The 139,272-nt window shown below is 40.5% G+C and overlaps 10 protein-coding genes and 3 long non-coding RNA genes across 25 annotated transcripts in view; 4 read left to right on the top strand and 9 right to left on the bottom strand.

Annotated features, from left to right (window-relative positions):
• The window catches only part of cfap251 (cilia and flagella associated protein 251), an 11,679-nt gene extending 2,819 nt beyond the window's left edge, over positions 1-8,860 (top strand). The window contains exons 5-20 of one of the 2 annotated variants that reach the window (XM_004544681.4): positions 112-192; positions 286-363; positions 454-495; positions 596-816; positions 911-1,084; positions 1,916-2,166; positions 2,265-2,416; positions 2,548-2,724; positions 2,834-3,018; positions 3,106-3,220; positions 3,403-3,566; positions 3,668-3,758; positions 7,674-7,817; positions 7,892-8,120; positions 8,240-8,356; positions 8,450-8,860. In XM_004544681.4, the coding sequence (XP_004544738.2) occupies positions 112-192; positions 286-363; positions 454-495; positions 596-816; positions 911-1,084; positions 1,916-2,166; positions 2,265-2,416; positions 2,548-2,724; positions 2,834-3,018; positions 3,106-3,220; positions 3,403-3,566; positions 3,668-3,758; positions 7,674-7,817; positions 7,892-8,120; positions 8,240-8,356; positions 8,450-8,577 (2,349 nt within the window). In that variant the 3' untranslated portion in view covers positions 8,578-8,860. Of the gene's footprint in view, positions 1-111; positions 193-285; positions 364-453; positions 496-595; positions 817-910; positions 1,085-1,915; positions 2,167-2,264; positions 2,417-2,547; positions 2,725-2,833; positions 3,019-3,105; positions 3,221-3,402; positions 3,567-3,667; positions 3,759-5,990; positions 6,169-7,673; positions 7,818-7,891; positions 8,121-8,239; positions 8,357-8,449 lie in introns of those variants that run through there. The other variant, XR_013101156.1, reaches the window with a different exon arrangement.
• A 399-nt stretch (positions 8,861-9,259) lies between these two features.
• mlxip (MLX interacting protein) lies at positions 9,260-37,964 on the top strand. Of its 2 annotated transcripts, none has more exons than XM_004544680.3 (17): positions 9,260-9,850; positions 13,915-14,021; positions 16,986-17,068; positions 17,270-17,359; positions 17,485-17,526; positions 21,648-21,822; positions 21,933-22,022; positions 22,200-22,294; positions 23,968-24,538; positions 26,237-26,343; positions 26,927-27,035; positions 27,122-27,255; positions 27,476-27,583; positions 27,689-27,816; positions 30,026-30,149; positions 33,871-34,000; positions 35,949-37,964. In XM_004544680.3, exons 1-17 carry the CDS (start codon positions 9,528-9,530, stop codon positions 36,053-36,055), a joined length of 2,523 nt encoding a protein of 840 aa, XP_004544737.1. In that variant the 5' UTR covers positions 9,260-9,527; the 3' UTR covers positions 36,056-37,964. The 2 variants fall into 2 exon arrangements, with proteins under 2 accessions (XP_004544737.1, XP_004544736.1); XM_004544679.3 differs by having other exon boundaries at positions 21,579-21,822.
• A 10-nt stretch (positions 37,965-37,974) lies between these two features.
• LOC143421409 (uncharacterized) lies at positions 37,975-39,284 on the bottom strand. Its single transcript, XM_076890520.1, has 3 exons — positions 39,269-39,284; positions 39,004-39,134; positions 37,975-38,413 (listed from the first exon to the last, which is right to left on the bottom strand). The coding sequence occupies exons 1-3, from the start codon at positions 39,282-39,284 to the stop codon at positions 38,081-38,083; spliced, it is 480 nt and encodes a 159-aa protein (XP_076746635.1). The 3' UTR covers positions 37,975-38,080.
• Positions 39,285-45,806: 6,522 nt separating this feature from the next.
• Positions 45,807-50,270, bottom strand: LOC143421355 (uncharacterized). The gene is made up of 3 exons (XR_013100993.1): positions 50,169-50,270; positions 46,452-46,603; positions 45,807-46,241 (listed from the first exon to the last, which is right to left on the bottom strand). It is a non-coding gene; the product is annotated as an uncharacterized LOC143421355 (long non-coding RNA).
• A 2,607-nt stretch (positions 50,271-52,877) lies between these two features.
• Positions 52,878-68,527, top strand: LOC101464096 (leucine-rich repeat-containing protein 43). Of its 3 annotated transcripts, none has more exons than XM_004544678.2 (12): positions 52,878-53,110; positions 53,187-53,399; positions 53,759-53,869; positions 56,219-56,361; positions 59,776-60,014; positions 60,137-60,240; positions 61,966-62,104; positions 62,512-62,654; positions 66,434-66,523; positions 67,595-67,807; positions 67,980-68,061; positions 68,272-68,527. In XM_004544678.2, the coding sequence occupies exons 1-12, from the start codon at positions 53,024-53,026 to the stop codon at positions 68,409-68,411; spliced, it is 1,704 nt and encodes a 567-aa protein (XP_004544735.2). In that variant the 5' UTR covers positions 52,878-53,023; the 3' UTR covers positions 68,412-68,527. The 3 variants fall into 3 exon arrangements, with proteins under 3 accessions (XP_004544735.2, XP_012772693.2, XP_004544734.2); XM_012917239.2 differs by having other exon boundaries at positions 60,137-60,300; positions 62,512-62,585; XM_004544677.2 differs by having other exon boundaries at positions 60,137-60,300.
• Positions 68,528-72,407: 3,880 nt separating this feature from the next.
• On the bottom strand, positions 72,408-98,462 carry clip1a (CAP-GLY domain containing linker protein 1a). Of its 6 annotated transcripts, none has more exons than XM_012917325.4 (27): positions 97,554-98,462; positions 93,868-94,168; positions 92,721-93,256; positions 91,918-92,042; positions 91,607-91,823; positions 91,299-91,496; positions 91,120-91,211; positions 90,846-90,906; positions 88,546-88,650; positions 86,466-87,374; positions 86,191-86,307; positions 85,836-85,893; positions 85,603-85,686; positions 85,343-85,499; positions 85,021-85,186; positions 84,391-84,606; positions 79,795-82,239; positions 79,005-79,142; positions 78,753-78,859; positions 78,466-78,586; positions 78,300-78,352; positions 77,578-77,598; positions 75,683-75,800; positions 75,034-75,166; positions 74,442-74,494; positions 73,169-73,296; positions 72,408-72,893 (listed from the first exon to the last, which is right to left on the bottom strand). In XM_012917325.4, the coding sequence occupies exons 2-27, from the start codon at positions 93,956-93,958 to the stop codon at positions 72,665-72,667; spliced, it is 6,678 nt and encodes a 2,225-aa protein (XP_012772779.2). In that variant the 5' UTR covers positions 93,959-94,168; positions 97,554-98,462; the 3' UTR covers positions 72,408-72,664. The 6 variants fall into 6 exon arrangements, with proteins under 6 accessions (XP_012772779.2, XP_076746998.1, XP_076746999.1 ...); XM_076890883.1 differs by lacking the exon at positions 97,554-98,462 and adding an exon at positions 97,005-97,282; XM_076890884.1 differs by lacking the exon at positions 97,554-98,462 and adding an exon at positions 96,735-96,759.
• A 3,402-nt stretch (positions 98,463-101,864) lies between these two features.
• Positions 101,865-110,762, bottom strand: zcchc8 (zinc finger, CCHC domain containing 8). Its single transcript, XM_014413976.4, has 14 exons — positions 110,543-110,762; positions 110,366-110,408; positions 110,196-110,270; positions 109,959-110,058; positions 109,120-109,197; positions 108,922-109,025; positions 108,732-108,797; positions 108,561-108,621; positions 108,342-108,478; positions 106,027-106,169; positions 105,785-105,900; positions 104,511-104,597; positions 103,633-103,753; positions 101,865-103,261 (listed from the first exon to the last, which is right to left on the bottom strand). Exons 1-14 carry the CDS (start codon positions 110,715-110,717, stop codon positions 102,195-102,197), a joined length of 2,373 nt encoding a protein of 790 aa, XP_014269462.2. The 5' UTR covers positions 110,718-110,762; the 3' UTR covers positions 101,865-102,194.
• Positions 110,763-113,387: 2,625 nt separating this feature from the next.
• LOC101480350 (SUN domain-containing protein 3-like) lies at positions 113,388-114,456 on the bottom strand. The gene is made up of 5 exons (XM_024804435.2): positions 114,384-114,456; positions 114,189-114,289; positions 113,915-114,082; positions 113,739-113,828; positions 113,388-113,523 (listed from the first exon to the last, which is right to left on the bottom strand). Exons 2-5 carry the CDS (start codon positions 114,282-114,284, stop codon positions 113,410-113,412), a joined length of 468 nt encoding a protein of 155 aa, XP_024660203.1. The 5' UTR covers positions 114,285-114,289; positions 114,384-114,456; the 3' UTR covers positions 113,388-113,409.
• Positions 114,457-114,615: 159 nt separating this feature from the next.
• On the bottom strand, positions 114,616-115,599 carry LOC106676754 (uncharacterized). The gene is made up of 4 exons (XR_001342437.3): positions 115,480-115,599; positions 114,910-115,000; positions 114,727-114,788; positions 114,616-114,632 (listed from the first exon to the last, which is right to left on the bottom strand). It is a non-coding gene; the product is annotated as an uncharacterized LOC106676754 (long non-coding RNA).
• A 3,648-nt stretch (positions 115,600-119,247) lies between these two features.
• On the top strand, positions 119,248-122,159 carry si:ch211-110p13.9 (uncharacterized). Its single transcript, XM_004544673.2, has 4 exons — positions 119,248-119,524; positions 120,706-120,835; positions 121,054-121,187; positions 121,260-122,159. Exons 1-4 carry the CDS (start codon positions 119,405-119,407, stop codon positions 122,034-122,036), a joined length of 1,161 nt encoding a protein of 386 aa, XP_004544730.2. The 5' UTR covers positions 119,248-119,404; the 3' UTR covers positions 122,037-122,159.
• A 749-nt stretch (positions 122,160-122,908) lies between these two features.
• On the bottom strand, positions 122,909-127,370 carry LOC105940772 (uncharacterized). 4 transcript variants are annotated; one of them, XM_076890881.1, is made up of 14 exons: positions 127,230-127,370; positions 126,055-126,127; positions 125,785-125,846; positions 125,631-125,690; positions 125,389-125,512; positions 125,179-125,303; positions 124,872-125,082; positions 124,485-124,768; positions 123,915-124,005; positions 123,732-123,793; positions 123,578-123,637; positions 123,389-123,469; positions 123,194-123,294; positions 122,909-123,086 (listed from the first exon to the last, which is right to left on the bottom strand). In XM_076890881.1, the coding sequence occupies exons 9-14, from the start codon at positions 124,001-124,003 to the stop codon at positions 122,997-122,999; spliced, it is 483 nt and encodes a 160-aa protein (XP_076746996.1). In that variant the 5' UTR covers positions 124,004-124,005; positions 124,485-124,768; positions 124,872-125,082; positions 125,179-125,303; positions 125,389-125,512; positions 125,631-125,690; positions 125,785-125,846; positions 126,055-126,127; positions 127,230-127,370; the 3' UTR covers positions 122,909-122,996. The 4 variants fall into 4 exon arrangements, 3 of the variants coding, with proteins under 3 accessions (XP_076746996.1, XP_076746997.1, XP_076746995.1); XM_076890882.1 differs by having other exon boundaries at positions 124,485-124,604; positions 124,976-125,082; XM_076890880.1 differs by having other exon boundaries at positions 124,485-125,082.
• Positions 127,371-129,979: 2,609 nt separating this feature from the next.
• On the bottom strand, positions 129,980-130,908 carry LOC143421354 (uncharacterized). The gene is made up of 4 exons (XR_013100992.1): positions 130,824-130,908; positions 130,597-130,716; positions 130,406-130,508; positions 129,980-130,298 (listed from the first exon to the last, which is right to left on the bottom strand). It is a non-coding gene; the product is annotated as an uncharacterized LOC143421354 (long non-coding RNA).
• A 6,033-nt stretch (positions 130,909-136,941) lies between these two features.
• On the bottom strand, positions 136,942-138,392 carry LOC143421408 (uncharacterized). The gene is made up of 6 exons (XM_076890518.1): positions 138,123-138,392; positions 137,940-138,001; positions 137,786-137,845; positions 137,558-137,677; positions 137,345-137,469; positions 136,942-136,971 (listed from the first exon to the last, which is right to left on the bottom strand). Exons 2-6 carry the CDS (start codon positions 137,959-137,961, stop codon positions 136,942-136,944), a joined length of 357 nt encoding a protein of 118 aa, XP_076746633.1. The 5' UTR covers positions 137,962-138,001; positions 138,123-138,392.
• Positions 138,393-139,272: the final 880 nt, after the last annotated feature.

Genomic DNA, 139,272 nt, shown 5'->3' with positions numbered 1-139,272 from the left:
GGTCTTAGAAACACTTACATACAAACACAATAGGACAAACAGTGCCTGTATGGTAAAAGCAAACTTTTCATGAACTGACAATCTGCTTAAATTATATGGCGATCTTTTCAGCGTGTGTGCATTTGGGACTGGACCAATGAATCAGAACAGCCTTTGTGGTTTACCGAGCTCAATCCTAAATATGGTTTTCAGGTAAATATGCTTTCTCAGTATGTGAATAGCACCTTTGCTTTATGGAAACGGCACTGTGGTGAACAGATGTTGAAGTGTTAAGCTGTTTTTCAGGATTACATCATGTTTAGGCTGAAGAATAGCTCTCAGCTGCTCAGCAGCAGTGAAAGTCATGTGTTATTCTACAGCAGCGTGAGTTCAGCTGTTCAGTATTTTTTTTTTTAAAGCGTAGTACAACTGTTATGTATTTATTGTGATAGTGATAGACTCATTCTTTTTCAGGCAAGTGGAAGTCTGCAGTACACTGACCTGAAGTTCAAGAAGGTGAAGATAATCTTCTAAATTTGAAGTTGTTATTAAACTGTCTGTCTCATTATGTAACTGAATATATTGATTTGTGTTCTGGTGTGTTTTGCCATTACAGTTCAATAAGGAAACCAGTGGTGCTGCTGAATTTACTTTGGACCGTTCTGAAAATTTTGGTGTGGCAAATATGTCTCTCAGTCGGTCTGTGTTTCACTGGGAAGAGCCTAAGATCTTAATAGCCTCTGGAGGTGGTGTTGTTGAGTGGCTTGTGAAAGAAGACACGGCCAATCGAATCAACCTCCAGCAACAGCAAATCACTGTTCTGGCCGTCACCGACAGGTGGGCACAGCAAGAAATATTGTCTGTTGTTGCATGTGAGTTGTGACCTGCATTTACCGGTTCCTAATCTATCTTTGTCTGTATGCTTGCACAGCTGCATCGTAACGTGCAATACTGAAAGCCACATCTGCTTTTACAATGGCAAATTCACCCTGCTCGCTCGGTACACTGAATTAAATCTGGATGCCATTGTTTCTATTTCATTTTCCAAAGAGTGGATAAGGAGGCAGCAGGAGTACAGACTGGATTTCAAACCCTTAATTACCAGGTATACAAATTTACTCTACTACAGTGTTCAGCCTAAAGAGCCACTGAACCAGTAGATCAGACTTTTACTGGCCATAAAAGAGACACCAGTCTGATTACTTTCTATACTCAAGTACATAGCAAATATTATTGGTAGATTTATATTTTATATTATAAATCTAAAGCTTGATGCACTGTAGTAACCACTGCTTCCCTTTTTAGATTCAGCCCTGTACGTTGCAGGTACCATTGCTAGAGAGAGATGGATTTATTTCTGTCAGCACTCAGCAAAAATACAAGATAGACAGACAGCTTCTATTTTACCTACTTCTCCTTATATGAGTTTGTGGTACTGCTATGTTTAACAAACTTGTGGTGGACAGGAGCAGACAAAACTGTGGCTTATTTTAAAAAACAGCTGAAAAATTCATCAGTTTAGACAGGCGTTTGGGTAATGTTTTTGTTTAATATGTTTGGTTTTTTTGTCTGATGTATTTTTACATTCCCCGCAAAGTACTTTGTAACAGATTCCTGGCTTTAAAAGTGCTATGTAAATAAATTTTACTTACTAACTTTACTTACAAAAAGTTCACTTTTCTTCTTTTAATTTATGTGCAGAGGTAGTTTAAAGAGATTAAAAGAAAATAATAGTGAGCATCCATTCATGTTCACAGAGGAATTGATCTGTGCTGGCCAATCAACATAGGCCACACACTTTTTTACTGGCTCAAAGCCATCAGGACACTTGTTATGTTGAACCCGATACTATATCTTCACGCTGAACTGTTTTACACAGCATAATGAAAATACAGATTATACATTTTTAGGCAAGCTGACCTGTCTTTTTCTGCAGGAACTTCACTGTGACCACTGTCAGTCACAGAGTTGTGCATGTGAACGCAGAGAGCCTCATCACTCGAATTGTGCTGGACGAGGATTATGAGCCTATACATGCACTGACATGCCACCCCAGTCAGTCAGCTGTGGTCACTGGCAACCACGGAGGCATTTTAGAAATGTGGGACTATAGCAGCAAAGTACGCAGTGGTAGAAAGGTCTTTAACACAGAGAAGCAGATTCAGTGTGTCACATTTGACCCTAAAGGTAAGGTCAGACTATGTTTAAAAAGAAAAGTGCTTCCATATCCTCAGTGTGTAAAAGCTGCTGTTAGATTTTGTTTGTCACATTTCATTTCTAAACAGGATTATATCTGGCTGTTGGTTTTGCAAGTGGAGCTGTTCACATACTGAATGCCAGAACCTTAGAGAGTGAACAAGAGGAAGCTTTACATTACACCAAAGACAGCATCCAACTCATCACCTTCTCCTCAGACTCAAAATATCTCGCCACTGCGGTGAGTGAGAGAACTGTGTGGATTGGAATTTGTTATAATGTATTGAGTTTTGTTAGAGCTGTCATTGCTACAGAAACATTTTTTGTTGTTGTTGTTGTTGTGAGATGATTTATGATTTGCGCGTCTGTCAGGATGCTGGAAAAGCAGTGTCAGTGTTTCACTTGATCACCAAAGAAGGCTCTTTACCTCAGTGGATGCATTTGGGTAGGATCCACTCTCACTACAAGCCCATCAAAGATCTTCTTTTTGGGGTTCACCTGGACAGCACCCAACCCAGACTACTCTCTCTGGGAATGGACTGCCAACTGGTTAGTCTACCTGGTCTAAGTTGCAGCACTCTTGTCTACTTCACTGTTTTGTTTTTGACACGATAATGGTACACGCAAATCTCTGTGCTTGTGTGGAACTGAATAAAAGGTGGAGTACGACCTGGAGAACAGCAGCATGGACCGGCTTGTCATCTTAAGCTCGGAGCGCATTGAGCAAAGCGGCGTGCCAATGTGCATGACTTGGTATCCTCCCCTAACGGCAGAGCAGTTTCTCCTCATCATCACAGATCAATATAAGATGAGGCTTTTCAACAGCACAACAAAGATGTGCAGGTCTGCAAAATACTGTAACAAGATCAGTCAGATGTTGTGTCACAGCAAAATACTCACGCATCTCTATTACATGTTTTACAAAAACAGAAAGACCCTTCAAGGCCCAACATATGGCTCTCCAATTAAAAAGATAGTTGTTCTTCCCAAGTCTGAAAAAGCTGATACAAACTCATATTACCTGGCGTTCATCACAATGGAAAAGGTCAGTGTTTGCAGTATTTTACTGACAAATGTTTGACTTTCACTTCCACCAAATGGTGTGTCTTGTTTAAATTCCTGCAGTCGACTGAATGCAGACGTTTTTTGTGTCTTTCTTTTCTCTGATCAAATTGTCATCACATTGACAGTGATACTGTCATGAAGAGTATTTTGTATTTTCTTTAGTTGGGTCTCCAGATTCTGCCACTGGATGGGAACCCCTACAAGTCAAATGCTTTGATCTGCCATTCAGCAGGAGTGTCTGCGTTTGCCTGCTCCTATGATGGCAGATTCATTTTCACTGCAGGAGGAGCAGACTGCACAGTCCTCTCATGGGAAATAAACTTGAAGTATGTTTTTTTTCTAAATAGCAACCTTGTAATCAGTCGAAATGAAAGAGCAGTATAATGATGTTTCCTGAAATCTGTCTCCTTTCCTGTGATGAATGTAGTGTGCTTGAGGCAGCAGCCGCTTTGGGCGGAAAGGACATGGTACCTTTTTACAATCTCTTAGAGGGAGGACGAGATGGCAAGTTCTACAGAGTGAGTAAAATTTTTCCTTTTTCTGCTGAACTTTAAGTAAACAAGCATAGCATTATTCAGATTTTTTTAGACTGAAACATGTTAGAGGCACACTTACTCAAGTGCTTGTTAATGCAAATATATCAGCTTGGATAGGGCAGCAGTGTATGTAGACATGGTCAAGATGATGGTCAAGGCACCCTGCTGAAGGCCAAACTGAGCATCAGAATGGGGAAAAAGGTGATTTAAGTAACTTTGAACATGGCATGGTTGTTAGTGCCAGATGGGCTCATCTGAGTTTTTCAAAAACTGCTGCTCTGCGAGTATTTTCTCACACAACCAATTCTATGGTTCACAGAGACTAAATACCCAGTGAGCGGCAGTTCTCTGGGGAAAAAATGTGTTGCTGATTTCCTGAGTCAGAGGAGACTATCAATACTGCTTTGACCTGACAGAAAGGCAACAGTAACTTAAATGACCACTTCTTGCAACGAACGTATGCAGAAGATTAACTCTTTGAAGCAGATGGGCTACAGCAGGACATCCCAATCATCCCCCCAATCATCTCCCAGTGTCACAGTGGATCAGGTCAGGAGACAACTGAGGAAGCTTTGCCCCAGGAAGGCAGCAGGCCCAGACAAGGTGTGTCCTAGGATGCTAAAGGCGTGTGCTGCTGAACTTGGGGAGCCGGTACAACGAGTCTTCAATCTCAGTCTGCGACTGGGGAGAGTGCCCGCCCTATGGAAGACATCCTGCATCGTCCCAGTCCTCAAAAGGAACCGGCCCAATGAGCTGAATGACTTCCGACCGGTGGCACTGACGTCACATCTTATGAAGACTCTAGAGCGGCTCTTCCTCAACCTCCTCCAACCACAGGTACAACATGCCCAGGACCCACTACAGTTCGCATACAAGGCGGATGTCGGAGTGGAGGATGCCATCCTGTACCTCCTGCATAGAGCCCACTCACACCTGGATGGGGGAAAAGGCACGGTCAGGATCCTGTTTCTTGACTTTTGCAGTGCCTTTAATACCATCCGGCCCTGTATGCTTCAAGAAAAACTGAACAGGATGGAGGTGGACCCCTGCCTGGTCACTTGGATCTCCGACTACCTCACCAACAGACCACAGTACGTCAGGCTGAAGGACATCATGTCTGACACTGTGGTCAGCAGCACAGGAGCACCACAGGGAACTGTGCTGTCCCCTCTTCTCTTCACCCTGTACACCTCTGACTTCTGCTACAACTCTGAATTATGCCACATTCAGAAGTTTGCAGACGACACGGCCATCGTGGGGTATATCTGGGATGATCAGGAAGAGGAGTACAGAAGTCTGGTGAGGAACTTCGTCACATGGAGTCACACAAACCACCTGCAACTCAACATCTCAAAGACCAAGGAACTGGTTGTGGACTTCAGGAGGTCCAGAACAGGTCCACTGCCGGTTCAGATAGAGGGAGAGGAGGTGGAGGTGGTCAACAAGTACAAGTACCTCGGGCTGTGGGTGGACAACAAACTGGACTGGTCATCCAACACAGAGCACCTGTATAAAAAAGCCCAAAGCCGACTGTACTTCCTCAGGAGGCTGAGGTCTTTTAACATCTGCAGGAAGCTCCTGAGGATGTTTTACCAGTCAGTGGTTGCTGGAGTACTTTTGGGGGAGCAGCACAGCAAAGGAGGACTCATCCAGGCTGGAAATACTGATCAGGAAGGCTGGCTCTGTGGTCGGCATGAAGCTGGACACTCTGGTGACAGTGGCAGAGAAAAGGACACTAAAAAAACTGCTGCACACGGCCATAAACAACCAGAGGAGTCTGTTCAGTGACAGGTTGCTTCTCCCAAAGACAAGAACCAACAGACTTTTAAAAAAAAACCCTCCTTTGTCCCACACGCCATCAAACTGTTTAACTCCTCTCTGGAGGGGAAACAGGAGGACAAAGGAGGGGGGAACAACTAAGCTGTAGTGCCTCTTCACTGTGCAATACTTTTTGTTAATAACCAACGGTGCAATAGACTTCAATACTTGAAATGTGCAATTCCCTTGTATTCTTATTCCTATTTATTCTATTTATCCCTTTTGTATATGCTTTATTTATATATGTCTCTGTATTTATATATGTGTATATATGGTATTCTGCTCACATTCTGTAACTTCTGTCAGTGCTGTGCTATTTGGAAACCGAATTTCCCAGAGGAACCCACCTGAGGGATTAATAAAGTTTTATCTTATCTTATCTCTCTTATCTTACAGCAGCTAAAAACCACACCGGGTGCCACTTCTGTCTGCTAAGAACAGGAAATTGAAGCCACAATTCACACAAGCTCACCAAAATTGGACAGGGAAGAAAAAACATCTGATGTCTAATGAGTCTCAGGCAGATGATGCTCAGCTGAGCACCAACCGACTCCACTCTGCCATCTATTCAGCAGTATGTGGACTATAAAACATGGGATAATAAAACTCTTGACCATCTATATGCAGACAGCAGGAATGCATACAAAGCCCCCGCCCTGCACCCAGTAGGTATTTCAGACAACAACCTGGTCCTGTTAAGATCTCAATATGTCCCTGCTCTTCAAAGACTCCATGTTGCCATGAAGTCTGTGATGAGGTGGATTCAGGAAGCTTGCGAAGTTCTGCTCCATACTCCCCTTCGACAATGCAGAGTCGGACAAGCCACGTGGGGATGACATCATCAGAATCGTGGATTGTATCACAAGTTATATAAATTTCTGCAAGGATACCATTGTCCTAAACAGCATGCCCGATGTTTACCTAAGAACAAACCCTGGATCACCATTGACCTGAAAGCCCTAATGAATGAAAAAAGAGGGTTTTCAGTTCAGGAAATAAAAACGAGCAAAAAAGGATACAGTACTGGACCCCCTGTTGCCCCTCCCCACACAGCACCAATCTTAACACCTCATCAGCCATCAAACGTTCTTCCACTTTGTGTTCCTCTGCCTGTCTCAGTGAGAGACAGGAAGTCACTAAACAAACTGCTCTCAATCATCCGCTCCACACTACAGAGGGACCAGAGCTCATTCTCCCTCAGATTTAGTGCTACCATAAAGAATGCTACAGGAAATAATTCCCACAGTCCTTTATATAACTCTACCATAACTCTTCTTTTTGTGACAGGTGAACACACCTGTCAGGATATAAAAAAAATTCCAAACATTTTACACACTTTTTGCACTACCTCAGATTACCCCTGAGGTAGTTTTACTTTTAGTTTTAACTTTCAGCAGTTCTGAAAGCAAAAAGTGGTCCAACATGGACGATCAACATGTAACTAATAAAGTGTCCACTGGCATTAATGGCATTATATAATATGGTATTTTGTGCACCAAAAACTACAATACATGTATGTATTTGTTTGATCTCTGGTTGTTAAGCACCTTAATATAAATGTCTTTTTTTAATTCACGGAGCTCTGTTGTTAAATGTTTATGTATTAATTCTCCTCCTTTTACTTACTATTTTTTCTTTTTAAATTGTGTTTATTTCATTGAGCTATTCTTTTTTTTTTTTTTATTTAAACCTACATGACCTAGACAATAATTTCCCAACTTTCCCCAAAAAAGTTTATTTAATCTAACGGATTCATTGTGCTTTTAATTCTGTTGGTTCTCAGAGAGAAAGGCATATGTGCATGAATTTCGCTTATTTAATTGAAATTTTCTTTAAAAAATATGAGCCTACACTTTTTTATGCATGGCTATACAAAATGAGTTTACAGAGAAATATATTTTAAAAAAATATGGCAACTATTTTGGACATTCGGAACTGAAGACCAATGCACATGGCCACGCATAAAATGTATTTCTAAATAGTACAAGAAAATAAGATAAGTCCTCGCCCTAGTACAAGTTTTAAAACTGTTGTTTACTGTGACATTTTAATCAGTAATGGGAGTTCTTCTGTCTTTAGGAGATGGAGGACTTTTTTTATTACTGCCAAGTCCATCATCAAGGCGTGGACTCGATGGAGAAACGACAAGTGTCTTGCAAAATCCCCTTGTCAGAGGTTTCCTCTCTCATGAGAGCTTTGGGGTACTATCCTACTGAACAAGAGGTAAATTCAGTGAAACTAAAACCGCCACTTAATCTCAACCCTTTAATAACAGTTAAACATATTTTCTTCACCAGATAGAAGACATGCAAAATGAAGTTAAGTTCAGTAAGTATGCCGAAACAGGAAAATATGTAAATGACGTTGACCTGGAGGAATTTATCAAGCTGTATGTCAACCACCGGCCGGCCTTCAGCATCTCTAGCAGTGATCTGGTTAGAGCTTTTTGGGCCCTTGGGAAGGTTGACAGCACAGGACAGCCTGTCCTACAGAGACAAGAGCTGATAGAACTTCTACAGGTTCGAGGTAACGAGAATGATTGGTCAGCATCTTACTGGTTATAAATCTTAATCCTATGGTCCATGTTTTATTGTCAGTTTTTATTAGCTCATCCAACACGTTTGTTATTTTGATATTAAACCCAGGAGAACACATGACAGAGGAAGAGGTGGTGGAGTGTTTCACTGCTCTTTTAGGCCTCGATGATGTGGAGGAGGAGGAGGAGGAGGAGGAAGAAGGAGGGGGACTATCTGAACCTAAAAGTGTGTAATGCAACAACATATACTTCCAAGTCATTACCAAAAAATTCACATAAATGCTGAGAATAAAATATTTTTTTCTGTGCATGTACTCAGGTGGACATTCAGAGTATACACTGGACTCTGTGATCCCAAGTGAGATATCTGTGGAGACATTCACAGGTCAGATCCTGGGCTTCACGTCCTCAGCCGAGCAGAGCAGCAAGTCTTCCCCTCCAGAGTGATGAACCAAAAACGTCTGCCTGAGAATCTGTGTTTATGACGAGGTTTTAGCTCTGCTGGTCTGTTTAAAGACCAGCAGTATTACTGTAACATGTTATTAACAGAAGGTAGAGTGTAATCTGTGTTTAGCTTAAAATATAAAACATTATATCTTATACTAATACAAAAAGTCAGTTAAGCAGTAGAGAGTTTTTTTTCCTGTTGATATTTGAGTGTTTCTGATGATAATCGCTTCCACATGTTAAATGTAGAAAATGCATTCTAATAAAGGAAGATTTAAAACAAGTCTTGTTCTCTTTTATCAGCCGCTCCCTTCATAGGTCGCCACAGCGGATCATCTGGCTTCCTAGGATCTTCTGTCAAATCATCCTGCTGCATGTCCTCCTTCACCACACCCACGGATCTTCTCTGAGGTCTTCCTCTTTTCTTTCTACCTTGCAGCTCAATATTCTAAAGCCCTTTTTCTGATATATCACCTATCCTCGCCAAACCATCTCAGACTTGTTTCTCTAACCTTGTCTCTAAACCACTAAACCCGATCCTTAAATTAAAGATATTTTCACAATTCACAAGCGTGATCATTCGTCTTTCCTCGCTGCAGAAACGTGCCTGTGGCTGCAGGGTCTGATTAGTGGGCGGGGCTCTGCGGCGGCCCAATCAGAGGCGCTTTTCGACAGGAACTTCCTGCTCTGGGCAGAGGGTCCAGTGAGCAGCTTCTCGTCAGCTGGTGGTTGAGACTCGTAGCTACGTCAACTCAAGACAACAAGTTAAGTTGGGAGTTTAATGACCGACAGCGAGCTTAGCGATGAGTGAACCGAGGGCCTCGACTCCGCGGCGTGAAGCTGGTGAAGTTTAACGGTCGGCGTGTTCTCCGGAGAGACTCATGAAAGGGAGAGTTTTATTGTTCTAGCTTGCTGGCTAACTTTAGCCATTTGTCTGGTGAGTTATCGACATGGCTATGAGCGAGGTGTCCCTGCGGCACAAATATCGTTGCCCTTCCGCGAGCATAAAGCAGGAGCAGGATGACGACTCGGACACGGAGGAGACTCACCTAGGGCTGAGGAAGGCAGAAGGACTGGAGTCTCAGATCATCCATAGCGGACACTTCATGGTGTCCTCGCCCCACACCGAGCATCCGCCGAAGAAAGGCTACGACTTCGACACTGTCAACAAACAAACGTGTCAGACCTATCATTTTGGAAAAGCGAGCTCGTCGCACTTCTCCATAGACGCCTCACTGACGAAGCTCTTTGAGTGCATGACTCTGGCGTATAGGTAAGTTATGGCGAACTATGTAAACACATGGGGACTATTCATTTTCACTTTAGCTCCTCCTCACCCACTCCTCCACGCTGAGCTTTCCTCTATGTGCAGAGTCAGGCATGGGGCGACTGCATGCGGTCACGAGTCTTCCTTTAACTTCCTGCTCGATGATCATGATTTTGTAGGGAGTGTGGTCCTGGAGATAGTTGTAGAAGCCTTACTTAGATCAAGGAACTAGACACGGAGAAAAAACAAGCCCTGCATCTAATTATGTAGGGATTTAGGTTGAATTGTGTAAATTGCTAAAAAATATCCTCTGCAACTCATATTATACTACATGACATCACCGGGTTGTGAATTTGCAGTATTTTTTATTTTGTAGAAATGTAGGCCACCTTTCCAGTAAGACTACTTTCTTTTGATTGGGTGCTTCTTAAAAAAGTTAGTTAGCACTAACTACTGCAACTCGCATTCACTCAACCACACACACATACAGTGGCTTAACTAAAACACACACATCCACTCTACCACTTGAGACAGTTCTACTCTGTTCTGCTCTAGTTCTACTCTGGCCAAGCCGCATTGTCCAAAAGACTCACACAGTGTGCAGTACAGTAAATAATACTCAGTACAGTAAATACATGCAAAAATGATGCAACGGAAAAGAATTGGTCAAGAGGGACAGGCTGTAAAATTTGACAGGAAGAATGGAAAGACGGGAAACTGAACCAACCCCTTTGAATCGTAATAAACATTTCCCCTTAAGGCACTTTGGAATTTTTTTTTTTGTTTGTTTTTTAATTTAATGGTCTGTCTTTTTACAATTCAGCACTCAGATATCAGAATGGTACACCTGCATCCCTTAAGTCCACAAAGCGTCAGTGATTTTTATTGATTGTTTGACTCTCCCATCTTGTTGTTATCTCACACTGAACAGACAGAACCGTTACTGTGTGTGTGTGTGTGTGTGTGTGTGTGTGTGTGTGTGTGTGTGTGTGTGTGTGTGTGAGAGAGAGAGAGAGAGAGAGAGAGCCATATTGACCATTGCTGAGTCAAGCCACATTGTCCTATCTGTGTGACCACACATTAATGTTTAGCATTATAGTCGTTAGAGAATATTTCAGGGCTCTGGTAATTAAATTGTTCCTACTTAAATTAAGTTGTACCTCATCCCTTCTTACTAACCCCATTGAGTTTTGCAGTTTTCTCATCCAGGAACCCTAGAACCAAAAAATCTGGATGCAGGAATCAACTAGATATGTTGTTATGCTGACCCTTGTGCACAGTGGATGTTTATAAAAGTTTAATTTGTTTTGTGGCAGGCTTATCTACAGTCATGTGAAAGAGGAAGTTTTCACAGGACTCTGTGCAATCCTGTTAAAACCTAAAAGCACCCTTACTGCTGCCACAATGAAGGAAAGTAGCAGCCAGGTTTTATAGATCATCAGTAAATGTGAGCACCTTTATGAAAGCAGAAGTTTTGCCAGTTTGCTGGTATGGACATCCCAGAAAATTCACCTCAGATTAACCAGTGCTCGTAAAACCAGCAAAAACCACAAAGAGCTATGTCTCAGACTCTAAAGGTCTCAGTTGAAATGTCAAATGTTAAAGTTAATGACAGAAATAGAAAAAGACTGAACAAGTATAGCTTGTTTGGACGGCCTGTTTGGAAAAAGTCTCTTCTCTCATTGATAACAGGATGGGAAAACACAGCAGCAAATCAACAACAGAATGTCTGAAAAAGGAAAGGATCAAGGTTTTGCAAATGGCCCAGTCAATGTTCAGACCTCAACCCGATTAAAATGCTGTGGCAGGACTTAGAAAAAACTTGTGCATAAACAAATACCTGCAAAGTTTATATAACTGATGCAACATTGTAATGAAGAGTGGGTGAAAACTTCTCCACAATGGTATGAGTGACTGATAAAATCCTGCAGCAAACAATTACTTGGAGTTAATGCTACAAAAAGGTTGATCTACAAGCCGTTGAATCATAGGGCGTAATTAGTCTGTGGGCAGAGTCCTGTAAAAGCGTTCCTTTTCACATGACTGTACTTGTTATTGTTTCTTCGCTGATTAGACATGAAGTTAGCATGGCAATTTTTCCTGTGCGCTAGTGGGATGAATCAAACATACTGATCATGTCAGCACTCTGAGTTGAACTGTAAACAAAGCTGCACATGCTTCTGTGGTTGTAGTAGAGGTATGGACTGTGTTTTAAAGACATTTCTACTTGGTATGAAGTCAATGCAGAAGGCTCTTAAAACTAGCATTCTCCTTCATAGCCAGCAGACTGGTGGTTTTATAAAATGAGTTTATATGACTTGGTGACATATCAGATTAAAAGAACAGGACACCCCCACCATGACCCTGGCTCAGGCCTGTACATCAAAATTTGCCTTAGTTTAAAATCTGATTTCTGTGCCATCATCATATGTGTAGCACATAAGTGCTTCAGAATTAAAAATATTTATTTCTCATCAATAGTTGATTCATTTTAAAGCCAAAAATATGTCAATTATTCGTGTAAACTGTGCATCTCAAGTTTCCAGTTCAATTACAGATCCAGACAATGTTGAGCAGTTATGCCTGAGCAGGGATTTATAAAGTTAATTGACAATCACTATAACTCAATTGCCAGTTGTTCCATGCAGCTCTTATTACAAGATAATGCCTCCATGCAATACTTAAATCAGATAAATAAAGCACCTTGTTATTCTGAAAAGGTAGAATTTGCAAACTTACAATCAATAAATAGGATTATTGATTGTATGTTTGCATAAAAGCAGTGCTTTTGTGCAGATTTAAAGAAGAAGGTTTAAAGATGGTCCCTATAATGGTACATTATAGTAATAGTGGCCGTACTCATAGTTTTCTGTTTACAGCTATGTTTGAGGTGCCAGTTGCTCAGAGGATTTCCTTTGCCCTGATTATTTAAAGATACAGTTACTGTTCTGTTGTTTTTGTTGTAAGTGATGAGGGTTTATTTCAGCAAAAGGGCATTTACCATTGAAACGGTTGTATATGCTCCAAAAGACTCACACAGTGTGCAGTACAGTAAATAATACTCAGTACAGTAAATAAACAAACAAATGATGGAAAGGAAAAGAATTGGTCAAGAGAGACAGACTGTAAAATTTGACAGGAAGAATGGAAAGACGGGAAACTGTGAGCCAACCCCTTTGGATTGTAGTAAACATTTCCTCGTTAAGGCGCTTTGGAAATTTTTTTGTTGTTGTTTTTTAATTTAATGGTCAGTCTTTTTACAATTTAGCACTCGGATATCAGAATGGTACACCTGCACCCCTTAAGTCCACGAAGCGTCAGTGATTTTTATCATTGATTGTTTGACTCTCCCATCTTGTTTTTATGTGACACTGAACAGACAGAATCGTTACTGTGATGTAATCATTAAGCGCACATGCTGTACACATACCTGCACATACAGATGAGTTCCTCCAGTGCTCACTTGTCTCAACATTACCGACGTGTGTGTGTGTCTGTGTATTAGTGATGTTACTGTTTGCGTAAGCAGCAGGAGCAGTGCCATCATCTTGTTGTATAACTTGTAACTCAAGCATGACTTTAAACAGGCTTCCTTTTTCTTGTCTGCCTTTGCTTTCCCGCTCTTGTGGTTAGACATAAGTCACGGGTTGAGCAGGCGAACAACACATGTGGTTTATTTTCACACCTTTTTTAATGTGATTATACATTTTTATTTATTTACATTTTGTCCTGCGGCCCACCTCTGTTCAAATATAATTAGCCAAATTTAGGCCGCACAGTTGGTGAAACTCTTTCGTCAGACACATAACTCCTGTCAGAGGATGGTGCTCCCTTACTTTTTTACTAATTGATGGGTGTTGGATCAGTATAGCCTCTAAGTATCACTATTAGGCTTTAAAAAAACCTGTGATCATTTCACCTGAAAAAGATACGTGATTAACGTGTGCATGATCAATTAATCAAAGAAAAAAACTGTTTGTGATTTGCTAATGCAGGTTATTCTTACAGTATTTTAAAGGTTTTGGTTTGGTCTTACAGTTATTTCACTGATGTTTTTCTTTCCTTTTCAGTGGTAAGTTGGTGTCTCCAAAGTGGAAGAACTTCAAAGGGCTAAAACTGCTTTGGAGAGACAAGATTCGCCTGAACAACGCCATATGGCGAGCCTGGTACATCCAATGTAAGAGTTCCACAGTGCTTTTCATTTCATACACAAAATGTGAAAGTGACTGTTTTTGGTTAATATTTAATTAAACATTGCCTTCAGTGTAACACAATTTGAATCAATCATAGAATCCAGTTATTTTTAGAAGTGATTACTGTTTTGCGGTTTCTTTTGATGTGCTGCTCTTAGTTTCTCTAACTGCATAGCTCTTTTCTTCCCAAATGAATTTTGCACCAGGTATGTTTAGTTTCACTCCTATTTAATTGGTTTTCAGCTAATTAAAGTGGAAATAAATGTATGTTTAAAAGAAAAAGAATTCAACACAAAATGATTGACTAAGAAGCCTAATACAGTACTGTGGAAGTCTAGAGGCACTCCTCATTTCTTTAAGTTTTGCTTCTGGACCTTTGTGTAATTTTTTTAAAGTGGTCTTAAGCAGTAGTTCTCCAGGCTTAAAAGTCTTTCAAAGTTTTTCTGTGGACAGCAGCTGCTTTTTTTTCAGTCCGTTAATTCTACCTCACCCTTTTCAAAGAGATAATTTTATTAAGCGACTTAATGCTGCTATATATGACACTAAAGCATAAAAAAGGCATATAACTCCAGGGATTAAGCAGTGTTGTGTCTACTCATAGCACTGAACTTATCAACTTATTTTTTTCTGTCAGGTTTTTCCCCCAACCCCCCCCCCCCCCTATTATAAAATTTTAGCAATTATTGTTCCAATGTGTAATTTCTAATGAGACACTAGTTTTAATCACTACAAAAACTGCATAAAGATCTAAAACAATATGCATAAGAAGGGGAGGAACATGAAAGGCTTTGAAAAACTAACTACACCCATAATTTAGTGCCTCGTAGAACCACCTTTAGCAGCTCTATGTTGAAGTACTTGTTTTACATGTGAATTTATCTGCCTCTCACATTATTGTGAAGAAATTTGGCCCGCTCTTTTTTTTTTTTTCTTCTTCTTTTTTTTTTTCACAATGTTGTTTCAGGTCAGTTTTGCGGGCGTTCATTTATGCACAGTTCTCTTAAGGTCCTGGCACATCATTTCAGTCAGGTTGATGTCTGGACTTTGACTGGGCCATTGGAAAACCTCAATTCCAAGTTTGAGCTGAGCTTTAGCTATTGAACAGATGGCTTCACATTTGTATCAAGAATGCACTCTGACAGTTAGTGTGAGGTGTCTGTGTTTGGTTTATTTTGCAAACTTTGCAAGCTGTGCTGACATGTTCCTTTAGAGAGAAGAGGAGTTCTCCTGGCAACCGTTCCAAACAAGCTGTGCTTGTTCAGTGCTTTTGAAGTGATCTAAATGTAACATTTAACATGCTAACTGAAGCCTGCAGAGTCTGAGATGTAGGCTTGAGGTTTTTTTTGTGTGTTTTAAAAAATATATATATATTTATTTATTTATTTTTATTGTTTGACTTTTTTCTGGGACATCTCCCCTTTGGATTGTGGGATTATGTTAATATACACCTGAATGCTCCAGGTGAGCTTTGCAGATGATCAGTTAATTAATCAAGTGCATTTGATTTCCAGTGCCTTCCTTTCTTAAAGCTATCTAAGCAGTAAGGGTATAGTTATTCACAGGACTGCATAGAGCCTGTGAAAACTTTGTTTTTCATGTGACTTTAGATCCTGGGGGGAAATCAGGTCAGAGCACAGGAAGTGTGGAATCAGCAGTATGTGTTTGATGGGCTTCATAAAAATCTCTTGCTATACCAGATAAATTAGAAGCCATTTACAAACAACAAAGAAATACAGGATAGGATGAGATATGCACTTAATAATGATACTAAAGGGAATGGAAAGGATGTCATGCCGGTCTTACTTCCACCATAATAGATCTTAGAGACAGTTTCTGATCTTCTGTCTCCAGTATCCTTTCATACACAGGCTGATCCAGCAATGTGAGAGCAGAGTGAAGGGGTTTGGAGAAACCTGTAATCAACCTCTCTTATTATCACTGTTGAAATCTTTTACACATTTTGTGGGACATGTACTGACCTGAATACTGCTTTTAAAAACGCTTTGTTGGAATGGACTATTAGTATCATGGTTAGGACATGTCAGCATGCTTTTCTCACTGAAATTATAGTTCAAGCTTCTATTTGTGTTTATAAATAGCTACTTGTGGTCCTTCTGATATAATACTTTATCACATGTGAAGATGTTTCTTGAAAGTCATTACTACAGCAGAGGCTTAGCCACTTTTCCAGACATGCAGTAAACCTAATTCTAGAAAAAAATGAAAAGTAAACAGAGAAGCACACGGACTACACTTATAATCCATGTTTTGCAAGCTGAGCCACTATGTTTTGGCTAATATATTTCAAAGTTATACCAGCCTGGCGATAGCTGACTTAAAACTGAAAACTGCATGTCTTAAATACACTTTGATGTGAATCTAAGGTCACCACAGGTGACGCCTGATTTGTGGAAGTGACTAATAGTAACTTTCATTTACATCACTAAGTAAACTAAATCTGGGTCAAGTGTTTCTGAGCTGGGTGAGTTATAACTAAACAAATAGAGCTATTTATTTTAACAATGAAGCTTTCATTTGCAGTTGTAGTCAAAATGTTACATCCACTCATCGTGGGTATAAATGTTGAAGCAATTTTGGGCCTTTGGTCAATTCGTTGAACTCTTCTTTTTCTACTGTGGAAAAAGAAAAGGGTAAATATATAGACGCAGTCGTTTAGAAATGAGCGTATTCTAGTTTGTTTTGTTTTCTGTTTTTAAATCACCAGAGATGTATGCAGTACAATCATTCCACCCTGGAAAAATAGCAGTTTGAAGAAGTCATTAGGGGACCAAAATAACCTTGACATTCGTGTGCATGATGAATGTATGGGAACCCTAACTGTACATACCTGTTATGTTGCTTGTTTTTTTTCATATTCTGCAAATATCTTTTTCTAAGATGGAAAAATCCAACTCTCTATTTTAAACTTGTTATTTTTCAAACCCCAGATGTGGAGAAAAGATCGAATCCTGTTTGTCACTTTGTGACACCACTTGATGGAAGTATGGACCTGGACATCCCTCGTCCTGAGGTAAAGATGAAGAAGTTGTGATCATTGTGAGATGCACAGAGACTTGTTTTTTCTTTTCACTGAAATCATCCAGTTGTCCAGACACTCAAACCACTTTCTTGAAATTGATGTTTGTTTTCCTTTCCTGCTTCCTTTCTTTGTACCATATGCTTCTCATAGGCTTCGTTTTAGTTCCTATCTCTTGCCTTCTCTCTTTTCCAGGCCATCGCTGCAGAGGGGAAATGCTGGAAAAGAAGAATTGAAATTGTCATAAGAGAATACCACAAATGGAGAACATACTTTAAGAAAAGGGTGCAGTATAGTTTTACTGAAACATTGTTTCTGTTACAAAGATGCTGAGAAATTTTAGTAGACATGTTGTTTGGCCATAAAGCATAAATATTTATTTAATGTTGAACTTGTGAACTCTTTTATAGCTACAGAAACACAAGGATGACGACCTCTCGAGCTTACTTAAGGTATGCAGCATTGCAACATGCTTAGGTCACTAACAAGACGTTAATATTAACATAATCATTAGTGTCAACATCTAACATCTGTTCAGCCAGATATTGATACTGATGAAATGAAACCACACTAACCCAGTCAACTTGAAATTATTTGTACTTAGAAGATCATCTGTGACTATGCATACAAAGCACTTATGATTGTGTGCATCTAATTTAGCTTGTAAAACTATGTACTCACTCACTCATTCAGGGTCCCATTATACCCGGCATGTGGAATATTGTCACCTCTCCCATCATTTCCGCCAGTCGTGCACTTCTCGATGTGCACGACAAAATGTGTGTCGCGACACCTGCACACATACCCCCAGTCATCACAGCCATCCCTCAGTTTGATATCCGCTCTTCAACGAGCCAAGCTGCGTGGCGGTACCTTGTTCCTCTCCTTCAGGGAACAGAAGTTATAGATATAACCGTTCATTCCCTTTCATTCGATTCAGTTGATTCACTAGGTACAGCACACAGGTATGGAACATTTCTACACGCCCCACAGAGCAGCCACCGAACTAGAATCAGACCGCCAGCGCTTTAGCGTGTGGTAGACCCAGCAGAAAGGACATCATGAGCCACCAAAGGGGCTGTGACATCCAAATGATAGAACTGAACAAAAGTAATGCCCAACTAGCTGCAGCACAAATATCATGGCCCTTTCAAAAAGAGCCCATGATGTTTCCATTCCCATGGTGGAATGAACTCTCACACCCTGGGGCAAAGCAAGACTCTTGGTGCTGTACACCAGTGAGATGGCTTCTATAATCCAGTGGGAAAGCCACTGTTTAGGCAGAGCAGGACCTCTGGCTGGATTAGCAAAGCAGACAAACAACTGGTCACATAAACTCACATTCTGAGTAAAACCAGAATCAAACGTTATGCCAAGGTTCCTAACAGAGAATTTTGCCAAATAACCAAGAGGTCCAGGTGTCTCATTTATCCCAGACATGCATTATTCTTGTGCAAAGATAATTATTTTAGTTTTGTCTTAATTTAACTGAAGAAAACCATCCACCTGCCAGCCACTGCTTAACAGTGTCAGGGCACTTTAACAAACTGTGGAGTTTAGACATGAGCGCTGATGTCGAGGTGTGAGTGTCAAACCTATGGTTCAGGAGAATACTGGAGCAGCTACCTGTGCTGTAATGCTGACTATAAATGGATGTGGTTGTGTGATGTCATCACACAACCATGTGAAAGGACCAACATGCCGGGTATGGTGGCATCCTCACCCATTCAGCACTGTGCAAAAGTTTGAGGTGTTAAATTTAAAGTGGAGCTTTAAAGAAAATGAACCTGTTTATTAGTTTTACTCAAACTTCAGCCCAAAATAAAATCTGTATTTGGTGTTAGTGATCATTCACTTTAAAACAGCAACTGTTTTTCTGGGGGTTTATGTCAGCTTCTGTTCCTTCATGCAATCCCAGACGCAGTTCATGATAAAATTTGAGCTCTTTGTGGAGCCTAAAACATTTTTTGTTTTGATGTGAGTGAATATGGATATAAAACCCCACTCATCTGTCCTCAGTACTTCCTCCGTGAAGACGTACAGTGTCCAGTCAAAAGTCATACAAACTGATATTTTATTTGACTACCTGTAGCTTTAATGACGGCACACATTTGCCATGGTGACATTTTAATAAGCCGTTTTCTCTTTTCAGTAAATAATCTCAGGGCATTTATTTCTATCAACAGTTGCATGAATTTTTCACCAACAAAGGTTTTGTGTTGATGCGATTCGAGTGGCAGCTTATAGTGCTTGAATGTCTGCTCATATGTGTAAGTGGACTCGTATTTGTATAGCACATTCCTAATGACGCAGAGTGCTCAACTCACACACACATTCATACAGCAATAAGCTTTATTACCCTGAGCTTAAAGGTGGTATGACTTACAGCCGTATCACTCTCTGGTTCAGTGAGCATGGCATTTCAGTATATTCAGGTAGTCAGCTGACCTAAAACATTGCTTAAATAGGCCTGAACAACCGGAGCAACCCCAGATCACAACACCACCTCCACTAGGGATCATGGATGCATTACTTCAGCCATTTCTCTTCTTACCCTGCTTCATCTAGTATTGGTATGAGTCCGATGTTTGTGCTCCATAGCGAAATGAAGTCTTTTTTTTTTCCCAGTTAGTCTCACTAATTAGTGGTTTTCTCGAAGCTGCACAGCTGTTTAATTTCAGTCCCTTTAGTTCTCTTCTCATCATGTGTGGAAATGCTGTTACTTTTACTGTTATCAACATATCAATGACTTCTAATGTTTATTTATTTACTTTTTTAAGATTTAATTTCTCCAAATGTTTTTCCAGACATGATTGTTCAGGATTTCTTTTGATTTAATAGTATATTAGACAGTATTTAACTCAGTTTTACCCTTTTCAGTTTTTTTCTTTGCTTGATCTAGGACAATAATTTGGCTGAAATGGAGTAACACAATTTCCATGAGTATGGGATAGATTTTTCAACGTGGCTGTTTAAGAAATGAGAAGCTAATCGCTGCATCATTTACAGTCAAATAACATGTTGCAAGCTGAAACATAGTAATCACTGCAGTAATTATCCAATTATTGGAAGACTCTTGGCTTTTTGTGTAGTTACATCCAGGTGGTGACTTATTTTGGGGGCTGGCCATTGCATGCCTGTTGCTGAGAAAAGAAGGAATGGGATGGGAATGTGTTTTCCGTTTCAAAGATGAAGCCAAAATAATGCAGGCTATATCAGCGAGGGAACAATGTTCACAGAGGACAGAGGAGTGCCCACTCTGAGTCGAGGACGAGTTCCTGCCCCAAGTGGAGGAGTTTAAGTACCTTGGGGTCTTGTTCACGAGTGACAGGAGAAGGGAGTGAGAGCTCGACAGACGGTCTGTTGTGGTGAAGAGAGAGCTGAGAGTAAAAGCGAAGCTCTCAATTTACTGGTCGATCTATGTCCCTACCCTCACCTGTGGTCACGAGCTGTGGGTAGTGACCGAAAGAACGAGATCACGGATACAAGCGGCGGAAATGGGCTTCCTCCAAAGGGTGGCTGGCCTCTCCCTTAGAGATAGGGTGAGAAGTTCGACCATTTGGGAGGGGCTCAGAGTAGAGCAGCTGCTGCTCCACATCGAAAGGAGCCAGTTGAGGTGGTTCGGGCATCTGACAAGGATGCCTCCTGGGCGAGGTCTTCCAGGCATGTCCCACCGGGAGGAGGCCCTGGGGCAGGACACACTGGATAGATTATATATCTCGGCTGGCCTGGGAACGCCTTGGTGTTCCCCCGGACAAGCTGGAGGAGGTGGGTGGGGAGAGGGAGGTCTGGGCTTTTCTGTTTGGGCTGCTACCCCCGCAACCCGGCCCCGGATAAGCAGAAGAAAATGGACGGATGGATGTTTTGAGCTGCTTTTTATGTGTTGAAAAAGTATTCAGTATGGAGAGATCATTCGGACAAGTTCAAATGATTTACGAGATACAGAATTTGAATAAAAGCTATTTAGTGATTAGGCTGTGGAACAGCGGAGCAGTGACCCAGCAGTGACAGGAGTTTGGACAGGATCCTCTAAGATCTAGAGACTGATGGTGGTGAAGAGGGAAATGGAAGCTTTGATGGGGCTCTGAGACACCGGGGGGGAGGTGGAAGTGCATGAATGCGAGTCTGACATTACAATGACAGAAGAGCACTGAGATCTGAAGCATGCAGGAAGCAAGCTGATTGGGTCATAGAAGAAAATGATTGGACTAGAGTAATGATGTCAGTCTTGAGTTTGACAGCATGGAAAAGTAAATGTAAACAATAAATAAATAAATTAGCAGCCTGCTTGAATGTAGATCGAGGTTAATCTTTTAGGCTTCACTTAAAAGACTGAATTGTAGCTTGTATCGTTTAAAAAAACCAAACATCTAAAATGCATAAAATGAAATTTCCCATCAAACTTTTGCACAGTTCATGTAAATGAGGAGTTCACAATACTACGTGATGCTGCATGCTTGTGTGTTGCTAACTGGTGTGGTTACTGCATTTTGAACGCTCAAAGGGGCCGGAGGAGCAGTTATCCCTGTTTGGGGAAGTCTCTCCAGACATGCTCCGTGTCTCCTTTTATCAGGATGAAGAGGCCGCTGCACGCTGTGTGACTCGTCGTATGATTACTGAAGCGCCTGCCCCCATGGAGATGGACAACCTTTTCGATATGGACGTTTTGATGTCTGAGTTTACAGACACATTGTTCTCTACGCTGGCCTCACACCAGCCCATACCCTTCCCTAATCCGAGGGAGATTGGTAAGAAAATCAAGAAAAGATATGCTTGTGGAACTGGATCTCTTATATTTGCATAAACACAGCCATGCCGTGGCCCTTACTCCCCATAACTCTGCCTCTCCTGTCCAAAGCTCATGCAGGGAATGCTGACATGATCCAACCAGGACTCATCCCGTTACAGCCTAACTTGGACTTCATGGACTCATTTGATCCACTGCAAGGTAACAGTAAAGCACCACCCACAGCTGCATTAGGACTTGACACAGACTAATAGTGCACACTGTACAGAAATCAAGCACACATATTCTAGTAACTCTGCTACAGCAGTTGACCTAGCCTAACGCAAAAAGTAGTGTGGTTTTACTAACCTCTAGCTAACATAGAGACTCTTGTTCCAGACTTATTTCACAGCCTCCGTCAGCCCGCCTTCCCCTCTGTTTCCCCCACTGCATCATCTGTCACCCCTCTACCCAGCAGCAGCTCTCAGTCACAGGTAAACACAGATCCAAGGCTCAGTCCCTAACACACACCACCATAAAAACAGTCTGTTCAAGGAGAGTTTTTTTTTTTATTGTCTTAGATTTAAAATTTCTTTGTATTTCTCCCACGTCTGCCACCAACTTTCTGCCTTACTGTAGTTAGACAAAAACAATGAAGTAACATAATAATATTACTAAACTGTTTACACAGCACTTTCATACATGACTTGCTCAAACTGATTAACATTTAATTCATAAAATTTTCAATAAAATTGTGTACTCTAAATAGCTCTGAATATTTGGCTTTTTTTTTCATACCTTCCTCCTTGAAGTTTCTCAAAAGTTTTTTAATCAGCCATGACTTGGCTTTAGTGAAAAAAATGTGTATCTTTTGGGTCCACGGTTAATTGTTTCTGGGTCCCTGTATGAATTTTAGCAACTCAGACAGTATAAAGGCTCATCATAGCCATGAAAAAGATATGCAGCGTTCGTGAAACCTGAACCTGGTTGAACCAGCAGACACTTTCAAAAGTGACATGAAGGTGTCACAGAGTTGCTGCACATCCATAATGTGAAACTCCTGTTCAACCACCAGTGCTATGGAGATCTGGTGGCTGTGATATTTAAACGGTGCTCAGTCGGTACAAAGTGTACACCACCACCACCACCAGCCTGAACCACTGATAGACAATAGATCATTGCTTTTATGTTACTTACCTCAAATCTGGACCCAACCACTCGAATGTTGCAGCAGAAATCAAAGCTTAGGCAACATGTTTTTTTTCTGTTGTCTCATATTGGTGAGTCTATATGATGGTCTTCTGCTGCAGACCAGCTGCTCTAAGAAATGCTCTTTTGTATACCTTGGGGTATTGTGTCACTGTTGCTTTTCTATGAGCTTAAAGCAATCTGGCCATTTTTCTCTGACGTCAATCAAGACATTTTCACCCAGAGGAACTCCTGCTAACTGGATATTTTACCTTTTTAATCATTCTCTGTAAACCCTACAGATGTTTTTGTGGGAAAATCCAAGCAGGTCAGCAGTTTTTAAAAAAACTCAGAGCAATCAACATCGATGCCACGTTCAAAATTACTTAAATCACTTTTCCTCCTCATTCTGAAATAGTTGTACTTAATAAAGTGTCCAGTGAACTTGTTTAAAAAAACAAGAAGCTTGTTTGACAATTATATATGCACACTGTCATAGTCCTGTCACTGTACTTCACTGTAATTGACTTTAGAAAACCAGTATTTGAAGACAGGACACGTACTACACTTTAAATACTCCATAAATAATCCTTTGGTACAGCACTTAATAATTCTGTTAAAACTATGACCTGTGAAATGAATAAAATAGTGTGGCTCAAAAATAAACTTCAGTATGAAGCAAATTAAAAATCTAAATAAGGTGAAAATATTTTTAAAATAAAAATTTCAATAAAGTAGAAACTTCAAATGAAAATTAAGGTACAGGATCAGTTAGCAGTGAGGTCAGTTATTAATTATTCAGAATATTTAGTATTATAAATCATGGATCCACTCCTGAAACTTTTACTACCGTTAGTTAAAGAGCAGGTATAACAGATGTGTCATCAGACAGTCTGTTTACTGTCATAAACCACAGAAGTGTGTCTGCTCTGTGTCATATTTTACTAAGTGTGCTTGTTTCCTTTTCATCCCTTGCCAGGCCCAGTTAATGTCCTCCATGCAGCTGACAACCAACCCCATCTCCCCTTCTAGCCCCATGTCTGTCCCCTCTCCCATGGCCAGTCAGTCAGGCGGTAGTAGCGATGTTGTCTATGCGCACAACTACATGTCCTTGTTCCCTGGGCAGGTGGCGCCCAGTGGTCAGGTTCCCTCTGTCGCTCAGCCGTTATCACATGATCCTCTGGTACAGTGCCTTCCAGGTCAGGACATGGCCTCAGCAGCACCCATGGTTACCTCACCCTTGAACAACACCTCAGTCTTGGATGAGACTGTAGCGGCATCTGTGATTACGCACACAGCCTCCTCTGTCACGCCGAGTGACTCTGCCACCACCTTCAGCCACAGCTCGGATTATAGCACCTTATCTGCACAAGCGCCAGGTCACCCATCCCATCTCCAAACCGTGGCTCCTCTGGCTGCCACTTCTGTACAGCAAACTCAGACTTTTGCTCTGCCTCGACCTTTACAGCCACCCAGTGCCAACAAAAGTCGGCCCATGCCAAGGATCGCTCCTGCTAACACCCTTCCCTCGTCTCAGATCATCCTCACAGGTCTGTGGTTTCTAAAATCAAGATCAGTATTTTATATCTGTAAAATAGAAATGTAAAATTATCATTTTCACCACAAGGTAGCGCTACAGTATGTCTAATGTAATGACTTAATGTTGTAACACACATATTTGAGTTACTGTAGCTTCACTTGTGTTAGAGTTTTAAGGAAAAAAGTACACTGAGGTAGTTATTTCAAGTATAGATGTTTTCATTTTAAATATGACAATCTTTGTAAGATGTATCAGGAAAAGCTGCTGAAAAGGAGGTTATACTCATCGATGACATTAAAAGACAGATGTAGTGTGCTGGTCTGAAATGCCAGTGTGGAAGTAGCCTAAGCCAGGAGGAGGCGAATCACCCTTTTGTAGAAAACCAAGACTTATTTGATCTTTGAGCTTAGCAAAATGTTTCTGATGAGCTCATCATATCAGTCGCTTCATTTTGTAAACTACAGAGCTACAGTTTCATTGTACTGTGGTCGCAGATTTTGAAGCCATCCTGATAACCTTCTCCCACCAACGATGTGGAGATCCAACCTCTTTAGATCCAATTAAAATCAAGAGATGCTCTGGAAAAGAGTAGAATTCTTGGAACAGAGTTTAATACACTGAATCATATGAACAGCAGGAAAAATACATACAGAAATCTAGCAAGAGAATTACATAGCAGAAAGCAAGCAAAGCAAAACCCCGGGGTGTACAGCCTTGAGCACAGACAGTAGAGCAACTCTGAGACGGACAAGGAGAAACAGCAGAGGGGAAAAAAGTACTGGGGGTGTCCACTGGTCCCCTAATATATAGGGACCCGTATCCCCGCCCCCTGCTGCTGGGTAACTTTCCCACCCGCCTTCCAGCCAAACACAGCTGCAGGGGTCAGGTAGCGGCCAAGGTCTAGGCCAAAGGCCAGTCAGGACTCTGACTACCCTTTCGATTTGGCTTATCACAATAGGTCATGACACGGTCAAACATCACACATTAACCCTAATTATTAAATCTTCACAATCTTATTTTATAATTACATAGGTTCTTAAAACACTTCTCTGTGTGTGTGCGTGTGTGTGTGTGTATTTTATCGTGATGTGTTCAGGATCTCTGTTACATTGTTACTGTTTTGGTTGTGCTGCATGAAAGACGTTGAGTGTGTATTAGGGAAGGTTAGTTACCGGAGAGTAAATTATTCAGGACAACTCTCCCCTTACATTAACTGCCCTGTTACTGTACCACCTTAATATACCATGGTGAAGCAAAATGTCTTGTGCTTAAGACTCTACATGAAAGTTAAAATATATATGTTCAGTGCACATAGATATATAGTGTATATAGTTACATAGTTATCATACAAAAATCCACCACAGTACTATTGTGCAAAGTACAATGACGATAAAAAGTTAAACTACACTAAACTTGGGTCTCCGTTAGAGTCAAAAAGAGTAAAGATCTGGGTTTAGGCAGTAGAGTGAGGTTGTCTTTTGATTGAAAAGAAGATAATAGATAAGCAAAAACTGTACCCTAGTTTCTAGGTCACATCCACAGTTTGTCACATTTGGTTTCAAAAAGCCTCAAGAGCTCCTGTCCACAAACCAATGAGCGAGGTTAATGTGGCTACAACCATATTTTATATACATCCTATGATTAGATTTCCCACAGAGCTTTCAGATCACTCTGTAACATTTGTGTATGTGTGTGTAAATCCTCTCAGGCCCTTTCCCAGGTCATGCCAATGCTGTGATTGTTACACCCACACCACTGAAAGCAGATTTGGTCCCTAACACAGGTGTGGTCATCACTTCTCCTGCTCTTGGACCGGTATGTTTGCAGCTTATTGTTTGAATTTATTTCCTACAGTTTTGTTAAATGAATAAATAAATAAATAAATGTGCCCCTTATAAATTGTAAGGTTTTATATCATATTATAACAAAACAAATCTAATTTTTACCATGTCTTAAAAATTAGGTAAGTACAACCTCAGATGAACAACAAGACATGAGAAATCATGTTGTTTGATAATTTATTTTGGAAAAATGTAACCAAAATGCAGAAGCAGTGTGAGAAATGTGATTCTATAGCTTGCAGAATCACATTTAGCAGCAATAACCTAAAGTACATTTTCTGTGCCATCTTCAGTGTCTCATATCTTTGTGGATTAATTTACACTCTTCTTTATAGTGTTTGCAGGTATTTGTTTACGCACACATCTCTTGCCACACTAATTGCCACGTTTTTAAATCCTTAACTGGTCTGGCACCTGTATATTTGTGAAATTTGTTCGAAGGCCGTCTTTTTTATTTTTATTTTTTATTTTTTCTTTAAGTAAAGAGGATTGATATTTATTGCAAAGTTTCTTTCATGTTTTTATATTTATTTTTTGGATATTTTCATGTATCTCAGGCATCTGGATTTCACGTCGTGCCTCAGCCTCAGAAGTCTCAGACGATTGTTCCCAAAGAAAAATCATTTTCCTCTAGCCGCAAAAATCAGAAGGGTTCCTGCAGTGTTGGTGAGAATTAATTCAGAAAGTTACTTTAAACTTCACCTCCACAACGTGTTAAAACCTGTTTTGTTTTTTGTTCCTTTTCTTTTCAGTTCCTAATCAGCCACAATCTGGACAAAGGTCGCCCTGCGGGTTAGATCAGGTTCCTAGCCCACAGTCGTTACCCAGCCCACAGTCATTAATCAGCAGTACCAGTCCAGTTTTGGTGAAGAACGAGCAACCTCAGGTTTGTATTCGTGTGTTTTCAAACATAAAACTCAAACTTAAATAAGTTTGATCATGTTTGAATAGGACTGAAATCCAACTTTACATGTAAAACATCTTAATTAACTGAGATTGACCTTAATGCACGGATTACACCGTCATGGGGCATTTCCGATGTTTCTTTTTAACATTGCATACAATCTCCATAATACTGTCTAATCCTTTGTGCTGTTGTATGACAGATCCGGAGGACCACACACATATCTGCTGAGCAAAAGAGGCGATCAAACATAAATATTGGCTTTAAGACACTCTGCAACCTGGTTCCTGCTCTAAAGTCCCAATCAAATGTAAGCAGGCGTACCTGTATGTTATCATGAAATGTCCAGAACCATGTTTGCCTCTAATGCCTGATTTGTTAATTAAAAACATATTTATTAACTTTGTGCTTTTAGATCAGTAATGCAGTGACGTTACAGAAGACAGTGGAGCACATTATGAAGCTCCAGCAGGAAAGGCAACAAATGCAGGACGAAGTTAAGAGACTACGAGAGGAGATTGAGGAGCTCAACACCTCCATTAGGTATGTTTAAACATTTTGTATCATGTCTTAAACATTGAGCACTGTGCACAAGTCTTTTATATTTCAATTTTTCTTCTAAGGAGCCAGAGTTTTTACAGTGGTCTTGAGTAATAGTTCTCCTGGATTTTTGATGTTTTTTCAAAGTTTATCTTTGGACATTGGCTGCTTTTTCACATTTTTTCAGTCCAGTTCTTGCACATGACCATTTTCAGAGCCATGTTTTATTTGTTTAAGCTACTTAACGCTGAACTATGAATCATTCAAGGATACAAAGGTACCTGAATCAAGCGCCTACAACTTTAAAAATAATCAGTTTTAAATTGTGTCTTTAGGCACTTTGTCACTAAAAATAAATTATTTGATCCCCTTTTTTGTTTGTTATGACTTAGATAATACAGTCTAACCAAGTCATATCATTAAAAAATGAAAAAGTTGTTTAGCAATCACTTTTTCACACAGGGCCATGTGTAGGTCCCCCCCCCCCCCCCCCCCTTAATAATAAACATCTTCATTTAGAAAATGCATTTTGGGTTTACTTATGTAGTCTTTGTCTAAAATTTACATTTGAAACCTTTAATTGTGGCAAACACAAAAAAGAGAAAATCAGGAAGGGGGTAAACACTTTTTCACACCACTGTATCTAATTAGCAACAGCTTTTTCATCATAACAGTGATCCCAAACACACTGCTGAATGTGCCGATGCAGCTTGGTGGATTGCCGGAGCATTATGACTACCGTAGTCAGGAGTCTCGTGGAGTAATCTGGGTCCAAAACTCCGTCTGTTTCAGGTCCCAAAGTCAAACGAACACTGTGGCATCACCGTCTAAATGATGTGCTACGTAATCGCTGGCGACACAGCTACGTTAGCATAACATAAACACAGTGAAGCTGGAGGATAAACGCTAACTTTTTTCCACTCTATAAAAGCTAGCGTGAGGGTTCCTGATGTTTAGGGACAAATGCAATCACATGGTAGGATTCTGTAAACGGACCAAACTTCAGTCAGTAGAACAACTGAGATAATCCATCCACAATATGAGATTAGTAGTGATGTACTGTTTTCCTTTCAGATCCGATACCAAGAAAATTTCAGGGTGGTATCCACGATACTGATCTGATACTTTATACAAAAACGTAATGTTTTATTGTACAGTGGTCCCTCGCTATAACGCAGTGGATTTCACCTATGACAGGTTATTTTTGGAACGTAACTCCTGCGATAAACGAGGGACCACTATATTTTAAATTATGGCTTCATAATGGTCACAGGACATCAGACTACTTGTTCTTATTGCTTAATAATGCAGAATTATCATACAGACATAAAAAACCTGAGGTTGTGTATTTGAACACGTTGCCTGCCTGCAGCACTATAGGACTCCGCAAGAGATGTCTGTCTCGCCCTAGCGGGACCTGTCCCACTCCTCTCCAGTTCACCTCAACATAAGTTTCTCATATTCTGTGATATGATTTACTCTGAGGTGTTTGACGAGGTTAGTGGTGTTGCCACAACACCTCACTGTCTTGCCACATGTATCGCAAACCACGTCTTGGCTGTTTGTGAAGGTAAAATACGTCCACACATGACACTGTTTGCGCTCAGCCGTTGTTGTGAGTGTGCACGCCAAGGGGCTGCGACACATTTATACAACCGTATTTCGCATATGACCATGAAAGGCAGAAGAGGAAGTAGTTCCTTCCAAGTTAGACGATCCAAATGATATAGTTTCTTTCCACTGTGTTCCTGTTAATGATAAACTAAAAATTTACCCCAAATTAGTAAAATATTGATATTTTAATATGAGAATCGATTCTGGAACATAAATAAGTGGTATCGGAGGAATCAATATTTCAGTATCGATCCACACACCACTAGAAGTTAGTCATTAATATACTGCACCGACATGGGAATAGAGCAGCTGTGAGAGAATTCAATATTAATTAATCAATGGTACAGAAGTGGAGGAAGCAAGAAGAATGAGTTGAGTAAAATTTGATTTATCTGACTGTTTTGTTTCACTTAATGCACCTTATAATCCGGTGCGCCTTATGGTCCGAAAAATACGGTATGTTTGCACAGGTTTCAGTACATTGCTGCACCGACCAAAATGTAAGGAAGTAAAGAGTGGCTCGAGACTTATGCACAGTACAGTACTAAACATGCACAGCGATCTGATGTATTAACTCTGAAATCTTTCCTCACTGCAGCTTGTGTCAGGAGCAGCTTCCTGTGACGGGCGTACCGATGAGACGACATCGCCTCGACCACATGCAAGAGAAGTTTAATGAATATGTGAAGAACCGCACACTTCAGAACTGGAAGTTCTGGATTGTATCCTTCTACAAGCTAGCTGATGTAACAGTTTTTATTTTTTGAGGGAGGCTTTTGTGTCTCCCACTTGAAACTAGAAAGAGAGGCACCTCACTGAGATCTGAATGATAAGCTGCAGGAAATACACAGCAGAGGCAGAAGCAGGCTTCCGACAGGAGAAGTTACGCGTAAGTTATTTTCTTAAGAAGGGTTTACATAAAACTGGTGCCTCATACAGCTTTTAAATTTCAAAGTTTTCAGTCCATGAAATATTAAAAGTATTCATATATAAATAACCTAAAATAAATAGGTACTGTGTTGTATCAGATAGCAGAGGGATTGGTTTGTTTGTTATCTACCAGAGTCCAATTAGCCTCCCCTCACACAAGACCAGAAGAGTTTATAGATCTGTATTGACTTTGTATTATGTGAAGGGGAATCTTTCTTTATTTATTCAGTTTAATATTCTACAGTTGCACCTCCTCTCCCCTTAAAAATTTCTCAATTATTAAGAAAAGACCCAAAGAAAATAAATTCCTTGCGTTTGTCTGGTTTCTTCTAATTTATCACCAGTGACTCTGAAGCAGGGAGTTTGTTTTTAGGAGCAGTAATTATCCCAGATAAAGTTTCTTGTGTTTTAGCCCTGTTGCTGTAGTGCAGGTTACTAGCATGCGGGCTGCTTTTCAGGCCCATTCGGACCCGGACCTATATCCAAAACAGATTTAAAACCTGATGGGATGCTTCTGTTTTAACTGGTGCAGGTTTTCTGGTCTTTACAGCAGTGGTTCAGTGGCTGAAGAAACGCGCAGAACAATCGGATGTGAGTTAGCTATCTCACATGATATCGTTTAGCCAATCAACTCTGTGCATTCCGGGGGATACACACGGGGACTCTGCAGTGCCAACAGCTGAAAAGACAGTGAAAAGAAAGTGACAAATATAGAAAAAAGACAGGGAGTGATACAGACGACTGTGCTGGAGAAGGCCGAGACAAAGAAAACGGAGAGAAAAATAAGTAACTAATGGTGCTGGTGCAAAAAACAAAAACATTGGACAGTGAAAATAGAGGATTAAATGGCTGAATGCTGGACTTCTACACATCCAATCAGGCGATCTCCTAACAAATGTGATCCTGAAGGAGCAGTTTGTAAAAAGTGACTATTCCACTGTATTTGACTTGACACACAAATGCAAGGTTTTCTACAAAGTGAATATAATCAAACTAAATATTGCTCCAGGCTCACAAATGACCACCTCCACATGTGTATGAATGGCTCTGACTCCAGTCCAGGACAAACTACAGTTCTGAGCCAAAACATGGGAAAGAAAGCGAGCCACTAAAACTGTTCAGCTGTTAGGATGTTTATTATTTTTAAAACCAGTGGAGACTGTTCAGTCAGGATGTGAAACAGAAAAGGGGAGGTCTATTTACTTTTTCTATTTCGGATGTTAGGTCTCCCATAACTGCTGGGCCACTGTAACCTTCACCCTCCACATCTTCCCGCCCTTCTCTGAGCCCTTGGAATTTCTTAAGTTTCTTGTGTTCCTGATGTTGCTGTCATTCGGAACTGCTACATCTGTCATTATAAGCTGTCTCCTTCTGTTTGCCATGGATGTTAGTTGCCTCATCCTGGACTGTGGTGCTGACACTCACCAGTCCCCAGCCTCCTTCCTTCTGCTTGGCATACAGCCTCAGGATGCTGGACATGAGGTGAAACCCTGCATGCATGCATGCATGGTAAGGAGCTTCCTTTTCTTGATATCAGTGGCTTCTATCTCCTCCTCTGGCCAGCTTATTATCCCAGCAGGGTCTGATCACAGGCAGGGCATAGGTGTTATTACCCCCTCAGTTCTTACTACCTTCCCTCTCTATGTTATCATCAAACTACTTTTCTCCAGGCCGGACAACATTCCGATGTCACTGCTGTATATCCTGGTGGTGTGGATCAGTGAATTGATGTCTTGTTCACTCTCGGCATACAGCTTGATGTCATCCATACAGGAGGTGGCTGAAAACTGCTCCATTCCACAGTCAGTATTTGTAGCCTGTAGGTTTGGGCGATATATAAAAATTTTCCAGCCGACAATTGTCAGTCCAATAATCGATGATGGGCGATATATTCGCGCATGCACATATCCTCCGTGTAATCATGCACAGACTGATTTCATGTTTATAATACAGAAGAAGTCCAAACATGGATGAACTAATTTCCCCAGAAAAATTGGGGCTGTCAGCGTTGGCGCAGCATTAATGCGGTCATCACAATTAACATGATTAAAAATTTTAACGCGCTAAACCCATCTCCATCAACAAGCATTTGGGCGCACTCTGAGGAAGGTGCATTTACTCACGAATAAAAGAGGGTGCTGTTAAAACAGCGCTATTATTTATTTTTATTTTTTTTTGTTGACTGCTTCTATTAGCTCCATCATCATTAGCAAACTTGCTCATGGGCAAATAAATGAATAAATCGCCCTTGTGAAAACGATCACCGATAGTTGATATATTCGTCCAATCACCCAACCCTAGTAGCCAGTCTTGTCAATGATCTCACTGAGGGGGTTCAGGCCGATGCAGATGCATCCCCATTGAGTTCCTGATGAAGGCTCTTAGGGTCCTGTTGATCTTGTATAGTTCTAGGCATTCCAGGATCCAAGTGTGGGACATTGAGTCATCGGCCTTCTTGTAATCTATTCTTCTAGTCTTCTCTTAAATTCATTAGCCAATGAGCTTTGCTACCCATATGCTCTTCCAGTATTGTTCCGTCTCCAGCCTTGGTGGTGCTGCTCTCATATTGTTCCCTTGCCACTGAAAGTACACCTTGGCTGGTTCTGTGGAGAACAGCTACTTTATTCTCTGCCTTCTATCTCTCTGGTTTACCTCTTCAAGCAGCTGGCCAAAGTTGTGAGTCTTTTCTTGGCAGTTTCCAAAGTGTTAGGTATGGACAGCTCGCTGTACTTCTTAAGTACCTCCCTGCAGTTCTGATAGTTGGCTAACCACTCTCCTTCTCCAATGGAGGGTACTGCTCCTTGTGGATGTTCAACTTGTAGCCAAGCATCTCATTGATCACTGCTGCTGTAGTGTAGATCAGCTTGTTTGTCTCAGTATATATCTTAATAACCCTGTATTATGTATATATGTGTGTGAGAGAGAACCTAGCATCCTAGTAGGGAAACCTTCAGGTATTTATTTACCTTTGCTCTCCAGGTCAATAATGTAGTAGGGTTGATAAATTCAAATTCAAATTCAAATTTTTATTTGTCACGTACACAGTCATACACAGTACGATATGTAGTGAAATGCTTGGACAACTGCTCGTGACCTAAAGAAAACAAAAAAGGAAAAGGCTATGAATAAGATAGGAAATAAATATGAAAAATTAAAAAGGGTAAATTTAACTAGGAAGGAATAAAATATAAATTAAGGTTAAAAATGAAATAACTGTACAACACAAATTAGAATGAAGGGTAAATTTAACTGGGAAGAATAAGATAAAATATATAAATTAAAGTTGAAAATAAAATAACTGTACAACAAAATACACAATATAGAACTATATAAGAATGTATGAAGAAATCTAAATATAAATAAATATATACACAATAATAAGATAATAAGACTTCAACTGTATCAAAACCACACACTGCATTTTTAATACCTCTTGGCCTTTTACATTTAAAGCCTATTTTGATAAGTTGTGTAATCAGATTTAAAGTTCCTCCTTGACTGTCATACATTCAGTTCAGCATCATTATCAAGCCTCTTTTTGATTCTTTCAATGGGATGGTGTCAACAGCAAGCAGAGCAGAGCTTTGTCAGACCACGCTGCAATGGCTGGATCGTCACTGCTCGCTTCCAGCACTCAGACCCAGTAAGTAAAATAACCGACATGCTCTGACATACAAGTGGGGGGGGGAAAGTCCTTTACGTCTTCATTCCACCTACTGTTTGCAAGAGAAGTGGATCAGCACTTTTGGATGATTTTTGACCCCAAAGGGACTTTCTTCCATCTGCACAGCTTTGACTATCTTTCACCATCTCTGTATATTCCTGCCTTTTAATCAGAAATCACACAACCATGACACAACAGGAAATTCAACATTGTAGCACAGTTTTTGAACGATATGATAACTCACTTGAGGGGTAATCACAGTAACTTTGTTGTAATTACAATGAGTGCATCTGATTATTACATAGCATTTTCTTCCACTAAAAATGCTACGTCCTGATGAACAGAGGCAACTTTTTGAGATTTGTGACATGGCGTGTTATGCTGTTGGAAGCAGTCTTAAGAAGATGGGTACACAGAGGTCACAACAGTCTTATAAACAGCATGACAGCATCACAACACACAGAACAGCAAGACAACGCAAAGCAATCCCCGGGGTGTAGCGCCTTAAGTGCCAACAGCAGACAGACAGATGAAAGATGAAGACAAACATACCCACACTTGTCAGGGCTGAGGCTCCTTTATATTGAGAGGCATCTACGGCTTCTCCTCTTTTTGTTATGTAAGCTCCCAAAATTTGACTTTAATTTCCACTTTGATTAAATTTTTCCCAATTTGTGTGAAATCATTCTCTTTAAAAACAGTTACACATTAGATGTATTTATTCATGTCTTACTTTGATCAATGTGTCAGTTTACACAACTTTCCCAGACCTCATCGTCCATCATCTTTATAGCTCATTTTGACAGCTTTATGGCCAAGGTCAGGTTAAAGCGTCAGGATCATGGTTGTTATGCCAGCTTTGCAGCAAAATGCAATTAGTCCTCCTTGATATTTTTATGGCTTTAAAGGAGTTGTAATGCCAAAGTTATCAATTTCACTAATTTATGGTAACTTCAGACTTCAGTTTGGGCTGTCAAAGCTATAATCTACCAATATGTCACAAACCTGACCTAAGTATACTGGTCACAAATAATTTGTGTATGTTTCGACTGCTTAACATGGGCACTCCCTAAAATATAAAGCACTGTAGTACAAGTATATAGTGTATACCAGTATATATCATTTCAGAGTCTACATGCCATGAGAAACATCCCCTACAGGTAGACATAGTCAGCAACGATACTAATGGAGGCTGAGAAGTTTAAATGATGCTCAAATGGTAGTAAGGGGCCCAAAGTGTGCCAAGAATATGTCTACAACATCCCCATCATTAGATCACAACTGATCCATTGGAGCAAGGCAGGACATGAAGCTGGTTTTCTTGTTGTTTGTACCAAATTCTGACCCTACTGTAAAAATACTGCAGCAGAAATCAAGATGCATCACGCCAGGCAACATTTTTCTCCAGTTTTTGTGAGAGTCTTTGTGAACTGTAGCCTCAGTTTCCTGTTAGCTGACAGAAGTGGCACTACATATGATCTTCTGCTGCTGGAGTTCATCTGCTTCAAAAGTGCTGCATACATCGGCTATAACCAGTGGCTGTATAAATTACTTTTGCTTTTCAATCAGCTCACAGCAGATTGGTCATTCTCTTCTGACCTCTGGCATCAACAAGCCGCTCACTCTCTGTAGTATTTTATAGTTTGTTCTCTGTATGAGATGGTTGGTTAGAGGCAAATCCCAGCGGTTTTTGTGATATTAACACCAGTTAGTGTGGCACCAATGACCATGTCACATTCAAAGTGACTTAAAATCACCTTCTTTATGCTGATGCTTGATTTGAATTTGACCAGGTCATGCAGTCAACCAAAACTCAGATTAAATCAGAGCAAACTACATGCGGCTCTAAATGGAAAGCACACGGGCATCTGTTTGTGCAAATATCAACCATTTGTTTTAATGCAATTCATTTGGGCTTGTTTTTCAGTGGTCCTAAGTACTCTTCGCCAGCTGTGCACTACCACGTCCATTCTCAGCGATCCATCCGTGCTCCCTGAAGAAGCCATCCAGGCCGTAACACAAACAAACTCTTAGATTCCTCCTGGAAGTGACCCAGAAGCCACCTGAACTTTTTTTTTTAACCATCATAACATATCACTGGTTTGCCTTGTAGCCTTTCAGCAAGCTCAGTCTTCCACAAATCCCAGAAAAGAGACTATGTTTGACTTTTGGGAACGAGACACATGGTGCACCAAACAAAATGAGTGCAAAAATGACTTTTTAATCATATTTAAATAGAAGTAACTATGACTATCTTTAACTTTCAGATGATTTTCCTCTTTTAGTGTATTAGAAGCTGGCCCATGTTGTTTTTATGTCTTGAAAGCAACAACTTGTATTTAAATTTAAGTTACATTTAAAAAATGTTAAGTCGCAAGATTGTGTTTCAAAAAGGGAAATGCTGAATGTGAAGTTTGTTCTCTTATGCAGTATAAGAACATCATTTCTTTCCTTTCACAAGATTATCAGATGTTTTTTGTTTTGTTTTGGTTTTTTTAATCTAGCTAGAAGTACAATTTATTTTATTTGGAGGTTCAAACGCCTCCCATTGAGGAGATTGAAATATATTAAAGTTGAATACTTATATGTTGGAATTTGCCTGTCCTGTTCTGTTCACCGTCCCTTGTTTACTCAGGTGAATATTATCTTGTTCATAGCAGTTTTTTTCCGTCCCTGCTCTGCCCATTTCTACTGAGCTCACCTGCAAACAACACAAGGATGAACGTTGCAGGCCGCAGCACGATGCCGCAACATTACTGTCAGCGCCCACAAGACGCGTAACTGAACTAGCAGTACAGATTTTGCATACACTACTGTATATTCCTGCATCTACAGTGTTACAGGATCTTCAGTGTGCGGTAGGGGTCTTTCTGGTTCTTTACTGATCACTCAGGGCTACGCTAATCATCTAAGAACAAGTCGAGCCAGGATCCTTCTCAGCAGGAACACGTACTGTCTGTAAGGGTACAGGTTTCACTTATATGCTGTTTCTTTCCTTCTCACGGGTACACGTGTTCAAAGCAAACACAGATAAAAAGCAATGCATTGGAGGAAGCGCAAAGAAACACACCCAAAGCCATATCCAAGAGTATTCTCAGTCTGTTGTGTTACTGGCATAATGTTTTTATGGAGTACTCTGCTTTGTGGAGAGCTTGAGGGTTAGACACTGTGAGTGCAGCTGGCAGCCTTGAGGTCAAAGTGTGCCTGCATGTGATCTTTGCCAGCGGATTCGTCTCTATCTTCTTTTGTGGTTCAGCACTCCTCAGGCAGATGTTGTGAGTTTGTTTTTTTTTCTTTTATTGTGCAGAACAACTGAGTTTACAGTAGCACAACGCACCATGTTTAATAGATGAATGTGCAGCTTTTTGTGTGTGCAGTTCTTTTCTTTTTTTTATTTATGATTGGATTGCACGAGTCTTTTATAGGGGAAGTTGTGCTCTTGTGTTCCTCTGTAGGCTGCTCAGTTCACAAAAAATGGAGAATGCAGTGATGAACACTTAAATGAACAGTTTGGTGTTGCGAGTCAAATATATAGAGTTCAGATATGATTTACTACTATTTGATGATGAAGATGCACCTCTGAATGCAGCTAGGCTTTCTCTTTAAATAGTTTTGTAGTTGTTTCTCCTCTTTTGATGATGTCTCTGTGCCGTTTCTCTCCTGTATTACACCGTTTTCTTTCCTTCTCTCTCTCTCTAGTGATCTTTACTTTTGTGTTTCTTTGTGTGGATTTGTTTTGGATGATGTACAGGATGACGCAGATTGGATCTGCTTATGTTCGACTCCCAACATTTAGTATTGTATTGTTGGTTTTATGAAGAAAAGATATTTTCTTATGCTGGATACGACTGTTTCTTTGTGCTCTTCCCAAATGTCTACATGTAACATGATGGAAAATGCCTTAAATGATTCAGAATCACAATAAATACAACAAAACTGAAAACTTTGTCTTCTCATCACTTTAATTTCAATACAAAACATTTGCTCAATAGAATCCATGACCAGGTATCAGATTTAACTAAATATTTTCAATAAAAGAGAACATTAGTAGCCGACCAATCAGTGAATTCTAAACGTAGCTTTGCCGAGCCATTCGTCCACAAGCTCCAGCAAGCACTTGGTGTACACATAGCTGTCCAAGTCCTGCTTGAAGGAGGGTAGTCTGCATGTGTGGGAGACCGTATTGCCGGTCCAGAGATGCACCACATCACGTATGATCTGGCAGATGTAGTGCAGCTGTGACGACAGCTCCGGGGTGAACTTTGACACCTTTGCCATGTAGCACTCGAAGGAGCTTAGCTGGTGAGCGGTGAGGTGCCGCTGCTCCGGCTTGATCAGCTCTGAAATGTTCAGGGTGAAGCAGGTGATGTTGGGAAGCAGTCCAAAAGCATCCTGCAGGAGAATCCATGAACATACAACTCAGTAACTACTCATCGCTGTTTGTGTGAAACTGATGATGATGTGTTGTTATTTTTGTAACACAAACGCATGCAAATGATCCACAGAAGAATTTGAAACTGACAGACGGTTCAAATACAGCTCTTAATTCATCACTTTCAGTCCCAGGAAGAGTTTATTATGTCTTTCTTTGTTTTCTAATGTAAAGTTATGTTTACATTTTTTTTAAAACCAGCTGCTAAAAATAGAGCAAAAGTCTTGATAATGCCTTTAAAGCATCAACATACACTCATGGTCTGTGGTGTCACCAGCTCCTCATGTCCATATAATCAAGGGAGCACAGCCTACAACTGGTATTGCTTGTAACATCCTAATACCAGTGTATGCACCTCAAATAACCTGATATGACTATAAAAGCTTTAATTTACTAAACCAGTGGTGGACTACCTATAACACCGTTTACCAGCTCAGTTTAGTTTCAGCAGAGACAGAATCAAGTTAAAAACATCAGTTTCTTTTATAAAGTCTAAATTCTTCCCTCATTATGTAATACTAATGATCTTTGTAAGCATCAGAAGCCTTACCAAGTGCTCCAGCGCGCTACGTATCTTCACCCTAATCATCCGGATGCTGGCATTCAAGGCACGCTCGGCTGCCCTGTTTCCAACAGCCTCACAGTTTGCTTTCACAGCCAGCAGGCAGAAGAAGATAAGGACTGCAGCAGCAGCATGAAAGGGAACACAGTGGAGATTAATTAGATTGATTACACTGAGCAAGTTTGCCGACCAAAAACTCGAGTCGAGCTGCAGCCTGCTTTCAAATGACACAGCCTCACTTCAGGATGCTTACCAGCACGGAAATTCATGACAGCAGGAGGCTTTGGTTGACTGCAGGCTCTGATGAGATGCTGTGGTCCATCTTTCAAGGACCACTTTTATTGAGGCTTTTCAGAGAAAGATCATTCTTTTCCTTTGGGTGTGGCTTTCAGAGCAAGAATTTTAGGAGTCAGTGTTTTTCTGCTGGGGCTTTCCTTTGTAAAGAAATTTCTTCAAAAGAAAACACAAAACATCGACACTTCCCGTAACAGGTAGTCAACCAAAACAGATTAAATCTGTAATAACTGGACAAAACAAGAAAAGTGTACAAACAAGAATTAAAGGTGGGTACCTTTGTGCTTTACCCTCGTTTAATCTTATTTCCTGTGATCTCTCATGTAAAATCAAATAAGTAACTCTTTAAAAAAATGCCAAAACTGTTTCAGGGTTAGCTAGAATGCAATTTTTTTTCTATCTTTGACCTTTACCATTGTCCTTTAAGGCCAGCGTATGATTCTCAGCTGCTACTAAGAGGCCCAAATTGTGGCAAGAACCTATCCCCACATCATCACATCACCAAAAGCCAGATACAAAGCAGGATGAATCCACCAAATCCTGACCCTACCATCTGGATCCTGCAACTCAAGACTCATCAGACCAGCGTTTTTTCCAGTCTCCTATTGTCCAGTTTTGGTGAGCCTGTATGAATTGTTGCCTAAGTTTCCTGTTCGCAGCTGACAGGACTGGCACACAGTACAGTCTTCTGCTTATGTAGGCCATCTGCTTCAAAGGGAAGGGAAGGAGCCTGAGCTAATGTGTGAGGTTGAGAGGTACTGGCTAAATATAGTCGGGCTCACCTCAATACACGGTTTGGGCTCCGGAACCAGTCTCCTGGAGAGGGGCTGATCTCTGTCTCAGCCTGGAGTTGCCCTTGGTGACAGGTGGCAGGCTGGGGTGGGTGTCTTATCTTAGTGTCCCCTCAGCTTGCTCCCTTACATTGGAGTTTTTCCTGGTGGACGCAAGGATTTGTTCCCTGGACCCATGCGCTGAATGACAGTTCAGAGTAGTGGGTGCTCCACCTGACGACTCCACCTGTCGTCTTATTGGGAGACTTCACCACTCAAGTCCTATCGGGCTGGGTTAGCCTGTGGGACTTCGGAGGCAGCCGATTCAGGAGGAACAATGCGGTTTTTGTCCTGGTTGTGGAACACTGGATAAACTTTTTAACCTCTTGAGGATACTTAAGGGTGCATGTGAGTTTGCCCAACCAGTCTGCATGTGTTTTGTGGACTTGGAGAAGGCATGTATGGGGTCTCTGACCCATTGCTACGGGCCATTCGATCCCTATACAATTGTTGCAAGAGCTTGGTCTGCATAGCCAGCAATAAGTTGGGTCCCAAGGGTGGCTAGCCCTTCCCTTATAGATATATATAGGGTGAGGAGTTTGGCCATCTGGCAGGGGCTCAGAGTAAAGCCACTACTCCTCTACATCGAAAGGAACCAGTTGAGGTGGTTCAAGCATTTGACATCCCCACACTCGTGAACAAGACCCTGAGATACTTAAACTCCTCCACTTGGGGCAGTTACTCGTCCCTGACTTGGAGTGGGCAGTCCACCCTTTTCTGGCTGAGGACCGTGGCCTCAGACTTGGAGGTGCTAATTCTCATTCACACCGTTTCTCACTCGGCTGTGACTGCTCCAGAGCGAGCTGGAGGCCACGGTCTGATGAAGCCAACAGAACCATATCAGATATCAAAAGTAGAGATGAGATCCTGACACCATCTAAGTGTTAGCCATGTGTAGTTAGTCCCTGTATTGTTGAGGGGTGAATTAAAAATAGATTTAATTTTTAATCATTCGTGCTCCAGTCTGTGTCCTTTGGCTAAGTTGCACTGCTCTCTCTTGGCAGAAGAAAAAGCAAAATTACTTTTTAAAAAATATCATATTTAGATAAAAGTAACTATCATTACATCGAAAGCTGATCCTTATTGTTTATTTGTCTGGCAGAAGAATATTTAACTTCATTTAATATATTTAACTACCTGTGCTTTCTAAAAGTATTTATATAAAACTTTGACTTTGGTTGTTTTAGATCTTTTAGTCTTAATATAAAGATTTTTAGTGTGTTGTGTACATTTCTAATGTGTTGCCAGACTTGTTTGCTGGACTAAAAGAGTGGTTAACTGACCAAACTGAGTAATGATGACTGGATAAGTCAGCCTGCAGCTGGAAGCTGGTGGCTTAGGGCCACTTGGTGGCTGTAATGTGGAACTACAGGCTGACAGCTGATTACATCTGCACAATACACTGGGCAGATGCTGGAGTCTTGTGGAGCTCATAGGAAGCGATATCAGACGGGAACTGTGCAGAAGAAGGACAGCTCATTTCCTGTGGGTCTGGCTGCTGTTTGAGAATGAGAAGAGATCAGGAAACAGCCTGCTGGACAGTTACAAGGACTGGACTGTGCTGTAACTCTGTGGACTGGGCTTTTGTTTTTATTTTGCTGTATTCAGGTACCTGTGTAGTGTACTTTGTCAATGGAATTTCCCCTCAGTTCTTAAAGAGTGTAATAACTATTTTTATTATTTTTAATCATCCATCAATTCACTTTCTTATCCGGGACCGGGTTACAGAGGCAGCAGCCTAAGCAGAGAAGCCCAGACTTCCCTCTTCCCATCTTCCTCCTCTAGATTTTCCAGGGAAACGCCAAGATGTTTTCAGGCCAGCAGAGAGATATAATCTCTCCAGGGTGACCTGGGTCTCCCTGGGGCCTCCTGCCGGTGGGACATGCCCGGAATACCTCACCCAGGCAGCATCCTTTTCATATGCCCGAACCTCCTCACCTGGCTCCTTTCATTGTGGAGGAGTAGTGGCTCTGAGCCCTTCTTAATGATTATATTCCTCGTTCTATCTATAGGGGAGAGGCCATCCACCCTTCAGAGAAAGGTCATTTCTGCTACTTGTATCAGCGATCTCATTCTTTTGATCAGTACCCACAGCTTGTGAGGGTGGTGACATAGATCGACTGGTAAATTGAGAGCTTTTTCACGGTCAGCTCTCTCTAGGTACTACGGCAGACTGGTACAGTGTCCACATCACTGCAGCCGCAGCACCAATACGTCTACTGTGCTCTTGCTCCCCTCACTCATGAACAAGACCCTGAGATACAGGGGACAGTATTTGGATCAATGTGCGTTATAACTTGTATTTAAATTTCAATTGGTTTTAAAGATTTAAAGTCACAAGAATGTGCGTGGGTTTTTAAAAAAAATATGAAGCAAAGTTTTTATCCAACATTTGTTTGCTGTTTCTGGTTGATGTAGAGTATTCAGAATCACAATAAATACAACAAAAATGAAAACTTGGAGTTCTTTTCCCTTTATCTTTAATAAAAAATAATTTGGTTATTAATAAATAAATACAACCAGGATATCAGATTTCAATAAATATTTTAAATAAATTAGAACATTAGCAGCCGACAAATCAGTGAAATCAAAACTTCGCTTTGCCGAGCCATTTGTCCACAAGCTCCAACAAGCACTTGGTGTACACATAGGCATCCAAGTCCTTGAAGGAGAGTGGACTGTAGGTCTGGGAGACCGTCATGCCGGTCCAGAGCTTTTCGGCATCCTGCATGGACTGGCGGATGGCCTTTAGCTGCGATGACAGCTCTGGGGTGAGTGTTAACACATCTGCTATGCGGCTGTGGAAGGACGAGAGCTGGTGAGCGGTGAGGTGCTGCTGCTCTGGCCTGACCAGCTCCGAAAAGTTCAGGGTGTGGCAGGAGATGTTGGGAAGCACCCCGGGAACATCCTGCAGGAAAATCAGTGAGTTACAAGCTGCAGGCGGTTCAAATACAGCCGTCAATTTATCACCTTCAGTGCCAGAAAGGTTGAAAGGCTGTCATTGTTCCCTAAAGTGCAAATTTACATTTTCACCTTATTTTTTCCAAACCAGCTGCCAAAGCCCCCCAAAACTTTCAGTTTACTTTAGAAAAGGAAGCTGAGAAATGTACTTTTAGATTTCTGCTTAATTTTAAAAGCAGTTGTAGATGCTGATTACGCATCACTGTCGGTAAGTCGGCAAATAATTTCAGCTCACTGATTTACTGATATGTCACCTAGTCCCTGTTAATCTCTATTAGGGCCTTTCAGTGCACAAACTAAGAACAAACCTAAAATAAAAATGAGAATTATTGTTATTTATTGTGTTTGTTAAATTATCTAAAATTTTCATTTTAATATTTTTAGCATAATCTCAGTCGATTCTGACATCTGACTGGGCTGTGTGACCGAAGCTGCTTCCATTAAGATGAGTCAATTTTTACAAACTATCATTCAAGCTGCTTTAAAACACATGTAAACTGTGGAAACTTTTACCTGAGACAGTACTGAGTTAAAAAACACCAAATTCTTCACACAGTCTCCCTTCTTTATGATCTAATGATCTTTGTAAGCATCAGAAGTCTTACCAAGTGCTCCAGCACGCTCCGTATCTCCACTCTAATCTCCTGGATGGTGGTGTTCAAGGCTTTGTTCCTAACAGTCCCGCAGTTTGCTTGCACAGAGAACAGGCAGAAGAAGATAAAAACTGCAGCGGCAGCAGCAGCAGCATGAAAGGGAACACAGAGGAGATTAATTAGATTTGAATACACTCACATGTACACACAGAGAGAGAGAGAGAGAGAGGGGGTGAGCTGCAGTAACCACTGGAGAGTTTCAACATTGCACAAGTTTGCCGACCAAAAAACTCGAGTCGAGCTGCAGCCTGCTTTCACACAGCCTCACTTCAAGATGCTTACCAGCACGGAAATCCATGACAGCAGGAGGCGTTGGTTGACTGCAGGCTCTGATGAGATGCTGTGGTCCATCTTTCAAGGATCACTTTTATTAGAACTCCTGAGATAAAGATCAGGCTTTTAATATTTTCCTCTGCGTGCAGCTTTGAGAATAAGAAAACTTTAGGATTCAGGTTTTTTTCTCTTCTGGGGGTTTCCTCAAAGGAATCCCTGGTTTAAAAAAACTACACATCCCGTAACAGATCTCATGTGATTACTCATTTAAATTACATGAATGACTTGCACAGCTTTCTATATATATATATATGTGTGTGTGTGTGTGTTTCTATTAGCCTAATATTAAACAAGAAAATGAGTCAGTGAACGTAATCAATCAAGCTTTGTCCTGAAAATGTAAATGTGTCATCACTGTTTTAGGTTTTTTCTTGAGCTTAATCATTATTGACTTTTGCAGGTCTCCATTAAGACCAGCATATAATGGTAATATATTACTAAGGGGCTCAAGGTGAGAAAATATCCCCCATAACATCACACCACCAAGAGCTTGAACCATTGCCGGATGGATTCTCCATCCAAATTCCGACCCTGTGATCCAAACGTCACAGCAGAAATCAGAGTCATCAGATCAGGGAATATGTTTTTATGTTTCTGTGGCACACAGTGTTGTCTTCTGCTGCTCTGGTCATCTGCTTCAAGAGATGCTCCTTTACATCCCTTGCTGGTAACACATTGTTATTTGAGTTGCCTACCTATGAGCTCAATGCAGTCTATTTTCCTCTGATCTCTGACATCAACAAGCGATTTTCACCCAGAGAACTGATCCTGACAGGATGTTTTCTCTATGTTGGGCCATCCTGTATAAACCCCAGAGATGGATATGTCTGATCAGCAGTTTGTGAAATCTGGCACCAACAACCAGAGTCACTCAAATTATGTTTCTTTTCCCTTCTGATATTCAATACTTCATTATTATCATCGTCACCTAAATACACTACATGTGATTGGCTGAATAGGCATAGAGATACTAAATTGCTCTTTTTAAAGACTCATAGTGCTTTCTTACTACAAGAGTCTCACTCACACCAACACAAGTCATTTTTTCTACATTCACATATGTGATGGTTGGGAGCATCTGATGGATTACGTTGGGGTTCAATGTCTTTCAGAGTTGTGGATGTCAGCGATCGAACCACTGACATTCCGATTAGTAGACGCTGCTAAAGATGTTTACAGTCCTGTTATTAACTCTTTTCTTCTTTATGTGGGACAAAAAGTTAGTTCTCATAACATGAAGATGCAGTCGTGTTTATGGTTAAGTGATGGTTAGGCGGGTTAGTATCTGTGCTTACACTAAGTGTTAGTCAGCAGAATGTTCTGCGAAGTCATCGAGACAACTCTGTTTGTGTGGTCCGCCTTTGGCAAGAGCGTCCTCTGAACTTCACCGTGTGAAGGTTTGGCCGTAGGTTTGCTTTTAGGTTAGTGCTGCGATGGCTACAACATTTTGATGGCTAAGGTAAAATGTAAAAAAACAAAACATTATGTCGTTTGTGTGGCAAGCAGAGAAACAAGGAAAGGTCAAAGGGCTTCATGGTCTGAGCTGAACATTTTATTATGCCAGGTAACGTTTTTAAACTGCACATGTGGTAGGTTACGTTATCCAGTCAGAATGGACCAGCCATAAAACATTACACATCATTCGATATAAATAAAATAAATACAAGCAAAAAATAATAATTAATTAATAAATACAAAAATAAATAAATAAATAGGTAGGAAAATAAATATTTTTAAAAACTCTTACATTTTGTCTAACAGGTTAGTGAAAACATTAACAGGACGGCTCCATCTGTGTGAAATTTTTCACCCATATCATGCTGTTTTTTAAAATACCGAAGATAGTGGTTTTCTTATTGTAAGTGTCTAAAGCCTTTAAATCTATGCTGCAATGTTGCCGGGGGGCACCAGCGAAATCTGTCTGCGCAACAGTCAAGTTGAACCGTTTAAGGAACACATTTGTGTTCTTGGTGACTTTTTCAGCCCCCAAATTTCGGTCCCCAATTACATCCTTGACGAATGCTGGCAGGCTTTCGAGGCAGCCCACAATGGCACAGATGGAATTCCTGATCTCGGTTTCGTTTCCCATTCCCCAAGTTTGTCCCTTAAGTTTCCCTGTGTCGGTTGAGTTGAGTGGCAGACCTGCGTATTTGCACTGCAAAAGAAGTGAGAGCAGTTAGCGCAAAGGCAATGATGCAGCACAGCGCTCTGAGGATGTTAGCTATACTTTCATGATAAAAATCAGAGTTTCAAAGGGTTCCTTTACAACAGATCGTGTTTATCGTGACACATAAAGTGGCTTTGACAGTTGAATGCAAATCTTTAGATTTATATTTACCGGCACATTTTATTTTATTGTACTTACATAATTATTTGTTGCCCTTTGTAGTTCGCAGAGAGATGCTTCCAAGTTCTTCTTCATTTCCTCTTTAAGCTCTTGTATAGGGTTCTTTGGCACTGGGTTGGAAGCCATAATGGGAATACATATCATCACGATGAGCGACAGATGAGGGAGCTCTGCAAGCAGTTATGCAAAAAAAAAGCTGAAATCAACACTGCTGGCAGATCACCTGATCATACTAAAAAAGAAAGCTAGACTTGAGAGACTGACACTTAAACAGTTATTTCAGATGGTAAGCACACCCTCATACCTCAAAGCAGACTTACACCATAAAAGGCGGTAAAGTAGCAGAAGGATCATTTACTTCAGTGTATATTTTTATGTATATAGTGCCATTTCAAAACACTGGTTACTTCACTACAAAGTAAAAACCCTACAATCTTAGAGAAAGAAGATTAAGCATGTCGCAACAGCAGGGAGAAAGAACTCCCTTTTAACAGGAAGAAACCTGCATCGAAACCAAGATTGGAGAGGGGAGAGGAGGAGAGCGTGGAGACACACAGACAAAATGCAAACTATGAGAGGGGAAGACAAAAGTTGATGATATGCACTAGTGAAAAGAGCTGAGTGGAAAAGAAGTGCTCAGTGCATCATGGGAAATTCCCTAGCACTCTGAGGCTATAGCAGCATAACTGAGAGATGGTTTCAGTCACTTGATTCAGCTCTAAGTAAAAGCTTTATTAAACAAAACCAAAAAAAAAAACAACAACCAAAAAACAATAACAAAAGCTGAAGCCTAATCTTAAAACTACAGAGGATGTCTGTCTCCTGAATCCAAACTGGGAGGTGGTTCCACAGCCGAGGCTCAAGCCCCTGCCTCCCATTCTACTTTAAGAAACTCTAGGAACCATGTTTAGCCTGCATTCTCCATCAGGACTACAGGTCTGTAAGGGCCCTGATCAATCAGTACTTTGTATGTGAGTAGAAATAGGATCTCTTCTTCTAGTCCCTGTTAGCACTCTCACTGCAGTGGATTGGACTGAAGGCTTTTTTCTTTAAGCTTTTAGAGCAAAATCATAATAAAGAAGTACAGAATAGTCCAGCATAGAGGTAACAAATACCTCAACAAGTTTTTTAGGGTAACTCTGAGGCAGTTATTGACATTATAGTATGCAGATGAAAGATGGCAGCCATACAAATTTGTTTAATGTGACCGTTAAATGACAATGACTCCACGCTTCGAGCAGTTCTAAAAAGCCTCACTTCAAAACACACCACAACGTGAAGATAAACAGCAGCTCTACACAAAGATCTGTGTCTGATCTACGCTTTGCAGGAACAAATGATCCTCCTATACTGTTCAACTAGAAATCAAAAGGAGCTTACCTTTAATAAGACCCATGGTGTTGCCTGTTTCTGTTTGCTGCTAATGATCCTAAACTGGCACACAATGTGCTTATATACCAAAATGTGGGATTTTTTTTGTTTCAGGAGATGACGTTTGTGGCACTATCGTCCAGAGAATCTTTCTAAATGTTTCTATTTTGCAATTGTAGGTCGTTCACCACATGAACTTACTGTGGGTAGATGAAGCAAACTACCACAGAAGCATCTCAAAGATCTGATGTCTGTTGATTAAAGACAAAAAGTGGTGAACTGCAGGTAATGATTTGACTGTGTCTCCCACTGACCCCATAGTTAACTGCTTGTGGCAGTACAGGAAACCCAGAAAGACTGATCGCTTTTTGTTCTTTCTGTTTCTGAATCACATTGCTTTCCACTTTTGTTGACCAGATATTTCCAAATAAGGTCCAAAAAGCCAGATTAACTTTAACTGCGGGGCTCCAGAGGGCCAAGGCCCGCCGCCTTTGGATTCAATCACAAGGGGTCGCCGCTGCAGGTAGTGTCACAAACACCGAGATGATCCATCTCCTTCATGTTATCAGCACATGTTCAGTTTCTGTGTACTTGTGGCAAAATGTAATCAGCCACATGACGTTACCGACTTATAGACTGCGTAAGAGGCCCTGAACCACGCAGGGCAGGACGGATTCAAATTTTCATGTTGTTTACACAACAACTTAAGATTCATCTGACCAGTCAATATTTTTCCAATTAAATTTTTGACGTTCATGGGCACCGGTTTGGCTCAGTGCGCTGAGCGGGCAACCACATGCCATTCGGCTGAGAGCGTCCCACCCGGGTTTGAGTCCGTCCCGGGTTTGAGTCCGACCCATGCCCCTTTGCTGCGTGTCTCTCCCCCGCTTTCCTGTCCGACCTTCACTGTGTCTATTAAATAAAGCTGAAAAAGGCCAAAAGGTTTTTGATGTGTGAACTGAGGCCTGCTCTTAGTTGACAGGGATGGCACTCGGTGTGGTTTCTGCTGCTTTAACCCATCTTCTTCACAGTCACACATGTTGTGTGTTTAGAGATGCTCTTTATATTTGCTATACAAATAAATTTATTATTATTTGAGTTACTGTTGCCTTCCTAAGTAGAAGCAGTCCGGTCATTCCCTTCAAACCTCTGGCATTAAAAAGGTATTTTTACCCAGAGAACTTCCGCTCGAGGATATTTGCTCTTTTTCGCACCAATCTGTGTAAACAATAGAGATGGTTGTGTGGGAAAATCCCAGATTAGCAGTTTCCAAAATATTCAAACCAGCTGGTCTGGCACCAACAACCAACCCACATTCAAAGTGACTTAGATCAACTTTCTTCCTCATTCTGATGCTCAGGTTCGTCTTCAGCAGGCCGGCTTGACCACGTTTACTTAAAGCAGCCTTGCAGCATCTCAGTCTGACCTTTTGAAAGGCTGTGTTGAACTACAACACATTTACTCCTAAATACAGTGTGCCGCTGCCATGTGATTGGCTTAGATTTGCATTAATCAGTTGGGCAGGTGTACCTAATGAATAAACTTAGTTTGAGCAAAATGCAAAGAGCTTCACTCACATACACTTTTTCACTTATTTATTATTCAACAACTATTCAAGTGTGGTTCAGTAGTTAGTAGTAGTAGCACCTAATAACGTAGCTGGTGTATATTTGAAGTGGAGAACAAAACTGTTCGTGGAAATAAGGGGAGCCATAACTCCTCATACCTGAGAGTAATTTCCACTCAGGGTTTCACAGACATGTCTACAATGGTTCCAGTTCCAGTAGACTCACACAAGCATTGAAGATACTGAGTCATATTCAAAATCTACTTTATTGGTACACAAATTTCATAGAAATTAATCTAAGAAAAAGAAGTCAGAGTTTTTCCATTCTCAGACACAACACAGGATCTTATCACCTTGTAGTCTGTGTAAAAGGTTTTTATCTGAAAACGTTATCACTGAATGTCACCTGCAGTCTGTGTCAGTTATCTGAGATCTCAGTTTACTAATTCCATTCTCCTTGTGGTTTACGGGGAACTCTGTCACTCGATTACTGGAGAATTCCACAAAACATTTGTGCACACCTAACTCAACAATAATTAATAAGCTGCCATAAATTTTTGCCAGATGTTCACACTTCCCAGAATGTGAATCCAACTCAGTTTCCAACTCAATCCCAGGCCTCACTGCAGCCGCATAAAGGCCACTAATGTCTGTTCAAGCATGGGGTAAAAGAGACAAACCCGTATAACAAACACACTCATTCATATATTTCCTCATTGAACAGTCATTTCCAGTGGACAAGCACACAAACAACATCCTTATATTTTCAAACTTTTACAAAAACTCAAACAACTCACCCATCAGAACTTCATCTTTTGGACCTTGTGTTCAGCAAAGTAACTGACAGCACTGCTCAATTCCAAAATCCTTGTGGTTTACTCATCCTGCTCTCTTCCCTCTTTCCCCCTGTGAGCACTTCCTTGCTTTGGTTGCTAAATATATATTTTAAAAAGCCACTGCGCTTAGTAAGTGCTCTGAGCGAAACACAGGTGGCATCAACAGGTTTGGGCACATTTTGCAGAAATGACAGGAAGCAAGACGAGGAAGTAAAGCAATATATTTCGCCAGAATCCCCCACTGGCAACAAAACATAAAATGCACCTATTAAATCAGTGGAGTGTAAAAAGTCTGAGTAAATATTTGCAACTAAAATCCAGTTCATCTTTTTGTTCACAGTAATTGTGAAAAACACTGACTTTATTTTACACTTCCTCATTATTTTCTTTAAAATCCATCACTAAATAAAATGTATTATGAATACGAGTCAGTATCTTTAATGCTTCCACAAGTCTTATCATGTAAATCGATCAATAATCAGTGCAACACATGCCATTTAACATTAACTTTCTGTAGGCTCACCTGCACGTCCCCCACGGTGAAAATGTGTGGTCACCCAAATTCATTGTCATCCTATAAGAAAAGCCTCCACAAGAGCAAATTTAAAATCGATATTTAGTGTTAAACTAAATACCTGAAAATGTAAAGACATTCCTATCGGGCTCTTTACCCCAAAGCACCTTTGTGCTTAAATACACAGCTGCATGGAGCTGCTACATCAAGCCTTTGTCTTTGTCAGATGACTGGTGTTAATCAGTAAATCTGAGATGAAAACGATTGAAATGCACACATTTACTCTTCCATTCAAGGAAAAACACAGATTTAATTAATAATAAAGTTATGTTTGTACCTGTCAGGAATTATTGTGTCATTATTATTCACCTCTGTATCTCCTTCCTGCAAATGTCTGGGAGCTGCCAAGGGTTAATTGCTAATTGTTTACATTAACAAGGTGTGGCTTGAGGTGTGCATTTGGCTAGCTTTGGGGCCTGGTTAAGTAAAACTTGAACAAAGAAAAAGAAGAAATACTGAAAGGAAAGCAAGATGGCAGTGAAAGAATAAAACTTAGAACTGATTATCAGTCAACCATCTTTTTAGCTAATGTTTAAAACATTGTATGTATGCTGCTGTCTGATGCTGATGGGGACACTTTTGCACAGCCTTTGCAGAGTCACATCTACGTCTGTTTATCCTGATGGTAAAAACGTTTGACATAAATGTAAGACAAATTTTCACGTGTCCATGTGACCAGATTTTTTTCAAAGCTAAGTAAGCTGCACTGTTAAAGCATTAGACTGCGACTGTGTTATAATACAGTAAATTATATTGGGGAAAAAAATCTGAGAAAACATTTTAGCTGCACGAACAGACGCTTTATTAACTATTTATTTGAAGATGACATTTTTCAATGTGACTACTTTTTTAAATTTAGGATTTAAAAGAGAGTTTAGAGTCATTCAATTTCCCAAATATTCATCACAGCAGTTTTTCTGCAATATGTAAATATTACTTTCTAGACTGTCCTGATTTGGTGAAAAACACACATGCTGTTTTAGAAACTTTTAACCAAAGACGAGAATGATTCAGCCTTCCTTTTGTGGTTTCCTGCTAACCTTGTTTCTTCTCGTAACTTAGTATGGTGTCAGTTGTATTTAGCAGCATTTTAGAGAAAATCTGACTATCTTCCTTTAAATCGACTCCTAGTAGCGAATGACCCCAAATAATTCACTTATTGTTTTTTTATGAAGTGTTCTTTTCCTTTTTTTTCAGGAGTCCAAATAACTTTTGTTTTCTATAAAAGTAACATCTTTAATTTGCCAGTGAGGTAATGATCACTCAGTCCAGTAGTCATGTTATAGTCATACCCATTATAATAACCTCTTTATTAAAGCATTACATTCATTTAACAAAGCTAGAAAGTTATCATACAATCATTATTTGATGAGGGTGGCCTGTAAATAACTATCAAAGTAAAAGTCCTTTGTGGAAATAACACTATATTAAGGCCAATACGTTCTAATTCAATACAGTTTGTCGACTGGATTACATTACTGCGAATACCCTAGTCCATAAAAACCATAATCCCTTCACCTTTTGCAACTCCACTCTCTTCTGTAGATGTTGTAGCCAACCACATTTAGTGCAGCAGAGCCATAATTTGTAGGAGAAAGTCAGTTCAGTTATTGAGAGCAAAAAAGAAAGACAGAATAGTAGTTGGGTGTAAATAAGATAAAAACCCACAACATGCATGCAGGGGATGATGAAAAACTATAGTCAGGAAGAATAAAGAAGAATCAAGACAGGCAAAGAATAAAAGTTACAATTTATTGATTAAAAACAGATGAATAGTGATGATTTAGGAAGTATGGCAAAGTCGTCAGGTGAATGACCTTCAGTCGGCTTTTCTGTCCACTTCCAAACACAAATCCTTTCTACTAAGGCAAAGGTCATCTCACCACAGAGACAACAGGTAAGGCCAAAGAATCACTCACAACAAAGAATCACCAAGCTTCATCAGAGAAGAACAGCCTTCATTTTATTCAGTTAATGTGTTTGATTTTTAATGGTTAGTAAAACAGAGGACTTCAGAGCCATTCATGCCGAACTCCCTCCTAATGTTTCACAGGGTAGCTGCATGGAGCCCCAGGTGTTGCCAGGCAACCCTACAGGCATTTGTAAACAAAGAGCAGAAGTCCTTTTCTTCTGACAGACAGACCAAAGACTGACCATGAATGCACGAACTACACTAGCTACAGTGGGACCGTGGTGTAAATCCGCCTAAATGTGATGAAGTTACACAGTGACTAAGTCAGCCATGAGCTCAAGCACACTGTCTGCTGTGATAGAGAAGCTGATTCGCAGCCTATGTCTGAATGACTTTCCCGGTGGAAATGGCACATGGGTAAGTATCTAAAACACTGACTTGTCTATAAATACTTTAGAGTCTAAGACATTAAAAACATGGATTCAATCTGCAGAGAAACACCAAAGGGAGTGTGGAGCGAGCAGAGATGGAGTCCACGGATGCTCTCCTGGATCTGCTGAGCTGCCCTCATTCTCCATGGCGCCATGATGCAATGTGGAGCCCTCAAGCTTTGCCTCTCAGACAGCTGGCTGTGCTCACACCTGAACGCCTCCACGCCCCCTTCATTTACAACTACTTCACTTCACTTCGTATTGTTGACAGAGACGTGAGTAGGCCTCTCATTAGGAGTGCACCTGTGTTCACTGATAGCCTTTGGCAACAGTCATTGATCAGTCTATGATCCACAGTCATTCAGAATAAAACATTTTGTACCCCAGAGAAGGAACCATATGAGTATCTTCACTGACTGTGATATGAAGGGTTATTGGGGGTGAATTTTATATTTGTCCCAATGTTAAACTGCTGTCAGTTTGTCTAATGTTTCTTCGCCACAGATTAGCTCAAAGCTACCAGTTTGCCTCGGATGACTCCTCACCCCACTATTTATCATAGCACGGATTTATTTAATGTTTGATGCTTTTACACATTTGTAAAGGTTTATCTTCTGTCTGTCTGCGTGTTCAGGTAACAGCCATTGACGATGGCCTGTTGAAGTTCTCAAAGCTGGAGGAGCTGGTGCTGAGTGCTAACAAAATCTCAGAAGTACCCACAGTACACCTTCCCCGCACTTTAAAGGCAAGTCCCAGTCCTGCTTCAGCTTGAATTTGCAGCTCTTAACAGATTAAGTGTAGACAGCATTGTTATCATTTAAATGTGATTCATGATTCACCAAAAAACACTATAGCTGTCCCTTTCTGCATCATCAAAGACGACACCCTTGCTTTCAGATTTACCCATGAGATCAGACGTTTAAATACTCTCATCATTGCCATAAATGTCATGGTAATTTTGGACTTTAAATGATTTCTTTTAACTGTATTTTTTCCAGAGTACAATGATTGTACAGCATACCTCTAATGATTTAACAAAAACAACAACAAAAAAGAAATTAAATGCACAAGTTTGAATTTTTTTTGATTTTCTCTGATCCACACAGGGCCAGAATCATACAAATATACAATATGAACATGACGCACAACCAGTAGTTCCTCTTTGCAGCATAAAAGTATTTGTTTGCCAGCACTCACTGGATTGACCAATACTTTGGAACAATGAAAAACATTCATGGAACTCAGTGAAAGAATGAGAATGCAAAATTACACAAGTTGGGAAAGTCTCTCTCAGACATTTCTCAACAACTTCAGGTTTCAACAGCATTAGTTCAAACTGTGTCACCACTTTTCCAAGGTGTGGAGGAAGACCCATATGATCACCATCAGAAGAGATTGCTTGGGATGTTCATGAAGCTCCGAGGCTCAAGCCTGCCATGAGCTGTTGGACAGTGTTACTCTCCAACAGTGAAGCCAGTCTTATATCTCTATGAACTGAGAGGGTGCTGACCAAGAAAGAAGCCCCTGCCTTAGTTGAAACCTTTAAGCTCAGTTGAATGAAGTTTGCAAAGCCCTCTGGAGAAAAGTTTTATGGTTAGATGAGACAAAGACTGAGCTATTGAGTTTGGAAGAATCAAGGTGAGCTTTCAAATCTGAGAACACTGTACCAGCTATCAAGCATGGCGGCGGTTGCATCATGCTCTGTTTTGCTGCCATTTATATTGTCACATTGCAACACATGCAAGTGGATAGAATAATGGAGGAGGAGGACTACCTCTAAATCTTTCAACTTCACCTCAAATCAACAGCTACATGGTTGAAAGTTGGACACATTTGGCAGTCCCAGCAGGACAATAATCCCAAACAAACTGGTTTTGGAATGGACACAGTAGGCTAACATTAAACTTCCCTTAATGACCTTCCCAAAGTCTGGTTAAAAGTTGGGTCTGTGCCAGCAAAATCAACCAGTTTGAACTCGAACAATTCTGCCAAGAAGAGTGGTCAAATATCCAGCCAGGCTACCAATAGTGTCTCATCCAGGTGCAACTTGCTAAGGGGCGTTTAACCAAATATTAGTGGGGGTGTGTGTAAAAGTCTGAGCCTCTGTGTACATGTTTACCCTGTGTGAAGACGAAATCCAAAATAAATTCAAACTTCTGCACTCAATTCTTGTTTTTTAAAGTCATTAAAGACATGTGTGCTGTAAAAACTTTAAACCACGGAAAAATAACAGTTCAAATTAGCACTAAACCCATGATGACTGTGTGTAAATTCTGAACACAAGCGTCTGTGGGAAAGTGGTTTTAACGTGTTGATGCACTGAGAGCTTAGCCCAGCACAGTCTGGCAGTGGCGGCCTGAACGAGGGGTGCGTAGAGTCATCTGCAAATCCAGCCACACTGCTGGCTTTGCAGATGCAGTGAGAATCAGATTCAGATTCTGTGATGGAGGAAAGAGCTTCTCAGCTGTTCTCACTCTCTGCCACACAGTCTCTCAATCTGATTTTGTGCAGTTTCACTATCATATACCGATGCAGCTGCTCTGGATGGTCTTGATAGTCCCTCAGTAGGAATGTGGTGAGGATGGGAGGTGGGATGTAGGCTTTCCTCAGTTTTTGCAGAAAGTAGACATCCTGGCTATTGAGATGTTCAAGTTCTGCACCAGGCGAAGACCGAGGAATCTGATGCTCTTGACAACCACAGCCTAGATAACACGAGAAGGTGACGATGACAAGTGCTGCAACCAGTGTGCAGTGTCACACTTGCTCTTTTGCTTTCGCGTTCTCGCTCTTTGTTCCCTCTCTCTTTCACTCTTTTATCTCTCTTTGCCTCTTTCGTTCAGCGTGCACACAATAACGCATACATGCCAAGGACTGTGAAGCTTTAAAGTTTTGGGCTTTAATGCACAATCAGACTTATAGCTCAGCAGCTCAAGTCAATCAGTCCTTGGTGTTTATTTTGTTTGTTTCTTTTTCATTTTCAGATCTATGATGATGACGCCCAGCAGGCTTTTATCTGAAAGTTCAGAAAACATAGTGTAGCTGATGCTGCATGGAGATGAGTGAGTGACACATTTTGACCATGTTTCTTTCAAAGATTTTGGAGCTACGTGCAAACCGGCTGTCGTCTTTAGACAGCCTCACCAGCGGTGCTCCTCCTCCCCACCTGCAGTACCTCGGCCTCGGCTCAAACACTCTGGGTTCCCACAATGATGTCACTCATCTTACTGGAAGACAGTGGTTAGTTCATAATACACACCACACATGCACAGACACACACATACACACAAACCGGAAGCTTTCTGGCATTTTAAGAAAACCAAACCAGGTCAAATCAAGCTTTCAAGTGCAATTGTGTACTTTCTAATCAGTCAGCAGGTGATATTACTTCATTGCAGCCTGTGTGTCATACTTGCACTGATCAAACTGAAGCAATATCAGCTGGTTTGCTGCTAAAGTGGCCACCAGAGACTAAAACACACCCTGTTGGGAGTAAAATCTTTTCATCTCACCCACAAAACTGTGAGGAAAAAACAGAGCTTTCACAGTTTACAGAATTATAATACCAGAGGGGAATACAGGTCTGATGATGTCTGTGTCTGTTGCAATCAAAAGGAAGTATTACAGCTTCATGTTAGAGCTCTGAGGCTTCTGCTCTTAATCATCACTTAACCAGAACTGCAGACATCTACAAACCCGTCAGGATTTTTCAGAACGGGAAGTGTTAAACATCTTGTGAAAACAGGAGTATAATGGCTCGTACAGGGGAGAGAGGAGCCTTGTTGAGCAGCTTTTGGATGGACTTCTTTTGTCCTCCACTTGTCCAGTTCCCTCAAGATTTTTTAAGGACACACTGCACACAGTGCCCATAAATGTCATGTTTTTGGTTTGTAGCTCGTTGGAAATCGTCTCATTGGTGCAAAAATACTATTTTATGCCTACCAAACTATGTTATGTTATATGTTGGGTGTAGTCTATGTCATTTTCACCAATTCAGTTAATAAAATGGGAACAAGTGGTGTGTTTTTATTTTATTCATAGGTCAAACAAAAAAACAAGCAAAAAAAAATCCAAAAACAAAAAACACAACAAAAACTTTACTTTGAAAATGGACAATGACAAGAAGTGGACTGAAAACGAGTGAAAAACAAACAAAACACTTTAGAAAGCCTGGAAAACGAATGCTCAACACCAATTAAAAAATAGCTTGGCTCCTTGGAAGCAAAAATATAGAGAAGACTTTTACACAGTATTTTACAAATCTACAAAAATGTGATTTGAACGTTGAGTGAACCATGGAAATTCATGAAGTGTCTTGATAGAGTGTCGGGTGAGCTGCTTCTGTGCACCTTTAGTTTTTTCAAGATCAAGATCAACCCCCTTCAACCTGATAGCTGTGAAGGCCACAGCATTCGAATGATATCACGGCCTATGAATGACCGGCTCATATCAGGAAAATCCCAGCAGAAATTTACCATCGTAATGCAAAAATGATCAGTCAGAACAGCATCGTCATGATTTGCAGTGAATTTTATCTCCATTGGTGGGCGGCTGGATCCCCGTTGGTACACATGCACACACAGTTTGTGATTTTAAGGGTAACTTTCCAAGTGTGACCACTGACTGAGGGTATTTTAGAGCCTGAGATTGTCTCAAAAAGACACAGTTGCATTGATGTTTATAGTTTGAAACACTAGAGGACCAAACATACAGCTTTGATTTTATTTCTTTTTTGGAGTTACGTTGATCAGGTGCCTTCTGTGGCCCCCTTGGTCCATTCACTGAGACGGTGTCCCACATTTCGAATGGCGTTCATTTTTGAAACTCAACTCTGTGAGAGAGACAGACGCAATGTTTCTGTTACGCAGTGAACTTTATCAGTAAAAGTTGGACTTGTCTTGGCTGTCATCATGGGTTTCCTGCAGGTTAACCTGACACCGCCCTTTGCTGCCTACGCTACACCCAAAGATTGCAGCTCACAACTGATAAACACCACATAAGAAAAAATTAGAAGGAAACGCAGCTACATCAGTCAAGACCGGGAAACTTTAAGTAACTGGCTTAAACTAGTCAAAAGGGTTTTTACAAGTGCTCATCAGTCATTTGTGTGCCATACAATGAAACTGTCATTGGTTGCATCCCAACTGAAACCTCAGCATTAACAACCAGAACAGCAAAAAGGAAGGAAACAAAAACAGGCATGACATCATAGACGGAGGAAAAAACAGGTTTAAAAAAAGAAAAAAGAAAGAAAAGAAAATCAAAATTTTAAAAGAGATTTTAAAGGCGATTTAAATGAATCTGGGATGTCGCGGGAGGAGATTTGCATTGTGGATGCAGAATGAGATTATTACATCTGGATCTTAAATGACTGGCACACACACTTTAGCGATAACTGTGATAACAGCCTACAAGGATGCTGTGTCATAGCCGTTCGCAGTTGACTTGATTTTGATTTCCCAGATAAATTTCTTTGAAATTCATGACTAAATAAAGCATATTTTGAATATGACTGACGTGTTTAGATCAGGGATGTCAAACTCCTTTTATAGTGTGGGCCACATACATTTTGAACTTAATTAAGTGGGTCGAATTGGTGAAACTCAGCCTGTATTTATATTTACTGTGAGCCCAGTGTAAAAAAAAAGATCAATTTTTTGATCTTTTTTTATGTTTGACACCCCTGGTCTAGAGAAACTGTAACTATTTTAGACACGGACGGATTCGTGTCAGTGCGACCCTGGGTGGAAATTACACTCAGGGATGAGGAGTAATGGCTCCTGCGTTTCTGTGAAAAACTATTTTGTGCTCCTCAGTTTCACTATGTATATACATTCCCTGGCCACTTTATTAGGCACACCATTTCAGCTGCTCATGAGCGCAAATATCTAATTAGCCATTCACGATGTAGCAATACAGTGTGTTTAGGCATGTATGAAACTGAGTATCAGAATGAGGAAGAAGGATGATTTAAGTGAGTTTGGATGACAGCTGTTGATCTTCAGGGATTTCCCAGAACCATCTCTATGAGTTATAGAGAACAGGTTGAAATAGAGAAAGTATCCAGTGTGTGTGTGTGTGTGTGTGTGTGTGTGTGTGTGTGTGTGTGTGTGTGTGTGTGTGTTTATATATTATTATATTTTTCTTTATGACTTTTATGTCACACCCAAAACAACCTGCTGACATTCAATTGGGGTGAAAAACGAAAAGCTGCTTGTCAGCTGAGAGAGGGAGATAAGCTACAGCAGCCAAAGGCCGCTACAATTCACACAGATTCAACATGAAAACATGGTGAAAAACATGATCCATCCTGCCTCATATCAACAGTTCAGGCTGACTGTTAAAGTGAAACAGTGTTTGTGTGTGTGTGTGTGTGTGTGTGTGTGTGTGTGTGTGTGTGTGTGTGTGTGTGTGTGTGTGTGTGTGTGTGTGTGTGTGTGTGTGTGTGTCTGTGTGGTGTGAGGTATTTTATTGGCACACTTTGGCCCTCTTAGTACGAACTGAGCATCGTTTAAATATCATAACCTATCTGAGTATTATCCATCCCATGAAGATGGATGGAAGATGTGTTAAAACACAGTTAATAGCTGCATGGATCACAAGTTGTCTCATACACATCTGTCCTGTAAAGCCAGCACCTCTGTCTGTCCTCAGGCCACAGCTGGTGTGTCTGGACCTCAGCAACTGTGGGTTTCAGGACCAGCCAGCTCTGCTAAATGGCTTGAGCACCCTGCCTTGCCTCAGGACGCTGCTGCTGGAGGGAAATCCTTTCACGCTTGCATCTTCATACCCAGGACTGACTGTGGACAGCCTCCCGCAGCTTTCCTGTCTGGACACCTCATGGATTTCCCCAGAGGAGAGGATTCGCTTTAGGGGCTTGGCCAAGATGAGTGGTGAGTGTGTAAGCTGCCCTATGAGCCCTGTGAGCGAGGGCCCCAGATTTCTATATAATTTTAATGCACACTGAGCATGTGCTTACAGGTCATAACATCAGAATACTTTTTACTTTGCACAGGCCTGGCAGTAGGCATAGCGTCACCCACAGTGAGCGTGGGCAGGATGATGGGAATTCCAGATCCTCGGATGACTGTGGATGACAAAGCTCCCGTTTTCCCTGTGGTCAGCTACCACTATTTTATCACCTACGAGTTCCTGAGGCATCAGACACCTGCTCACTCTGTGACGTATCCTTCCCACACATTTTTAGCATAGCTACAAGTTTAAATGTTTTTAAATGTTGTGGGCCTCATTCTAATATGGTTTTAAGCATTTAAGCTTTGGACGTACAATTGTCAGAATAAAGAGTGCAATTTAGTCAAACAACATATTTCCTTCCTGTGTTAAAAGATAAAGCTACCCACACGCTGATAAGTTCGTCATTTGTTGTTTCCACCTTGGTTACGCAATCTCTCTACTACACACTACATCTTCACATCTTTCTTCTTCTTCTTTATTAAAATTTTACTACAAATTGAGGTTTGTGGGGGTTTTTAACCTCACCTTTCTTTTGTTGCACGTGATTAATGTATTTACTTCACTGCTGTAACTAAATTAAGAGCAACAAGCAGCAACAAAATCCTTCTAAAATCTCTATCTAGCAATTTACCGGCAATCTTAAGATTTGCTTTAAATTTCTAAATATCTTTTAATGCAACTGTATCTAATGTATTACATTAGATACAGTTATAAACCCTGTTTAACTTTAACAGGCCAACAAAGTTTTGCTTGCATTTACAGAAAAAGGTGAACGAGTCATGGTGAAACATAGACATGGACTTTATTTAATCCCACATTGGGGAAATTCACTTATTACAGCAGCACAAATGTGAAATTGAGATATTATATATTAGAAAACTAAAAATAGAAAAAATTAATAAGAAAAATCGTGTAACGGCTATTACATGCAGTAAAATGCAACAAGATTTTTTGTACAGTTCAGTGAGAGTGAAGGAGAAATATTGTTAGTATTAATTTTACATGACATGAGTAATATTTTTATGTTATTATAATACAGTATATATACATATGTGTGTGAGTGTGTACCTGTTTAGACATCTTTGTGGGGACCAAAAATCCTGGTCCCCACAAGTTTGAAGGCATTTTTCAGACTTAAAATGTGGTTTTAGTGTCAGGGTTACAATTAGGTTATGGTTAGGGTAAGGGTAAGGGTTAGGCATTCGTTTTTGATGGTTAGGGTAAGGGTAAGCGGCATGGGTAAGTACATGAGTACACACGTGCCATAGGACACATTTACAGTGCAGTAATGTTTAAAAAAATGTTGCATTTACTGACAAGGTTTGGGAGCATTAATAGTTTTCTTTTTTTATACTTCTTTAATATGTAAATGTATTTATTCTTCTAAAATGGCAACTGCTTGTTTTTCTACTACACATCTGTCAGATCTGATGACTTTGTGGCCATTGACTGATTGACTCAGTAGCCACTTTATTAGGTATAGCTGTATGTTAATGCAAAAATCTAATTAGCCAGTCACACAGCAGCAACTCAAAACAACCCGCTGACGTTGACACTGAGCACCAGAACGGGGAATAACTATTTCACACACTGCTGATCTACTAGGATTCTAACACACAACCATCTCATACAGACAATGCTCTAATCGCTGGAGAGATTGTAACTCCACTTTCTATGTTGTAGACAGCAACAAGTCTTTAACGTCACAAAAACACAATACACAAGCCACACACTTCAGTCAAAAAGGAAAACGAGCACATCATTTCCTAAATTTAAGCACACAACTGGGAGGGAAAAGGACTCAGAGTACCACAGAAGTAAAATTATCCCATTACTCCAAATTGAAATTGATTTTCTTTTTTTTTACAGAAACTTGACACTGAGACAAAATCTGACACAAGATCTGTGACTGAAGGCCAACGATCAAACGAGAACGGCAAAAAACAGACGTCCAAACAAGATGGCGGCATTCTGAACTCAGAGAAACCCAGTTGTGGCAACACATGTGGTAATAACACTTATCTCATCTGACCTGTGTGTCTTTGACGTAAACGTCTGACTGCAGATGAAGCACAGCAGACACTGTGACAGCTTTTTGTACAGACACTTTGATTTCTTAAACTTGGTGATGTGTCCTGTTCAAATGAGAGAATTTTTCTCTTATAAAGTTTGTGGAATTTACACAAGTGCTTTAAAGGAAACTACAGTCAGATCAGCCGATGAAGAGCTGTATGCCTACATAACCTGAAACCAAATGACGAACCTGATCTTTTATCGCCTTCATCAGGTGTCAAAGGCACTGATGAGCAGCCAGTTTATATCTGGTTTACTTGTGTGTTTTCTTTTACTGCAGTGTGTAGTCATAACGATTCAAAAGCTGGACTTTTTTGTATGTTTTTCTTATTTACTCCTCAGAAGTGTTAAGGCACAGCACGTCCAAGCTGTCGTGGTCAGAGAGCATGGACTTCGGTGACACGCAAACCCACACTGTGAGCGCTCTGGGAGATTTAAAGAAATTCCTCAATCGGGGACTGCGTTTATGCTTAGAGGAAGAAAAGGTACAGAAAGTCAGGTTTGATAGGGTGTGTGATTGCTCAGGCCTGCAGCCAAATTTTTCTGATTCACTGAAACCTGAAATGACTCAAAGGCACTTTGAAGAAGTTAAAGTGCTTCATTGGGGTCATCTTGAATTCAAAGACACACAAAAATCAAAGTGAAAAAAATGATCACTTTCTGGAAAAGGGTGGAGTGCCCACTCCGGGTCAGGGACGAGACCCTGAGTTTAAGTATCTCGGGGTCTTGTTCACAAGTGATGGGAGAAGGGAGCGAGAGATCGACAGACGGATTGGTGCAGCGGCTGCAGTGATGCGGACGCTGTTCTGGGCTGTTGTGGTGAAGAGAGAGCTGAGTGTGAAAGCAAAGCTCTCAATTTACCGGTTGATGTACGCCCCTACCCTCACTTATGGTCAGGAGCTGTGGGTAGTGACTGAAAGAACGAGATCGTGGATACAAGCGGCAGAAATGAGCTTCCTCCGAAGGGTGGCTGGCCTCTCCCTTAGAGATAGGGTGAGAAGTTCGGCCATTTGGGAGGGGCTCAGAGTTGAGCCGCTGCTCCTCAACATTGAACGGAACCAGCTGAGGTGGTTCGGGCATCTGACAAGGATGCCTCCTGGGCGAGGCCTCCTGGGCGAGGTCTTCCAGGGATGTCCCACCGGGAGGAGGCCCTGGGGCAGGACACACTGGGTAGATTATATATCTCGGCTGGCCTGGGAACGCCTTGGTGTTCCCCCGGATAAGATGGATGAGGTGGCTGGGGAGAGGGAGGTCTGGGCTTCTCTGCTTGGGCTGCTGCCCCTGCGACCCGGCCCCGGATAAGCGGAAGAAAATGGACGGATGGAAAAAATGATGCTGCAGGCTCGTCCGTTTTGCCAAACTTTCAATGCAGCAACTCAGAATGGTCTGTATGACCCCATGTGGTAGTATGCACTAGGGGTGCAACGATATTCGTATCGATATTGAACCGTTCGATGCAGTGCTTTCGGTTCGGTACGCATATGTATCGAACAATACAACATTTGTAATTTATTTTATCAACTTTCCTTCTGACTATGCTGTCTGTGTTGAGCGCTCAGTGAATCTGCGTTCGACTACTCCGCCTAGGCTGCACTGTCGAGCGCAGATCCACTGAGTGCTCAACACAGACAGCATAGTCAGAAGGAAGAGCGCAGGGCAAGCTAGCAAGACAGAAGTTAAGCTCTCCTTGCAAGATGGACCTCCCCCACTCTCATTCAGATCTGGCGTTTGGAATTATTTTGGTTTTCATGTGACGTATGACCCTGAAGATAAGCGAGTCATGGACTAAAGTAAAACAGTATGTTGGATGTGCCATGCAATGCTTAATTACATGGGTGTGAACTAGTGTGTTAGCGCAGTTAGCTCGTTAACATGTTTGCCGTCTAGCCCCATGCACAGGGCGATCGGTGGTAGCTTGTTAACGGAGATTTGCCGTGTTGTGGCGTTAAGGTCATTTCAACGAGATTAACCTGAAAGCACTAGTGGGAACACAACGAATATGACTGCACATTTACGCCAACATCATCCTAGTGCAAAGACAAAAACAACAAGCATGCTACTAACTTTAGCCGAGTCATTTAGACAGCTGTTAGCACATGATTCTCCTTATGCTGCTGAGAATATAGCCCAGAAGAAGCGGATAGTATAGCTTTTATTTTGGAAAGAGACATTTCTCTGTAATAAACTCTCTTTTCCAAAGATGAGTGATTCCTCAATCAGATACAGGGCTCGCAAAATCGCTAGCCCGACGTCCTGGGGCTAGCGATTTTTTCAGTCGGGCTACCAAAATCTATCTCTGCCCTGCCCGTCGGGCTATTGTAGGAAGGAAAAATATATGTCAATGCTTTTGCATTCTTTCAGAAATGTAGCTGGGTAATTATGTCATTGGCATCGGTGAGCCACTGTCAATATGTGACATATTGAAGTCGCGTTTGAATTTGCGCTTGTTTTTTTGCTTTCACTTTGCAATCGTGCGAACTGTGTATAGAGAGCGACAGCACTGATCTGTGAGTGATGATAATTTGTGCACCAATTCCTCTGACATCGTCTTATTAATCGTTAGCTTACTATGCAAACATGACAAGTGAAATCTCCCGCAGCAAGCTTAAACATGTGAGAGGTTGATCGCGCAGAGAATCGCTGAGCTTATGTGAGTGCGTGTGTAAAAGCAGCAGTATATATATTTTAGTTCTGCTGAGCCAAATAAGACAGGTCAGGGTGAAGAAGTGACAGCCAAAGAAAAGCTTACCACAAAATGGAGAAGTTATGACAAATCAGACTATAAGGCAAAAAGAAAGTGCAGCTTTATGGTTTCATGGACAAAAGAATTTCTGTTGCTGCGATATGACGAGCTAAATAACCAGGGCTGCACATAAGTGGTCCGCAGGTGCGCATTCGCTGTCAAAATAAAAAACACGCACAAGGGTTAGGGTTAAATTTAAAAACTGTACTTTTGAGTTAAAATATATATTTATAATTTTAATAAATGACAAATTAAAAAGGCATGAACATTTTTTTTGTATCGAAAAAATATCGAACCGTGACACCAAAGTATCGAACCGAACCGAACCGTGAATTTTGTGTATCGTTGCACCCCTAGTATGCACGTAATGTGACGATGGATGAGGTCCTGCGGATCTAATCCCAGATCTGGACCAGGGTATCACTCTTGGACAGTCTGAGGTGCAACCTGGTTAGATGGACTACCCCTCCATGGGTATACCTCCCCAGACAATCACTGGGTCACCACCAAACCGGTCATGCTGAAGGATGTTACAGGCAGCTTAAGGTTCACCTCAGCCTCTCCTGACCCTTTCATGTCTGTCACATGTGCTCAGGGTGAACCGGCTCTCATTTGTGAAAAGTGGTGGACCTGCCAGTTCTGGTATTCTGTAGCTAAGAGCCAGACAGTGAGCACAGCGCCTACTAAATGACATTGTCCTCAGGCCACCCTCATGAAGTCTGTTGAAGTCTGAGGTCATTTTGTAGCTGTGGCAGAGCTTATCTTGTTCCTCTGTGCGCACTAGGGTAGATAACGGTACTGTTGATGGCTTAAGGACCTTCTACGGCCCTGTCCCGCTCTACTAGAGTAAGTGTCTGTCTCCTGGAATCTCGTCCATGCTATTGAGACAGTCCTGGTCCAGGTGTTACCTCCTACCACCAGCAGTGACACAGATCCTACTGCCAGCAACCTCCACCTGTAAAACCATTCGTGTTATGGGGTTGTCTTATTGTTCTCACTGTAGTGCACCTGTTGTTAATTTCATTAACACCAAAGCATCTGAAACTGTTTAAAAAAAAACCCCTCTGATACTAAACTGACCTGATCAATATCCCAGGAGTTTAATCGACTTGATGCTGCACTCTGATTAAAAAGAGTTCCAGTTGATGATAACCTTGGGCCTGTTCAGTACTAATGTTGTCTCTGTAAGCTTATTGATGAGGCTCTCCACAACAGTCACAGTTTATCATGTTGACCAAAATTATTTGGTTAAACCTAAAAATAAATATATTAGAAGCAGGAGACAATGAGCAGGTCACGAGCATGTGTACTCGTACTCAGGGTCTCAGCCCTCCTGAGAAATGGGTCATTTGGTAGCAAATCAAACACGCAGATGCAATAAGGGAGGAAGGCACCTTATCAGATTTAGCACATAGAACACCAGAAATATTCAATTTTATTTCTGAAGCAGACAATGAGCTGAAGATTTGTTGGCCACTGTGAGCCGCAAAATGAATCGAAACTCATAGTTTGTGGTTTTAGGTCCTGTCATGGCCTGCAGCTTCTGAAGAAGTCCCGCTGACCAAAGCCAACCAAACTGGAAAAGAGAAGAAAGGCAGGAGGGAGAAAGAAGTGAGTGTATCATGTAATACCATTGAACTGTAGGTACAGCCATCACCTAACTCACCGACTGCAGACACAATAATGAACTTATTTTCAGGGAAATCTTGCACCGTTGTGGAACGTGGAAGAAACTTTGTGATGTGGACAGATACTCTGATTTTTACGTCTGGGTTCAGTGTCGGAAGCTATGCTTTATTGCATACTGTATATTCCTTTCAACGCTGATGGTGCCTTTACTTCAGAGATGCAGGCTTTTGACGAGTGTCAGGGGTGATTTGTGCAACACTAGGCGAAAGCATATAAAGGTTCAAAAGTTCAAAATGGACCAAAAAGTGACCCTTGGGGAATCCCAAGAGCTGTTTCTGTTTGGTGCTTATCATAAATACTGAGAGATTAAAGGTATGCACATTTTTTCTGTTACGGTGGAGTGGGTGGAGATAAGTGTCAGGGAAATAGCAGTAAATCTAAAAAACAACTAAAAGGTTCATGTTTATATGTGGCACCTTCTTTTTTGCATAACAGACCTTTAACATGCACTTGATGGTACAGGGAACTGTGATCTCAGATGAATATTTCTGGAGGTGTTCCTGAGTCCATGGAGGGATTTCTGTGACATGTTTTTAATGCAGTGCTGCCTGACGATCCAACGATCTCTTGCGTAAGGAGATTCCTCCAGATTATCTGAATCTGTTGATTTGATTATTCTGAAATCATTTATAGATGCAGTTTTTTGCAGGTTGGTGAACCTCTGCCCATTTAAGTTCTGTGTAACTTTCCCTCTATAAGATTATATCCAATCATGTTACTGACCAGTTGCCAGTAAACCTAGTTGTAATAGTCACTTACTTTTTCAGGTTTTTGTTGCTGCCAATAAAAATATTAACTCACTCACTTTAAACACTTTCTGTGTCCTGTGGTGGATAAAATTTGGGTTTATGGATTCTGGTTTTATTTTATTTATTTTAATTTTTTTTAGAAATGGGGTTGTAATCAACCGAAACATAATAACTGCTTGGAAAGCCTCAATGGGACTGTATATAAACAGAAAGTTATTTAATGTCAATGGTCTCTTCTTTCTAGTCTCCAGTTAAATCTGATTTCACCAAGTCTAAAGACAAAAATAAAAAATCTGTATCTGAGCTGGTCCAAGATGCCCCGATCAGACGAATCCTTGGCTCCGTGCACATCCCCCTGCAAAGCCTGGTCAGAGGAGGCCAGCAGGTTAAAGTCCTCTGTGACTTTGGCATGCTGCACACAGACTCTGAGGTGGAAGCAACACAAACACATCAAAAGGCAAGTTTGCACATATGAGTTTATGTTTTGCTGAGATATTATTGCTGTTTTCTGGATGAGTTACATGGGACAAAGGTTAAAATAGGAAAATCCATCCAAAAGAGTAGCATTGTAGGAAAGGACACAAAAAACAAATTGACATGTCCGGGCTATTTTTTTCGTACATCTTTAGGATTTGGGAAGGAAAATCAAAGACGACAAGAAGGAGGACAAGGAAACAAAAGGGAGACAGCACAATGCAGCATCGTCAAAAGGTTAGCGAGAAGACTGCTTCATGACAAAATGGCTTTGACATACATAAGACAGGATAAAAGCACTAGACCACTTTGAGAGTCAGAGCAGCTGTAGATGCTGTGGTCTGTGTCTAGGAGAGGATATTAAGAAAGAAGGCAAAGAATGAAATTGCATCATTAGTCAGTGAGCTTTTCTTTTTCCGTCTCTGTAATCCTGCGTGATTTCGGCAGATAAAGAGAAGAAGTCACTTGAGGTGCACGACCCAATAACCAGCCAACAGGAACCGGTGATTGTGGAGCTGATTGTGGAGCTGAAGAAATGGCAGACTGCATCTGAAGCTCACCACTTCCTCCTGCCACAAACCTCCTAAGGCAGACTGCTCTCCCCGGGGTCCGTTTGTCCTTCCTTCCTCATGACTGTTAACTGTGACCGTACCGTTGATTTAACTGCATAATAAATTTCTTGCCTCTGCAAAGTACCGCGTTACCAGGCTGCTGTATTTGCATCCTATGTGCATCCTATGTGCATGTTCTGTGTGCATTTAAGTGGACTGGAAAATGTCCGTACTTAGGGCTTATTCAGAACCTCAAATTAAATATCATACCCAACTTTGTGTTCATGTGACATGGAAAAACCACCCAGACTGACAGATTCCTTTTAACTACATGGAAGCTATTTTTTTTTAACTTAAATCCACTCAGTGAATCACCATCTTGTGGTGGTGGAGGGGTTTGTGTGTCTCAGTGAGCCCAGGGGCTATGTTGCTGAGGGGTTTTTGCCCCAAAGCAAATTAGTCCTGTATGAAGGGCCAGACAAAGAGTGATTCAGAGGACCTCTGTAGAAGTAAAGAAATCAAGAGAACGAATTACTGTGCCCAAGATGGGGTTACCAGGGCCCCTGCCCTGGAGCCAGTCCTGAGGAGGGTGGTCAAGTGAGAGCGCCCTGGGCCCGTTGGACCCAGCCACTCCAGTAGGGTGGGTTCAGTGATGGAGAATGTCAGCACTGAACCCCATTAGAGCCTAACTTTTTATATTTTTTCAAGTGACAAAAAGCAGTTGTGGTAACTTTATTAAATTATTAAAGTGATTATCAAAGCTTAGATCACTGTCGAAAAAATAATGCCAAGCTTCATAACTTGTTCACTGTGTTTCAGAGAAAGGATGATAAATTATTTTATGTCTTTGACTTTTTGGAGTAACAACAAATATTTCCATCTTATCTCTTTTCACTTCTGAAAAGTTTCTAGAAAATTAATCAAGAATCTGACCCGTTAAACAAGTTAAATTGTGATCATTGAAATGTCTCTGTGAAAGAATCATAATACATCACTGTTGACCTTCAGGTCATCAGTGACTTCAGTAAGAGCCGTTTCTGTGCTGTGGTTGGTTCTGATTGGTACTTAGCAGAAATACTGACATTAAAAGTATGAATATTTTTTTTCAATTAGGGTTGAGTGGGTGGAGATGAGTGTCAGGGGTGAGTTCTGACAGTGAAAAGGACTGTTTATAAGATGGTAGTGAGACCTGCTGTGATCTATGGTTTGGACATGACAGCCCTGACAAAATGGAATGATGAGACCAGGATGGACACATTAGGCTGAGTGGTTTGGAGACAAAATTAGAGGCAATGCTGAGTTGGTTTGGACTGAGTTGGTTTGAAGATTAGTGGTTACAATGGACAAAGGATGCTGAAGGTGGAACCGTCGGGCCAGAGGAAAGGAGGAAGACTACAGTAGAGGTTCATGGATGTAATGAAGGAGGACATGCAGGAGGTTGGTGTGACAGAGGAGTATATCACAGATCATAGCGCTTATAAAAGAGTCTTACAGCAAATATGAAGTCCTTATTAAAGGGGATTGATAATATAACTAGGTGTTAAAATATATTAAATAAAATAAGCCCGCCAGGCAAGTGCTCCAGATTTGGCTGCTGGAGCTTTCTAAGTGTGCCTCTATGAACACGTTTGCAGTCTATTAAACAATTCCCCCTGGTTTAGTACTCTGGTTTTGAAATGTATAAAATAAAGGTTTGCATATTTAGTGTACTGTAGTGTACAACAAGGTGGAAGGATTCAGGTGTGACACACAGATATTATTATGAAGGAATTGTGCACAAAGATGCTTCATTTACCCATAAACGTTTTATTTTTTAATACACCAATATTGAAAACATGTTGCGAGAAATGCCAAAGTGTTTCACCGTTTCATACAGAAATGATCTTCTAAGAAACTTTTTTTGGAAAGGCCATTACAGGAACTGAGAACTTATAAGCATCAAGTCCATTAATTAACAGTTTCTTTTATTCTTATCAATCTTCCTGTAGTCCTTTTCAAAGTCCATAAAAAAAAGTTCCCTATTAAAGCCAAACAGCATTGCTTTTTGCTCCAACTCCATATCAGAGCAAGGAAACCTCTCCCTGTTACAAATTTACACTCATACTATCAAATCTTTAAGTACATAGCATTTCCAGGCATAAAAAATAAACTATAGCTCCCAGACTTTGCGCAAACGGACATTTGTTTTTCAATCAAGTCATTTACAGCTTCAAATAAACAACTTTTATGATATTATATTATCTCTGTAACCCCCTTACAAGCTGTGCAAACGGTGTTAACATACCGATAAATTAAATGATTTGAAGAAGACTGCTGCTTCTCCCAGAATGATACAGTGGGGCAAAAAAGTATTTAGTCAGCCACCGATTGTGCAAGTTCCCCCACTTAAAATGATGACAGAGGTCAGTAATTTGCACCAGAGGTACACTTCAACTGTGAGAGACAGAATGTGAAAAAAAAATCCATGAATCCACATGGTAGGATTTGTAAAGAATTTATTTGTAAATTAGGGTGGAAAATAAGTATTTGGTCACCTCAAACAAGGAAAATCTCTGGCTCTCACAGACCTGTAACGTCTTCTGTAAGAAGCTTTTCTGTCCCCCACTCGTTACCTGTATGAATGGCACCTGTTTGAACTCATCATCTGTATAAAAGACACCTGTCCACAGCCTCAAACAGTCAGACTCCAAACTCCGCCATGGCCAAGACCAAAGAGCTTTCGAAGGACACCAGGAAAAGTATTGTAGACCTGCACCAGACTGGGAAGAGTGAATCTACAATAGGCAAGCAGCTTGGTGTGAAAAAATCAACTGTGGGAGCAATCATCAGAAAATGGAAGACATACAAGACCACTGATAATCTCCCTCGATCTGGGGCTCCACGCAAGATCTCATCCCGTGGGGTCAAAATGATCATGAGAACGGTGAGCAAAGATCCCAGAACCACACGGGGGGACCTGGTGAATGACCTGCAGAGAGCTGGGACCAAAGTAACAAAGGTCACCATCAGTAACACACTACAACGGCAGGGAATCAAATCCCGCAGTGCCAGACGTGTTCCGCTGCTGAAGCCAGTGCATGTCCAGGCCCGTCTGAAGTTTGCCAGAGAGCACATGGATGATACAGCAGAGGATTGGGAGAATGTCATGTGGTCAGATGAAACCAAAGTAGAACTTTTTGGTATAAACTCAACTGGTCGTGTTTGGAGGAAGAAGAATACTGAGTTGCATCCCAAGAACACCATACCTACTGTGAAGCATGGGGGTGGAAATATCATGCTATGGGGCTGTTTTTCTGCCAAGGGGACAGGACGACTGATCCGTGTTAAGGACAGAATGAATGGGGCCATGTATCGTGAGATTTTGAGCCAAAACCTCCTTCCATCAGTGAGAACTTTGAAGATGAAACGAGGCTGGGTCTTCCAACATGACAATGATCCAAAACACACCACCCGGGCAACAAAGGAGTGGCTCCGTAAGAAGCATTTGAAAGTCCTGGAGTGGCCTAGCCAGTCTCCAGACCTCAACCTCATAGAAAATCTGTGGCGGGAGTTGAAAGTCCGTGTTGCTCGGCGACAGCCCAAAAACATCACTGCTCTCGAGAAGATCTGCATGGAGGAATGGGCCAAAATACCAGCTACTGTGTGTGCAAACCTGGTAAAGACCTATAGTAAACGTTTGACCTCTGTTATTGCCAACAAAGGTTATGTTACAAAGTATTGAGTTGTATTTTTGTTATTGACCAAATACTTATTTTCCACCCTGATTTACGAATAAATTCTTTACAAATCCTACCATGTGAATTCATGGATTTTTTTTTTCCACATTCTGTCTCTCACAGTTGAAGTGTACCTCTGGTGCAAATTACTGACCTCTGTCATCATTTTAGGTGGGGGAACTTGCACAATCGGTGGCTGACTAAATACTTTTTTGCCCCACTGTACATCCACTTACATTAGCCCCTCACTCACACAAACCCAAGATAGCAAACATTTTTTTTTCCTTCAAACTCATTTACAATTGCAAATGAAACGTTTATTTCATGTGTAGCAGTTTATTTGAATGAATGGAGAGATTCTGCCAAACCTTTCTCCCCTAAGAGCGCTTAAGGGGTGGTGTGGACAACAAAGATGCTTGGAAGAAAGAAAAAAAAAAAAAGCATACAAAATGTATACACACACGCACAATTAGGACCCCAGAAGCACAGCGTAATCCAAAATGGTGTGCAAATATAGTGATTGTGCGAATGAGGGTTTGAAAAAGAAAAAAGAAAAAACAAAGCAAAAAGGCTTTAAAAGGTCTGGTCATCGTTACAGGAGTCAGTCCAGTGCCCAAAGACCTCACAGATGTCACAGTAGGGCCGCTCCTCACCCTTATTGCCATGGTAGGTGGTGTGTGGAGGGGAGTCTGGCATTTGCGTTTGCGTAGGACAGTCCTCAGTGTCGTGGAGGTCAAAGCAGTCGCAGATGTCGCAGAAGAGCCTCGGAGGAGGTTTCTTCTTTGCAGGCTGCTTGTCGTGGCTGTGGAGCAGGAGAAAAAGTAGAAGAAGAAGGATAAAATGACAAAGAAGAAGCAAAAGAAGGAAGAAAAAAAAGAGGAGAGAAAAGGTAGAAAAAAGGAGAAGACAAGAAGAAAGAAGCAAAAGGAGGAACAAAAGGAGAAAATCATGAACAAAAACAATGGAGAAGCAGCAGAAGAAAAGGAGGAAAGGAGAAGGAGAAATTGTTAAGAGTCATTGCCACGCAGCGAACATCATTTTAAACACCCGAGAAGCTCTTTTGTGAATCGGACTAACCCGTCATAGTTATCCAGCTCGCTTGGATTATTCCCATTAAGGGCAGCAGCTGCCATTTTTTCCAGTTTGTCCTTGAGCTCCTGATTCTTCTTCTGGAGGTCCACAATGACTGAATTCAGGAAATCAATCTGTAAAGGAAACACACAACATTAGCATCAAGGCTGCCCCCGCAGAACAATGAGCACAACATTTTCTAACATATTAATAATTTTAAACAATGGGGGTTAGAATTATTGTACTGTTCAAAGGCTTTGATTGCTACAACAATGTGGACAGTAACTATGGTGATGTTACGACAACAGTAACTACGTGTCACTAAATATTCCCAAAAATCAAATCCCCCTTATAAAACAAATAAACCAAAAAAACAGAAAGAAAAAAAAAGAAGGTGCTGAGTGGCTACTGAGAGTCATCAAAGAAGAATCAAAGCTTGAAATGAGCCACAAAGAAAGCTCGCTTATGATGACTGCCAATTAAAACCTCTGAATCTTAACAGAGCGCTCACTGAACGCTTAAATCAAGCTCGATTCATCTTTGGAGGACATTTGTAGTTTTCACACCAAATAATGTGACTCGACCACATGAAACATAAGAGCCACAGTGATGGACAAACATGCACAAGTGAAGCTGATGAAAACAATAACAAACCGCTGCCTGATGGTGGTGCAGCATTGCCAACATCAGAGACAGGGCAGAGGAGAAGAGTTGGAATAAAGAAAGAGAAGGAGAAAAAAAAAGAAAAGAAAGTGAAATTCAAATTAGGACTTCTGCTCGACAACACGCTCAAGTCATCACAGACACTTACTACAGTATAACATTTTTAGAATAAACATGGGAGGGAAACTCGTGAAGCTGAAAACACGCTCACAGAGGTGACCCGATGGAAGTGTGTTACCAATTTGTTTGGCTTTATCAGTCATCCTTGTAGAGCTTGGGATGACGGAAGCTTCAAATCCTTTCAGTGAAATTAAACTCCACTAAATTCACCTCCACAAAACATTATACTGTAAGAATTAAATGAGTCAACAGAACTATAAAATCCACTATATAGCCTGTTGCTACAAACAAAAACATAGTGTCATTTAGTAGTACTGCATTGGCAAACGGCCCAGTCATTCACAAACAGCATTCAGGAAGTCTGTTTCCATACAGCTGCCCCAAACGGGCAGGGTAGGAAAGCATTGTTACACTGAATGTGTTAAAAGAATAAAATAGACAAAGCAAAACTCTCAGTCTGTTCACCGGTGTCAATCGGGAGTGCCGCAGTACACACCTGACTCTCTGCAGTCTCCTTATCCTCCCTCATTTGGTCCAACACTGCATCACCTGGAAAACAGAAATTAGTTTACCTTTGGATGGACGCACTGTCAAGTTTCATTAATTCTGCTGCTATCGAATGGCTGCAGTACAAGAAGAGATTAAAGGATTAATGAAGTATGTGGACCTGGCTAGACCGCCACAGCAATTACAGTCTACATAACGTAAGCATGTTTGTGCAGTTTTGGATTAAAATCAACCTTTATTGCATATTTTCCATTGACCTTTTACTCTGTTTCCTCAACATGCTATACAGACTCTTTGCTGAAGGAATACATTTTATACATTTAATCTGCTGAACAGTAAATGACTAACATGGCAGAAGAAAGTGGTGCTGCACGCGGTGCATCATTGTAGGAAATTACACATCAAATGCCCCCCCCCCTTTTTAAAATAAATAAATAAATAAATAAATAAATAAATACAAACACACATAGCCCGAAGCAGAGGCCAAAAGAAAACCATTCTGATTTCAATTATCTGAGCCAGGTGACACAAAGAAAGTCTGGCTATGTTGAAACTGTGCACTGTTGTGCCCGAGGACTTACCAACGGGCCCCACGGTCAGATCCTTCTCGAGTCTCTGCACACGCGCCTGTAGAGTAGCTTTGTCCTGCTCCAAGGATTGAATTGTACCCTGCAGTGTCTTAACTGAGGCACTTTCCCCGCGTACTACAGCCAGCTATGATGAAAAACACAAAACAAAACAACCCGTGATATTAAATTACTGAAACGTTTCTTTTCAGCATTATAGTACACAATAAACAAACATTGTACAAATACAATCTCAGCCAATCTTCAAGCCAAGATTTGAGGGTATATTCAAAATAAGAAGACGAAAGCATAACAGAAATGTGTTACCACCTCCAGATGTTTCTTGCATTTCACAGATGCACTTTCAAGTTTCATTTTTAAGCAGAAAGCGTGGCCACACTTTATGACCTAGAAGTAACTTCTTGTTTCTAGCCTCTGAATTTGAAGAAATGTGCCTCGAACCTCCAATTAAAAGCTATACCAACTGTGACAATGACACTGAAACCCACACATGGCATTTAACAGCCAGCTGACATAAAAATGTTCCTTGGAGCAAACACTTGGAATTGCAGCAACAATCAGATGAAAAAGTTTGTGCTTCAGAATTATGTAACAACATCCTTCCCCTGGCTGTGATTTGCTATAACAACTTAAAATAAATTACCTCGCTCTTGAGGTTTTCCACCTGCTGGTCCTTTTCTGAGATTAAGGCACCGTTTTTATGGATGGACTGTTGGAGGGCAGCCTTCTCCTTATCCAGCTGTTCCTTCAAGGCGCTCTCACTATTTCAGGAGACAAATGGAAAAAGTTTATTTCTATGGACAAAATTTTCAAATTGTAAGACAGCAAATGTACTGAAGACAACGCTAAAACTGAGATCCAGTACAAACAACATGTCATGCAGGTGGGATGGAGCTGTAGGATAAATTACAAGCATTAGTGTCTTGTACAGGTTTATAGAAATGTGGTCAATATACACTCACAAGCCAGTTCATTAGGCACACCTTGCTAGTACCAGGTTGGACTCCCTTGTGTCTTCAAAGCTGTGTTAATTCTTAGTGGTACATATTCAAAATGTGGCTGGAATATGTGTGGCTGCACATCTATGATGCTAATCTCTTTCCCACCACATCCAAAAGCAGCTCACTGTCATGTTCAAGAAAGCAGTTTGAGATTATTTGAGTATTGTGACATGGTGCTGTCACACTGAAAGCAGCCATCAGTAAACTGGTACACTGTGGTCATAAAGTGATGCACATGGTCAGCAACAACACTCAGACAGGCTGTGGTGTTTAAACGATGCCCACTTGGTAGCAAGGGGCCCAAAGTGTGCCGAGAAAATATCCTCCACACCATTACGCCACAGTCACCAAACTGAACTGCTGATGCAAGGCAGGATGGATCCATGTTTTTATGATTTTTGCACCAAATTCTGATCCTACATTCTGAATTATTCCAGCAGAAATTCAGACTCAGACCAAGCAGTGTTTTTCCCACCTTCTATTGCATATGTGTCAAACTCTGGCCCGCGGGCCAAATTACTATTAGAGCTGGCCTACTGGTATTATATAGCTAATATATATATATTGTTTAATATTAAGCTTTGCTTGTTCCATATTCAGTTTTCCAGCAAAACTTATTTGAGTCCATAAGAAAAGATTCATTCCTATATCTGGAGGAAGATTTTTTTTTTAATAAATATTAATGCTAGCCCGCGACTTTGTTCCAGTTTTGAATTTTGGCCCACTGTGTATTTGAGTTTGACACCCCTGTTCTATTGTCTAATTTTGTTGAGTCCGTGCAAGTTTTCTCAGTTTCCCGTTCTTAGCTGACCGACACCTAGTGTCATTCACTTGTAATCGGAAGGTTGCCGGTTCGAGCCCCGGCTCGGACAGTTTTGGTCGTTGTGTCCTTGGGCAAGACACTTCACCTATCGCCTACTGGTGATGGCCAGAGGTTGCGCAATATGGCAGCCTCGCTTCTGTCAGTCTGCCCCAGGGCAGCTGTGGCTACAACTGTAGTTTGCCTTCACCAGTGTGTGAATGTGAGAGTGACTGAATAGTGGTATTGTAAAGCGCTTTGAGGGGTCCCGAAAAGCGCTATATAAATGCAATCCATTATTATTATTGTGCTGCTGTAGACCATCAGCTTCAAGGTTCGACGTGTTCAGAGGCACTCTTCTGCATACCTTGCTTGTAGCAAATAGTTATTTGAATTACTGTTACCCTTCCATCATCTTAAAGCTGTGTGGTCTTTCTCCTCTGGAAGAAACAAGGAATTTTCATCGGAGAATTGCTGCTAATTGGATATTTTCCCTTTTTGTTTAAAAAAAATAAATCAATCTTATAGAGATGGCTGGGTGAGAAAATCACAGCAGAACAGCAGGTTTTTTTTGTTTTTTTAAATACTCAGACCAACAACCATACCATGTTCAAAGTCACTTAAAACACCTTTCTTCCTCATTCTGATGCTCAGTTTGTAACTAATGAATTGGCCAGTGAATGTATATTTACGCTGTGACATGACTGACATGGAGTAATATTAAAAAGCATTAAGTACCTGAAGGCATTATTTGGCAGGCTTTAAAGGAAAGGAAGAGCATATTCACTTATTCATCAGTTCAGATGTTTAGTAGCTGAAGTCATTCGTGCTTATGCTGTTTATAAAAGGCTTTAAAGTGGACCTCCTCATTCCCAGCACCACATTTTTATCTTGCACTCTACTAAAGGAGCTTTCAATGACCAACACTTCAAATGATCAATCATTATCTGCCACTGTGAAACAATAGATTTCCTCAGTTGTCTGTCTGACAAAAAAAAAAAGAAAAAAAAAAGAAGCTAATTTGGCTACTTTTTGAATTTTAATATTTTACTTTCTGTCACTGGCTGCATCTAGGCTTGTTTTGAACCTGGTGGCTGGGCGCCACCTCTCAAATGCATCTGTCATATCAGTAATATGAGGGTGGATATTAAAAGGTTATGCAGCAAGATTATAGCAATGTTGTTTCTCTGAATATTCAAATGATACTATTATTAATATTAGTGCGGATTTAGTCAATCACAAGCTGTACAAACCAGAGTCTATATACATTTCTGGTAAAAGGTGTATATGAGGGAAGTGTAAAGAAATATCAAATTAAGTAGAAGATTTTTTTAAACTTTTCCTGCAAAAGCAAGAATCATCAAGTGATGTTTACTACATATTTGTAAGTGGTCTGATTATAAAAAACATATGAGGTCCACTTTGCGTGAATCACGTAATGCAGGTGTGAATAATTTTACCTTTGCTTCAATTCTTCCAACTGTTTTTTGAGCTTTGAGTGCTCATCCTTAAGCTGGCAAAGGGGAAAAAAAAACACACACAAAACAGTTAATATTCAGTCACTGTCAGTTGAATTTAAAAATCAGAATCATGTGGGTCTCTGTATCCAAAGAATAAAGTTTAAACCTTCACAACATCACTCTGGTCTCTGCGTTTATCATCGAGCTCCTCAGTCAGTCTGTTTTTCTCATCTTGGAGCGTCTGCAGGGACTGCGACTTCACAGAGACCGCTTCTTTAAGCTCCTCACTGGAGAAAAATATTGTTGTTCAACTCATCCAAGTAATTTTTCAACTCAAACAGACCATACACTGGCTTTTCATATCTTTACAATAATATGCTATTTAGTTGATTGAAAATATGAATATGATATGTTTCTGTAACAGAAAACAGTTGAGGATGAGGATGTACTCACATTTCCTGGCATAAACCTTTGCTCCTCTGAGTTTCAGTGCAAAGCTGTTCTTTGGATACATTAAGGTCCTCTTGATACTTGGAGTTCTCTTTCTTCAGCCTTTCCAGCTTTAAAAAACAAACAAACAAACAAACAACAAAAGGTGGAGATAAATACAATCAGAAGATTTTTTACTTCACACCATCACTTTCACATCACTTTATACAAAAAGCCACATTATTAGAAGTTTCTCTTCAAAATCCCATCTTTTACCTGTGTTTCCAACTCCTGCTTGGACGTCTGCAGCTCGTCCAGCAAAGACTGGACTTCATTCTTCTGCTGCATCAACACGGCCTTCTGTTTTGTCAGCTGTTCGAGAGCCTCGGCTGTCTTGCCAGAGGCCTCTGCAGCCTAAATGGCAAATGATCAGAGCAGATTGAAATTAAAAGCAGCACATTGTTGGTTAGGACACCAAATTACTTCAACCAAAACAATAGAATTAGAAATGTGCAGATCAGATTTAACTACTTGTAATGCATGATTTGTTTTGACAGCAATTTTAAAAAAAAAATGTAATTAACTACATGTTAAATTTATTTCCTCAAATAGCTCGACAATTATCAGACCTCAGGTTTTTGCAATCCAACTGTGCCTAAAAATGAACAACATGAAGATTTCACAATGAGGAAACATAATTACTACATAAAGACTTAAATCCTGTGGCCTCAGAACGGACACTGACAGCTGATTGTCTTGTGGAAGAGACAGTCAACTATTTAAATTATGGCATTTCTCACTTATCATTGAGCAGGACCCAGATCACCTGACACCTACATAACCATATGATCAACAGGAATTTTTGCCCAACATCAGATCACGTTATAAACCCACAGGCTAAGGCTGGGAGCTAAAAGAGGTAAACACTGGTTAGTAAATGGAAAGTGTTAAGACATAAAGAGCAGAGGGACAGTGCGACAAACCAGCAGGCATGCAGTGAGAGGGTGACATAGCCCCAGCCGTTCTAACATGTGTTAATCAGTGATTTCTACAGGAGGACAAATACCTCAAGTTGCTTAGAAATGGCATTTTTTAGCTGTGATTCCAGTTTCCTGACTTGCTGGGTGGCTTCATCCCTCTCCACCTGGAGGGCATCCTTCTGAGCTGTTAAATGTGCGATGCTGGAGGAAATTTTTTCTTTTACAGCAGTGGAAGCAGATAACTCGGCTACAGCATCTTGATATTGCTTTTCCAAAGTTTCTTTGTCTGTCTGTAGGACCTTAACATCAACCTGTAGTTTTTCCTGACTAACCTGCAAACACTTCAACTCTTCAAGAAGTTTTGATTGCTCTGCAAGCCAGTTCTCCTGGTCCGTCTGGAGGGAAGAAATCCCCTGCTCTAGTTTACACTGGCTGGCTAACAGCTCATCCTTCTCTGTGGTCAGTGAGATCATCTGTCTGCCCAGCTCCTCCAGCTTCGATAGTAACTGGTCTTTATCTTCTGTTAACTGTGAATTTTCTTGCTCTTGGCGCTTCAGTTGTGCCTTCAAAGCCTCCACATCCACCATGAAGGCCTTCTTTTGCTCCTCAGCATTGCTGAAGTTGTATGAAAGCTCTTCTTTTTCCTGAGCAACTTTGGACAAAGCTCTCTGTAGTTCTTCAATTTGCTTGGAAAGAAGATCGTGGTCAGACACCGTTTTACTGCGCTCATTAGATTCAGTCTGCAGCTGGGTCTCAAGTACGCGCTTGGCATCGGAGACTGAATTAATCTGACTTTTCAACTCCTGGATCTCCTGAACTAGTTCCTGGTTCTCCTTCTGCAAGGACAGCACTTTTCTCTCTGCTTCAGTCTGTAAGGACTGAATATGTTTGTGTTTTTCTGTCAGTTTCTCTACCTGATTAACAAGCTCAGAGTTAGCCTTCTCAAAATTCAGTTTTAGTTTACTGTGCTCTTCACTGAGTTCAGCTTTGCTCTTTTTAAGCATTTCATTATCAGAGGACTTTTTCTTCAGTTCATTTTGCAGGTCAGTCTTTTCCAGTTTCAAAGAAGTCAACTTGGCTTCAAACTCTTTTTTTTGCAGTTCGGTTTCCTCCAGCACTGTTGATAAGTGATTCTTCTCCTGAATAAGGTTAACATTAGTTCTGGAGCAACTATCCAGTTGGTCACTGATTGTTCGGATATCATTAGCTAGCTTATCACGTTCGAGAGAAAGAGCACTTTTGTCAGATACGGCCTTTGTGTGCTTCTCTTCTAACTCTTCCTTCTCCCCAGCCAAACGCTCATAGTCCATGTTCTGCTGCTCCAGCGCTGAATCCAGGCTCATCTTCTCTTTTCGTAAAGCATGGAGAGCCATCTCCGTTTCAGAATTCTGAAGACGAAGCGCTTGCTTCTCTTGCTCAACAGATGCTAACGTTTCTTCAAATTTCTCTCTGGTCTGGGTCAGCTGTTCTGTTGATACTTGAAGCTTTTCCTTTAATTCTTGTATCTCTCTGAGAAGCTCTTCTTTCTTGTTAGAGGTTTGTCTTTGGATTGCAAGAAGGTCTTCCTTCTCCTGTAGCAAGTGAATCCTTTCAGAATCAGTCACTTGACTGCTTGTCTTGAATTCTTCAAGCATCTGGGCCAAGCTCATTTTTGAGATTTTAAGTTCTTCACATTCACGGATATAGCTCTCCATGTTTTTCTTTGTAATACTAAGCTTATTCTGGAGCTCCTCCTTCACAGTCTGAAGGCTCTTTTTGTCCTCCACAACTGCGCTGATTTCAGAGGACATCTCTGCCTTCTCTTTTGTCAGCGTTTCTGCTAGGGCTTGGAGCTGGGTGTTCTTGATTGTGAGAGCTTCTTTTTCTAAGTTCAAGGATTTCAGTTTTGCCTGCAACTCAGCATTCTTAGCATCAAGAGACTTTTTAGCATTTCTAGCAGAATCTCTCTCCAAAATCAGATTGTCCTTCTCACACGTCAGCCTTGACTTGCTTTCATTAAGGTCCTCTTCAAGCCGGTTTCTCTCCTTGCAGACTTTTTCATAATCCTCAAGTAGCTGCTTCTTTTTCGCTTGTATTTGCTCAATGTCCTGTTGATGCTTTCGGATAGAATCATTCTTCTCTGCATTTTGTCTTTGAAGCTCCTCAATTTGAGCCAGATATTCACTTTTACTTTGCTTCAGATCTTTGATTTCAGTCTGTGCTTCTAGAAGACGGCTTTTGAGCTTGTCGAGTTCCTCATTCATTGAAACATCTGAATGCTTCTTAGTGGCGAGCAGTTCCTCTTGGCGTTTTGTTAGCTTTTCTCTGGTTGTAAGTAGTTCTTTATTTTGGACTGAAAGTTCCTGGTGAATAATCTCAAGGGCAGAAAGCTTAGCCTGAACATCTGAAAGCTGCTTCTCCAGTTTGCCTTTCTCAGCCTTAAAATCCTCACTTTCCTTATACATATTTTCCAGATCTAGGTTTTGCTTTTCCAGTTTTTTCGACAACTGTTCAACGTCATGCTTGTAGGAGTCAAGCTCAGCAGAAAAACACTGGGAAAACAAAAGATGACAGAAAAAAAGGGAGGGGAATACCCAAAGCAAGGAATGAATGAATACAAAATAAACCAAGCAGATATGGATATCAGTCATGTGCAAATGGAAAGGTTAAGCTGCAGAAGCATCAAAAATGGCAAAAGATCAAACCAGAGCTTACACCACAATGATTTTCAAAAGATATGCATATATAAATAAGAGGCAGAACATTTTCACTTCTGCTTTCTTTGAATACGACTTGAACAGTGCATCTAAGATGAAGCAATCAAGATATGATTGATGACACAGAATTTATTACATTTAACGGAGTTAGAAGTTACCAGGAAGCTAGCAGAAGTTAGCTCGCTAGTTACCTAAGCATGATATAGCATGTTCTGACTGAGAGATTTCTGAAAAATAATCAAACGTACTGCTCTGCTATCACTTCCAACATAAATGAAGACAGGAAACTAAACAGCAGTGACGTTTGTAGGGTTACTGAAGTTGGGCTAGCTGGTATATAATGATGTGCTACGTGATCACTAGTGACACAGCTATGTTAGCGTAACATAAACAGAACGCTAACACTTTTCCCCTCGATAAAAGTTAACGTGAGGGTTCCTGGTGGTTAGGGACAAATGCAATCGCACGGCAGGATGCTGTAAACAGGCCAAACTTCAGTCAGGAGAACAACTGAGATAATCCTCCCACAATACGAGGTTAGTCATTAATATACTGCAACAACATGGTAGAGCAGCTGTGATAGAATACAGCATTAATGAATCAATGGTACAGAAGTGGAGGAAGCAAGAAGAATGAGTTGAATAAAGTTTGATTTATCTGACTGCTTTGTTTCGCTTAATGTGCCTTATAATCCCGTGCACCTTATGGTCCGAAAAATACATATTTGACTTTTTTATTTGGCACACTGCAGTTTAATGTTGCAAAGCACCTCTTTTTAACTTCAGTGGATATTATACATGGTTATGCTCAGGATATGTCAGCCCATTTCTACTGGAAATGCCTTTTGGTTAAACTTTCAGCAAGGAATTTGCATTTGCACTGTTAAATGTTTATATAGCTTTAATGCATATAAAAAAAACATCTGCTTGTTTAATTGAAAATAAATGGATGGGGTTTTTATTTTTGTGCTAGTAATGTTGTGGAGTTGTATTTTGTCTTGCATCAATTATATCGTCAGTTATATCGTTATCGCAAATTTTCAAATACGTATCGTGATAAATATTTTTGGCCATATCGCCCTGCTCTACTGCCGACTTGATTCTGAAGCGTGTGGTTGTATTTGTATCAAAGTATCAAAAATTATCCTTAAAATTTAAATTTATTAACCTTTTACTGAGTGTAGAATGATATATAGTAACTTGACTTGCAACATAACTGAAGAATTCACAAACACATGTTAGAACACATGAATACTTAACTTTGGTTCAACTGTTGGATTTCAAAGTCTTGAATCACATCTTGATTGCCTTATTTGTGCGTACACTAAGTTTAAATTGCAACTCAAAAGAAATAAACAAAAAAAATTGTAACCATCCATCTCACGACTAATTAATGTAAAATAAACTTTTTAAGTGAGCACTGACACAAACAAATCAATTTTTTGAAAAGTGGAAATGTTCAAATTTTTTAAAAAAAAGAAAAAAACAAGCAGATTTTTACTATGACTTCATAAATTTAGACAATAACTTCATCATTTTGGGTTTATGTCTGTAATTGTATCCATGTCATCCTGATCTGAAGTTCTTAAAACTTTTCTAAATCCATGGCAATCCAGATTCATCTGAAGGTGAACATGCGATCCATGTGCACAGCATTTAAAACTAATCGTTTCTCTTTATGTGAATGTTTTTCCACTAATAAGTATAAACCATCTATAAATACAGACAGAATTTTATAAGCTCTACCCCTGCAAGCATGCAACCCATGGTGCCTTTGATTGTAGGGCTTGTTATTAACTGTAATGTGAGGGGAAAATTAGCAACTCAAAACAAATAATGTGTATGGCAAAACGTAAATAAACAACAACAACGAAAAACCCAAAACAGTTAAATACATCTTCCTCATCGTTTCCGTTTCAACCATTTTAATGTTTGAGGCTACCAAATTGCCAAAAATAAAAATGCACCAATAGGTGTTTGCACTTACCTGGGCCTGCTCTTTGTATGGCTGCAGTTCAGACACCATCTTCTCTAGCTCTTGGGTTTTGTCCTTGGAGGAGGAGAGTTCCTGCTTAAACTTGTCAACCTGACTCTGCAGTGTTTCAAATTCCTTTGCATGGAGCTCAGACACCTGAGAGAGGGATTTCTTCTGTGAGGCCTTGAGCTCCTCAACCAAGGTCTCACCCTGTTTAACAGTCTTCTCCTAAAGAACAGGGAACAAGAAAGGGACACAACAATAAAATTTTTGTTGCCTTGTTTTGATGCAGCTCATGTCAAAAGAATATGTTTTTAACGGAATAATTTACATCGAGTAATAAGTAGTATGTTACTTTATAAAAGGATTCAAGTTAACCAAAGGCTCAGGGTCAGTTTAAAAAAAAAAGAAAAGAAAAGAAAAAGGTTTGTAGAGCAAGATTTTTTTGCAGTTAGGAGTTCACCAGTGAACAGGCTGATTAATTCCTGCCATAAGTTAACCGCTCTGACGTTAAATGAAGTGTTTTGTGGTTAGTGAAATAAAGATGCTGTGAGCATTTCTAAAAATAGATGTGTGCATTGAAAATGCTAGCTCAACATATGTACTCAAAATATACATCAAAACATATTTTTTGTGACTAACCAAAGTAGTGATGTTCTCCTGAAGGGTATTTATTTCAGTCTGATGTGCCTCTCTAGTCTCTTTGAGCTCGTGCTCTTTGTGGGACGCTTCTTGTTGGAGTTGTTCATTTAAGCGTGCCACCTTCTCCTTCTCCTCTGCTAGATGATTTTGTAACTCCTCTAGCCTCCTGTGTGATGACAAAAGAAAAGGAGGATGTGTAGTGAGCAGTCGGATAAATTACAAATTACATGGACTAAAACAAAAGAAAAACAAGTATCCGACTCTTTCTGAGTAAACATTGTAATCAGGTCATATTTAATGATGGAAAATTAAAGTGTGGTACCTTTCTTTCTGTATGAGTTCTTCATTCATTTTGGTCAGCTGTACAGAACTATCACCTGATGCCTTCATCATATCAGAGATATCATTTTCCAGCTTGTTTTTGTCTTTTGAAAGCTGCTCGTTCTTTTCATCTGAAGCCTTTAACTTCCTCTCCAGCCCTGTAAAAACATAAAAAAAGATGACTTTGTTAAAACAAAAAATGTACACACACACACACACACAATATTTAAAGACCGATCAATGAAATGATAATGATCTTACCAGCAAGCTGACTTTTTAATGACTCTGATTCTTGGGCCAAGGATGTGTACTCCTCTTCTTTCTTACTCAGTTTCTCAAGTGTTTCTACAAAAACAAAACAAAAATCATACAAACAAAAGAATTATACTGATACTAGAAGATTTTGCACATTAAAAACGTAGAATGACAGCAGATGACAGGAAAATGGGATGTGAAAACATTTCGGTAACTCAACACAGAGTGACTCAGATTACCTTGCATAGTTTTTGATGATGTAGTCTGCTCCTCTGTGCTTTCAGCCACCTTTTGTTTCTGTCAGCAAAGTTTAGGAAACGTTTTTTTATATGACACTTCTACGGTAGACAAACTGCCAATATGTAATGTTTTAACTGCGTTCAATACTGAGATCAACCCACTGGATCAGTAAATATTAGCTGACACTAGCTTACTGCAGATATATATGCAGATTTGTTGTGTGACAATAATAAATATCAAAAAAAAAAAAAAAAACTGCAGCAGAGAAATAAGATAAAGGTAAACTGTGGGGAAAAGGGAGGTACAATTTGGGGAGAATATCTCCAAACCCAAAAATTAAGTCACAGTTCTCACCAGGCCTCCAAGTTCTTGTTCCAGGGTATCCTTCTCCTGCTTTACAGTATTCAGACTCTGCTGTAAAGAAAGGACTTCCTGCTGTTTGCCCTCCAACTGAGAGTTTAATTCAGCAACCTTTAACATATAAAATGCAATGAAATGCATAACAAACAAAAAGCAATGATTTTATGAAAATGGTACACCAAGTCAAGGATAATCACATCACCAGGAGAAAAATATGGCACATAACAAAAAGGGAGCATTTATTGATAATGAAGTTACCAAGAACCCACCTTGGCACCCTGCTTGTCTCCTTGGCTCTGTACCTCCTCTAGCTGAGCTTTCAGAGCTACAAGCTCCTGGTTACTTTGTGCTACTTTGCTCCGCAGAGCCACCATTTCCGCCATCTGTTCTTTGGTTTCTCCATCCTTGTCTTGAGCCTGTTGTGCTAGCGTCACTTCCTTCTCCTCAAGCTCCTTTACCCTAAGTTCAGCAGCATGAAGCTTTCCAAGAACATCTTCCATCTCCACCAGGTGCTGTTCTTCTGTTTTTTCAACACTGGACCGAAGTGACTCCTCCAGTCGCTCTTTGTCCTCAGTCAGAGACAGCACCTGTGGCTTCAGCGCCTTCAACTCCTGAGTCCATGCCGTGGCTTCAGCTTTGTGTTTGGCGTCGGCCTCCTCCAGAGCTGACTTGTGCTCCAACTTCAGCTTCTCAAGTGCACTTTTGGTTTCTACAAGTTCTTCTGTCTGAGCACCTGCACCTTTGCTGAAGGACACCTTCAGCTCTTCCATGGCTTGCTGGTGAGAGGCAACGGCAGCCTCCAACTTTGAACGCCACAGTTCAACAGCGTCAGCATTCTCCTTCTCTGCCTGACTTAAGCGCATCTGCAGCTGCTCTTTGTCACCAGAGAGCCTCACAGATGTAGCCTGAAGCTGAGCAACTGCATCACTGTGGATTTTTTCTTGAGCTTCTAGCTTCTCCTTGTATTTACCTAGCTCTTCTTGATGACTAGTTTCCTGAGAAGCCAACTGATCCCTCAGAGAGTTTATTTCTTCCAGGAGGGGAGAAAGAGTGGAGTTTGAGTCCTCAGAGCCCTGCTGGACCCCAAGACGCAGCTGCAGGTCAGCCACCTCTCTTGTTCGAAGTGCAAGGTCCCTCTCAAGTTCCATAATACGGGATCTTTCTGACACAGTAGCAACCTTTAAAAGCGGGAAATCTTTATTTAAAAATGTATCTCAAACTAGCCTACTAAATATCTTAGTACATTAAAAACAAACAAACAAAGGATTAATAAGATTATTTAATAACTAACTTTTGCTAAATATATGAAAAACTAATTGTTAAAGAAATTTAAAGTGATTACTGGGTGAGATTTTTTCCTCAATTTGCTTTTTTTTAAAATGAGAAGGATACAAAACATTTGATGTTGAAAATAAATCATTATACTGACCTCTTGTGGTTATAAACGGTATGATCCAAATAATGGAAGTGAACACTGAAAGCATGTATGGAGCTACAGCAGTGTGCAAGAGATTTTCCACCAAGTATTAGACTAGAAAGTGTCCTCACTGACGTCGTGATTTATCAGACACACAAACTAAAAACATCTCAGGTAGTCCTGATATTTTATAGTGCTTTTACACCATTCAAGCTCTGGTACAAAATTTTTTTTTTTTTTTGTGTTAACATAGTGCAGTTTTAAACCTACAGGCCTAATCCTCCTCAAAACTATACATTTACTGTGACTGTAACACTGTAGGTGGACTGGTCTGGGAGGTGGATACGGTTTTAAACTAGCAAAACGCAGGGACACCAAATAAGCGGGACAAATGGATGTCAGGAAGGACCGGGAAAGGAGAGTATAGGATAACTGGGAAAATGATTAGCTTGGTACAAGCTGGGGAGGAGTTTGTCTGTCTGGTTAAGCAGTGATATCACAAAACCATCTGCTGGAAATATAGGTAAACATGTGTCTCTCTGTCAGATCCACATGGTTATTGTTTTGGAGGTCAAAACCTCCATATTTTCAATATAAAAAGATTTTGAGTGGACCAGTGTGAATTTGAGATAATTTAATATCTGATAAAGTGTGACAAAAGAAACTAATACTTTTGACATTTAATTTGCAAACTGTAAGCAGGGCAGACTAATTTAGGATTTTAAACATACCAAAGATGTTTAATATTTTAGTATATGATTTAATCTGGTTTTTAAGATCAGGGTTATTAGTTTTATGTAAAGCTGAAAAAATGCATCTGTAGGGTACATTTACCACAAGCCCATATACAGCAAGAGTCCAGTTACTGCTGCACATTTTTTGGCTACGGGCCTTTTTCCCAACGCAACACGCTGCAGAGCAGAATTCATTACCCTAGTGTCTTCTAACTCTCTTTGGAGTTTCTCAGCTTTGGTCTTTTCAAAGAGCAGGCTCTGTTCAAGCTCCTTAATGTGGGCATGCTCCAGTCTGGTCTGCGTCTGTTAGTAAACAAGGGGGAGAGGAAGAAAACACACCAGTGCCACCATCACATGCCAGCCCAACGCAGACAGAGAGGGAGGGAGACAGGAGAAAGGAAGGAGGGGTTGGATAGGGATGACAGTGAAAGTGTGTGTGTGTGTGTGTGTGTGTGTGTGTGTGTGTGTGTGTGTGTGTGTGTGTGTGTGTGCAAGTGAGTATTTGAAGGGTTGAGGCAAGGACACTGGGTGGGTGTGGATAGTGATGGATGAGTGGAAATGAGAAAACACCCCCATGCAGAACTTTCAGGCTGTGCCATAAACAGCTGCAAATAGGGATTTTTTTCAAAGAAACAGTGGGGGGGAAAAGAAAAAAGAAAAAAAAAACAACAAGCAGCGGACGACGGGGGCATGTAGTATGGATGTGCAGGATGAGTATGTTGATGGAAGCAGTTTAGAAGTAACCATGCAAAAAAAAAAAGTCACCTGGTAAACAAATCACACAGACTGTTATGATACACAGAAAATTTGATACTGTGTGCCAAGCCAGCAAGTAAAATCAAGTTAACATGACTTCACCACGGTGTGGAGAGAAGGCAGTACTGGGAGTTTCCTGATCCCTGTGTGTCACTAACACAAAGTTGGTGCATGTTAATATACAGAAGATGTCCGATTTTACCAGACGAAGTCAATATAAAGACATTTATTATTGTGGTTTTCTATATACAGCAATTAGTGTTGTCAATACCTACACTGCTTTCTCTCTTTGGTGATGAGGCCACTGTCCACACTTTAAATATTTAGTGTTGTGAGAAACCAGCCGTTATCAGACCACCGTGTGCAAGACTTGTGACCAACTTAACAGATATCAATCAGTAACAGAAACATTTTAGGCTCAAGAAATAGAAAGGATCTCACTGGCTTTCTCTGTATTTTGGTGCTACAAGTACAGATTTTTATGGAAGCTTAATAAAGCATTACTTAGAAAAACGCTCTGCTTCTAATCTTATGTAAACACAATAAAAGTTAAAAACAGGGTCTGTTTGGAAAATTGGAATAGCACCAGTTTTAAATGTATGTAGACCATGGTTTATCCCAGGTCTTCATTGAATACAATGGATAAAATAAACTAATATTTAACAATCTGATACACCATATCCAGTCAGTGGTATGGATGTTGGACCGGTTTTATTAGAAAACTGAAAACACATATATTAAATTACATTTTAACTCTTATCATAGGTGTTATTCCTCCCTGGTTGCAGTGGGCAGGCTCAGAAATTAGGACTGTGACTGGGTAGTGAAAAGACAAGGGGGCATTTCCAGTGGTTCCATGCTGAGCACTGGACCAACATGAAAGACGAACATGGGAAGGAAGAAGAAGCAATAAGACCGCGTCACTGAACAAGGAGGGTTACTGAGGGTTACAGCTCAACATTAGTACACCTTCAACAGCTTGAAGTTAACACATTATTTTTTAGTTTGGTGGTCATATTTTTTTTTTTAACTACACAAAATTATTTATGAATATCTGCTGCTTTAACTGTTAGTACACACATTTAAAGAGAAGGAAAATTGAGTTTCTAACCCTGTAGCCCACAGTTTAAAACATCTATTTTGAGCTAGGATGCCTTCAGAGTAACAGAGGTGGTTTCCTGTGCAACACTGTGGAATAAATAAATTCTTTAATTAGAAAAGAAACACATACTACTGAGCTACTGCACTCTCAATATTGCAACTTGGGATGCAAGTTGCTAAAAAAAACAACAACAACAACCCAGTAACAAATGGTAAACAGATCATGACATAATTTATCTGTCTGCATTAAATTGGGGGTTACATAAAACTAACACTTTCAAAATCGAGATGTCAGATTTGGTGATTTAATGGAAATGGGGGCAGGTTTAAATGCAAACATTGTATTGACTTGACTGTACTTGTGTGAATCTCATGTAAGATTAAAGTAGATATATTATGCTCCATATTCTATTATAGGACTCTAGTTGAGAAGATTTGTTTTATTTGAAATTCAAAATTTACCAAACTGGACCTTGGAGTAGCTACTCCAATTTTGCTAGCTTTACCAACATTTTAAATCCCTTTATTATGTGGGTTTATGTAAACTGGAATTTCGGGCACGGTGAATGGGGCAGCCCACTGCGTCTGAAGTGTAAATTTAGATATGAAGTCAGCGGTGTGTATCCGTGCTGTGTATTTACCTCCAGGTCTCCTTTGGTAATGGAAACTTCCTCAACACGAAACTGAAGATCCTCCACCTTCCTATTTAACAGAAACATATTTACTCCTCTGAGGCACAAGCCACCTCTAAACTGCAGTGATCAAGAGCGATGCCAACAACAAATTTATTACCTTATGACTGTAAAACAACAGTACTGGGAGCAAAGCTCTCACCCCACTTTCAGTGTCTCACAGCATTGAAACTAGAGGACCTAATTTACTCTCATGAGCATCTTTAACTAGTCCCACACTCACCTACGCTCCTCCTCAAGCTGATTCAGCAGCTCCACCTTGTCTTTGTCTGCAGCTTCTACCAAGGCACGCAACTGATCCATCTTTGCCTCCATCTGTCAAAATCACAGACAAACATTTAAAAGAGATAAAATTAATACATACTAAACTAACTGTGGTTCAGGCTCAGTGACTGAGCTGACCTGCTCATGCTCATCCCTTAGCAGGGTAATTTCTTGCTCCATTTCTCCAACATGGCTTGTGGCCTTGGCAACTTCTGCCCTCTCCATGTCCCTCTCAGCCATGAGCTGCTCAATATGCTGTTGCTTTTCCTTCAGTGCCTCTTGCAGGGCTGTGGTGCCTGAAATCTTTCGATTATACCTTGAGGATGTCTCTGTCAGCTGTAGAAAGAGAGACAGGTACCATGTTCATACTGCTGCGTGTCTCTCACCATAATGCCACAGGTAATACACTGTTGTTGTTCTTTGTTTTTTTTATAAGTGTGTCTCACCAGGCCTGTGCGGCTCGGCTTAGCACTAACAGAAGATGCCACAGAGCTCATGGTACTGATGGATGAGGCACTGGGGCTCCTCTTCAGCCCTGCCGGTGTGGCCACCACTTTCCGAACGGTTGTTTTTGCTTTGGCAGGCGTAGTGGAAGGAAAGCCAATGCGTGTGACTTTGTGCACTGGAGCAAATAAGCCATACTTGGGTTGGCACTGAAAATATCTGAATACAACCACAATAATAAAAGTGTTCAATAAAAGGAGGAGTGTGGTTGAGTTTACACACAACTTGTTTATAGATCTTGTGGCTTCTGTACCTTGTGCCTGCCACTGCCCCATCATTCTTTCCTAGGGGCTCGTCCAATTCCACGCCACACCACTCGCCTTTGGCAAAGTCTGTTTCTCCAAGGAAGCGTACCACTCCTGCCTTTGTACCACCAACCTAAGAGGAAATACACCAAAGATTAGCCAACATTTAATTCTCTTAACAGATGAGAGGGGACTAAAAAGTAATCAGCTTTGCCTGGTAATAAATCCCAAGGGAAATAATTCCATAAAAGCCACAGATGCAAACATGCCAGAATTGTGGGGTATGTGTGTGTTTATTACATTTTATTTTTTATCATTTATAAAATAATGTTTAATAATAATAAATTATTTATAAAATAATTTCTAAATTATTTTAAAAGCATAGTTTGGAAGTTTACTAAATGTGGTAATGGTGAGCATATTTCCTCTGCTGCCCAACAGGCATGAGTAACACTTCCTCTTTACTTAATGTGCTACACATCCTCGTGATTGTGCGGGGAAAAAAAGGAATTCATAAGGAGGAAGCAATGCACTCAACATCTATAAGCAGACCTGAGTGACTGTACTACGTTACTAAAACTACTTCACTGACTCAGAAGTGAATGGTTCAAAGTACAAGTGAAAGCAACCATATTTCATTTGTTAGCTTCCTAAAAACTGGAGGAGGGCTTCGTGAGTCATGTGATTCTCAAGGCCCTGCTGACATTGCTAAAACACAAAAGGGAGAACCTTCAGATATTTGTAGCTTTGCTGAAATGTTCAGGGAAGAAAACTGTAGGCAACTTTTTTTTTCTACTTATAGAAACTTTACCAACACACGGTCACCAATCTTCAGTTCCCGTTCCCCCTTCTTGACCGATCCAGTCTCTGAGAGGTTGGAGACAGATTCACTGTTTGTCCTTGCAAGGTTGGAAGATGGGGTAGCTGGTGTTGTTGCTGTTGAGGCCTTCTTGGCTGTCGCGGTACTTGAAGGCAGTGCTGTTTTTGTGGCTACGCTTCCGACTGAGGGAGTGGGTGATGCTGCGCGGGACGTCGGTGCCGTCTGAGTTCCATTAGCCTCTTCTTCTGTGCGAGACAACTTGGAGGGGCGGGTAAAAATCCCTCGCAGGGCTTCACACTGAAAGTATCGAACGCCTGCTACTGACCCATCGTTCTTCCCAATTGGCTCATCTAGAACAATTCCCGCCCACTGTCCTGGGGCAAACTGCGTTTCTCCCAAAAACTGTATGTAGCCCGGCTTATTTCCATTCACCCAAACTCGATCCCCAATCTGGAAGCTCTCCTCCACATTCCCTGACTCTCCAGAGCTGGCACTTGCAGCCGATTTGTCTGCAACAGCAGTTTTAGCTGCATTTTGGTGAGAGGGAGAGTAGTAAGTTATTAATTTGAATCACAGAGCCACGTCACAAATGCAGAGCAAACACAGCACACCCCTTGTATATATATATATATATATATTTTTTTTTTTTATTAGTGCTGTCAGCGTTAGTCTCGTTAAAATGACGTTAACGCCATAACCGCATTAACGCAGCAAATCTCCGTTAGCGAGTTAGCGCGGATCGCCTCATGCATGGGGCTGCACGCATTAACAAGCTACCTGCGCTAACGGCGTTGAAGTCTTGCAGCTCCGCAATCCGCGTTAACTCGCTAACAGAGATTGCTGCGTTCATGCGGTTATGGCGTTAACAAATTTTTATATTTATATAACACTATAAATGTACTGTCATCTGTTTAAGTCTTGCTGCTTAACGGGGTATCAAAGGGAAATCTTGCATTAAGAATATACTAATTATTTATTCAAGAATCAATTTTCATGTTTATTGTAAGTTTAAAAACAAAACACACACACACACACACACACACAAAAAACAAAACACCAAACATGTACATTGTTTTAAATAAGGCTATACCTGCATTCAAATGCTACTCAGCTGATGAGTTTCGACATGTATTCCTACCTGTGCTGGGGTTGGTCTTGGGGGCTCCTGTTCCAGGTGGCCGAGCTATCTTGCTAGGCACTTTTATGCCACTGGGCTTGGCTGTGCTCATGTTTCCTCCTGTGATCTGAACCACAAGGCTTGTGTTCGTCCCTGGATACAGACTGACCCCAGACCATCAAAACCACTGCCTGCTGCTCTGTGATTGCAATGCTTTTTCTCTCTCCGCACCAAAATTTAATAAACAAAAAAAGGAAAAAAAAAAGAAAAAAAAATGAGGAAAAGGGAGAAGGGAGAAAAAGCGCTTCTTGCAAAAAGGACCCTGTTGATAGAGAGAGGGAAAAACAAAACAAGTAACATTACTTGATTTTGTGAACCTTTACTAAAGTATTTTTACTCATTGGTCAATAACCCTTCTGCCAATATCCTCTGCCTTTAACTCTTATTGTCTTTGACAAAAATAATTTATTTAAATAATTGATTTAATTTATTTAACTAAACTAATAAACAACAGTGCACCTGTTGCAAGCCATGATCTGTAGACTTTGTTTTTAGTGCTGTTAATGGAGGTATTTTGTTATGACAACAAGTTCCTCGGCATACACGACATCACAGATCTAAAAATACCCCTTCACAGCCTGACCAACGTGCAGTCTGTGGTAGTGCCATCTGAACGTCTGATAATGTGTGACCTTGACCACAGAGCACAGACTGTGTCACAGAGGGTCTCTCTCAATCTATCATTCTGACATCAAACAACATGTAAGGCTTGGCTGGCAGCTTTTTATAAAACTGGATTACTGCAGAAACACGACCACAGGCAGCAGATTATCCTGTTTGTCAGATTACCTAAGCACACAAGCCGAATGGTTGAACGCTCCATTTTAACAGAAATTGTCTGTCACTTACTTGAAGCAAAGACTGTGGAATCATAATCATAATGTTTTATACATCTGCTGACCTTTAACATGCACTTAGGCAGGGAAAGACCCTGCATATGTCCCCATCAAGCTGAGACACTGTTTGTACAAGTATGGAATTATCACAACAATTTTTGTATGTAATCTGCAAAGAAATTTGCTTATAATGAAATTCTACCAGTATACAAACAAGGGTTTTCATTTAGTGTACTGACACTTAATTCTGTACTTGGGCTTTACCTTGTCACGTTATGAGTGAAAACAAGGAGCTCAAGGACTTGAACAATGTCAAGAAAATGATTTTATTATATGTAGCTATTCCTGTAATCATTGACTGCAAACGTCTGAAACGTCCCAGGACAATGAAACAAGCTGTGCATGTATCGAATTCCTGAGAGCGTTAAAAGTTTTTCACTTCAAAACAAACTATGACGTGAATCTCTTCTGAGTCAGGCAAGACGCTCGTCTTCAAAGTAAAGAAATTAAATGTTCAACAGCAGCACACAAACATTACTTTCATTCCTGAAAGGGCCTAAGAGCTGCACTACACAGGTTTACCTAAACAACTTAAGAAAGGAAGCTCTCACGCAGCCTCCAAGATATTTCTCAGCAGAGAGTGAAAGGTGGCCATCAGCAGACATGACCCAGTTTGAAAGCAGTGCTCCAGTTTTATCCCGCTGTGTCTTTGAGTGACGACTGACTCAAGCCCTCAGGTCAAAAATAGGCAAAACAGGGAAGCCATAGCCATTATAGCTGAAGACGTCTATGCAAGACTGCACTTTCTAGTCTGATTGACCCATGAACGCGTGGTACAATACGCAGAGGTTACATTCATTGTGCAGAGAGTTTTAAAAGCAAAAGGTTAGTTCTATCAGAAAAACCACAAAGCTCTAGTACAAATATCACATGAGCTTGACCAGAGGATGTTACAGCTCTGATTGGTGAGCTGAGGCTGTGAGCTGAACATGATCCTCTCACGGTGAAGAATTTCCCACAGCAGTAATGTTAATCTTTTGCCACTGACTCAGTCTAATCTGTAGCTTGGGGAAAACACCAAATACTCAAGCTTTGCAAAAGTTAAAGAGATTTAATACACTGATGCATGCAAAAAAAAGTATAATTCTTAACTAGATTCACATTATATCACATGTAGTATGATTTTCTCTCCCCTGGTGTAAATAAACAAACAGAAACAGGTAGACAGTAGCTTGTAAAGCAGAAGTGAGACTTCTCAGAGACCTCCATTAACATAGATGACTTCCATTTTCACAACTGCATACATTTGCATGCTCAGTGTCCATTAAAGTATTGGATATGAGTGTTATGGCTCTGACAAATGATTTAACTGTCCCCCACCACACAAAACAGGATGAAAACAAATTAACGTCCAGACAGAAGTTCTTAAAATTCTTCAGTATATTCACTACTAGTTGGAAGGAGTTAATGGTTACACAAGTCCACATGGTCTTCCACAAGATTAATATTAGCCAGAGACTTCACTACTAAATCAGGCCCATTTCCACTATTTGAGCTGCCAAGGTATCCTTTTAAACTCCTGCCCCAAACAAAGACCAAGTAGGGTGCATTTCGTTGCATCCATAAGCAATAAACTAACACCTTTACATCTTCAGATGTGTGCATTATCTGACATGACTTGCACATTCTCTCTCCTGCTTTGGTCATCTCAAGGCCAAGTCAAGCTCTGGCTCTTCCTATTTGAGGAAACATCTGCAGGGAGGATTATTCAGGCCCCTGTTAGCACTGACAAACGTAGGCAAAAAAAAGCCTCAAAGGTACAGAATAAGAGCCAAAAGCATCCTGTGTCCTCGAACTTCACTTGTTTTGAATTTAACAACCCTCACCTTGCTGCCATTTTACAGACACACCCCTGTCCTACAAAGATTCTGGCTCATACCAATGTGAATAGACATAAATAAGGCCTGGAATGACCAAAAACAGACTTCCTACCTCTTTAATGTGTTCTTACAGCACTGCAAACATTACAGTTAAAAAGATAGCATTCACGAGCCCCTTGCCTCTCAATGCAGCTTCACTGACACACTGCACACTGTGGCTGAGCTGTAAACCCAGTTATCTTTGTGTCAGGTCAGCGAATTTGCCTGTAAGGGACACTCGACTTGTCACCTCTGCCTACCAGTGGCTAGCGGACCGAGGAGCTGTCGATGAGGTGGCACATCTGGTAACGCTGCTCTAAAAATGTCCTGTCAGCTAACTCACCTTACCAGCTAGCTGAATGGTAGCTCTTCTCCGCTAAGAATGGGAGACATTAGCGCTACACAGGTTCATCACGTCCACGTCCAAACCTCCCACATAGCCCCCCAAAAGAAAAAGGTGTCATAAGCTAAGAAACTGAAAGGCAAATTCCACAAGTCCAAAAGTCTCCGCAATGTCACCGGCGCTCCAGCAGGGCACACTGCTGCTACAAATTCACTCAGCACACGTAATTGTTAGCTAAAATCATCTGTATCGAATGAATGTTCGTATAGTGTTGTGGCGCTCAGGTGCCTGGTCACCTCTTCGGCTTAAATGGATCCCGGTCGGGGGGGGGAGATGTGATCAGTTGCTAAGTAACGCTAGCAGCGAGGCCCAAAGCGGTTCAGCGAGCCGGTGGTTAAGACCACAAGCAATATGGGCTGGTTAGCTAGTGAGCTAAACTAACACCTCACCTCAAGTAACGTCTGAACAACACCTGAACAACTTTCACGCGTGTTTATCAGCCGCTGTTGGACCAGAAAATATGCGGAAACGGGATGAGGAAGTACTGACCTGATGTGTTTATGTACAGACTTCGTCGTCCGAGGGGAAAAAAATAACACAGCTAGCAAGCTAAGTACAGAACCTCGATGACTTTTAGAACTACGTTCGACTCACACACGGGGAGGCAGGCACAGCCCAGCGTGCGTGCAGTCTGTCCAACGGCTGAGGGAAACGTCAGGGGCGGGAGCTGACCAAAGATGATATGTGCAGAAAGATGGAGCACTCCATTGCTTCGAAGACTGAACGATAGATTAAAGAAGCACTGAAAATAGTCTTTTTTGCCATCCATGTGTAAAAAAGTGACGTACTATGGAATTGTTTAAAAAATAATAAGATAACTTAAATTTTTTAGTTTTTAAGTAGACACTTTAAAATAATTAATTGGAATTTTGACTTAGGAATCCCCAAAAAGTTTTTCTTCTTTGTTCCAAGTTTCCATAGATAACAATAAACTGGGGAGGAAATAAAATTAGACTTCACTGATTCATCTCGCATATTGGTAACTCGTTAAAAATGGTGGTCATAGTATTTTAGCTAGTTTTTTAGTAAACGGATGTTGGCCTTGGATGCAGACCAGCGCATCAAACCCTCGGAGGTTCTCAAGCATCCCTTTTTTGACCCTGGCCTGAGAGTTCCCCCTGCATTAAAATGAGAAGCAGAGGGAGACAAAAGTCTCCAGCATTGCTTCTTTGACCCCAGACAAAAGTGACAAAACCACAAGCAGGGGTTGGAAAAGGCAATCCACAGCAGAAATCCACTGCAAATGCTTATCTACAATTCAAACCCAATACTCCTTTAAAACTGATAACAACAGCTTAAGATTTTAACAAAAAAATAATTAAGTTGCTCCAATATTTATCACTTTGGCTTTTTTTTTTTCACTCCCCCCACCCCAACCAGTCGCGGCAGATGGCTGTCCCTTCCTGAGCCTGGTTCTGCCGGAGATTTCTTCCTATTGAAGGGAGTTTTTTCTCCCCACTGTCGCTAAATGCTTGCTCACAGGGAGTCCTCTGATTGTTGGAGTGGCCAAATACTGTAGGGCAGGAGTCTGTATGTTAGAGTAGCTCTCGAGGACTGGAGTTATAGAGACTCTTGCTCTAGGGGAACTAGCAATTCTTGTGAAAATTTAAAAGAAAAATCCTTAAAAACAATAACAACAACCAGCAAATATGGTCTTGAACATGGGCACAATTTTGGTGAAAATCCATTAAGTAATCACTGTTTCAAGTTCATACCAATATTCAAAGTGGAGCAGCGGACACCTTACCATCACATCAATCCTTCAATCAGACCTCAAACACAATGTTAACACTGATAAATTGGATACAAATTAATTAAATAAACCAGCTTTAAGCATCAACTAAGTCTTGTTTGTAATTCTTCAAAAATACAGAGCTACCCTTCAGCTTCCTAGTAGACAAACTGTCATGATACTGGGTCTGGTGACCCAGGGTTCTTATGTTTTTGAGTTGTGTTAATATTGCAGTGTCAGTCATGTTTTAATATGATTTAACTTTTGATTTGTGACTATTTAGAATTGTAGTTTAAACATTTTCCTGACTGCATAAGTCTCAGTGAATTTAAAATACGTAAAATAAGTCATAATCCTTCTTTCCCGAATGGACTTTTATCTTGTGCAGTCTCCAGACTTAAACCCCATTTAGCTGGTGCCACACACATTCATGGGAACCTCTACAACAGATATTGGAAGAACTTTCTGAAGAATATTTGATTTCTATTGTAAAAAGAAAGCCTCGGGTGTGTTCAGCTGTTATATTTGCCAAATCTGGCTACTTTGACGACTCATAATTTTAGAATACATTATTGTGTACAAATTGATTCCATGATTATTTCTTTTTAACTCCAATTGCTTATTTGTACTCTGCTTTCATTTCAGAGTGCAATGAGACATTGAACTGCATATTTTTCAATTTAAAAAATTGAAAAATTGGGGTGTTCTAAAACTTTTGACCAGTAGTGTTTGTGAAAGTAGAAGCAGAAGAACAGTGGCAGAAGACCACACTGGATGCCATTCCTGTGAGCAACAAAACAACGAGGCTACTATAAGTCATCTTACCTTGTATCAGTGATTCAGACTGCTTGTGGTGTCGTAGATATTAATACTAATTTAAAATCCAAAGGCTACCTGAGTATTGTTGCTGACAATATCCAACCCTCTGTAATTAAATTGTCCCCATTTTCTGATGGCTGCTTCCAGCAGGTTGACAGACTGTGTGAAAAAGCTCAGATCATCTTAAACTGTTTTCTTGAACATAAAACTGAGTTTACTATACTCAAATGACCTTCACTGTCACCAGATCTCAATCGAATACAGCACCTTTGGAATGTGATGGAACAGCAGATTCACATCACGGATGTGCAACAAATCTGCAGTAACTGTGTGACGCTATGATGTCAACATGAGTCAAAATTTCTGAGGAATGTTTCTAGCTCCTTGTTGAATCTGTGTAAATGTAGTTATGTGCAACACTTTCATTGCTTGTAATTATGTGTTCACACCTAATTAAATTTCATTAGAAGAGGGACTTAACTCACACCTTATGCATTCATTTACATACATACACACACAACCAACACTATAAAACAATTAAGGCTACGTTCACACTAATGCGTTTTCGTTTGAAAGCGCATCGTCTTCTCTCCGTTTTGGCCTTCGGTCCACACTAAGACGGCGTTTTCCCCAAGGAAAAACGCAGCGTTTTGGAAACGCTCTCGAAAACGCATACATTTCAAAACTGAGCTGTCCTGTCGCAGTGTGGACACTCGAAAACACAGACTTTCTAAAACGATGCTGCATTGTAGTCATGTGACCAATTAAACAAAGACAGCGGAGTGCATTATACAGCAGTTGTTTTGATTGCTCTCAATTTCCACAGCCCTAAAAAAGATCGATATCAGTTTGTACATGCTCCAGATAGCTTTTCTTCAAATTCTTTAATTCTCACTCGCTTTTGCGTATGCGCAGGACTGGAACGTAAGCGTTTTGGGCCATTTCAATGTGGACGCACAACTCTGAAAACGCTAGTGTGGACGCGGAGTGTTTTCACCCGGGTCAAGTTTTTCCATCTTGTGCTGGGCAGCTGTTGTACCACACTGTCATGCTAAGACAGCAGATGCCTTCTATTGTGGCTCTGTAGATGTTCACAAGCAGCAAGAAGAGAGTCCGGTCCATTTTAGCTTCAAGAGGAAGAAGACCCTTAGTTGGACTTTAATCACCAGGTGTGATGTGTTCAGCTACCAGATCAGGTCACGTTAAGTGAAGACCCAGGAACTTGACGTTGTCCACACGCTCTACTCCCTCCCCGTATACAAGGAGAGGCGTTTGTTCTGTCTTCCTGGATATCCTGCAGTCCATAATGAACTCCTTAATCTTGCTGGTGTTCAGGATAAGGTTGTTATCTAAGCACCACTGTGGATGAGAGGATAATTCTGCTCCTCCAGCTGAGGGAGATACAGTCTCTCTGCTGCTGGATGAGTCAAAGAGTGCAAAGAAACTGTTCAAGGTGTCAGGGAGAGTTGGATCACAGCTAACCTGTTGGTTACTGTGTTTACAGTCTGTTATACTCCTGATGCATCGCCACATATTTTGCGGTAAAGTAAATTTTACTTTAACTGAATTTCAACTTGCTGAAATTTCACTTTCAAGGTGGTTCAAAGACATGATTAGATCAGCTATTCAGAGTGCCACAGGAATCTTCACTGAGCGCTGCTAAAATAGCTAATATTGAAGAATATAGTCTAAGGAGCTTTGAAAGAAGAGCATCACGACTTCTTTAAGCTGCTTGAAGACATTTCACTTCTCATCCAAAAGGCTTCTTCAGAACTGAAGACCAGGACGACTGAGAACCTTCACAGACATTGAAGAATATAATCATTGTCTATCATGGGGCTGCCGGCAGGCATATATTACAAGAACTATTTAAATTCCTGAAACTGCATTACCGTTTTTGCTAGAGACCAAATTCAAATAGTTTGGGAGAGAAGAGAAGGCAAGCTTTACAGGGATATTTGGTGTAACATGGTAGCATATGGCATTTATAAGGTACTGCTTTCTGAATATGGACAGAAAAAGAAAATCAGCTCCTATTCGTTACCATGTGTGTGTCACGTTACCGTATTCCTCCAACATTTGGGGCTTAAGAGCACATTAAAATGATTCCTGAAACATGAGAATAACTTTTTTTCTTCAATTTTACAGCAAAAATGACAAAGTATGTCCATAAATCTTGGTCAATAAAAGGGCTAATTTGCATATTTCATTTGGCCATGGGGGTGAAATCTGCAATCAGACATAGCAACTTGAGCAGAAACAATATTGTTTACTCCATTACTTTAGAGAAATTCGAGTGGAACAAATAACACAAAAACACCACAAGATGAAAAATAATGCAGGTCAAGAGATTACCATTGTACACATTTTACAGTGAAGTAAACAGTTCACTTGTGCTGAAAAAGAATCTCAGACTAGTTGGTCAAAATCAGTTGTTGAAGCATCTTTAAAAGGCTTTCCCTAACTGAATTTTACATATCGACTGCATTTACACAGAATAGAAAAAACCATGCTGAATGGAGATGAAATGAAGACTTTCCATTAAAATATACTGTGTTTTGAATCAAGGCAATAAACTGTCACTTCTTCTTCGCCAGACTTCGTGGGGAACTTTTAAGCAAGTCTCTGATCCTAAGGTATGTTCCTGTGGCTTCAGCAACTTCAGTGAACTCTGGTGTATCTTCAAATGGAACGATGCCAGCTGCAAACTTGCTACGATGCGGAACAGCAGTTATCTTGTCGAGATGCCCTGGAGTCGTACAGTCTCCACTCACCGGATGAGGCAAATCTGACTCGGGGCTCTGTGGGTTGTCTACTTCGGCTTTCACTGGCTCAGGACTCTGAAATGTGCCGTCCTCGACTAACAGTGAAATGGGACTCTGAGGGGTGCTGTCCTGAGTTTTAACTGGCTCGGGACTCTGAGGGGTGCTGTCCTGAGTTTTAACTGGCTCGGGACTCTGAGGGGTGCTGTCCTGAGTTTTAACTGGCTCGGGACTCTGAGGGGTGCTGTCTTGGGTTTTCACTGGCTCGGGACTCTGAGGGGTGCTGTCCTGAGTTTTAACTGGCTCGGGACTCTGAGGGGTGCTTTCCTGGATTTCGGCTGGTTCGGGACTCTGAGGGCTATCGTCCTTAACTTTGACTGGTCCCGGGCTTAATGACAAACCCTCTTGAACTTCCGGTTGATTTTCTTTGCTTAGGGAAGGTTCTTCAGGTTTTATTGAGTCCATTCCTTCATCCGTGTCTTCAGTTTCTGTGTCCGCGTGTGCAGATGTGGATACACTTGGTGAACTTGGTACAGGAGTTTGTGCGGCAGGTGTCTCACAGTCACTGTTAGAGGCCATGTCAGCATTTTCTAGAGCTGCCCAGATCAGTCTCTGCTGCTCCTCCAGTTCCTCCAGTGTCAGGTCATCCTCTGTTCCCTCCCCAGTCTCATCAACCACCACCCAGTCACGCCCTCGCACAGCTGGAGAGCCGTTGGTGGGAGTAAGTGGAGGTGTACCTTTAGGGAGAGGTGGGGGGGTGGGTGTAGCAGGAGGAGTGCCCTGTGGTAAAGGCGGAGGAGAACTAAAGCAAGGAGAGCCAGGAGGCAGTGGTGGCTGGAACTGGAAATCATCAGAGCTGTGAATTTGATGAGGTGTTCCTGGATCTATGAGAAGAAATAAAATAAAATCATCCACAGAGTGCTGACTGTGTATTTTTGTGCAACTGAGCTACAAATACCAAACCAAAACATTGTTTCTGTGAACTCAGCGTGATCTACTCTTGTTAAAAAAGTTATTAATTAGCAATAATCCTGGTAACAATTTACATAGAGCATTGATATACTGGCAGCAGCCAGGTCAACATGTTGGTTCAACAACAGTAAAATGAGAACTACTCATCTTTAGAAGATCCATAGTTTTTACATTCCAACTTAAAAACACAAAGTGAAGTTGGATGGATGGGATCCCAACTCTGGAAATCTAACCATTCAAGGAGAACATGAATGCAGGCTGTGACACCCAGATGTACGGTTACCTGATTCAATATCCATGTCCGAGCTCCTGTCTGGGGTCCGGTCCGGGCTAAATTTACTCCTCTTCCTCAGCTGTGGAGATGAGTCAAATTCATGTCTTCTCTTGCTGGAGGCGGCACCAGGCTGTTGGCAAGAGCAACATGCAATAAGACCAAAAAGCACGACTTTTGTTTTTCCTTTCTTAGTGTAACATATGTGTTAAATACTTGTGAATTTCACCCAAAACACTTTCTTTTTTTGGATTAAATATGTCATTTTTGCATCTCACTCTCCTACCTGTGTGATCCGAGTCTGTGTGCGTTCATGTGCATGTGTGCGCTGCGTGGTGACGTAGGCGCGTGCATGTGTGCCCCGGTCACAGCTCCTTTCAGCATGGCCGGAGGAGAGGTGTACTGGCAGTCGCATGACACACACAGATCGAACGCATATTTCTGTGTTGCAGATGTGCAGTAAAGAGCCAAAGACTCAGTACTGTCTCCTGCCTCTTACTTTCACGCCAGAACACAACGCAGAACAACAGGCGTAACGCATGAACGGGTTACATTAGCAACATATTTAAGTAGAAATATTGAAATCCTGTGGATTAAATGGAGGTCTGTGCAGTTGGATCAGTGTTGATTCATGCTGTAAAATGCGTAAAGGAGATTTTAAAGGATGGGTCATGTGAACACCATAAACTGTTGCACAGAGCAAAGTAACCTCAAGACAGTAGATTTTGTCCTCGATGAGAACAGTAATGGCTTAAATATCTAATCTATATCTTATTTCTAAGAATGAGCACTAATCTGCTAAATTTTGCTCAAGGTGGTGGCCGATAAAAATTTGGTTGAAGTTGAGAAGCTGCCGTTGCAAGAAGTCAGTAGGGAGCTGGGATACAGACCGTGGGAAAGAAGCTGGACAGGTAGGCTGCATAGTTTTGCTTCATGTGGCTGCTCTGCATTGGAATTGAACCATAATGCAGGAACTCCTGAAGATACAACAGAAATAAAGAAAAAGTGTTATTTAACTTAATAAAAAAGACAGCAAAAAAAAGGTCCCAGCATACTTTAATGGGTTGTAAACCATTTAAACTCCACATTTAATTGAAAATAACACAAAGACAACATAGCAAGTTTGGAAACTAAAAATATGTAATCATTGTTGATGCCAGCAACATTTGTCAAAAAGTCATAAGAAGCTCATATACACCCCAATATAAATTAGCTCTTTTTAAAAATTAAAAAACAAACAAACAAAAAAAAACACTGTACAAATTCATGAGGAAATAAAATATTTTCCCATTCTTTCAGCTCAGGGTCTTTTTAGTTGTGTTTTAACGCAATTTAGTACCTGGACTTTTATTTACTCCACAACTGTCTAGATGGCTGAAAAATGTTGCTCCTGACCCTGTGTGTGTGTTTCAGCATTCACAGGGCTGACACCCATACAAACATGGACGCTGTTTTTTTTCTGATAACTACTCAGATGGTCCCTCTCCTCATCAGAATTTAACCTTTTTAGTTGTCAGATGACATGACAGGTGGCAGTCGTGTCATTTCTGTGTCCTGTTTACATTTTCAGTCAGTCAGTGATCTCCACTATAAAGCTGTGGATATTGCAGAACCGTCTGTTGGCCTGAGGATCTCAGTCATATATCTATGTGCAGCGATTTTTTTCTAGATTCACCAAATTATTTTTTGAAATCATCTTTTTTAGATGACAAACACCTCAAATTCCTTCCAATTTCACACTGAGAAAGAACCTTACATTTATTATTATTTTTCCCATGTTTTGGTTTATATTCACACAGTGAAAACCCCAATCAAATCAAAAATGTTTGTGTACTCTGCTGTGTGCCAGAATGCAAAGCATGTCTGGCTACAGAAACAAATCGCAACAAAGGGGGAAACAAAGCAGAGTTTGATTTAACCAGACTAGAGAATGTAAATTTAGCTTCACAAGTACTGATCTGTTGCAATTTACCTAAAAATGTGTTGTGTTGAAATTATTCAACAAGATATTTCTAGTCTTTCATTGCCCCTTTCTTATTTTTATGACATCAAATCAACATTTAATGTTGATGGTTTTGAAACAGTACATCACATATTTACTTTTTACTGGATACCAGGCGGTACTGGAGGTCAAACATTTGAAAAGGCAGACTGCAACACTTACATCTTTCATTTTGTGTGGTGCGGCTACATTGAAACCTGGGAAATCCACCAGTTTGGAAACATCATAAGAGAGGTTTTGTGAATTAGTGTTGTCAGTTACAGTGCCATCACTTGATGCTGTAAGAGAGAAAAAAACAACATCCTCTATAATCTGTGCAGACTGCAGAAGCTTTTATTTTTCTACTTACTCTGTTCAACAAAGAAAACAAATTGTGAAGCTGTTTAGTTCTTTTTCAAACTTACCATTTCCGTCATACAGTGATAAGCCAGAGTTTTCCATCTCTGCCTCTTTGAGCCAACCTGGTGGGTAACCTAGCTGCCTCATGCGATAGATCAGAGGAGGTAGGGTGTTCTCATCAATGCCCAGAGCTGTCAGCAGCTCCTCACTGTTTAACAGCACAACACAGTAAATAAATCAAATGAAAAATTAAAAGACTAAAAATTACACTTGTCTAAGGTGACATAGAGACCAAAACCATGTGATCTACATGCCAAATATCTTTGGTATAAACTAACTAACGGATGAAGCCTTTGGAGTACGAATGTGAGATAGAAAGCACTTACCGAGGAAAAGCTTAGAAAAAAGTACTTGTGTGAATGGGTGAATAAAGCAAGTTGCGCTTTCAGTGCTCAGAGAGTGTAGAAAAGCGCTTTAAAAGAAAAAGTCCATTTACTGCCAATGTTGCTGAAACTGCAACCTCTCAAGAACAACAGGCTCACAGGGCGGCAGTAGCAGCGAGCCAAAAGCAGTCTTGGGTGTGGTTACGCTTTCAGAAACCCAAATGTATTAAAGGACATGCAGCTAACTGCAGCAAGTCTACCACCAGCATGAAAGAAGCTGAAGCCAAGGATTATGATTTAGAAACTCTGAGTGAGACACTGACAGCTTCTTCTTCATGTAATTAATTTGGTAGAAAAACAGATGTAAACAGAACAAATATTACACTGTCAGACAAAGAACCTGGAAGCTGCTGTGGTTGTAAAATGTTGTAAATACAATACATTTTTAAAATTCAATTGAGAAGTACAGACTTATTTCAACATGAGTACTGAAAAAGGTACTGTTGCAAACATAAACCTTAGGACAATAACGTTGGGCAATTTTCACCCATATGATGAAAAAAGATCACTTAGTGGTCATTTCCAAGGGAATTCATAATCATAATAAAATGTAACAGGGGTCATTCTTTCCCCTCTTATATCTTATTTTGTTTCTCTCTCCCACAGTTGTCAGTTTGCAGGGAGACTGTGCCTTCACCATTTTTCATTTTTATGATTTTTTTTCCCATTAATGATTCCCAAATTTTGAGCCTTTATTTATTTTAAATTGAGTCCCCAGATAACACTTTTTTTTCATTTTATGAAATGAGGTACGTATATATAACTAGGGATGGGTATCGAAAACCGGTTCTTGTTGAGAACCGGTTCCCACTGTTTCAATTCCTTGGAATCGTTTGCCACTTTTAAAAACGATTCCCTTATCGATTCCAGTCGACCCGAATGACGTCATCACGTTGAGTAGCGTCTTTTACCCAGTAGGAAACACGGCGCCTGAGCGGCACAAACGCTCAAAAGTTTGGTTACACTTTATGAGAAAGGATGACAACAGGGCAACGTGCAATACTTGCAAAGTAGAGATTTCATCAAAGGGAGGAAACACTACGAACATGTAAAAGCATTTTGCTCAAAAAACACGCGATTGCTTTCAATGAATGTCGTGTTTTTGATCCGCTCCGGACTAGCGAAGCTCAACCCAGCAGCAGCGGTAGCGTTTCCACGTCCTCTCCCGTTAATACTGCAGGTAACTAATCAATTAGCATTGCATATTATGTTAGCGCGATTTACCTTATTACAAAACCTGCTATTACTGTGCGTTGCATTTAGATAACCATGATGAGAGAGACAGAGGCTGGCTCAGATGCTGGCAGTTCTCGCTGCAGTCTACCGGTAGCGTCTCCTTTCAGGCCAGGATAGACGAATGTCACCCAGCAGTGTCTAAGTTTGTGGTCAAAGGCTTGCACCCATTTGCCACAGCAGATGCCCCCGATTTCACTTTGGTAAGTGAATGTGTTTAATTGTAGGCAGGGACATTACTGGATATTCTTGTGTAATTGCTACAGAATAATTTATGTTAAACTTTGTTATTGCTACAGGAGAATATTTATTTTATTATTTTACATATACATTTTTTTTCCTGGGGACCCTGTGACACCCCATTGAAGAGCCGTAGGCTGTGGATCTCTTAAGATCTCACTGTTGGGTTTGTAAGGCCATGTTACTCCTAAATTTCTATCTTGTTCAAAGAGAAGATATAAAACACAGTTCTAAGCTAATCGACTTTAGTGTTCTCCTTTTTAAAAAAAAAGAATCGATAAGAGAATCGATAAGGAATCGAATCGTTAAACAGAATCGAAAATGGAATCGGAATCGTTAAAATCTTATCAATACCCATCCCTATATATAACCCTGTAAAATATGCACTTTTGCAACATTATGTAATTAAATTAAAATTGTGAGTAAATAAAGATGTGTGGAGAGTAAAAAAAAAAAAGTCCTGCCTCATGACTCCAGGCTTGTATTTGGCAAACCGCTCCTCCACTTCATCAGCATGGTATCTCTGGTTACTCTGCATGGCTTGGTTGTTGCTCTGATTGAACTCCTTTCTTCTCTCATTAATTGCAGCCATGTCTTTAGGCTAGGAGAAAAAAAATACATTACTATATTAAATTATGTTCTGTCCTTGTGTTCATCCTGGATTAACAGATCATTAATGGTACCTTGGGACAATCTCTCAGCTGGTGACTGCTTGAACCACAGTTGAAACACATAGACTTGGGTCTACAGTGAACAGAGCAGAGACAGAATCATTATACATTATAAATTCCACCCAGCACACAAACAAAGAAGAGTTGTAAACAGGAAAAGCTATGGAATTTTTGTAGTCTTACCTTTTGTCTTTCATTTCTATTTCCTGGCCATCAGTTCCAATGACTTGGTTGAAGACTTGCTGATAACTTTGCAGCAATTCAGGAAGCTATAATGCATTTGTCTACACAGCTGTGAATTTTTAAAACTTAATAAATCTGACTACAGCACTTCATAGGCAATAAATGTTTAATTTATTCATGTTAAAGATACGTTGGGACATCCCATCCATCGGTCAGCTGGGGGTTTTCATTTACCAGAGGCTGTCCAAGTTTATCAACACTGAAAGTAGTGAAATATAAGACACTCCCAACAACCTAAAACAAAAACATAACACAATAAGTTACTACTTGTGAGCCTACACATCTCGTTTTCAGTGTGTTTGAATGAGAAATAACAGCATGTGCTCACTTTAAAGGCTTCTGTTGTTGTTCTCACACTACTGGAAGACATCATCTGTGGATCTTCGTCCAAAGCAAAAGCGGAATTCTTTATAGAGGGAGAAATATGTATTTTTAAACAGAAACTTAATTGTGATATTGAAAATATTTACAATAGTAATATACAGTGCTGTGAAAAAGAATTTTCTCCCTTCGTGACTTGTTTTTTTTTTTTTTTTTTTGCAGATTTGTCTGTCACATTTACATGTTTCAGATCATGAACGACTTTATAAGACAATGAAAACCTGAGTAAATGCAAAATGCTATTGTTAAAGTTATGTTTCTGATAATGAAGTCAAAAAGAATTTCTAAACTTACCTGTGTAGAAAACTAAAACGCCCTCACCCCTTGCAAATGTAAAATTAATCGTGCCTTTCTGTCTTTGTAGACAGACACATGTATTTAATTTTCAATGATTTATTACAGGTATTTGCCGTATTATCAGTAACAGACTGGATGTTATTGCCAGCTTGACCCCATTTAATGACAGACTGACAGCATACCAACTTAGTCTTATGGCAACATTAATGGTAGGTTGTAATGACAGGGTTAGCATACCAGCAACAAAATGTTTTTTGTTGGGTTTTTTTTTTTTTTACAATATTACCCCATCAGCCTTTTACAGCTTTTATGTCAAAAAGTGATAAATTACAATATGTGCTATTGTAATGTTAAAAAATCTGAACAATGTCATATTTTGAGTGAGGTATTGTGGTAATATTCTATCATGTTGAGTCTGGTGATTTTCACCTCTAACAAATAGACACAAAAAAAAACTTCTTCACGGCTCTGTATATTCTAGGTACACACCTGAGGTTTGATGTTAAAGGAGGACCTCTTTTCAACGTCTGGTTTATGGTGCCTCAAAATCACACTGCAGATGCAGTCTTCAATTTCCTGGCGACACGTCCTAGCAGGGTGATTAAAAATTGTCATTCATATGTTGTGAATGGATCTAAACTAAACATTACCATAGATGTAATAATTTCACCAACAAATACGTTCATACATAAAAACTTACTTAAAATATAAAGAATTCTGACTTACTTTGATATGATGTTGTTTGTATAAAGGACCTGAAGAAGAGGCCCGTCGGTGTTAACATCTTCAACAGTGACGCCGCTGTAGTGTTGGAGGAGGGAAAACATCGCAGGATCACGGTTGGCGAACAGTTTCGTTTCATTTGAAATGATCATTATTGGGTGTCTACTAGTTACCTTGGTCGCGTCAGGAGGCTCATTTTCCTTCGTAATATTTTATGTGGTCTGGGAATTAAAGAAAAATGACAAATTCTGCAGAAAAAGGACTGTTAGAAGTCATTTTCTTGGCTGTGTTTTGGTTGCATCCTATGCTAGCAAATTTAAGCTAGTGCTAACAAACTGCCACAAGGATATTCTCCTCAGTGAGTCTCTGGATGTAATCGTCGCACTCCTCCAGCCTGCTCCGGAGCTCGCTCCTCTCGTCCTGCTCTTCATCATCATCTGTGAACCGAATGTGCGTCGTGACCGGGGGAGCAGGCTCATCGAGCTGCTGAAAGAGCTCACTGTCCCCAAAATCAACTTCAGCCATACCTGGCGCTACCCGATCCGTATGCGGAAACACGACATATCGTGCGCATGCGCAAAATGTGATTGCTCCTGATACTTTCACAATAAAACTACTGAACCGTCACGTAACTGATGTACGTAAAACCACTAATTTTATTTGTTTTTAACTTGCATTCACAGCGTAAAGTAACCCTAAATAAAAATATAAATAAATTGGATTACTACATATCTCTGAAGATAAATACAAATAAAAAAAACTCCAGGAATAAATTTGAATTAAAAAGTTTTTCTTTTCTTTTCTTATGGACTCAAATAAGTTTTGCTGAAAAACTGAATATGGAACAAGCAAAGCTTAATACTAAACAATATATATATATATATATTAGCTGTAGCTAATATATATATATATATAGCTTCAAATTTGGCCCACGGGCCAGAGTTTGACACCTATGATTTAAATGGACAAGTCATTTTTTGAACTGAGGAGACCAGTTGCTCGACCTTTGGGAAAGGATTATCCCATTGTTATATATAAACCTTTCTGATGTCAGTTTTGACAAGACTCCCAATAGAACTGGCTGAGATGTCAGTATTTGTCAGTATGTATGTCAGTATTTTTATTTATAAATCACCTAGAGCTCCAAGCCATGACAGTGTCTCAGAATTTACACGTGTTTTACGGATGTTTGTGTTTTAGAGAGGTAGGCACATATGTACCTCTTTCCTGGTTGGACATGTTGGCACTGATTTTAGAGCAGTTCTTGTGTTGTTGTATTGTGTGTTATGGATTCAGCACTGAAGCAGATGCTGATTAGCAGACCTAGTTTGACTGAGCAAACTCACTGCAATTTTTTTATTTTTTGCCTAGACAACAACACTGTGATCAAGATGAAAAACAAAACAAAATAACATTTGCATCTTTTCTCAGTTTATCTATTAAATGTATTACTCTTTTACAGGTCCAGCCAAGGAGTTCCTGCTTAATCTGTGAATGAGTAATACATCTGTGAATAAGTGAGTTGAGTGACTGAGCTGACTGTCTCTGTGTGGGATCAGATAGTAGAAGGAGATGTTCTCTGTCCCTCCTGATGGTGCCTGAAGGACTATCTAGGAAATATGAATGTGGGGTGAAATGAGGGAACATCACCTTGCCTGAAGTCTTTGTGTCTTGATGCACACTTGCTGTCATGGTGTGACTGGGCTCAAAGCTCTCACTGGGTGTCTTTGGTTGAAGGATGTAGTGTCTTGTATCCTTCTCATCTGAGGGATCGTCCATTAGCCTACATCAGGAGGCTCCACAATGCTGCAGCCAAGTGGCTGCAACCCAGCCCAATGGAGGGGGAAGTTAAGCTGCTGAACATGCTGACACTGCAGCAGTTGATGGAGGGGCTCCCAACAGGAAAAGCAGAGAGGGTCTGCTGTTATCGGCCAGTGAACCTCGAGCTGGCTGTGACGCTTGCTGAGGATCACTTGGCAGCACGGCAGACCCTGGTCCAACCAAACCCTGGTTTGACCTGTGGCTTTTCTGGAGGCAGAGAGGGTGGAGGTTAGGTTTGTGAATGGCGACATCCCATAGTGCCACTGCAGGTCTTGTTTGAGTGGATTGGCATGGATCTCATCGAGCCATTTCAACGCTTTGTATTAGTGGCGGATGTGTAATCTGGTGGATTATGCAACATGATATCCCGAAGCACTGCCGCTGTGCACCATTTTGGCAAAGAGTGTGGTGCAGGCCCAGTTTCAGATCATCTCATGAGTCAGCATCCCGAAAGAGACAATGACTAACCAGGGCACATTATTCATGTCTCACACATTAAAGGAACTGTACGAATTACTGGGAATTAAATCTGTTTAGACTGTTCTGTTCATGTTTGGGAGATTAACACAGGAGCAGGTATCATTTGCCCATCTTTTTCACTCTTAGCTGCTGTTTTTTTCTTTATTGAGAAAAGAGACAAAACACTCCATCCCCGTATTGACTACTGCACCCTTAACCAGATTACAGTTAAAAACAAGTTCCACTACCTCTTCCTTTTTTCCACCTTTGAACTCCTGCAGGGTACGTCCATCTTTTCCAAACTGGAAATGCTTACCATCTGGTTAGGATTCGTGAGGGCAACAAATGGAAAACAGCCTTCAACACCCACCTTGGGTATTTAAGGTGCCTGGCGATGCTGTTCGTCCTCACAAATGTCCCAGCTTTTTTCCTAGCTCTTGTTAATGATGTCCTCAGGAATTTTATTTTATTTTTCTTGTTATTGTCTGCCTTGACGACATCTTGATTTTTTTCTAGAACCCTCAATGAGCAACAGAGCCACGTCTGGCAAATTCTCCACAGACACCTGGATTATAGGCTCATTGTGTAAAAGTCAGTCTACTGAATGGATCTGATCCTGGAGGTCTGCCCAACTATCTGTATGTTCCTACTTCAGCTCAGTCTAAGGTATTGCATTGAGAACACACAGCAAAATTTAACTCAGTAGTTAAATTAACTGCTTATAAGTTCATAGCAAAGGAAATTTCGGTGATCTAATCTGAAAAAATATGTTGGGGAATATATTGGATCCTGCACCATCACTCAAAATAAGATGGTCCCCACTCCTCCTGCAGGTCTCCTCAGACCCCTGCCTGTACCTGGGCAGCTGTGAGCCCCCAGAGCCCAAGAATTGGTCACTCACTTACTACCCAGGTAACACAGTCATTCAAATCATTTATTAGGTAAAGAGTTTGCCATGGACCCTAAAATTATACAGGCAGGGGAAGTCTTGATCTCCAGAGTTCCACTCAATCCTAAGCTTCACATATCTGAAGATGCTGTTGTTCGTATACTGTTGACAAATGAGAGAGAGGTGGTAATGAAAAGAACCAACCAGGTTGAAAAGTAAATGCTATATAACATTGTGCGGTAGTAGCCCCTCCCAGACCAGCTGTCAGTGCATCCCAGTAAATTTTGTCATCAGTTTTTTCTTATTTGGTTACAAATTGAGCCCATTAAAAACAGCATGACTGAAAGAGCTCTAATATGTTTTTGTGTTGTACTCACTGGTAGGTTGAAGGTCTGAAATTCTCTTCCTTGGCTGTCATATAGGAAAGTTCCCAAAAAGGTCCCTTCTGCCCCTATGGTCAACATTCCCTTGAAGAAGAAGAGAGGTTTTGGTGAGAATTATAATACAAAAAAACGTGAAATCTTTAGACTATCAACAAAATCATGTCACTCACATAGGCAGAAAACACTCTTGGGGCGCTTTTTTTGGTTCCATCGGGCGACTGGTGTTTTCGGAGATGTCCCAGTGTCAGGGCAGTGATGGAGACTGGGTGGAACACTGAGATGATTACACTCTGACCTGCCAGGGGCCAGCAGTTCCCTGGAGGCACAGGCAAATATTCCTGAGGAAAGAAATTAATTATTACGCTGCCCAGAGTTCATAAATGTAAACTTTTTCTCCATGTTATATCACTTTGAATCCTGCTGTGCAAACTATGTCATTCTTACTTGGATTACTCTTCTACTGGCCCTGGAGGGGTCCACCCACTGCATACATTTGCGCACAGAGTTCTCTGTCCATGAGGAAACCCCGCTTTGGATCATGGCTCCTGAATTCACACAAATCACAGACAAATTATTTGTTTTCTTTGTGTACATTCATGTATAAATGATGATGAGACAGATGAAGATGGCGATCTTTACCTTGAGATTCAAAAATTGGCTGAGTGTCTGCTGTTTCTGCTTCTTTTTTGCTGTTTATGGAAATTGTGCAGCTCACAATTCCTAAGAGACACGAAGTAGAGCGGTTAGGGGTGGATGTGGGGACAAATGGTCCAGGTTTTACTTGTGTGTTAGGAAGGATTGTCTGACAGAAAGTTCTGACTCACTCACCAAAAGTCAGAAGGGGCAGCAGTAAGAAAGCGGTGATGGTCTTTAAAAGTCTTGTTTTGTCTGCAAAGAGAGAACCACAGGGGAGTTTACAGTCTGATAACAGAATCTTCTTCTCTCATTCTAAATGATGTTAAAATTGAGTAGTGGTCCTTACTTTGCTGTATGCGAGGGTTCATAAAGGGACCTCGTCTCCTATGTTTTCTCCGACGGAAGACCCTAAAAGATGACACACAAGTTTAAAGACTTATTCTACAGGTGAAGATTTACACCGTCGGCACGCCTGAGGATGTTTTATCCAGAATGTAGCGTGCAGTCCCAAAAGCATCCACACACATACTTGTATGAGGTCTCTTTATATGAAATATTTGGAGCTCCGTCTTCCCTATAATAGCCTGACTCCTGCAGGCGGAGGCTTCTTCGTGCCATCACTGTAAAATGGCAGAAAGACAGAAAATGATCAGTGATTCACTCTTTAAACACAAGATGCATTCATCACTATGTAAAATCAAAACTTATTATTAAAAGCTGTTTACTTTCTCTACTTAGAATCATTCAATATATTTAACATCCTAAGACCTGGCCTCCACATATGTGCACACAACACATTTTGGGTTGTCTAGACCAAAATGCAAAATTTTGCTCTACAAGGGGCTGATATCCACTTATGAGGACATTATACTGCCATTGAGATTTAAAGTGAATGTCCTCATATGTGGATCTCATTTTTCTCAGAAACAAAAATCAGGTCGAAACAAACAAAAAAAAGTAATTCTTTGTTTTTACAGCCCAAATAACAAAGAGAAATTAAAAAGGCATGCCATGAAAGAGTTCAGGTCTTAGGAGGTAAAACAAAGCTTTGCATCTCTGCTGCAATAAGTCTTTAAAGCAATGTGCACCAAGCTCATACCTTTAGGGATCAGGTGTTCACCTGTCTCTGGCTGATCTTTAGTGGATCAGTGTATGCTTGTCGTTTTTTCTCTCTCTCGCTGCAATCACAGGTATCTGAGTATGCTGAGTATGCTGAATGCTGCAAACACGAAGGTTTACTAATAAATTTATTTTTTTTCAAATCCAAAAACATTCTGTCTGACACAGTTGCCATGGAAGCACGTGTAAACACTGTCAGCAGAGTTGCTATAATTCGTCATTTTTTCACATCACCGCAACTTTTTCCCTCTTAAAAAAAGATGCACGTTACCAATGCAGTGCTTAACACTCTAAACTGGTGTTTATTTAACTGTGGCATCTCTCCTTTGTCTCCTAGTAGACATGATTTAGGTGATCTGGACAAATTACAAGGTATCCATCCCTGCATATAATTCAATACACTGTTCCAAACTGGAAAAAACAGCCGGCATTCCCAGAGGGTGTGTATCAGTACCTTTACTTGTCGACATTTCCAACACAAGTCCTCTCTACCAACACCCATTCAATACAGCGCTGAAGGAGTATAATAATATATATTAAGAATTTTGTGCTGCATAAATCCCTCCTTATCTATCAGGTTACTTTCGTGTGTTATTGTAACTCTTCCTTTTAAACAGTTTCTTATTTGTAAATACTTCCAAAAATGACAATAGCGCTCCAAACAAAACTTATTTGTAATATTCTCATATGACATGAAAAAATCTCCCTCAAATAAGTCACAACAGTTCTGATACCTCTTCTTAGCCATTGTGCCCAGTAAACAGTCTGCTTACCAATTTTTATTTTAAGATTATCCCACAAGGTGGCATACTTTTAAGGCACAAGTTTATATTTTTATGCACGTCCAACCACATCATTTTTGAAATTTCAAAATAGGATTTTGCATCTTACCCTCTTTATTTACTTTTTGTGATAAAATATAAATTGGTGTGGATGGAGATGCAAGCTCTTGTTCTATTAAAATCCAATCTATATCGGTTTTCATTGCGCAATGTTTGCCTAATCTAGCCATTTTTAAAAGAGATGCTATAATACTCTATATTGCCTAGGTCTATTCCCTCTTCTTTTTTTTGGTTGGGAAAGTCGATTAATGTTAATAAGGGGTTCGAACCCTTCCAAAGAAAATCTTTTATCATATTATTATAGCTTTGGAACATCTGTCGCGGGATACACATGGGCAACATTCCTGTATAATAGCTGATGACTGTTGATATAACCATTTTTACTGTTTACTTTTCCCCACAATGTCAAACTAGTTTACTCAATTTATCCAAATTTTTATTGATTTTGCTTATTAATTTTCCCATACTGTTAGCCATAATATCCTCAATATTTGGGTTCAATTCAATTACAACACACTCCATTCCTTTGTCCACCCACTTAAAGTTAAAGCCCAATATTAGGTTATGACTACAAGTTTGGGAAACTGGCATCACCTCTGATTTATGCCAATTAACTTTGTACTCCAAAAACAGTGAATAATTATCAGTCACCTCTAATAGTGTTGTGATATAATTAGCAGGGTCTTGGCTTAATACCAGAACATCATCTGTGTACAGGAACAATTTGTGTTCTCTACCTCCCCCAAATACACCTTTAATCTCTGCATTTTCTCTGAATAGCTAATGGCTCTGAAAAGATGGTAAATAGAAATGGACCTAAATTACATCCTTGACGTGTTGATCTAGAAATACTCAAAAAAGGAGAGAGTACCCCATTCGTAAATACAGCTTCTTCTGGCCTCAAATATATGGTTCTAATCCATCTGCAAAAGTTGTCGCCTAATTCAAATTTTTCCAGGGTCCTAAACAGATATTTCCACTCCACCGTATCAAGTCCTTCTGTGCATTTAAATATGGAGCCAGTGCAGGATTTGTGTCTATTCTTGATAAACCCTACTTGATCTTTATGAATAATTTGTGGTAGTACAACCTCCAGCCTCATTGTTAGTACTTTGGATAGAATTTTGTAATCCACATTGATTAAATTTATCAGTCTGTAATTGCCTGGATCCGTTAAATCTTTGTCGCCTTTGGAACTACTGATATTATGGCCAGATTAAAACTTGCAGGGGGCCGTCCATATTCAAAGGCTTCATGTAATACTCAGTTAAAAATGGACGTAGCAAATCTCTAAATTTGTGATAAAACTCTGCTGGGAGGCCATCTATTCCTGGTGACTTTCCAGCTTTCATTGCACAGATCCTTCCTTTACTTTGCCTCTGTTAGGGGAGTTTGCAATTTGTCAGAATTGGAATATTCTTAAATGCCTAAGTCAGTCACCTGATCTTATCCCAGTTGAGCATACATTTCACTTGTTGAAGACAAACTTTGAACAGAAAGGCCCACAAACAAACAGCAACTGAAAGCCGCTGCAGTAAAGGCCTGACAGGGCATTAAAAAGGAGGAAGCCCAGCATCTGGTGATGTCCATGAGTTCAAGAACTAGGCTGTCATTGTAAGTAAAGGGTTTTTTTTAATCAAGTATTAGAAATGGACATTTATTTTTCTGTTATTTAATTTGTCAATTACTTTGAATCCCCTGAAATTAAGGGATTGTGTTAAAAACGCTTTAGCTCCTCACATTTTTATGCAATCTTTTCATTCAACACACCAACTAGTTAAAACTGCAGGAATGTCTTAAAGACATAAAGACCTGGATGACTAAACTCTCTGAAGAGCCTTCAGTTGATCCAAAATGCTGCAGCAAGAGTACTGACAGGAACTAGAAAGAGAGAGCATATTTCTATGTTGCCTTCTCCTTTCTCTGTTTAATCTGTAATCAAATTTAAAATCCTGTTCCTCACATACAAGGTGTTGAATAATCATTCCCCATCTTAATGACCCTATTGTACTGTATCACCGCTGACAAGCTCTTCATTCTCAGACTGCTGTTTTACTTGTGGTTCATAGAGCATTTAAAAGTAGAATGGGAGGCACAGCCTTCTTCAGCTTTCAGACCCCTCTTCTGTAGAACCAGCTCTCAGTTTGGATTCAGGACACAGACGCCGTCTCTGCTGTTAAGATTAGATTTAAAACTTTAATAAAGTGTATACTTAGGACTGGATCCGGTGACCCTGAATCCTCCCTTAGTTACACTGCAATAGGTGTTGGCTTCTAGGGGATGCATTGAGTGTTTCCTCTTCAGTCACCTTTCTCACTCACTATGTGTTTATACATCTCTCTGCATTTGATTATTAGCTATTAAACAATGAATACATATTACCAACTCTGTTATTAGTAATTATGCCACAAACATCAAAGACAAATCCTTATATGGTTGGAACAGAACCATGTAAGGATTTGTCTTATAATAATTTAAAGTTAGACCTAACAACATAAAAAAACCAAAACTAAAGACCATAAGTTATTGTTGTTTTTTTTACCTGTCCCAGTTTCTCCAGTAATGTACAGCATTCATTTGTTGATTATTTATCAAACATAAAATTCTCACCCTTTTATTCTGCTTTTAAAAAAAGAAAAGAAGAAAAAAGATAGTGGTTTATATTTTAAAACACTGTCGCCAAAAGAAAAAAAAAAAGACTTCTTGTAGAATTCATATTCATTTTCTTTTATATATTTTTTTCTCATTAATGCAGTTGTACTGTGTATTTTTCCAATTTGTTTTGCAGGAAAGTATTTTAAAGAAGAATTAGATAAAGTTAAAAGCGACACCAGCCAGGAAACGGCTCTTTCTAATCTGTAGCGATGACAGGAAGTACGTAAAAGTTCGCGCATGTGTAAAGCAAACCTTACCCTGCGAGTCATCGCTGAGGGTTTAAAGCATATGTTTTTGTTTCTGTTTCGTGTGCAGTCATTTGTGTTGATCTTTTTATTACTTTGATTTGCAGTGACTCTTCCCGCAGGAACATTTCTATGGGACAGCACTTAATTGAGACTTCCAGTAATGTCAGGTTGCTCGGTTATCCCTCTGACGTTACCGCAGCGGGACGGGGGCGCGAGGAGGATTCGTTTCATTCACCTGGTGGGTCTGACATCGTTCAGACTGACAGAGAGCACCAAACAGGTGAGTTAATGGTTCACAGGTAGTCCAAGAGGGTGATGTATTACCACCAGCATAATAAACACATCTCCTTACTTGCAGGACGGTCGCAGACTTTCTAATTGGATAGTGATAAGTAATGTTTAACAAATAAGTACTGTAGCTAACTAAAAACAAAAAACAGCTTAGTAAAATAAATAAATAAATAAATAAAGCTTGACTAATACTATACTGCAGTTTTACACTCATCGGGCATTTTATTAAGTACACCTTACTAGTACTGGGTTGGGCCTACTGTTGCCTCCAGAGCCAGCTTAAATCTTTGTGGCACAGATTCAACAAGGAGCTGGGTACCTTCCTCTGAGATTTTGATCACACAAAGCTCCTGCAGATTTGTCGGCTGAACATCCATGATGTGAATCTCCTGTTCCAGGACATCCTCCTGGAGTTGGACCTGGTGGCTGTGGCGGCCATGTGTGTACAGTGAACTCATTTTCGCTGCCAGTTTGAGATTATTTGAGCTTTGTGACATGCTATGTTATCCTCCTGGAAGCAGAAGATGGGTACACTGTGGTCATAAAAGCTGGACATGGTGAGCAACAATACTCAAGTAGCCTGTTGAAATTCTGTTCAGTTGGCACGAAGAGTCCCAAATTAAACTTTGCTCCACCCAAACCCGCAAAATGTAGCGTCAGTTTCTTTTCTTAGCTGACAGGAGTGACACCCAGTGTGGATTTCTTCTGCTGTAGTCCATCTGCTAAAAGCTTCAACATGTTGTCCATTCGCAGATGCTCTTCTGCATAATTTAGGTGGGATGAGTGGATGTTTGAGTGGTTCTTGCCTTCCTTTCAGCTGAAAACTCAAAAGTCTGGCCAGACTACTTTGACCTCTGGCATCAAGACATTTTCACCCAGAGAAATTCTCTGTAAAAGCATGTTTGTGTGGCTAAAGTCCCAACAACCATGTCACATTCAAAGTCACTTAAATCATGTTTTTTCTCCATTCTGATGCTCGCGTTGAACTTCAGCGGGTTGTCTTGGTCATGTCTACATGCACAAATGCACTGGGGTGCTGGCATGTCATTGGCTTATTATAGACTCACATTAATGAGCAGTTGAGCATGTATACCATTAACATGGTCAGGCAGTGTACGTTATTGTCAGGCTTTATACGGCGGTGGCTTATATTCATCCTCTCTGTTTCAGGGTTCAACGATTCCGCTCTATTTGGGAGCCGATCTCCTCTCAAAGACTGATGTGCGTACAGAAAACCATCCAAGACACCATGCCAAGTTTGCCAAGAAAGGCCTTGCAACAAAAATAACTTTTTCCTCAGGTAAAATACAGACATACCAGTGGAAGTTAAACATTAACTACACCTGTGCCTCTAAAACCACGGGGTGGGTGTAGACAATCAAATGAAATAAATATGACTAGGGGGAAATAAACATAGACAAGCTCATGCTATCGCATTGATATGCACCTTATTTTTAGGTAAAAGTCACCCACCAGGACAGACACATTGTCACACTGATCCCCCTGATTGTGTTCAAGCTTTCAGGTTTCACGGCTTGAAGGTACCCTCTGCAAATAACAGCCTGTGGTTCTACAGCATTCAGGGACTTTTTCGAGTAGCCTTTGAGTTGTACAGTAAGCAAGATCAGCTTGCTGTGCTGGAGAATTTCCAGGTAAACATCATGTATACGTGATAATTTTATTTTTCTGTCACAATGCATGTTTTAATCACATCTGTCCCCTAGGATGTCTGGAAAGCACAGATCAGTGACAGCCCTCTGGAAGTGAGTTACAGCCTCAGCGTGCAGCTGGACCCTTCAGGGTCGCTCAGCCAGCGTGACTCACAATCAAAGGGTGTAATATCACAGCCTCCTTATTTCCAGGCTGACAAGGACGTGGTAGATGTTAGTAGCATGGACACTGCTGACACATCAGCAGATCATGATTATTGTTCTCTTCCCAAGCAGAGCTTACAATCTGAGCAAAGAGAAGTAGTAATATCCACAGTGAGACAAAAATTGCACCGCTTGGATGAACAGTTCTCCTCGGGGCCTCGAAGCTGCTCAGAGCAGCTGGAGACGGTCTTGCTGCTTTTGGAGAACATTGATCGCTACATAAATGGGAGACTTGAAGAAAAAGATGCGACGGAGATTGTGCTGGCTCTGCTAAAGGCCAAAGACTGGGGCCCAGTGTATTCAAGCAGCCTGCTCACTTGTATAGGACGTTGGCTTGGCCAGCAGTTTCATGCAGCCAACAGCAGCATCAGCCAGAAGGTGGAGGGCTTTAAACTTCAGCACATTGAGCGCATCAGCGACCTGCCACCTGCTGAGGAACTAGCCACAGAGCTGTTCCCTGAAGCGATGCGGACGCTGCTGCTTCACTGGATGGGCTTAAGTGAGGACTTCAGCCTTGAAAAGAGACGCAGCGAATACCCAATCCTGCTCCTCATCCTCGAGTTTGCCAACCACAACCTCATCACTGGCGTAGCTCATGTGTTGTACTCCAGTCTTATATGCAGGTAAAAGTGTCAACATAAGACCTGTTTTTCAATGGAACAACGTTTTATATTCAAATAAAGGTTTATTTTGTGCGTGTGTGTACATTACTATACATATGACTCCTCTTAGGTTGGGTAAGGTTCAGTATTAGCAAAAACATTTGTTACACAGTACCCTGAAAAAATCTCCAGATTCTCATTTCTTACTTTTGCTAGGAAAAGAGATATGGGTGGAGATTGATCAAAACACACTATCTAATATAGAAAGAACAGTGGCTGAGATCCAAACAAGCTTAAAGTCAGTATCTGGTTGTGACCACCTTTATTAGTGTTTCATTGTGTTTTTACTGTCTAGGTATGTTTTTGCTGCATTGACAGTGTGCTTGGGGTCACTGTTATGCTAAAAAAATAAAACCTCTGACCATCAGATATTTCCAGGTGGTATTGACTGGTGGATCAAAATCTGACTGTACTTTTCTGGGTTCACAGTTCAATCAGTTTTGATTAAATCTCTGGCACCACTGGCTGAAATGCAGCTCTATGACAGAGCCTCCACCATGTTTTACACACAGTAGCAGAAGATACAGTTGTACCTCTCTTCTGAACTTGTCTGTATATCGTGACGATGATTTGAACCAAAAATGTAAAATATGGATTCATCTCTCCATCAGACCCGTTGTCACTGATTTTCAGGTACTGTTTATCTGCTGTGGGCTAGTTTTTGGGTTTTTAGGTCCTCCACTTGTCCAGTTTCTTCTGATTTATTTTATTGATACAATGCACACTATCCTGAGATATGCCAGGTTCATGGCTAAAGGTTCTTTGGGAATCACCTTGGTGGTGTAAACATTATTTTTGAAACACGTTATGATCCAACCATATCACATAAAAGGAAATGCTGCGACGTGTTCTAAAACTTTTTTAAGACACAAAATTTATTTATTTGAAACACATTAAAAAGTACAAAAGAACATTTGAAACACATTTACTCCTCCCCACTCATCTCTGTGCAGGACAATTTACAGGAATTGTCCTGCAGGGGCCAGCAGTTCCCTGGAGGCCCAGGTAAATATTCCTGAGGAAAGAAAATTAATTATTACGCTGCCCAGAGTTCATAAATGTAAACTTTTTCTCCATGTTATATCACTTTGAATCTTGCTGTGCAAACTATGTCATTCTTACTTGGATTACTCTTCTACTGGCCCTGGAGGGGTCCACCCACTGCATACATTTGCGCACAGAGTTCTCTGTCCATGAGGAAACCCCGCTTTGGATCATGGCTCCTGAATTCACACAAATCACAGACAAATTATTTGTTTTCTTTGTGTACATTCATGTATAAATGATGATGAGACAGATGAAGATGGCGATCTTTACCTTGAGATTCAAAAATTGGCTGAGTGTCTGCTGTTTCTGCTTCTTTCTTGCTGTTTATGGAAATTGTGCAGCTCACAATTCCTAAGAGACACGAAGTAGAGAGGTTAGGGGTGGATGTGGGGACAAATGGTCCAGGTTTTACTTGTGTGTTAGAAAGGATTGTCTGACAGAAAGTTCTGACTCACTCACCAAAAGTCAGAAGGGGCAGCATCAAGAAAGTGATGATGTGCTTTAAAAGTCTTGTTTTGTCTGCAAAGAGAGAACCACAGGGGAGTTTACAGTCTGATAACAGAATCTTCTTCTCTCATTCTAAATGATGTTAAAATTGAGTAGTGGTCCTTACTTTGCTGTATGCGAGGGTTCATAAAGGGACCTCGTCTCCTATGTTTTCTCCGACGGAAGACCCTAAAAGATGACACACAAGTTTAAAGACTTATTCTACAGGTGAAGATTTACACCGTCGGTACGCCTGAGGATGTTTTATCCAGAATGTAGCGTGCAGTCCCAAAAGCATCCACACACATACTTGTATGAGGTCTCTTTATATGAAATATTTGGAGCTCCGTCTTCCCTATAATAGCCTGACTCCTGCAGGCGGAGGCTTCTTCGTGCCATCACTGTAAAATGGCAGAAAGACAGAAAATGATCAGTGATTCACTCTTTAAACACAAGATGCATTCATCACTATGTAAAATCAAAACTTATTATTAAAAGCTGTTTACTTTCTCTACTTAGAATCATTCAATATATTTAACATCCTAAGACCTGGCCTCCACATATGTGCACACAACACATTTTGGGTTGTCTAGACCAAAATGCAAAATTTTGCTCTACAAGGGGCTGATATCCACTTATGAGGACATTATACTGCCATTGAGATTTAAAGTGAATGTCCTCATATGTGGATCTCATTTTTCTCAGAAACAAAAATCAGGTCGAAACAAACAAAAAAAAGTAATTCTTTGTTTTTACAGCCCAAATAACAAAGAGAAATTAAAAAGGCATGCCATGAAAGAGTTCAGGTCTTAGGAGGTAAAACAAATCTTTGCATCTCTGCTGCAATAAGTCTTTAAAGCAATGTGCACCAAGCTCATACCTTTAGGGATCAGGTGTTCACCTGTCTCTGGCTGATCTTTAGTGGATCAGTGTATGCTTGTCGTTTTTTCTCTCTCTCGCTGCAATCACAGGTATCTGAGTATGCTGAGTATGCTGAATGCTGCAAACACGAAGGTTTACTAATAAATTTATTTTTTTTCAAATCCAATAACATTCTGTCTGACGCAGTTGCCATGGAAGCACGTGTAAACACTGTCAGCAGAGTTGCTATAATTCGTCATTTTTTCACATCACCTGTCACCCGCAACTTTTTCCCGACCGCATCTTAAAAAAAATGCACAAAATAAAAAAAAAACAGCTTAATAAAATAAATAAATAAATAAATAAATAAAGCTTGACTAATACTATACTGCAGTTTTACACTCACCGGGCATTTTATTAAGTACACCTTACTAGTACTGGGTTGGGCCTACTGTTGCCTCCAGAGCCAGCTTAATCTTTGTGGCACAGATTCAACAAGGAGCTGGGTACCTTCCTCTGAGATTTTGATCACACAAAGCTCCTGCAGATTTGTTGGCTGAACATCCATGATGTGAATCTCCTGTTCCAGGACATCCTCCTGGAGTTGGACCTGGTGGCTGTGGCGGCCATGTGTGTATACAGTTCATAAATGTAAACTTTTTCTCCATGTTATATCAATTTAAATCTTGCTGTGCAAACTATGTCATTCTTACTTGGATTACTCTCCTCTTGGCCCTGGTGGGGTCCACCCACTGCATAAATTTGCACAACCACCACTTTGCAGAGTTCTCTCTAGGCAAGTATGTCCACGAGGAGACGTCGCTTAGGATCATGACTCCTGAATTCACACAAATCACAGACAAATTATTTGTGTTCTTTGTGTACATTCATGTATAAATGATGAAACAGATGAAGATCCTTACCTTGAGATTCTGAGGTGAAATTTGGCAGAGTGTCTGCCACAGGATGAACCTCTGTCATCTGTTGCCTCAGAGACGTACGTTACTAATTGTTTGCTTTTGGTGAAAATTGTGTAGCTCACAATTCCTGGGAGACACAAAGTAGAGAGGTTAGGGGTGGATGTGAGTACAAATGGGCCAGTTTTACTTGTGTGTTAGAAAGGACTGTCTGACAGTATAGAATCAGAAGGTTCTGAGTCACTCACCAAAAGTCAGAATGGGCAGCATCAAGAAAGTGATGATGTGCTTTAAAAATCTTGTTTTGTCTGCAAAGAGAGAACCACAGGTGAGTTTACAGTTTGATAACAGAATCTTCTTCTTCCATTTTAAATAATGTTAAAATTGAGTAGTGGTCCTTACTTTGCTGTGTGTGAGGGTTCATAAAGGGATCTTGTCTCCTGTATTTTCTCTGACAGAAGACCCTAAAAGATGACACACAAGTTTAAAGACTTATTCTACAGGTGAAGATTTACATTGTCGGTACCAAGCAGGGCCGTGCAGAGAGGTTTAAAGGGGCGGGTGCTTAAAGCTAAAAAGGGGCACATTGAGCCAGGCTGAATAACAACAACACACATTCATCAAGAATCTAATATGGGCAACAAGGCAAAGCAAACGTAGCCGATGTTTTACCTGATGGGTACAATGTTGCTGTTGAGGGGTTGCTGTGGATAGTGCTGGAGGGCAGGGCTGTGTTGATCTGAGACTGTAGACATTAAAAAGTCCATAGGAGAGATGGTAGCTGATTAAACAAGTGTCATGAGATAATAACTAAATGCAAAGATTGGTGACAGCGCTTAGGCTCTGCCTGTGAATCACTCTTTGCTTCTCTTCTTCCTTCCATCCCATCTTTTCATATATCACTCTCCACTTGCTGTCTATCTGAGAACAAGGCACAACTTGCTATTGCAATAAACTATAATTTAATTATCCACACCTAACAACTCTTGCACTTAATCTATAATAAAATGATGAGAGAAAAATGTTATAGCACTGCCTTTAGTAGCCTCACACAGCTCCTACTGTTTCCTCCTCATGTCCTTACCAGCCATGTCTGGACAATGTTATATCATGAGTAATAATTTAAAATAATCCATATACATAAAACACACACACGCACGCACACACAGTGACATTTTAGACCTTCTTCAGAATACTGTATATACTATGGGCATCATGGTGCTGATCCAGAATCCTTACATTATTATTTATTACTAGAGCTACAATAATAAAGCAATGAGGAGGGGGGGGAGTAATAAATATGAAATAATGTATTTATGATGATTCCATTTGTTTCACTATCCACCCTGTGCAGGGGCAAAGCTTATTACATTTTTAAACTGTAGAGATACAATCATTTTACTGCTGTAAAATCCAACTTTTGTCTTATTTAAAATATAAATCTAATATAATCTGCTTCTTAATGTATGTTCTTTAAAATACAGCGTGTGTTTTTTAATATATTATAATTATAATTATTATTATGTGGACATGCATATTAGATCGTTTTTTAGTGAAATATAATCCCTCCAGAAAGGCAGGAAAAGCCCGGAAACTTACTTTAAAACTAAATATGTTCCCTAAAACGGTGACAGAGCTACAGACCCATGACAGCCAGGTAGCCAGCAGCTGTGACCAGCACTACTTGTGCAGTTAATAAAAGGACAGGTAATGTTTGTCGCGCTGTTGCACAACACGCTCGTTTGTTTCAGTTCGTCAGTTGCAACAAGACAGCTTACCAACGTGTACGTAATAAGCTAATACTCCTGGGTGCTACACACTACAGTGTACGCTGTACACCTACTTACTGGTTTTGTGGCATCAGTCTGTGTCTCTGAGTTAACTTGTGTTTCTCCTACAGCTCCGGACCGCAAAAAATGCGCGTGCTCTTTGTGAGCTCGTTCCCGGCTCGTAACCAGCGCGTTCTGCCGTCAAGGGCGATCATTGGTTAAATGTGATCATGTGACTGATGCAAGCCAGATCCTTTTATTTAGCAAAACTGTGATTAATAGTTAAATATTATTGTTGAGGGGCACTCAACAAAAGGGCACTTTGGGCACCCATCAGGAAAGGGGCGGGTGCTCAAGCCCCTCTAGCCCCCCCTCTGCACGTGCCTGGTACCAAGGTTATTACCGTTAACGAAATAACGAAAACTAGAAGTGAAAAAACATTTTCATTAACGGAAATAAAAATAAAAAGGAGACTTTGTGAAAAAAGGAAAACTAACTAAAACCGTAATGAATGTTCACAAAACTAACTAAAATTAACTAAATTTATAACGAAAATAGTCTAGGGTGAAAATGAAGTTTAGTTTCCAGGTTTTTTCTTGCTGTGTCTCATTATGCCAGCAGGTGGCAAGTACGTTGCTCCAATTTGGGATTACTTTGAATATGACTGTGTTTTAGATAAAAGCAAGTGTCTTGTAGTGGAAAGAGACAAAATATGGGGGATATTTCTAAAGGGAAAAAAATCCCACAAACCTTAAAGTGCACTTGAAAAGCTTGCACCTTGAGAAGGTAAGGGAGCACGCCCAACCCTCATCCCCAGAAACAGAAGCTAACCCCAGGCAAGGCAGCGTGATGCATCCCGAGACAACGCCACAAAAAACATTAATGCAGTGCTTCCAGCGGCGACCCCATGGCTACTGGTTGGTCAATTCACAGGAACATCACAAGCGAGAGGAAGCATTGACGAATATGTTTATTGGGACTGGGATATCTACACAACTATGTGAGCCAATTGGCTTCAAAAGGTTTAGCAATTCGTTGGAACCAAAATTCAGAACACCCAGTGCTGCAAGAGTTAATAGCCAAGATGGATATAGCAAGCTAAGCTGTGTTTATCTACACTACCTGCTTTGCAGATGCTGTGGTAATTGTGTCTACTAAATTTTTCTTAATTACAAAGCCATATATATTTTATAGTTGTCTGGTATCAATGGCTGTTCATACACACACACACACACACACACACACATGGGTTCTTTAAAAAAAAAAAAACTATATATATATATATATATATATATATATATATATATATATATATATGGAAATGTGGGTTGTCGGTCTTTGCGTGTTAGCTTTGCGACAGACTGGGGACCTGTCCAAAGTGTGGTAGCTGGAATAGCAACATACCCAAGGATAAGAGAATGATTGATATGATGAAACTGGGATTTTGTTGCAGGTAAGTATTTAAAAGAAGAATTAGATAAGGATGAGATAAGCAAGGAACTTTCTTTTTCTTTTTTAATAAGCTTTATTCACAAAACACAAATATAACTTAACAAAACACAATGTTGGGGGGTTTCGTAAAAGAACAAATAGATACAGTCTAGAAAAGAATCACATAATATTGAACAGGGAACATAAGTTTATAGTTTTGACAGCTTTTACATTTTGGGAATGTTGTATGGTTTTAATATAATGTTTGGTTTCATTTAAATAGCACTGAAAGGATGGTTTTGCTTTATAAAATTTAGATGTATATGAAATTTAGCCAGTAATATCATTAAATTAATTAAATAAAGTATTTTTGTATTTTGTCTATGTCTGCCATTGAAGAAATTAATTTCACCAAAACAATAACAACAATTTAAATTAAAAATTAAAAAAAATAAAAAATCTGCGTTTTCAAAAATACCCGTGTACGTGTGGACGTAGCCTTAATATAATGAATTCTATTCTTCGATATAAAGTTATAAAGAAGCCCACCAGAGTTTTTTTATTTACATCAAGAGACAAAGCAGCATAAGTTAGACGAGATAATCCCTCCGCTTTCGTGAGTAAAACTCTCTCTATAATGGATAAATCCTGCTGGAGCCAAGCATTTAGCTTAAGTTGCATTTTATGCTAAATTGGAGTGAAATTAAGGGAGCACCTGGTGGATTGATTTTTATTAATGATGATACCAAGGTAAGTGACAGACTCTTTCACTGGGATGCCAGCCATAGATAGACTGGTACAATTTCTGCAAGCAGTTCACATTTGCCAGTGTTTAAGTGGAGTCCTGAAGCTAAAGAAAAGGCATTGTGTTAATGGCTATCTGCACCTGCGAAGCGTTTTTTAAAAAGAGAGTCATCAGCAAGCTGACTAATTAATATTTCTTTATCCGCAATTGTTATACTTTTCAGAGGACTGTGTTTAATATAGTCAGAGAGGAGTTGAGCACAGATTAGAAATAAGTATGGGGAGATGGGGCACCCTTGCCTGATACTGCAGTTTAAGTTAAACCTAGATGATGTACCTGCTTGTAGTTTGATGGAGCCAAAGCCTGAAAAATACCCCCAAAGCATTAGGTTCCCACCACCATGTTTGACAGTGGGGATGGTGTTCTTTGGGTTGAAGGCTTCTTTTTTTTACGCCAAATGAAGGAAACATCATTGTGACAAAACAATTCAATTTTTGTTTAATCTGACCATAACACAGGAGACCGAAGTCTGGACCATGGCCTGAATGCTGCAAACACAAAGGTTTACTAAGAAATTTAATTTATTTTAAATCCCATAACATGGGATGACGCGGTTGCCATAGAGGCATGTGTAAACGCTGTCAGCAAAGTTGCTTTAATTCATCATTTTTTCATGTTACGTGTCAACCGCAACTGTTTCCTCCATCTAAAAGAAAGAAAAAGACAGTGACGATGTTCCCATACTGTTAGCCATAATATCCCCAATATTAGGTTAGACTACAGGTTTGGGAAACTGGCATCGCCTCTGATTTATGCCAATTAATTTTGTTGGTTCCATCAGGCGACTGGTGTTTTGGGAGATGTCCCAGTGTCAAAGCAGTGATGGAGACTGGGTGGAACAGTGAGATGATTACAACCCCACTCTGACCTGCCAGGGGCCAGCAGTTCCCTGCAGGCACAGGCAAATATTCCTGAGGAAAGAAAATTAATTATTACGCTGCCCAGAGTTCATAAATGTAAACTTTTTCTCCATGTTATATCAATTTAAATCCTGCTGTGCAAACTATGTTATTCTTACATGGATTACTCTCCTATTGGCCATGGAGGGGTCCATCCATTGCATAAATTTGCACAACCGCCACAAAGTCTCCATGAGGAGACGTCGCTTAGGATCATGGCTCCTGAATTCACACAAATCACAGACAAATTATTTGTGTTCTTTGTGTACATTCATGTATAAATAATGATGATACAGATGAAGATCCGTACCTTGAGATTCTGAGGTGAAATTTGGAAGAGTGTCTGCCACAGGATGAACCTCTGTCATCTGTTGCCTCAGAGATGACACTTCTTGTTTGCTGTTTGTGAAAATTGTGTAGCTCACAATTCCTGGGAGACACGAAGTAGAGAGGTTAGGGGTGGATGTGAGGACAAATGGGCCAGTTTTACTTGTGTGTGAGGAAGGATTGTCTGACAGAAGGTTCTGAGTCACTCACCAAAAGTCAGAAGGGGCAGCAGTAAGAAAGCGGTGATGGTCTTTAAAAGTCTTGTTTTGTCTGCAAAGAGAGAACCACAGGAGAGTTTACAGTTTGATAACAGAATCTTCTTCTTTCATTTTAAATAATGTTAAAATTTAGTGGTGGTCCTTACTTTGCTGTGTGTGAGGGTTCATACACGGATCTCGTCTCCTGTATTTTTTCTGACGGAAGACCGTAAAAGATAACACACAATACCAGAACATGTGAAATAAAGAAGCAGGTTCTTGTTTGCACCGGTCACATGTGGGGTCAATCCCATCCTTGATTTTGCTTAGTCTAGTTTTTGACCAATGGAGACAATGAACCACTTTAAACTGAATCACCACATGCTCAAGGCAGATAGATGACGAAAAAAATCCTATTGATTATCCTATGCCAAGTCTCATCTGCAATCTGTTGGCCCAGATCTCTTCCCCATTGTTCCTCTGAGTGATTGCAATGTGGGCAGTTTGTGATTACTTAACAGCTCATAAACATCAGTAACTCACTTAGCATCTGGTTTAAGATCAAAGACTTTGTGCAAAAGAGATGGAGATGGGCAGGACGGAAAACAATCAATATTAGAAACAACAAAATACTTGAGTTGAAGACACCTAAAAAAAAAAAAAAGTGACTGAGGAATCTTAAACTTGGACACCAATTGTCCAAATGAACAGAAGATATTGTCCGCGAAAAGAGCATTCATCGAAGTTACTCTGAGCTCTGTCCATATAATAACTGCCTCGTCCATTAAGGAGGGAGGAAACATACAATGTCTATGCAGTGATGCAATAAGAGAGAGCTCAGTCCGTTTAAAGTGACTTCTGAGCTGGTACCATAACTTCAGTGAATGAATAACAAGAGGATTTGTGGTGAAGCTTGAGATAGGTCCTGCCAGGGCACACAACAAGGACAACAGGGAGCCTCGATTCACTGACTACTTTTCCAGTGTTACCCATGAAAATAAATTATCATGATCTTTTACCCAGTACAATTTGAATTTATTTATTTTTGAATTTATTTATTTAAAAGGGACAGTGCAGTTTAACATAGTTCAAGTGCAAGACATGAAACTGATGTGCCGCACATAGGTTTATAGCTACTGCTAATTTTCAATAATGCCCTTATTTTTGATGCCCAGTAATACAACAAAAGATTTGGGAGTGCTAAGCCTCCTGCGCTCTGCGATCTTTGTAATATGTCTAGGTGGCTTTTTTCCAAATAAAGGAAGAAATTTGACTATTCAAACTGTTAAAAAAAAACATTTCGTTAAAAAATTGGAAGACATTGAAAAAAATATTGAAATTTAGAAAATAAACTCACCTTGATGATATTTATTCTACCACCCAGCGAAAGAGGCAAGAACTCCCATTTTCCAAAGTCCTCTTTTAACTTAGACAATAAAGGAAGATAGTTTTATACAAGTATTTGTATCAGAAACTCACTCTTCCCAAAATTCACTTTATATCCAGAAATTGTCCCAAATTCCTTATGTATATCCAGAAGTTTGGGGAGGCTATTCGGAGGGTTGGAAATAAATAAAAGCATGTCGTCGGCATAAAGAGAGACTTGATGTTCAATACCACCTCGATGTCTTCCCTCAACATCAGCACATTGTCTCAGAGCTATAGCTAGTGGTTCAATTACGATGGCATAAAGAAGAGGAGGCAGAGGACATCGCTTTCATGTACCGCGTTGGAGCTCAAAGAAGGGGGACAAATTATTATTGGTCCAGACAGCTGCTAGAGGGGAACAATACAATACTTTTATCCAAGATACAAAATTACTCCTGAAGCCAAATTTTTTAAGCGTATGAAAAACAAAATCCCATCTCACCCGATCAAACGGCTTTTCTGTGTCAAGCGAAATTACGGTTTCCAATGTATTACCTTTAACATGGGTATAAATTATATTTAATAGACATCTAATATTAAAAAAATAAAGCCTATTTTTAAGAAAGCCCGTCTTGTCTGGTGAAATAATGGAGGACAAATACTTCTCTAAGCGACGGGCCAACACATAAGCAAGAATCTTGCTGTCCTTGTTCAACAAAGATATTGGACGATATGAACTACAATCTAAATGGTCTTTTTCCTTTTTTAGAATTAAACAGATCACTGCTTGACGCATTATTGGAGGCAAGGATTGTGAAAAGAAGGACTCTTCAAAAGTTGATTTTAACAGTGAATTCAATTGGGAAGAAAACCTTTTGTAAAAAATCAGATGGATACCCGTCGGGGCCGGGACATTTTCCAGACTGCATGCCATTTCAATTTCAAAATTAGAAATAGGTTCCTCCAGACTAACGATTGCATCTTCTCCTAGGGAGGGAATATTATGTCTTTCAAAAAAAAAAAAACTCTTAACTAAAGGGACAAGTTTTTTTATCCAAAAGAAAATTGGGGAGCCATGCAAAGACATTGGTGAAAAAACTATTATCTTCCCAATTAGCGGTGTAGACATTTGCTAACATCAAAGCAAAACCATATAGATGCCCTACAGCTATAACAACTACAGTTCTACAGTTGTAGCTGTAAATGGTAGAGTTTTACTGATCAAGATTGCTGTCCCCCGAGCTTTAGAGTTAAATTCAGAGTGAAATATCGGACCTACCCATCCAGTCTGGATTCGGAAATGATCAGAGGTACGCAAATGCGTTTCCTGAAGAAACGTTATATCTGTTCTAAGCATACATGCCAACCCTTTTTCCGGGAGAATCACGAATTTCAGTGCCCCTCCCGAAAATCTCCTGGAGCCACCATTCTGCCGAATTCCTCCCGATTTTCCACCCCGACAACAAAATTAAAAAACCATATCCCAGATTTCATAGCGCAGCCCAGCCAATTCCAGTTTCCAACAATGGCGGCAGCTAGTTAGTTTCAATATTACTCTTTCTGGGTCCTAAAATAAACTTTTAACATATTTTCAGGTGAGAATGTAGCTGTGTAAACTTCAAATATCTGAGCCGGAGAGAGCAGCGGACTCCCAGCACATCGCTTTCAGACCCCCCGCGGTCTTTAACTACTCAGGTTAACATGATATATAAGTCACTTAAGATAACTTAAAAATGTTATTGTTTGGCTTTTTTCAGTGTTTTATTTGTTCGTGAGTAAATCAGTTTGGCTGAGATTGAAGTTAGTAGATTAGATTAAATATAACTTTATTAATCCCTCAGGAGGATTACTCTGGGTTTTCACACAGTTGAATAAACATCAAACAGAAAACTGATTAAACAGAAGTGTGAGATGGTCAAGAATTTACGGCAGCATATGGTCATATTTTGGATAGCTAGGAGCAGATGGCTGAGTTTCACTCCACCAAGAGAGCTTGTGACGTAATTCTGAAGGCTAGACCGTCCAATTTCACAGTCGCTCACTTCCAGCCTACCCGGTTTTCGGAGGATGCAGCCTGAATTTGGACATCCCTGCTGCACCACCAGGCATAAGACATGCATAATAAAAAATAAAATGTACAAAAAAATAAAAAATACGGTTAGCATTAGCGGTTAGCATTGCGGTTAGTGTTAGCACTAGCAGTTAGCTCGCTAACACGTTCATGCTATATAGCTAGCACTACTAGTATTTTCACCATTTACAACAGGGCCATAAAGTGCAAAATGAAGAGTGTGTGAAACTGCATGAAGTCTCCCAGCCTCCTGCCCTGAAACAAACCACCTTACAAAACTTGTATACGATATTTTTCGGACTATAAGCACGCACTAAAATCCTTTCATTTTCTCAAAAATCGACAGTGCGCCTTATGTATGAATCTGGTCATGCTTACTGACCGTGGACCAAATGTATGAGGTACACGGCGCTCAGAAACCTGTCAAAAAATGTTTTAGTACGACTTTTGTACGCTACGATGCCGCGCCACTTGATGGATTGTCGGAGCATTACGGCTGCAGTAGTCAGGAGCCACGCGGAGTGATACGTACTGTGCTTCAACGTAATATTACCGTATTGTGTGTGTATAAGGACCACAAATGGCACCTGCTAAGAGACATGGTTATGAAGCAGATTTCAAACTCAGGGCTGTCAGTCACGCGGTAGAACTTGGGAACAGAGCACTTGCGAAATCTGTCTGTCTTTGTCATTATGCTCAGCTTCTTTTTAGTTTACATTTTGACTGCACAATTGTGAGCTTTTTGTTATGCACAAAAACAACATTGTTTTATTTTATTTATGGAGCATTATTATTTAATAAATGCTGATTTATTTCTGAGCAAGTTTTTCATGTACATCTACGCTGTATGTTAATAAAAGGGCTTGTGTGAGATCTGGGACACAGCTTTGACTAAGAACTCTCTTTTTGTTCTTACTTCATGGCTTTAAAAAAAAATATCGAGATATATATCGTATATCGCCATCCAGCTAAAGAACATTGAGATATGAATTTTGGGCCATATCGCCCAGCCCTACTCCAAACTCTTTATCATAACGTGGACGCTGTGATAAACAGAATCACGCATACGCAGCAATGACTGATACCACCAACCGTGCTCCCATGTAGGATACCAGGCGAAGCCTGTTCAAGCACTAATAATATGTTCTTTGACATTGCCTTCGCCGCATCCAGGAACTCTTTCTCTTCCCCGTTGTGCTTGATACGAAGTCACGCCGGGAACATAATCCCAAAACGGACACCTTCCTGTTTATGAAGAAGCTTATGAACCTCTTTTATATGCAGCCCAAGCCCGGGCTACTGAGGATGTAAAATCCAGGAATATTGCAATAGATTGTCTGTTAAACTTAAGCAGAGCTTGGGCCCTGGCACATCGTAGAATTTCCACACAATCCTGGTAATAGTGAAGCTTGGCTATGGCGGTGCACGGGTTACCACCTGAATTTCTCGGGATAGGGCTCCTGTGTGAGCGGTCGACAATAACTTCTTTATCCATACCCAGCACTTCACATAGTAGCACGGATACGGCTGTGGAGGAGCTTGAGACCGGGACCTCCGAGATCCCTATGATACGGATGTTTGCTCTTCGTATCCTGCCTTCTATGTCAACACATTTATCTTTCAAGTAAGACAGCTCCTTCTTCATACTCTCTACTGTAGATTGCAGTGTGGTCACCTCATCGGTCCACATTGACAGCCCATCCTCAACTTCTTTCACCATGGCCTTTGCTCCATCAGTTTCGACGCGCGTCGCCGGCATGTTGTCAGCGATCTCATTTCTCATTCCTTGCACATCAGCCCTAATATTGTCAAAATCTTCTTTCAATGCATTTCTGTTTTCTTCTTTTAACACTGTACTAATGTCCTCTTTAATGGATTGAAGAAGCTCCAATTTTAGAGCAGTAGTATCCACATCGCGTGTGTCGCCCTGTTGAATTTGTTCCTCAGCGTCCGTAGAGCTGGACGCTGCCCTTGGGCAGTCCTCGAACTCTCGCCTGAGATTGCACCGGGCCTAGTCACCACTCCTCCTGTGCTTTTATTTTCTTAGGTTGGATGCCATTTCTTCTCAAATAAAGTTATAATACAATGTATAAGTATGTATAAGACTAACTTCCGCTGTAGCACAAAGACTTTGTAGGTAGGGTTGAAAAAAAAAACCCAACTATTTTTTAGAGACACGTGTTACTCCATTCCCGGAAGTCCAGCAACCTAATAGCCTGACTCCTGCAGGTGAAGGCTTCTTAATACCATCACTGCAAAATGGCAGAAAGACAGAAAATGATCAGTGATTGACTCTTTAAACAGGAAATGTATTCATCACTATGAAAAGTTTAAAATTTATTATTAAAAGCTGTATACTTTCTCTACTTAGAATCATTCAGCATTTAAACAAATCTTTGAATCTCTGCTGCTGCAATAAGTTTTTAAAGCAATGTGCGCCAAGCTCATAACCTTAGGTATCAGGTGTTCACTTGTCTCTGGTTGATGTTTATTCAATATCCATGGATCAGTGTACGTTAGTCTTGTGTTTTAAGCTGCAATCACAGTAAGTATGGCCTGAATGCTGCAAACACAAAGGTTTACTAAGAAATTAAATTTATTTTAAATCCCATAACATGGGATGACGCGGTTTCCATAGAAGCATGTGTAAAAGCTGTCAGCAAAGTTGCTTTAATTCGTCATTTTTTTCACGTTACGTGTCAACCGCAACTGTTTCCTCCATCTAAAAGAAAGACAAAGACAGTGACGATGTTCCCATACTGTTAGCCATAATATCCCCAATATTAGGTTAGACTACAAGCTTGGGGAAACTGGCATCGCCTCTGATTTATGCCAATTAATTTTGTTGGTTCCATCAGGCGACTGGTGTTTTGGGAGATGTCCCAGTGTCAAAGCAGTGATGGAGACTGGGTGGAACAGTGAGATGATTACAACCCCACTCTGACCTGCCAGGGGCCAGCAGTTCCCTGCAGGCATAGGCAAATATTCCTGAGGAAAGAAAATTAATTATCACGCTGCCCAGAGTTCATAAATGTAAATTTTTTCTCCATGTTATATCAATTTAAATCTTGCTGTGCAAACTATGTCATTCTTACTTGGATTACTCTCCTCTTGGCCCTGGTGGGGTCCACCCACTGCATAAATTTGCACAACCACCACTTTGCAGAGTTCTCTCTAGGCAAGTATGTCCACGAGGAGACGTCGATTAGGATCATGGCTCCTGAATTCACACAAATCACAGACAAATTATTTGTGTTCTTTGTGTACATTCATGTATAAATAATGTCGATACAGATGAAGATCCGTACCTTGAGATTCTGAGGTGAAATTTGGAAGAGTGTCTGCCACAGGATGAACCTCTGTCATCTGTTGCCTCAGAGACGACACTTCTTGTTTACTTTTGGTGAAAATTGTGCAGCTCACAATTCCTAAGAGACACGAAGTAGAGAGGTTAGGGGTGGATGTGAGGACAAATGGTCCAGGTTTTACTTGTGTGTTAGGAAGGATTGTCTGACAGAAAGTTCTGAGTCACTCACCAAAAGTCAGAAGGGGCAGCAGTAAGAAAGCGGTGATGGTCTTTAAAAGTCTTGTTTTGTCTGCAAAGAGAGAACCACAGGTGAGTTTACAGTTTGATAACAGAATCTTCTTCTCTCATTTTAAATAATGTTAAAATTTAGTGGTGGTCCTTACTTTGCTGTGTGTGAGGGTTCATAAAGGGATCTTGTCTCTTGTATTTTCTCCGACGGAAGACCCTAAAAGATGACACACAAGTTTAAAGACTTATTCTACAGGTGAAGATTTCCATTGTCGGCACACCTGAGAATGTTCATCCAGAATGTAGCGTCTTTAAAGCAATGTGCACCAAGCTCATACCTTTAGGGATCAGGTGTTCACTTGTCTCTGGTTGATGTTTAAATGGTAAATGGCCTGTATTTATATAGCGCTTTACTAGTCCCTAAGGACCCCAAAGCGCTTTACATATCCAGTCATCCACCCATTCACACACACATTCACACACTGGTGATGGCAAGCTACATTGTAGCCACAGCCACCCTGGGGCGCACTGACAGAGGCGAGGCTGCCGGACACTGGCGCCACCGGGCCCTCTGACCACCACCAGTAGGCAACGGGTGAAGTGTCTTGCCCAAGGACACAACAACTGAGACTGTCCAAGCCGGGGCTCAAACCGGCAACCTTCCGATTACAAGGCGAACTCCCAACTCTTGATGTTTAGTGGATCAGTGTATGTTAGTCGTTTTTTTTCCTCTCTCGCTGCGATCTAAAAAAGTATGCTGAATGCTGCAAACACAAAGGTTTACTAATAAATTCATTTTTTTTCAAATCCAATAACATTCTGTCTGACGCAGTTGCCATGGAAGCACGTGTAAACACTGTCAGCTTTAATTTGTCATTTCTTCACATCACCTGTCACCCGCAACTTTTTCACGACTGGATCTTTTAAAAAAAACCAAAAAGGCAGTGACGATGTTACACAGAACAGAAGCCGCCAAATGAATTCATAGGTGTTCACAGACATGCTGTCTGCTCAAATCCAGCTAAATGCATTTATTGGGTGACGTTTCATAATAAAGATGGAGAATGACGCAAAACATACATCCAAACCAACCCATGAGTTTCTTGAAGCAAAGAAGTGGAATATTCTTAAATGCCAAAGTCAGTCACCTGATCTTATCCCAATTGAATATAGTATTGATTTTGTTTATTAATTTTCCCACACTGTTAGCCATAATATCCTCAATATTTGGGTTCAATTCATTTCCAAGACACTTCATTCCTTTGTCCACCCACTTAAAGTTAAAGCCCAATATTAGGTTATGACTACAAGTTTGGGAAACTGGCATCGCCTCTGATTTATGCCAATTAACTTTGTACTCCAAAAACAATGAATAATTATCAGTCACCTCTAATAGTGTTGTGATATAATTAGCAGGGTCTTGGCTTAATACCAGAACATCATCTGTGTACAGGAACAATTTGTGTTCTCTACCTTCCCCAAATACAC

Source organism: Maylandia zebra, linkage group LG12 (assembly GCF_041146795.1).
Source record: "Maylandia zebra isolate NMK-2024a linkage group LG12, Mzebra_GT3a, whole genome shotgun sequence".
NCBI classification, from domain to species: domain Eukaryota; kingdom Metazoa; phylum Chordata; class Actinopteri; order Cichliformes; family Cichlidae; genus Maylandia; species Maylandia zebra.
Note: the sequence above shows the minus strand (reverse complement) of the source record. Positions and strands in the feature narration are given on the sequence as shown.

Bases quoted from the DNA above. Each gene is read 5' to 3' on its own strand.
- mlxip (XM_004544679.3), top strand. From the start codon at position 9,528: ATGGCTATGAGCGAGGTGTCCCTGCGGCACAAATATCGTTGCCCTTCC. The intron at 9,851-13,914 runs GTAAGTTATGGC...TTTCCTTTTCAG, and splicing joins TGCATGACTCTGGCGTATAG to TGGTAAGTTGGTGTCTCCAA. The intron at 14,022-16,985 runs GTAAGAGTTCCA...TTCAAACCCCAG, and splicing joins GCGAGCCTGGTACATCCAAT to ATGTGGAGAAAAGATCGAAT.
- LOC143421409 (XM_076890520.1), bottom strand. The intron at 38,414-39,003 runs GTAAGGCTTCTG...ATTCTCCTGCAG, and splicing joins GTAGCGCGCTGGAGCACTTG to GATGCTTTTGGACTGCTTCC.
- LOC101464096 (XM_004544677.2), top strand. From the start codon at position 53,024: ATGAGCTCAAGCACACTGTCTGCTGTGATAGAGAAGCTGATTCGCAGC. The intron at 53,870-56,218 runs GCAAGTCCCAGT...TTTCTTTCAAAG, and splicing joins ACCTTCCCCGCACTTTAAAG to ATTTTGGAGCTACGTGCAAA. The intron at 56,362-59,775 runs GTTAGTTCATAA...GTCTGTCCTCAG, and splicing joins CATCTTACTGGAAGACAGTG to GCCACAGCTGGTGTGTCTGG.
- clip1a (XM_012917325.4), bottom strand. From the start codon at position 93,958: ATGAGCACAGCCAAGCCCAGTGGCATAAAAGTGCCTAGCAAGATAGCT. The intron at 85,187-85,342 runs GTACCACACTTT...GTCATCACACAG, and splicing joins GAACTCATACAGAAAGAAAG to GAGGCTAGAGGAGTTACAAA. The intron at 75,801-77,577 runs GTACTTAATGCT...CTCCTGAAATAG, and splicing joins CTGCCAAATAATGCCTTCAG to TGAGAGCGCCTTGAAGGAAC.
- zcchc8 (XM_014413976.4), bottom strand. From the start codon at position 110,717: ATGGCTGAAGTTGATTTTGGGGACAGTGAGCTCTTTCAGCAGCTCGAT. The intron at 108,798-108,921 runs GTATCTTTAACA...ATTGCTGCAAAG, and splicing joins GATGGATGGGATGTCCCAAC to TTATCAGCAAGTCTTCAACC. The intron at 103,262-103,632 runs GTAACCGTACAT...TTCTTCTCATAG, and splicing joins GGACATGGATATTGAATCAG to ATCCAGGAACACCTCATCAA.
- LOC101480350 (XM_024804435.2), bottom strand. From the start codon at position 114,284: ATGATCCAAAGCGGGGTTTCCTCATGGACAGAGAACTCTGTGCGCAAA. The intron at 114,083-114,188 runs GTAAGAATGACA...TTCTTTCCTCAG, and splicing joins CCAGTAGAAGAGTAATCCAA to GAATATTTGCCTGTGCCTCC. The intron at 113,829-113,914 runs GTGAGTGACATG...TTCTTCTTCAAG, and splicing joins CAAGAGTGTTTTCTGCCTAT to GGAATGTTGACCATAGGGGC.
- si:ch211-110p13.9 (XM_004544673.2), top strand. From the start codon at position 119,405: ATGTCAGGTTGCTCGGTTATCCCTCTGACGTTACCGCAGCGGGACGGG. The intron at 119,525-120,705 runs GTGAGTTAATGG...TCTCTGTTTCAG, and splicing joins TGACAGAGAGCACCAAACAG to GGTTCAACGATTCCGCTCTA. The intron at 120,836-121,053 runs GTAAAATACAGA...ATTGTGTTCAAG, and splicing joins AAAAATAACTTTTTCCTCAG to CTTTCAGGTTTCACGGCTTG.
- LOC105940772 (XM_076890880.1), bottom strand. From the start codon at position 124,003: ATGGCACGAAGAAGCCTCCGCCTGCAGGAGTCAGGCTATTATAGGGAA. The intron at 123,638-123,731 runs GTAAGGACCACT...CTCTCTTTGCAG, and splicing joins GAACCCTCGCATACAGCAAA to ACAAAACAAGACTTTTAAAG. The intron at 123,295-123,388 runs GTAAAGATCGCC...GTGTGAATTCAG, and splicing joins GCCAATTTTTGAATCTCAAG to GAGCCATGATCCAAAGCGGG.
- LOC143421408 (XM_076890518.1), bottom strand. From the start codon at position 137,961: ATGAACCCTCACACACAGCAAA. The intron at 137,678-137,785 runs GTGAGTGACTCA...CGTGTCTCTTAG, and splicing joins GCTGCCCCTTCTGACTTTTG to GAATTGTGAGCTGCACAATT. The intron at 136,972-137,344 runs GTAAGAATGACA...TCTTTCTTTTAG, and splicing joins CCAAGAGGAGAGTAATCCAA to ATGGAGGAAACAGTTGCGGT.